The following is a 144,179-nucleotide window of genomic DNA, read 5'->3' as shown; positions in this document are numbered from 1 at the left end:
AGCTAGTTTTACAAGAGAACTATTGTTTTTTATTAGAAATAGTCTATATTTAGCACTGTTACAGACCAATACAAATACCTACATTACGTAAAGAATACTGATTCTCCACAAATAAAAAAAAAAATTCAGGATATAAGCAGCAGCTTTTACTATTTAAAGTACTATTAGAAAAAGCTTATAAGCAGAATAGAATTTTAAAAAAGAGTTGCAAAAGTTGGCTTGGCGCCTATAGCTCAGCAGTTAGGGTGCCAGCCACATACACTAGGGCTGATGGGTTCAAACCTGGCCCTGGCCTGCCAAACAACTATGACAACCACAATTAAAAAAAAAAAATAGCCAGGCGTTGTAGTGGGCACCTGTAGTCCCAACTACTTGGGAAGCTGAGGCAAAAGAATCATTTAAGCCCAAGAGTTGGAGGTTGCTGTGAGCTGTGATGCTACAGCACTCTATCAAGTGCGACATAGTAATATGCTGTCTCAAAAAAAAAAAAAAGAAAAAAGAGAGAGAGTTGCAAAAGTTATTTTTTTAAAGTTCAAGGATCCTTTCTAAAAATTATTGGTAGGGGAAAAGACCTGGCAATACTTGCTTTGTTATCAGAAAAGTAGATTATGATACAGTTTAGGTGATGTAAAAAGGAATGCTTCTCACTCTTTATGCTCACTTCTAATAAACAAAAAATTCTATCCTTTGATTTAATTTTACATTTTGAACTGAATTGCATATTGTTTTATAAAACGTGCAAAGGCAATGTTAATTGCAAAACAGACTTTTTCTAATTATAGCCTCTTTTCCAGATATGTTGACAAATCTTTCCTTCCCCTTCCTTATCTCCATAGCAACATCCACCCCCAATTTAATTTTAAGAATTGTTCCAATGGTCTCCTAGGCAAAAAAGAAAAGATAGATTTTGAACTTCTGATCTAAATCAAAAAAGAAAGTCTGGGCTCGGGGCCTGTAGATCAGCAGCTACAGCGCCAGCCACATACACCAGATCTGCCGGGTTCAAATCCAGCCCGGTCCTAACAAAACAACAATGACAACTACAACCAAAAAATAGCTGGGCGTTGCGGCAGGGGCCTGTAGTCCCAGCTACTTGGGAGGCTGAGGCAAGAGAATCACTTAAACCCAAGAGTTTGAGGTTGCTGTGAGCTGTGACATCACAGCACTCTACAGAGGGCAACATAGACTCTGTCTCAAAAAACAAAACAAAAAGTCTTATGATCTAATCATCACTTTGGATGAGATCCAGTGAAATACTGGTTTAGATATGAGCTTGCAAATTTCTTTATGTAACAGCTAACTACATATCTAACTATAATTCCTCCCCCAAAAGAGCAGTACTGTGAGACATGTTAAGTGAATAAATTGTAATGTAGGGGCAGTGCCTGTAGCTCAGTGGATAGGGCGCCAGCCACATATACCAAGGCTGGCAGATTCGAACCCAGCCCAGACCAGCTAACACAATAATGACAACTGCAACAATGAAAATAGCCAGGCGTTGTGGCGGATGCCTGTAGTCCCAGCTACTTGGGAGCCTAAGACAAGAGAATCACTTAAGCCCAAGAGTTTAAGGCTGCTATGAGCTGTGATGCCACAGAACTCTACCCAGGGTGACAGCTTAAGACTATTTTTTGGTTATAGTTGTCACTGTTGTTTTAGTTGGCCCGGGTCGGTTTGAACCCACCAGCCTCTCTGTATGTGGCCAGCACCCTACCCAGTGAGCTATGGGCACTGCCCAACAAGAAAGTTTAAAAGAAAAAATTTTAAGAGGAAAAAGCTTATAGAATAAGGATATAAAAAAAGAAAACATTTTTGTACAACTGAATAATGTGTTTGTTTTAAGCTAAGTGATACCATAAAAAGGTCAAAAATCAACAAAAATTTAAAAGTTTATACAGTAAACAAGTTACAGCAACCTAAAGCTAATTATTAAAGCAAAAGGAGTTTTTCTGGTTTTTTTTGTTTGTTTGTTTTTTTTTGGGGGGGGGTTGCAGTTATTGGCCAGGGCTGGGTTTGAACCCGCCACCTCCGGTATATGGGGCCAGTGCCCTACTCCTTTGAGCCACAGGTGCCGCCCAAAAGAAAAAACTTTTTATGAGTTTAGCAAACCCTAAGTGCACACTGTTTATGAAGTCTACAGTAGCATCATCATGTCCTAGGCCTTCACATTCACTCACCCAGAGCAACTTCCTGTCCTGCAAGCTCCATGCATGGTAAGTATATCATTTTTTATCTTTTTTACTGTATTTTTACTGAACCTTTTCTATGTTTAGATATATGACTACTTACCATCATGTTACAGCCGCCTACAGTATTCAGTACAGGAACACACTGTATGGGTTGGTAGCCTAGGAGCAGTAGGCTATAGCATGCTAACTGCACCATCTAACTTGGTGTGCGTATACTCTGTGACGTTCGCACAATGAAACCCCCTAGCAATGCATTTCTCAGAACGTATTCTCATGGTTTAGTGACACACACACACATACAAATACATGTGTATATACACATGGGGATACATATATACATAAATATACATACATATACATAACTATAATTTGTATTGTCCCCATCGCTTAGCTCTTTGCTACTGAAATGTTTTATTTGGTTCTTACCTGGTTATGATGGGATCTGCAGCATGATTTGGACCCCATCGCCCCAAAAGCCCCCGGCCAACCAGTCCTGTCCGTCCTGCAGGATTTCTAAAGAAAAAAAAAAATCAATTTAATGTGTTCATCTTTCTTAGCCTGACTTAACATGGCCTAAGAGAAGGCAGTACAAGTCCAAAACAAGGAAATATTTCCTCACAACCAGTGACACCTATCCAGCACTGAAATCACTTATCTCATGATATTATTACTTAATTTTTCTTTTATGCATGTATTAAGCTTTGGCCTTGATCCAAGAGGAGAAATCTCATTTCCAGAGTGGTTCTACAATGTAAGAATTGTTTCAGTTTTCATCTATATTCCTAAATTCAAAATAGAACCTTATTGGACTCTTAAAATGATCTTTGCCTAATCATCAATGTCTAAAACAAGTACCACTAACCTCTCAGGATACCCACACCTCGCTTCACTTTGGCATCATAATTCTACCATAATTTAAGGCCACAGGATTAAAATGTAATGTTGCTTCTGTTACATTTTTAGGTTCATTTTCCTCAGTGGTTTCTAGATTTTTTCTTACAGTATTATATATTTTGTAGCATGTAATAAAGGTATTAGTATTACTTACATATCATAGATTTCCAGTATACTAAAAGCTTTTTAAAAAAAAACAAAAAAAGTCATCTTACTATTTAACCTCATGCCATAATCCAGTATTTAAAAGTCATGCCCTTGGCTCGGCACTTGTAGCACAGAGGTTACAGCAACAGTCACATACACCGAGGGTGACAGGTTTGATCCCGGTCCAGGCCAGCTAAACAACAGTGACAACTGCAACAAAAAATAGCCAGGTGTTGTGGCAGGTGCCTGTAGTCCCAGCTACTTGGGAGGCTGAGGCAAGAGAATCGCTTAAGCCCAAGAGTTGGAAGCTGCTGTGAGCTGTGATGCCATAGCACTCCACTAAGGGCGACATAGTGAGACTCTTACCTAGATCAGTAATCTTACCTATTTAATGCTCTGTCTTTTGTCCTTCCATTATGTGAAAATAAATAACTCACAAAAATTTCCCCTTTAGCCATCCATTTTTATTGTTCTTCCCTGTGACTATTAAAAATGAATTAATTTTTATGTTGTTTTGTACTAGCCTGAGATATATTTCAGCAAGACTTACAGAAAGACAAGCTAAGACACCTAGCTGACTGGCAATAATTCTTTTCACATTCACAGGAGGTGTGAGGTGGCTAGCGTCCATATTTTATTCCATGTACCCACACACCTAAACACAAATGATCAAAGCCAATATTAAGAAAAAGAATGATGGCTCGGCACCTGTAGCTCAGGGGCTAGAGCACCAGCCACATACACCACAGCTGGCAGGTTCAAATCCAGCCCGGGCCTGCCAAACAACAATGACAACTAGAACCAAAAAATAGCCAGGCATTGTGGCAGGCGCCTGTAGTCCCAGCTACTTGGGAGGCTGAAGCAAGAGAATCACTTAAGCCCAAGGGTCTGAGGTTGCTGTGAGCTGTGATGCCACAGCTCTCTACCCAGGGTTACAGCTTGAGGCTCTGTCTCAAAAAAAAAAAAAAAAGAAAAGAAAAAGAATGTTAGTTTTTATAGATAATCAAGCCTATAACTTATAAACTACAAACAGTGGAATGGACACACAGACTATCCTATAGCCTGAGAAGCACTGTAAGTTGTTTGCAGAGAGAGAAAAATGAAGCCAATGTATAGAGAAAATCAGAGATGAGGCAGAAAGAGTCTTGATCGATTTCCAAACCCACTTCTTCCTAAAGTTACCTGCTTTGAATTCCTTGAGACAATCCTATAGCCTTAAAATAATTTCACTTTTGGGCAGCGCCTATGGCTCAAAGGAGTAGGGCACTGGCCCCATATGCCAGAGGTGGTGGGTTCAAACCCAGCCCCGGCCAAAAACTGCAAAAAAAAAAAAAATAATAATAATTTCACTTTTTTGTTCAGGCAAGCTAAAGTTAGTTTCTCTTAGTCAAAAAGTATTGACTAAAACAACAATCTCTCTTGCAAGGGGAATTTGACTTAACTTGGTAACATACAAAGGTGAGTAAGTTATGACCAAAGAAAAAATGAGCAGAGCTGTAGGACCTGGGGGGGGCCTGTGGGGGGGAATATTACCATTCTTTACTTTAGAGAAATTAAGAATTTCTTTCTTCTTTTTCTTTTTTTTTTTTTTAAGACAGAGTCTCACTTTGTCACCCTCGGTAGAGTGCCATTGTGTCACAGCTCAGAGCAACCTCAAACTCTTAGGCTTAAGTGATTCTCTTGCCTCAGCCTCCCAAGTAGCTGAGACTACAGGCACCCACCACAACATCCAGCTATTTTTAGAGATGAGGTCTCACTCTGGCTTAGGCTGGTCTCGAACCTGTGAGCTGAGTCAATCCACCTGCCTTGGCCTCCCAGAATGCTAGGATTACAGGAGTGAGCCACTGCGCCCAGTCAAAACTAAGAATTCAAAGTACAACATTTTTATAAGGTAATAAACAAGGTTACAAATCTAAGATACTTTTATTTATCCTTTTATTATGATAATTTTTATATTTTTCCAGAACTTTTATAAAATCTTCTTAAGGAAAATGGATAATTTTGGAATTGTGCAGAAAAATCGTTTTTGTTTGTTTGTTTTTTGAGACAGAGCCTCACTATGTCACCCTTAGTCGAGTGCCAAGACATCACAGCTCACACCATCCTGAACAAGAGCGAGACCCCATCTCTACTAAAAAGTAGAAAAATTAGCCGCAGAGGTTGAGGCAGAAAGATTGGTTAAATCCAGGAAGCTGAGGTTGCTGTGAGCTAGGGTGATCCCGTGGCAATCAAGCCTGGGCAACAAAGTGAGACTGTTTCAAAAAATAAAAAATAAAAAGACAGGACAGCACCTGTGGCTCAAAGGAGTAGGGCGCCGGCCCCATATGCCAGAAGTGGCAGGTTCAAACCCATCCCCAGCCAAAAACTGCAAAAATAATAATAATAATAATAATAATAGAATAAAAATAAATAAATAAAGACATACAAATGGCCAAAAACAAATGAAAAAAAAAAACGCTCAACATCACTAATCATCAGAGAAATGCAAATTATAACCACTCATTGAGACACCATCTTACAACAATCAGAATGACTATTACACAAAAGTCAAAAAATAACACATGTTGGCAAGGATGTGGATAAAAGGGAATTCTTAGACACTGTTAGCAGGAATGTAAACTAGTTAGTACAACCTCTATGAAAATAGATTTCTCAAAGAAGTAAAAATAGAACCACTATTTGATCCGGGATCCCACTACTGGGTATCCACTCAAAGGAAAAGAAAACATTGTATCAAAAAGATACTGGCACTCATATATTTATCACAACACCATCCACAACAGCAAAGTTATGGAATCAATCAAGTGACCACCAACAAATGATGGATTAAAAATGTAAATGTTGTATATATATACACAATTGAATACTATGCAGCCATAAAAAAGAATAAAATCATGTCTTTTGCTGCAGCATGGATGGAACTGGAGGACATTATATTAAGTGAAACAACTCAAAGCAGAGAGTCAAACACCATATGTTCTCACTTGTAAGTGGGAGCTAAGTAATATATACACATGGGTTTAAAGAATGGAATAATAATCACTACAGACTGGGGAAGCTGGGAAGGGGGAAAGGCAATGGGTAATGGTGATACAGGACAGGTGGTGCCCCAGCCAGCTCAGTCGAGCAGGCAAGAGGGGACCCCCGGAGGACTCCCCCACCCCCCACCAGAGGCTCTAGTCACCAGAGGGGCCAGACAACTGCACTTATGACTGAACAGGGAACCCCATTTCCTATACCTAGGTCAATTTCTTATAAGTTTCCTAGGCCTCAAGTGTATGAATGGACTCATTAATACATTCATTCACTTTGCCCCAGCGGAAGGAACTGTATCCATTTATTAATGCACTCATTCACTTGTGTGGGGAGGACTGTGTCCATTCATTTCCTGGCCTCATATAACTACAAGGAACCCATGCGACTATATAGAGCAGCCCCAGACAAGGAGTCCAGAAAGAGAGCTTTTTTCCCACAACTTGGGTTTTTTTCTGTCTGCCAGGAGCTTTGGTGTTCTTGTATTCTTTTCTGTAAATAAATCCTGTTTTACCACTGATCTGTGATTCATTCTTCGAATCACTAAGACCAAGAACCCACTTAAGACGAAATTCCGGTATCAATGGAACATTACTTATGGATACAACACACGCTATCCAGGTGTGCACTGAAGGCCCAGACTTCACTACTACCCAATATATCCACTTCAAAGAATTGCAGATGTACCCACTAAACATACAAATTTTAAAAAGACAGTATACCATTTAATAAATAACTACCAAGCATATACTTTTCAATCCTTTCTCTATTAATTTATTCAATTAATTACTTTTACCTTCAAGGTACAGTTACAAAAAGATGCATTCAAATCTGCCTCTGCAACTTACTAGAGCTACATTACTACCTGTATACAAACTGCTTATACTCTCTTCCCTTACTTGTAAAATGGAACTAAAAATATCCACCTTCAGGGTTATTGTGAAGATTTAATTAGATCACATATAAAAGTTCTTTTATAAATGTCTGGCACATACAAGCATTCTGTAAATGTTAACTATCTTTCCTGCCTTTTGAAGACCCATTATTATAAGATGCTCCATTACCAATACCTACCTAGGTCTTCCATTTTCAATCTCATACAGGCCGTTCTGGCTCTTTCTCTCAATATGCCCATCTTTTTCATTAAACTTCGGAGAAAAGGTACTTTCACTGTAATGAGAATACCAATGCAAAGTAAGAAATAATGATTCAAAACTACCAACAGCTTAACAACACAAGTCAATCTGTTGTTCATAAGCAGTATGCCTGAAATTTTTAAGAGCTCATGTCCATTTACAAATCCATCTTATTCCTTCAAAACAATTTCTAAGGAAAAAAAAGATATCTTACAATACAAAGATGTGTATTCATATTAGACTTATTAAACCCTCGGAAAGGACTACTGGAAAAGGACTGGAGCTCCTCCTATGTGCTACAAAAAAAGTCTACATTTCTGTTAGCAAGAAAGAACTGTCTGTGGGTGCATGATGGTTTCCATGTGTCCCTCAAAATAAATAAATAAATAGAGATGCACAACGGCATCCTCTAAGATGGGGGAAATAGAGCTGGTTTAAAGCTAATAATTTCTCCACAGGTTATTGTCGTGATTAATTAATAATCCAAATACTATCACAAAGTTACAAACTCATCTTTCAAAATAAGCAAACTATGGGTCAAAATCAAATCAATCAGCCAGTGCCTGTGGCTCAAAGGAGTAGGGCACTGGCCCCATATACTGGAGGTGGGGGGTTCAAACCTGGCACGGGCCAAAAACTGCAAAAAAAAAAAAGATCAAATCAATCACAGCAGTAAGTCCATGGTGAAGTTTAACAACTTAATGAACTAATACTGAATCTATCAAATCAGTAAAAAAATAATTTTTTTTTTGAGACAGAGTCTCACTATGTTGACCTCAGTAGAGTCCCGTGGCGACACAACTCATAGCAACCTCAAACTCTTGGGCTTAAGCGATTGTCTTGCCTTAGCCTCCCAAGTAGCTGAGACTACAGGTGCCCACCACATCACCCTGGCTATTTTTTTGTTGCAGTTGTCATTGTTTAGCAGGCCCGGCCGGGTTCCAACTCACCTACCTAGGTGTATGTGGCTGCTGCCCTGACCCACTGAGCTATAGGCACCACCCAAATCAGCAAAATTTTTAACTTAACTAATTAAATAACATCCTAAGAAGACTATCATTTATAATAAACTTATCCATTAAACCAAATTTATAAAACTGTGATGGAAATTTAGCAGAGTGCTTAAAAGAATGAATTCTGGAGTCAGAGTGAGTTCAGATCCAAGCTATACCATACACTAGCTCTGTGATCACAGGGAAAACTTTCTGTGCTTCTATTTTATTGGGCTTTTCAGTGCAGCATTTCTGTGAAGTTAGAGAGAGCCCCTTTTCTCATTTTCCTTTCCTCTCTTCTTTATCCATCCCTTTTCTATTTTTTCACACTAATTTTATGTCATCGTTCTATTCTTAGTAACCTGAAAAAAAATTCTGGAAAATGCTCAAATACAAGTCTAGCTATCTTGGAAAATAAACACAAAAGATGTTCTACTGACAACCCAAACATATACCACCATTTCATAACAAATAGCTGTCCTTTCAAATTTGGAAGGATCCTCATAAAACCCCCCGGGAAAATTGAAAAAATAAAAAAGAACTGCATTCAAGCAAATATGGAAATTGAATTTTATGACACAGTAAAGCATAGATCAAAATGACTTTTTAGGTGTTAGTTAAAAAGATAATTTATAATACAACCATTGCCTTCTCTAAAAGTCTTATACCCAGCTAATGCCAGTTTATTTGCTCACCTGATCTGAGGATCTGCCCACCTGGGTCCAGCTAAGACAGAAAGGGCAGTATATTCAACAGGATTATAGTCTTGCCACTCAACCAGCCAGCCCACTTTTTCATTAGGAACTTGGCTTCGTTCAACTTTTGAACCTGGGTAAGGAGATGTCCGAGCCTTGTTGTGAGAATTCTCTTTGGAACTATTAGAACCAGACATGGTGCTGGTACTAAGATGAAACCAACAGGATGAAAATGAGTTTCTGGCAAAGGAAAAAGGAAAAAAGTTTTATATAAATAACAAAAATATATTAAAGAACCTACTTCAAAGATCTAAAAACACACTTTCAATTTTGAAAACTTTTAAAAACCAGAAAATCCAAATTCAACTGAAGTTCAACATCTGTGAGAGATTACTTTCAAATACAAAATTTTTAAAACATAGCTAAATCGTATTAATTAGCACCTACTCACTGAATGTATTTTAGAGTTGAAAAAAGGACACAAGCTTACTTTTGTGCTATCTGATGTGAAGAGGTAAGTTTGTTATGGAAACTTAGCCATAAAAACAAATGTAAAAGAAAGCTGGTTAAGTGTACAAATAAGTTTTTTAAAAACTAATTGCAGTCTAATATACATGTGTAAAACATGACAAAAATAGTACACAGAAGAACAGGAAAATGGAAATTCAGTGCTGCAAAGTTCTTATATTGAAGTAATGTAAAATTATTTGAAGGTACATTGTAATAAATACACAAATTGTAAACTTTAGAGCAAAACTTATGTAAAATTAAGAGGCATAAAATAATTGGACAGCATATGAAAAAAAAACCCTTCATCCTAACGTGTAACCCTTATGTGTAACCCTTACAGCATACACAAAAACTTGTCATGTCTCCTCTTACCTAAATGGCTTCTCATTATTCTTAAAATGAAAATACAAATTCCTGATGACACTTACTATAACATGTAAAGTAGGAAAGGAGATTCTGAAAACATGGTAAAGGATGACAGCCCTTTTCCCTTGCTCTCACAGTACCCATCAATTTGCCCTTCTTGAGACAGTTGATGGGGCAAACACCACTGGGTGGAGGTGACAAGTCAGGAAATCAACATCGTGTGTCTCACAATACCACACACTGGAAATACGCACAAACATTTCTGAGGTATTCCTGCCAAGAATGTATGACTTTGGAAGAAAAAGTATCCAATGTACTCAGTACTATTATGAAACCAATTTACAATCACTCACACTTTCATATGAAGATAGATCATAACTATGGCCCAGGATGAAGGAGGGGGATGGGAGGGGAGGTCAGATGGAGGGAAGGTGAATAGTGGGATCACACCTACAGTACATATTGCAAGGATACATGTCAGATCTATTAAGTATAGAGTATAAATGTCTTAACACGATAATTAAGTAAAGGAGGTGAGGGATATATTAACTAGTGTGATGTAAGCATTCCAAATTGTATACGAAGCACATTGTACCCTATAAATGCATTAATGTATACATGATCTACATGTTTATGATTTAATAAAAAGTTAAAAGAAGGAAAAGAATATATGACTTGATCCCTGAACTGGACATGACAAAATATACAACACATCCAGGTTAAGGGACATCTTACAGAATGAAAGTCTGTATGCTCTAAATAGGAACAGTCATGAAAGAGAAAGAAGGACTCTTTCAGATAGACAAAGACTAAATACACCTGACAACTAAATGCAATCAATGATTCTGGATTGGCTCCTGAACCATAAAGGAAAATCTGTTACTCAAAAGCAGTATGCCTGAAATAGTAAATTTTCAGAATGGTACATTACAGAAGAAATGGTAAAGTTTGAATGCTATAAGTAACATATTTATATTGTGTAAATGTAAAAATAATTTTAACAGGTGATTTTTTTTTTTTTAAAGTATCTACCTCCAACAAAGAAAAGCCCAGGGCTTTACTGATAAATGCTGACAAACAATTTACAGAAAAATTAACATTAATCCTCCTTAAACTCTTCCCAAAAAATTGAAGAGGGAATACTTCCAAAGTCATTCTATGAGACCAGCATTATCCTGATATCAAAGCTAGACAAAGATCCCTGATGAATATTAATGCAGAAATCGTCAACAAAATAGTAACAAAGAGAATTCAACAGCTCATTAAAAGGATTATATATCATGAACAAGTAACACTTATTCTTGGAATGTAATGATGGTTCTACATACAAAAATCAATGTAATATATTCACATTAACAGAAATAAGAAAAAAAATGACGATCTCAATTGATGCAGAAAAATTATTTGGCAAAAGTCAATACTTTTATGATAAAAATATTCAACAAACTAGAGACAGAAAGAACATAATAAAAGCCATATATGAAAAGCCTGGAGGGCGGTGGTGAAAGACTGAAAGTTTTTCCTCTAAGACCAGGAACAAGGTAAGGATGCCCACTTTGCCACCTTTATTCAATATAGTACCTGAAGTCCTAGCCTGAGCAATTAGGCAAGAAAAAGAATTAAAAGGCATTCAAATTGTAAAGGAAGAAGTAAAATTGTTTCACAGGTTGAACATCCCTAATTCAAAAACCTGAAATTTGAAACTTTTTGAACATCAACAAGTAGAAAATTTCATGCCTGACCTCATGTGATAGGTCACAGATAAAAGAAGGAAAAAAAAATAATAACCACCCAGGAAATACTGACTAGGATGTGGACAGATTTACTTGCTATTAAAAATAATGACATCAGCTCAGTGCCCGTAGTCCAGTGGTTAGGGCACAGCCATATACACCCTGGCTGGCAAATTTGAACCCAGCCCGGACCTGCTAAACCATGACTACTACAACAACAACAAAAACAAGCCGGGCATTGTGGTGAGCACCTGTAGTCCCAGCTACTTGGAGGCTAAGGCAAGAGAATCGCTTAAGCCCAATAGTTTGAGGTTGCTGTGAGCTGTAATGCCACAGCACTCTACCAAGGGCGACATAGTGAGACTCAGTCTCAAAAAAAGAAAATAATAATAATGATGACATCAAGCAATTTGTCATAAGGTACTACTGGGGGGAAAAAGGTGGCTTTACAAGTGTGTACAATATGATATACTTATAAAGACATCCAATTTATCTATAAATGTACAAGTACATACATTTAACAGTACGTATTACGTACTACGTATATACTGTATCAGTATTCTGCTGCTGCCATGAAAATTACGACAAACGCGGTGGCTTAAAACAAGACAAATTTATTACCTTACAGTTCTGTGGCTTAGAAATTCATGTGTCTCACTGGGCTAAAGCCCAAGAGTCGGCAGGGCTGTGCTCCTTACTGGAGACTCCAGAGAAAAATCCATGCCCTCTCTTTCCCAGCTTGTACAGGGCATCCCCATACTGTGGCTCATGGCCCTCTTCCATCAGTTTCTAGCCAGCAACACTGACCCCCTCTGACCATTTTTTAGTAATCATATCATTCTTTGACCACAGACTGGTCATTTGGAAAAAAACAAACTCATGATTAAACCAGGTGCCCCTGGATAATCCAGGATGCTCTACCCATCACAAAGGTCCATAATCGCACCTGCAAACTCTCTTTTGCTCTGTAAACCAACATACCCAACAGGTTCAAGTGATTACAATGTAGACATGGGGGGGGGGATTATACTGCCAACCAAAAATATCTATACTATATGAGTGTGGGGGAAATTATGTATAGAAGGATCCATATCATCATGTTCTTAACATAGGTGCTGATGTGGACAGAAGTAGAAAGAGGAAAAGGAGGGAAGAGAAGAAAAGAAAGGGAAAGAAAATGGGAGCCAGGAGGAAAAGAGGGGGCAGGTAGAGAAAGAAAAAGGGAAAGGTGAGAAAAAAAAGAGGAGGGTGGCAAAGATGGAAAAAAGAAGAGAAAGGGGGGGAAAGGGAAGAAGATTGGAAGAAGGGATAAGAAAACAGAAAGGAGAAAAGGAAGAAAGCAAATAAAAGGAAACCCTACCCAAACCTACCAAATGAAGGGAGGTATGATCAAATTACATCAAATGTATACATTTAGATCAAATTATGTAATTACATTTGTGTAGAAAATTTTATTTTAAAAAAATTCTCCTTAACCTGATCTACAAGGACTGCCTACTACACCACCTCAATCTATTGTGTACACGATGTACCCACCATTACGGTATCTTCCAGAATAGTGTCCCTGCCATGCCCTAAAGGCAGTGACATGTGTACAGTTCTGTAACTAACATGTCCAGACCCAAAGTTCCATACAAGTGAACCCTAATTAGACTATAGGTTCAATTCTAACAACTGTACCTCCCTATAGGGATTACAGATACTGGGGAAGGATGTGCATATGTGGGGCGTGAGGTACGTAGGAAATCTCTATCTTCCACTCAATTTTCCTATGAACCTAAAATTGCTCTCGTCTATTTTTAAAATACTCGTGCTACCTCAATTCAACTCTCTCTCCCCTCTGCTTGGCAACCTCTTGCTATTTAGTATCCACTTTTGCCTTCAGGAATGCCATACAGTTGTACCCATACAGCCTTTTCAGATTGGCCTCTTTAGTTCGTAATAAGCATTTATAAGACCCCCTCCATGTCTGTTCGTGGCTTAGTAGCTCTTTTGTTTTTAGCACTAAACAGTGTTCCATTGTCTGGATATACTACACTTTATTTACCTTATCACCTATGGAAGGATACCTTGGTTCTTCTAAGTTTTGGCAATAATGAATAAAGTTGCTAAAATATCTGCATGCAGGTTTTTGTGTGGACATTACATTGTCAATTCATCTGGGTAAATACCAAATAGTTGTGACTGCTGGGTTATAAAAGTATGTTTAGCTTTGTAAGAAACTGCCAAACTGTCCTTCTCTGACTTTTAATTCTTTTTTATTCTTGCGTCTGTACAGGCCAATAAAGTTGTTTCCTTTCATCACATTTAAAGCTTTTGAAACAATTGCTATCTCATTTTGCACTCACTTTGTATCTGTAAAGCACTGTCAAACACTCAAAACTCAAGGAAAGCCTGACCAATAAAGATAATATCCCTAGAGGGGCTGAACAATGTCAGATGAAAGAATAATTGGTTTGTGACTAACTTTATTAAAGTGGTAGGTTCGTTCATTATTTTCATGTTTTGATGACTTGCTTGCCTCAGGTGCAGTAAGATCTTCCTTGTTCAAACTACACCCACATGCAATAAAAATGAATATATATTTGAATAAGATACATGAATAGAAATGAAACACATGTATTTATCAAAATTAGCAAACAGACTTCAAGTATGTGTTTTAAAAAGCAAAATTTTAACACGTTACAGGAACCCTAGCCTCTATCTGAATTCTACTACAAAATTAGAGTTGTATTTCATGGTCTGGGAGTAGGGCAAGAAAAAAGTTAAGACCATTAAATAATGTCAAATAGGAAACAATCTTGTTCCACTCTCTCCAACTCAGTACGAACAATGTTTAATTAACTTGAGGCTCTCTGTCCATGATTTAGCAATAAAAAGTGTATGAATTCCACAAATCTGCTACACACTTAGACAAGAGTAACTTCCACATCTCAATGTTTACTTTTCTAAAACAAATTTAATTTTGCAAGAAAAATAGCAAAAATTCCAACTATGCATCTTATCAAGTCTAGATGTGTTAATGCTATTTATACACATTTCTGCTGTTTAAATTATCAGAAGAATACTTACACACATATACGACCTACAATTTTTTATTTTATTACTAAGTAGTGCAAGAATTAAGTAGCTGACAAAGCTCATTTTACAAAACAAAAGCCAATTCCTAAAACTGGCAAACTTAAAAGAATTGGGATACTGACACGATGCTTTGAAAAAAAGAAACTTAGCAATCGTAATTACTTTCCCGCTGAAAGATAAAATTGTATGAAAGGAAATAAAATCCACAGCAGGAAATAGGATACCACCTGTGAATGACAAGATTTTAACCAATTTCAAACAATGGAAAGTGGATGGAATCAGAAGCTATTCCTACAAGAAGGGCTACAGAGGTTTCAAGCTTAAAGTCAGTGGGCCCAAATAGGCTGTAGAATAGCAACATGGAGATTACTTAAGTCTTCCTCCTCTCTTCCCACTCTCCAAACAAAAAGTCCACAATGGTTATGGGTACCACAGGATAAAGTAAAAAGTTTTTGTTTTTTTTTAATGAAGAGCTGGGCCCCCACTGTGAATATAGATAATAGTGAACATAAGGGAAGCTTGGGCTCACTAACTTTTCATTTAGGAGGAGATAAAGCTAAGACAGCTATACTCAGAAGAGAGCTGCTATACCTCTACTATAAAACCAGTGTAAAAGGAGGGTTCCCAGTTTATCTACCTGGTCCCAGATCACACCTTCCTGTGTAGGCCACCTGGCACAAAGAGCCAATGGTCAATTAGCCCTTTCATGTAGTAAAAAAGCCTATTACCTATATTCAACAAAATATGAAGATAACCAGTGTACATCAGATGTTTGAGAAAAAGCACCAAAAGAAGGAAAAAAGACCAAAAAGTAACAGAACTGACCAAGAGTCAACAGATTAATTCAGGAAATATATAATTTTTTTATTCTAATCATTTCCTCCATGGATTCAAAAGACTATATACAATAAGAAAATAAGAAAAGGCTGCTGCGTGTAGGACATTTTGTTTACTGACTCAAAGAATAAAAACTGCAGAAGCGAAAAACGGAAGGAGGCTGTGTGAGATACCATAAATACCTAAATTTATCCATAGTCGAAAAATTAAAAATAAAAAAGAGAGGGGTGTTGATCATTATCTACCTTGGAAAGCCCATGGTAAGGGGGCAGGGGGACGGTGTGGCGATTTTACTTTTCATTTTTGTATCACTTATAAGGTCCAAATTTTAACTACGTGCGTGTATTAAATAATGATGTTTTAAGTATTAGCCAGAAAAAAATGGCAAGGGGCGACTACCCCCAAACAAATGCTAAACTTTCCGGCGATAATAATGTTGGCGACTTACGGAAGATAGCAAATTTCAAACTCAAGAGATTAAGGCCCCTGCCTTTTCCCCAAAAAACAGGTAAGATATTTTGGAGCCTTTCTGAAAACTCGCCTAACGGCTATAAAAATGCGGATGTATGCAAAACCTAAGGAATCTACCGGAAAAAAAAAAACCCGGTTCCCACTCCAAACCCAAAATCGGCAGCAGCAGCCGGCACCAGGAGGGGCAATACCTGTACGCCGGGGCGCTGCGGCAACTCGAAGAACTGACAGTCACAGAGGCCAAGGCCACAGAGAGAGACACGGTGGCTAAAGCCTTGCCCAGGAAGCGTCCGGCCATCAGCGTCCGGCGGGCAGCTTCGAGGAAGTCAGTCAGTCTTGGTTTGGGCCCCACCTTCCGCCCGCCCTACAGCTCTGAGCCCCGGGTATCTAGCCGGCACTAGGACCCGGCCGCCCTCTCCCGTCCCGGAAGTAGAGTAGCGACATCTAGCTATAAACACGGAGACCAGAAGCCCTAGCAAAATACCAAACGCTTTCCCCAGTACAACGAGGAGGTCCAAACCAGCCTGGGATGCCGACGCTCCCAGCGTCAGGTGCCGGGAACCGCGACCCGGGCCCCGAGACGTCCGCGGTGCGTGACGACGCTTTACGGCCGCGCCGCAAAGCAAAGAGCGTCCCCTTCGTAGCGCCTTCCGACTTCCTACTGCGCGCAGGCGTACTTGAGGCTCCATGCAGGGGAAAAACCCAGGCGGTGAGACAGCTAAGGTTTTGTGAAAGGAAGGGATCTCTAAGGAGAGAAAATAGGGAAGAAACGGTATTTGGGAAAAGTTTGTTGCCCCTTTATTTTTACGTATGAGGGGTTATTTTCCTAGTGATTTCTTGAATAATACGTGGTTACGCGAAGAGGAGGTATCCAAGAGACTTTGAATCCATGAGGCTCTTCTCTCTTTTTTAAACAAGTTGGTTGCTACATTAGATAAATTTCACAAGTTTTTTGCCGGGTGTGGCCCTTGTAAACCTATGAAAAAGTTATGAAATAGGAGCACGGTTTGGATAACAAACCCGAAAGGCAAAAATTAGCCAAACCGTAAGTTGGAAATCCAGAGTGGCTGTTTTCGCTGGTGCAATTCAGACACAGACATAAAATTTTAACTGTCTTAAAAGGCAGATTTACCAAATTTTAGCAGCGTTGTTACAGAAACTACGTGCCAAGGACTCTTGGCACGTAACGAACGTCCAATGCACTAAGAGAGTTGACCAGAGCATGATCTCCAGTAGCTCAAGGCCTTGTTCCTGGTTTGCCCCTCACCTCCACCACCTCAAAATGCCTGAAAAATCTCAGCAGTAGGAAGATTTAATTTTTGTTCTAGTCGAAACCTGGAGACTGGCAAAAAGGTCCTGAACCCTTATTTTGCTTAAGAGTAGTTACCCTAAAAACCTTACAATTGTAAATGTTTTTCTCTACCCTTTGAAATATGTCTACCACCTAACAGTTTCCTTTCCTCAAGACTTGATTGAGCAGATAACTCATCCCAGGCCTAGACCCAGTGGCAGGTGTTTGCTTTGTTATCATAAAGATAACAGAAGTTTCTCCAACTAACAAACACAGATGGCCTAGTTACATCAACCACCTTACCCCACCATACATCTTAAGATCCTTCAATACTTTTCCTGTAGCATATCTCAGCTTTTAAAAAGTCACCAGTCTTTTGGGAGAAGTGACTACTTTAGACTGCAGAGGAGGTGTGTCAGTTGAACAGAGATCTAAGGAGGTGAAGCTGCCAGCCATTGGAAAGCTTGGGAAAGAAACCTAAGGGCAGAGAAGACTGTAAATTGAAAAAACTTCTGAGTTAGGAAATAAATAATCAGAATAATCAAGAAACAGAAAAGCCAATGTACTAAAGCATAGTAAGCCAAGGATGTAATAATCTGCAGTGAGACCAGTGTGGTAGACACTACTGGCTGCTTCCCAATATCCATGCCTTTTTTCTTCCATGTTGCATGTAGAAATATATCTGGTTTTGGGGGGGGGGGGGAGCGGTTTGCAGTTTTTGGCCGGGTCTGGGCTTGAACCCACCACCTCCGCCATATGGGGCCAGCGCCCTAGTCCTTTGAGCCACAGGCACCACCCAGAAATATATCTAGTTTTAAATTTTGCCTCCCCATGCTAAAAAGGTCATATGGCCCTTCGTGGTCAATGAGATGAACGTCTATTGTGTGGGCCCTCTGGGAAGGGTGTTGTTTTTGTCATAAAAATGAATTGGCTCCTTTTGCAGGCACCTTTTATCCTTTGCCATTTCGCCCCCTGTGTTTGTTAAGTGGAGCTTATCCACAGAAGGAACTTCTGTTCCTAGAGGAGGAGCAGCTTTCTTGAGACTGTAATGACAAGAGCCACACAGGATAGATGGCAGAAAAGGGAACAAGAGAGAGCCTAAGTCTTTTATGGTTTCCTCAAGTAACCAGCTCTGGACAGCCTGCTTCTGGACTAATGAGGAAAATAAACTTTTATCTTGCTAAATGATTATGAGTGCATTTATTTTATGTAAAAATCCTGGCACAAGAGCCAAATATGTAAGATCCTACAGACCATGGTAAGAAGTTAGGTTTTATCCCAAGTGCAATGAGAAGCCACCAAACTTTATTCTTCACAACATAAAGAAATGGGTATTATAAAAGTGGAAACGATAAACAGCAGCATTAGGGTGGGAAATCGGGTTACTGGATTTTTTTTTTTTCACTGTGTTACTCTGGGTAGAGTGCCAACGCATTATCATAGCTCACGGCAACCTCAATCTCTCCAGCTCAGGCAATCCTCTTGCCTCATTTGCCCCAGTTAGCTGGGACTACAGATGCCTGCCACAATGCCTGGCTAGTTTTTCATTTGTAGTAGAGACATGATCTGCCTCTTGTTCTGGCTGGTCTCAAACTCCTGAGCTCAGGTGATCCACCCACATTGGCCTCCCAAAGTGCTAGGATTACAGGCGTGAGCCACTGAACCCGACCCGGTTATTGGATTCTTAATCTTTGCTTCCACTACTGACATCCCCCTTTTCTTTCTCATAATTACCTGCACCAGAAGCAGCTTCCTTCCTCCTCTGTCTTACAGCAAGGATTTTCTTCATATTTTACATGTTTTTTCAGTTAGGAAAATCCTTCACACTCACCAGTCCTGCTTCTTGATAAGTTAATGTATGCTGAAGAAATTTTTAAAAACCCTTTCTCACTTGACAAAGCCTGGCTTTCAAGATTAATGCTGTTCTGGAGACTCAAAAATCCTATTTGACAGTTGTTTCTTTGTTCTAATTCCTATCTATCCTTCCCTCCCCACGCCCGAAACACAGAACCCGTTATTTCAAGGGATGTGGTGCCTCAGGGCAATAAGATATCAGAATATAAAAAACATCAAAAAATATTTCAAAAATACTGTCCCCATAGTATTTTTCATTTTGACCATGCAATTCGGGTAAATTTTTTGACATCACTATGCTTCCTCACCTGTAAAAATGCAGAGATATGGTCCTCAACGCCATAGAGCTTTGGGAACTAAAGATAACTTTTGTAAAATGGCAACAAAAATTGTTTTAATTTATTTTTAAATTAAATTTACAATATGGCCTTTACTATTTGCTACATACTTTACTCATATTACCATATTTAATACTAGCAGTAACTCCAGGATTGCTTGTGTGATTATCTCTATTTTAGAGATGAAGCTAGAGACTCAGAAGAGTTACATAACATCCACAAGACCACACAGCCTATCTAAAAAATTATAGAGCCATGTGTATTAGTTCTCTATAGCTGCTGTAACAAATTATCATACATTGGTAGTTTAAAACACCAGAAATATATTTTCTCACAGTTCTGGAAACCAGAGTTTCAAAACTACTTTCACTGTGCCAAAGTCAAGGTGTCAGCAGGACCAGACTCACTGGAGGCTCTACGGGAGAATCCATTCTTTGCCTCTTTTGGTTTCTGGCAGCTCATTCCATGGCTTATGGTCACGTCACTCCAATCTCTGCTTCTGTGATCATACTGCCTTTTCCTTTTCTGTTTGAGTCACATCTCCCTTTCCCTCTCTTTCGTAAAGATGTTTATGGTTTCATTTAGTGCTCACCTAGATAATCCAGAATAATCCACCACCTCAAAATGCTTAATTACATCTGCAAAGACCCTTTTTCCATGTAAGGTACCACAGATATCAGGGATTAGGACCTGATATCTTTGGGAGTCATTTATTCAGTTCACTATATAGCAGGATTCAAATATAGGTCTGAATGACTATACACTTAAATTCCCAACCATGCATTCGTTCATTAAATATTTATTAAACACTCGACATATGGCAGGTACTGTGCATACACTGGTGAGCAAACAAATCATTGATGGTTGGTTTGGCTTTATGAACCTACCAGGTAGCTGGCAAGATAGACGTTGGTAAAAATAATGGCACAAATAAATTTCAAATTGCAACAATGGTACATGGCGCTCTAAGAATTTAAGATAGGGAGAGCTAGGCCAGGCTTGGTACCTCCCGCCTGTAATCCTAGCACTTTGGGAGGCCAAGATGACCTGGATTGCTTAAGCTCAGGAATATAAGACTAGCCTAAGCAAGAGTGAGACCCCATCTCTAAAAATAGCTGGGTGAAAAACTAAAAATAAAAACTAACCAAGCATTGTGGTGGGGGCCTGTAGTCCCAGCTACTCAGGAGGCTGAGGCAAGAGGATCACTTATGCCCAAGAGTTTGAGGTTGCTATGAGCTATGACGTCATGGCACTCTACCCAAGATGACCAAGTGAAACTGTCTTAAAAGAAAAAAAAAAAGATAGGGAGATTTCATCAAGTATGAGAAAACTCCACTTAGGAAGTAACACTTGAGATGTGAAAGAAGAATAGGAATCAATAGACATAAAATAGAGAGCAAGGAAAAACCTTTATGCAGTTTTGCTGGAAGGCGATCTGACAAATAAGTGCTCAGAAAACCAAGTTCCCTCTTCCCACTTTCCTTAAGGAATCTATTAGTACAGCAGCTACACAGTTATTTTAACAGCCGATGAACCACCAATATGGGACTGTATAGAACCACACAGGTTTCCTGAGTCTTCCCAATGCTATGCCGTATGCTTTCAACATCTGTCTTCACAGGTCATGGATCATCAGTGTAAATCTGAGTACACTAGTAATCTATCTTGCAGCAGCAAGGCAGAAACCAAGAATTAAACTTTTTTTTTTTTTTAATGTACTCAGTGTTCTGAGATGAGACTGAGACTTGATCAAGGACATTCAAAAATTCCAACAAACCATCTGTTAAAACATTCATTAAGAAAAAAGGTCTTATTGACTCAATCACAGATTGTTTATTAGGCAAGAGAAAGTTGTTCAAGGACAATCATTACAAATGGTATTATGTGCTAAATGACAAGACATTTAGGAAAATGTGCTTTTGCAGATGAAAATAAGCATTTTTCAAAGTCTTCACTGACATTTGTTACATGAAAGAAACAGTTGTTCAAAACATAGTTGAAGGGGTGGCGCCTGTGGCTCAAGAAGTAGGGCGCTGGCCCCATATACCAGAGGTGGCAGGTTCAAACCTGGCCCTAGCCAAAAAAAAAATATATATATATATATAGTTGAAAAGCACAATATGAAATAGGTTCCATATTTTTAGTCAGTAATTTTTTCCTCGTGGTGAGTTCCATAAGGTTCTATAAGTAACCTCTCATCAATGTGTACAATTAGAGAAAAAACTAAGAACTACTGCTTTACATCAAATAAAAACTATTGTCTATAGCTGCATAAGTAGTACAACAGCTATTTGAGCCAGGCACGGTGGCTCATGTCTGGAATCCAAGCACTCTGGGAAGCCTAGGAGGGTGGATTGCCTGAACTCAGGAGTCCAAGAACAGCCTAAGCAAAAGTGAGAGCCCACCTCTACAGTCCCAGCTACTTGGGAGGCTGAGGCAAGAAGATTGCCTGAGCCCAAGAGTTAGAAATTGCTGTTAGCTGTGACACCCGGGCTCTCTACCCAGGGCAACAGAGTGAGAAAGAAAAAAAAAAAACCACAGCAGCTATGTGGACATAACTCCATAATTATGAGTTTTTGTTCCCATCTTTCCACCTTCCATTTCTTCTATCAATTAAAGAATATGTGCTTTTCATTTGTTAGTAGTTTGGGTATGGCATCCTCTATATTGAATGCAATACCATATTTCTTTTTATTTTGGTAACTATAAATAACAAAATTTACCCTTTTAACCTTTTTAAGTGTACAATTTAATGGCATTACTTGTTTGTTTGTTTCATTTTGTTTGCAACAGAGTCTCACTATGTCACCCTTGGTAGAGTGCCATGGCGTCACAGCTCACAGCAACCTCAAACACTTAGGCTTAAGTGATTCTCTTGCCTCAGCCTCCCAAGTAGCTGGGACTACAGGCACCCACCATAATGCTCAGCTATTTTTTGGTTGGAGTTGTCATTGTTGTTTAGCAGGCCCAGGCCAGGCTTGAACCTGACATCTTTGGTGTATGTGCCCTGTGCCCTACTCACTGAGCTATGGGCGCCAAGCCGTAGTGATATTACTTTCTGTCATTCACATTGTTGGGCAACCATCTCCAGAACTTATTCATCATTCCAGACTGAAGCTCTGCACCTGTTTTCATACTCAACAATAACTCTCCCTTGCCTTTCCTTCCGCCACCTGCAACCACTATTCTACTTTCCATCTTTATGAATTTGACTATTTTAGATACTTCATATAAGTGGAATATTTGTCCTTTTGTGGGCTTATTTCATTTAGTATAATGTCTTCAAGGTTCATCCATGTTGTAGCATGTATTGGAATTTTTTTTTATGACTGTTATTTCATTGTTCCTGCACTGCCCGAAACCGCAAGCAGTTAACACTCCATGGGGCAACCAGTTGAAAAATAGGGAGCAGAGGCGGCGCCTGTGGCTCAGTGAGTAGGGCGCCGGCCCCATATGCCGAGGGTGGCGGGTTCAAACCCAGCCCTGGCCAAACTGCAACAACAACAAAAAAAAATAGCCGAGCGTTGTGGCGGGTGCCTATAGTCCCAGCTGCTCGGGAGGCTGAGGCAAGAGAATCGCTAAGCCCAAGAGTTGGAGGTTGCTGTGAGCCGTGTGACACCACGGCACTCTACCAGAGGGCGGTACACTGAGACTCTGTCTCTACAAAAAAAAGAAAAGAAAAATAGGGAGCAAAAGCCTGTATAAAGGCTCTTCCCTTTCATCCTCCAGGTGAAAAATTCTGAATTCTAAATGGTTCATGAGAATCACAAGTCTCAATTGCCCACAGCAGTGACCACATCAATGTTGCACCCATGTTTTTGTTTTGTTCTGTTTCTTTTTTGTTTACTGGATTTTGAGGGGCGGGGGAATTAGTGAGGGTTTGCTTTTTGGCAGAGAATGCGGGCATTGATTTGTTTTGATTTTTTTTTTCTTGAGACAGAGTCTCACCATATGGCCTTCAGTAGGGTGCCCAGTAGAATGCTGTGGCATCACAGCTCACAGCAACCTCAAACTCTTGGGCTTAAGCGATTCTCTTGCCTCAGCCTCCCAAGTAGCTGGGACTACAGGAGCCCACCACAACACCTGGCCATTTTTGTTGTTGTTGTTGTTGCAGTTGTCATTGTTGTTTAGCTGGCCAGGTCAGATTCAAATCGCCAGCCTCGGTGTACGTGTACATGGCTGGCACCCTACCCACTGAGCTAAGGGAGCTTCTCTTTGTTTTGATTTTTATTCTTTCCCTGTTTCACACTTCACAATCCTCCCATTCATTTTCCTGGGATCACATACAAACCTTTGCCTAGGGCTCTGCTTTCCTGGGGTAACCTTGGCTAAGACAGTTGATAGAGGAATTATCGTCAGAATGAAATAATCAGAATAGGAATTTAAAACTGGAGCATGCACCACCCAGGCAGCAATAAAGATCTCATCACTGATTGTTGAGTAGTGAAAGCTTCTGAAAGGCAGCAATAATCCAGCGACTACTAAGAGCGCACTTACAATGGATGGGGTGCAGGTATAGTAGGTAAATCCTTGGCTTATGTGGGTGGCAAGGGCTCTCCAACAGCCTGGGAACAATGATAAAGGGTAGAATTGCCTGGCTTTGAAAGGTTAGGTGACTTGAAGAAAAAAAATTCCTGGATCAGATCAGTCAACTATCCACTCAAGGCATGATGTAAAATTCAGAAATCTTCCACGGCACCATTTAGAAAGAACCTTACAACATGCAGCTGTATGGTAAATTAAGCTAAAAGCCAGGCCTAGGATTTAATTGTAGGGGTAGGAGAACGTCAGAGAAGACTGAGTACACAATCTCACCGGGTCTCTAAACTCCAAGTTAGAGCCCTCATAGGAAAAGAGCAGTACTCTTGAGAGATGGGATGGGGACATGTGGGGAGAAAAGTAAGAATCTTGAACTTCAAATTCCCCAAATTTCTCTAGGAAGAAGAAGCATTTCCCTTCCTCCCTCTTTGTAGATGAGATGTGCTTCCCCTCACTGGAAGCCCTGCAGACTTCACCCGAGGCAGGTGTTCCACAAGGTAGATTTGTCATCCCCAAGGAGTTCTCCTGCCTTCTTTCATCACCTCAAGACCAAGTAATAGGCCAGGTATGGTGGCTCACGCTTATAATCTTAGCACTCTGGAAGGCTGAGGCAGGAGGATTACTTGAGCTCAGGAGTTTGGGACCAGCCTGAGCAAAAAAGCAAGACCCCATCTCTACTAAAAATAGAAAAAAATTAGCCAAGCATTGCGGTGGGCACCAGTAGTGCCAGCTACTTGGAAGGCTGAGGTGGGAATGTCGCTTGGGGCCAGGAGTTTGAGGTTGCTCTAAGCTAGGCTGAGGCCATAGCACTCTAACCTGGGCAACAGAGTGAGACTCTTGTCTCAAAACAAACAAACAAACAAAGAAACAAATATCGACTGGTTTGTAGCACAGCAAAAAAAGGAAAATATAGTCCCTTTGGCTACTGTGGAACAGAGTTGAGAAAGGAAGTGGTAAGTGAAGAGAGGTGAAAGGCAGAGTTTCTTGCTGTTTAAGCTGATAGCGATGGGGCAAGTTATGAAGGGGTTCAGAATGCCCATTGTGGCATAAAAATTATTTTGAGCTGGCTTGGCACCTGTGGCTCAAGTGGCTAAGGCGCCAGCCACATACACCTGAGCTGGCAGGTTCGAATCCAGCCAGGACCTGCCAAACAACAATGACAGCTGCAACCAAAAAATAGCCAGGCATTGTGGCGGGTGCCTGTAGTCCCAGCTACTTGGGAGGTAGAGGCAGGGAATCGCTTGAGTCCAGGAGTGGGAGGTTGCTGTGAGCTGTGACGCCATGGCACTCTACCCAGGGCGACAGCTTGAGGCTCTATCTCAAAAAAAAAAAAAAAAAAAAAAAATTATTTTGAGCTGAAAGTGTTTGAGAATAAGCCTTTTTCCCCCTAAACTCTCTATCTGCCTAAAAGCAGAGCCTCCAAACAAAACCTCCAAAAACCCCATTCCAATTGTGCCTGCTGACCTAAAGAAGGAAACTAGCATAAAATTAGCATAATTAGCACAATTAGCACAAAAAGTTTATCTGAGTCAAAAGTGAAGAGAGCTGGTCAGGACACACTTCCAATTTGCCTTGGGAAGTACTCCATTCAGCCTTTGTTACAAGCAGGTTTTTAAATATAAAAGGGGCCTGGAAGTAAGAACAAGGTAACCTAAAAATTGTACCCTCTAATTAATTTGATGTAATTAAAATTAAATAAATAAATAAATATAAAAGGGGACAAGGAGTGGGCTTATACAAAGTGTTTGACAAGAATTCTCTTTGACTTATAGTCAATTTGTTACTGGCTATGAGCTAGGGAATACAGCAGGCTTTGCTCAATAAGGAATCACAAGGCCCCAAACCAAGGTCTCTAATAAAACAACAGACAAAGGAGAAAGTGAGCAAAACCATCTGGAACCCAGATGACCACAGAAAAATGACTTCAGGTTACCTTCATTGCTCATGCCTTTTAATACTCTGCTTATAATGTATTAGCACACTAAAAGTAACTCCCACCAACACCATGACAGTTTACAACGGCCATGGTGGTTCCTGGAAGTTACCCTATATGGTTTTAAAAGAAGAGGAACCCTCTGTTCTGAGAATTCCCCACTCCTTTCACAGAAACCGTGTGAATAATCCTCCCTTCACTTACCATTAAAGTAAACAGAAGGTGTAAAATAAGAGCTGGAAACTCAAAAGATGCTATTCTCTTTTGCTCAGAGAGAAGCCACTGCTCTGCCTATCGAGCAAGCCTTTCTCCTGTTTCTTGGTTATTTCAGTAAATTTTGCTTTACTCTGGCTCACCCTTGAATTCTTTCCTGTGTGAAGCCAGGAACCCACATGGCCTTCAGGCCAGACCCCAGTTTGCGGGGTCCACTTTCCTGTCTCAGGTATGCAATCTTGAACTATAGGATCTGAGTTATGATGTCCCATGTATGGCAGTTTATGGCTACTTGGCATCAGTTAGTCGACAGCCCCAGTAGCAAGTGGCTTCAAGTGATAATTACTTAGCTCAAAGTGAAGTGAGATGTGACTGCTGTCACACACTGTCAGATTTCAATGTGATAATTAAAGGGGGCGTGCATTCCCAAGATAAAAAGTTTCTCTTCTTTCTCATTCCCCCTTTTAATCAAAAATCCTTTTGCTGGGTGGCGCCTGTGGCTCAAAGGAGTAGGGCGCTGGCCCCATAAGCTGGAGGTGGCAGATTCAAACCCAGTCCAAAAAAAAAAAATCCTTTTGCTTGAAAGCATTAATGATCAAAGTCTGAGTGTTGTGTTGCGAAACACTCAGACTTTGATCATTAATGCTTTCAAGCAAAAGGATTTTTTTTTTTTTTTGGACTGGGTTTGAATCTGCCACCTCCAGCTTATGGGGCCAGCGCCCTACTCCTTTGAGCCACAGGCGCCACCCAGCAAAAGGATTTTTGATTAAAAGGGGGAATGAGAAAGAAGAGAAACTTTTTATCTTGGGAATGCACGTCCCCTTTAATTATCGAAACTTGGTAAAGGTAGAATGTAAATGTTTTGGCACAGTAACTGAGATAACGCCGGAAAGGCTATGTTAACCACTGTGATAAAAATGTGTCAAATGGTTTATGAAGCGAGTGTATGATGCCCCATGATCATATCAATGTATATAGTTATGATTTAATAAAAAAAAAAAAAAAACAAAGTCTGAGTGTTGTTGCAGGAAGACAAGGCCCAACGGAGAGAAAGAGCACCCAAACACCACGTTTATAAGAGGAAGGGCTTTATTCACCAGCCAGGAGCTTATGGCATAGAATTCCAAATGGCCACGCTCCCCCACTGCCTTGGTCTTTCCCTTTTTATTGACAGGTACCCTTCTCACTGGCCAGTTTGAATCAAACAGGAGATGCTATTCCCTTCCCTATAGAACTACAGGATTTCACAGAACTTGGAAATTTCCAAGTTTCAGGAAGTTAAGTTTACAAATTCCCAAGAGCTGAGTCACCGTGGAGAGGACCCTGCAGGTGTATCCTTGTGGTCTCCTTGAGAAGAGCTGTTCTTCTAGACCTCACCCTTCTCCGGTGTCCTCTCTCATTCCCCCCTTTTGAGACTCCAATATATTTTAATTTGGGGTCTCAATATCAGCTTCTTTCTGCAGGTGCCAATATTCATTACTTTTCAGCACTGAGGTTTTAGGGACTGTGACTCTTCTTGGGTTCTCTACTCAGGCCTTAATAGTACCATGGTGGTGGGCTAATATATATATGAGTTTTTACTTTTCCCTGTGACATTTTCCCCCTTTTCCCAAAGTTCAAAGTTCAATTAAGACAAGTCCCTCGAGGAGTTTCCTCAGCCGTGTGTTGACCAGCCAGCTCCCAGTATGTGGCTGGAGCAGGGCATGTTGATTGTTTTAAAAGTTACCTTTACTTTTCAAGGGGCAGTGAAGTCCTATTCAGCCAGCTGTGATGACTCTAGGTGAGGATTCTTTCCATCTTCACTGCTGTGTGTGTGGTCAGAATGATGGTGTAAAGTCCTTTCTACCTTGGTTTCAGGGGAACCAGGTTCTGATTCCAGACCTAGACTTGGTCCCCTTGATCTTCCAGAGAGGAAAGATGTACAGACACCAAAGACTAAACAGAACAAGGTTAATTACCCCAGTGGAGATTTTCCTTGTTACTCTTTCTAGGGTTTTTGTCTATTCAGTTCAGTCTTTTCCAGTTCGTTTAGGATTTCCTGCTAAATTGCAGAGAATTGGCAGAGGTCTCTTTGAACAACACCAGCGGTAAGGCCTGCATCCAGTTAAGCTTTGCTTCCTGGCAGAGTTTACCAATTTCTGCTCTGATGGTCCTGTTTATGCACTTTAATCATCTAAGCTTTGAGGCCTATAAATTATTCAAAGCTTTAGCTTATTATTTGGACTAGTTTTGCTATGAAGGCTAGCCAATTGTCAAATTTAAACTAGAGTGGCAGCCTAAATCATGGGACGATTTCTCTGGGCAATATTTTTACTATTTTAGGAGTTCTTTTTATCCCAGTGGGGAAGGCTTTTACCTATTCCAAGTCTGATAGACCATCACCAGCCAGTGCTTGTTCCCTCGAAACCTGGGCATTTTAGTAAAGTCTACCTGGAAGTCCTCAAAGGGCTTTGCTCCATACGACTGGATTCCTGGCGGTACCACTGGTCCTTGGCACATGTTGAACTGGCTGCCGGTGACACACTGTAGACTGACAGTTTTGGCCAGGGCTGCCAGGTGGGAGATGTAGAAGTACTGGCCCAGCAACTTCATCAAATACTCCTGTCACCACAGTGGCTCCTAGAATCTGGGAGACTGCTACTTGTCCATCTGGCATCTTTATCCATCCTCCCTCTGCTTTCTGGTTTCCCTCCGCTGCCAACCATTCCTTCTCCTCCTGGGAGTAGATAGAGGTGAGCTCCAGAACCCATGGGATGAGGGGAGCCACTGGTGACACCTGGTATGGCTGGGAGGCAGCCCTCTTTGCCTCACTATCGGCTCTGGTATTCCCCTTAGTGATGGTGGAAGCATCTCTTTCATGTCCACGACAGTGCATAACTGCCACTTTCCGGGGTTTCCATACTGCCTCTAGCAACTTAAGTTATCTCTTGCTGATATTTAATGTCTTTTTTCCCAGAATTTAATAGTCTCTTCTCCTTGTACAATGTCCCATGTAGTTGGAGAGTCAGAAAAGTATACTTAGAGTCAGTGTAAATATTTACACTTTTTCCTTGGCTTAATTCTAAGGCTTGGGTCAAGGCAATTAACTCAGTCTTCTGAGCCAATGTTCTTTGGGGTAGGGGCTTAGCCTCCACAGTCTCTGTTAAGGTGACCACTGCATACCCAGCCCGCCGCTCACCTTGCACCGTCACGTAACTGCTTTCATCTACATACAAGTCCCGGTCTGCATCTGTCCAGGGCTGGTCACGCAAGTCATGCTCAGTCTCTCTTCCACTGACTGGAAGGAATGTGGCTGGGTTCAGGGTGTTACATACTTCTATTGCTGTGCGTGGGTTACCACACATTAAGCTTTGGTACTTAGTTAATCTTGCATTAGAGAGCCAGAAATGTCCCTTTGTATTCATCAAAGTGACCACAGAGTGGGGTACTTTCACTCTGAGATCCTGCCCTCGAGTCAGCTTATCAGCTTCTTGCATAAGGAGAGCAGTAGCAGCTAGAGCCCATAAGCAGGGTGGCCATCCTTTTGTCACTCCATACAACTGCTTAAAGAGGTAGGCTACAGGCCTTGGCCAGGACCCAACTAGCTGGGTTAACACGCCCACAACCATTTTATCTCTCTCTGAGACATACAGAGTAAAGGGCTTGGCCAAGTCTGGCAGTCCCAATGCAGGTGCAGCCATCAGCCTCATCTTTAGCTGGGAGAAGGCATGTTCCTATTCTCCTCCCCACTGCAAGGGCTCTCCCTCCTCTCTTTTAGTTGCCTTATACAAGGGCTTAGCTAAGATGGCAAAGTTGGGGATCCAAAGGTGACAGAAGCCAACCGGGCCTAAGAATTTCCAAACCTGCTTTTGGCTCATGGGGCTGAGGAGGCAATTAATGACCCATCTCCATTTCATGCCTAGATACCTCTACCCCTGCTGGATAGTAAATCTTAGATAACATACTTGTGGCTGGAAAATCTGGGCCTTCCATTTGGATACTTTATAGCCATATACTTCTAGATGTCATAAAAGACAGTTCATGCCTTGGGCGCACCCCTCCTGGGTAAGGTGTCCTGAAAGGAGGTCATCGACATATTGGAACAGCACACATTCTAATTCCTCAGCTGGGAATTTCTGGTGGTCACAAGCCAGTGCTTCTCCAAAAATCATGGGTGTTTTGAACCCCTGTGGCAACCTGGTCCGTGTGTACTGGATCCAAGTTTCCATATCTGGTCTCCCATTGGAAAGCAAACAGCCTCTGGCTCTCCAGGGCCAGCCTTATACTGATAAAGGCATCTTTTAAGTCAAGGCTAGTGAACTACTTAACTTCTGCCTGCAGCAGATTCAACAGAGTAGGATACAGTGTTACAGTTACACCATTTACTGGGAAATTCTAGATAACATTTAATACTGCACCAGTTTTTCCAGTGTAGCCTATAGGCAAACTTTGTTGAGTCTTAAGGCTTCAGAGTAAATATAATTACTGTATATAATTCTATACTCTTTGGCCAGTCTCTTAGTCCCATTTAACAGATCAATTTAGTAAAATAGTTACCTCTCATTTTGAGTTGACAGTACAGACAAGGCTGGGATCTAAATACAGGTGGCCCACAGCCTCTTTTTCCTCCTTTTAAACTATTTTTATCTCTCCAATTTCTCTCTTTACTAAAGGCAAATTATAGTAGAACTAACTTATTTGCCAAAATAAACTGTACCTTCGGTATTCAGGGTCTGATTATTTCCATAAAGTGCAGTAAAAACATTAATTATTAGCCATCTAGGCTCTTCTTTCCTCTAAAATTGGCTTTGCTAGAACCTTTTATAAGGAATCTCAGGCTGGACTTTTTAAAAGCCTTTCAGAGCCCAGGTTTCATCCATGCCATTAGATACCTTTATGCATTAGGTAAATCCCTCTTCTCTTGAGGTCCCCAAGCACATTTAGATTCCCGGACCCGTCAGCAAGCGACCTTCGTTACTTACCACAGATCAGGAAATGTTACTGATGGGTATCTGGCCAGTTTTCCAAAGGGCTTTTTTATTGGCCTTATAAAGTCAACCTTAATCCCTTAATGCAGTCTGGACATCTCTGGAAATGCTATTCCAGCCAAAGCCTTGGTAAAATACCAGTGCCTTCATCATGTCCTAAGAACAAAACAGATTCTTATTGAACTTATGCAAATAACTGTATTGTCAGAAATTAAGAATACTTACAATGGCTTTCAAATTCTGGAGAAATCAAGGAGAGAGAAAAAATACGTTTCAAATTACATGTTTCTGCTCATAAGTACATACATTGCTTGAAAAGCTACAAATAGCTCAAAAGACAGAAAATTATTTTTTTGACTTCTGGAAAACAGAACACAGAAAGAATCAACAATATTTTGAACAAAAAGCCATTACAAACTAGCCCAGTTCCACGTAACTGATTTCTGTTCTGTTGAAGTTAGGTCAGCAATACTCATAGACATGTTAACTTTCCAATGAAAGTTCTAAAAATCTGCTTTTTAGTCCGAAGGTATTTAATTTACAAAGACATCAGGAATTTGAATTTGAGAGAATTTGTCAGCCTCTCTTAATATTTCTTTTTCTTTTTAGGATAAACTTTGGACTCAGCTAGTTACATAAAAAATACTTTCTTTTTAGATGAATTAAAATTATTACCGATAATATATGTTAGGACAGACCAATGTCTTATACATTGGGACAGACCAATGCTTTATACATTAGGACAGACAAATGCTTTATAATATTGGAACATATATATAATCATAACCCACATAAAATTAATCACCATTTCACATTTGACAATGTTTCCTGTATATTTTGAATAAATCAAATAAGTTTAATTTGTTTTCCCATGACTTTCAGTGGTCTTAATACTTCAAGAAGACCAAATTTAGAGTTGGGTGGTTTGTTTTTTATTGTTGTTGGCCTGGGCCAAGTTTGAACCTACTAGCCTTGGTGCATGTGGTCAGCGTTGCAACCATTGCTCTACGGGCACCAAGCCCCAGATTTAGAGTTTTTATTTTGGAAGGTTTGTCAAATATTAAAGGGCTAAAACATTTGTTTAAACAAAATTACAAGCCAAAAGATTTTAAAGGAAATACATAGTCAACTGGATTACATGTAAATTCTTTCTCAAATTCTCTTTTTTTTTTTTTTTTGTTGTTGTTCAATAAAGTTTTATTTTTTCAAATATATGGTTGGTTGGACCCTGTTCATGCATCTTCACCAGCAGCTGGGGCATCTCCACCCTTGGTATTTCTGGTGTAAATTACTTGAGCTCTGTGCTTTGAAACCAGTTTGATAAGGCCTTTACTAAGGAGCTCCTGAAGGGCTGCCCTGGCCAGGGAACCTCGAATCTTCAGTCTCTCAGAGACCACAGCTGGATTGATAAGCTTATAGTTGGGAACTTCCTTACAGAGTTTGTCATACGTAGCTTTGTCAAACAAGACTAGGTTGTTGAGCTTGTCCCGAACTTTGCCTTTGGACCACTTCTTCTTTTTGGCCTTGCCTCCAGATTTGTTCACTGGGTCTTTGTCTTTCTTGGCCGACTTTCCGGCATCTTTCTTCTTCTTGTCGTCCTTGGGCGGCATTGCGAAGCTAGGAGAGGAGCTGCCACTACCGCAACCTGGCTTAGATGTCGGACAGAAAGGAACTCAAATTCTCTTTTATGAGGTTCATTTAACCTGCACAGACCATGTACAAACATTCTAAACTTTCTTTAACTTTTGCCCCGTCTTCCACTTTCTTACACAAACATTCTGTTTCAGGACAAAATTTATCACACAAGATTCTTTCTTTACACAATGCCATTCTCCTTTCTGTCTAATTTCCCTTATCCTCAAAAACTCACTTCCCACAAAACAGGATCCCAGTTTACCATGAAGTCACCCATTCACTCAGCCAAACTGATAACTAGAAGGTTTAAAAGGCAAGAATCTTATCCTTTGACAAAGACTCCGTTTCCCCAACAATTTAAACAACCAAATTATTACATTTTACAAATAAGAGACATTTTATGAGATGTAACATTGATACAGGATTTTCCCCTCAGGGCCGGACAGGGAACCCCCATTTTTCAGGCTCTGGTGAGCTTAGACATCAGACTCTCATCTCCAGTCACAAACCCTCTGAGCCCCAGCAAGGTCATGGACAAAGCAGCCCGAAACCTTTTAAACGGCTCCCCTCTGACTAAGGAGCACACACCCTAATCTCCTCCCCAGACAAAAGCTGCAGCAAAGACCTAATAACCTTGTCCAGGATGAGGCACTGCATTCTTTCATTTGCTAGAACACCCCTTCCGTTTGTAAAGGTATTTTCCATTTACCAAGTCCTGGCCAAAATATTTCTCAGGGCCAATTATTTACCCCTAGAAAAAGGACTTATGCAGGAAACCTCCGATCCAGGCCTCCTCCCCCCCTTCCAGAGGCTGTTCACCTTGGAGACCTATTCTTATATGGATACAGCCTCGTCCAGCACGAGATTTACACTCTCTTCCCCAGATTTTCAAGAGCCATCCAGAGCTCACTGGACTGCCCCAACCGCAACACTTTCCAAGGCACAACCCCTCTGCCAGTAGCTCTGGCACTCTCCACTCTCTCTGTATGCCCCTCAGTCCAACAAAATGCCATTTTATCACTTATCTGTGGCCCGTGGGCTCAATTCTCAAATTCCTGAGACCAAACACTCACCAAAACATTCCAGTAACAAAACTACAATAACATTCTTTCTAATGTCTTTTCATTTTCTCCCAAGTCCCACATGGCCAAGTGGCCGCCACCAAAGACAGAAAGCGGAAAACCTGGAACTTCCAGTTTCTCTCAGAATAGCCAGGGGGCAAAGTTGGAGCACATTCTTTTCACTCCAGGAATGGGGGGGGAGAGGCGAAACCCATTCTTACCCACCTCAGTCATTCTCAAAGCACTCACATGTACACAATTCCAACTCACTTCTCAACCTGGGCAGCCTTGATTTCCCACTTGAGCTGCTTCTTAGCCATAGGAGCAAACCAACACTTCCCTAGGCCCTGTGAAGGGAGGTCCAACTCCACCCTCGGAGTTCTCTCAGTCACACCACATCCACACACTCTCACACACCTCTCAACAGACCTGCCGGGGATCTAATGCCCAAGGAGTTGATCAGGCTCCTCTTCCACTAAAACTGTAGTGGGATCCCCAGATCCATCATACCTTGCCTTAGACGTCTCCCTGCGTAGGTACCTGTTCCTGCATGCCAGTTCCTCCCTGTGTTTGATTCCTCGAAGACCCACTGATGGGGTCCTTTCTCAGCCTAGTCGAGGCATCCACACAGGGAGGCCAAACTGCCTCCCTGGCATGCTTAGTGGTTCACGTCGCCCAGCCCAATCAGGGGCCCCCACGTGGGTGTTCAGAGGATTGGCGGCAACTACCAGGTGTGTGTTCTCTCCAGGGGTGATCTCACTTCTCGGTCAGGGAACCAAAAATGTTGCAGGAAGACAAGGCCCAACGGAGAGAAAGAGCACCCAAACACCACGTTTATAAGAGGAAGGGCTTTATTCACCAGCTGGGGTCTTACGGCATAGAAGAATTCCAAATGGCCACGCTCCCCCACTGCCTTGGTCTTTCCCTTTTTATTGACAGTCAAAAAGTTCCACCCCACAGGTACCCTTCTCATTGGCCAGTTTGAATCAAACGGGAGATGCTATTCCTACCCTTACAGAACTACAGGATTCACAGAACTTGGAAATTTCCAAGTTTCAGGAAGTTATGTTTACAAATTCCCAAGAGCTGAGTCACCATGGAGAGGACCCTGCATGTGTATCCTTGTGGTCTCCTTGAAAAGAGCTGGTCTTCTAGACCTCACCCTTCTCAGGGATCCTCTCTCAGTATAAAGCTGTCCCTCATTACCAGGAAGTCTGATTCCCAGATAGTCCTGTTTCAAGTGGAGATGGAAGGTGGAAGGAGAAGGCATCTGCCTGGAAAAAAAGAGAGAAAGTGCTGTGGCATCAAAGATTACAAAAACTTCAAATGCTTGGGCTTGAGCCATCCCCTCCTCTCCTCTTGCCTCAGCCTTCCAAGTAGTTGGGACTATAGGCTTGCACCACCAGGCCCACGTTGTTTTTCTATTTTTAGTAAAGATAGGGTTTGACTCTTGCTCAGGCTGGTCTCAAACTCCTGAGCTCAAGCTATCCACTGCCTCGGCCTCCAAGGGTGCTAGGATTACAGGCGTGAGCCACTGCACCTGGCCACGATTTAATCTTTTTTTTTTTTTTTTTTTTTTTTGCAGTTTTTGGCCATGGCTGGATTTTGAACCCACCACCTCCTGCATATGGGACCAGTGCCTTACTCCTTTGAGCCACAGGCGCTGCCCACAATTTAATTATTTAAAGACATAGTCTCAAACTCACAGGCTCAAGCAATATTCCCACTTTAGCCTTTCAAATAGCTAGGACTACAGGTGCACACCACTTTGTCTGTCTTCAATGAGGAATTTAACAAATGCCCAAAAGCTAAAATGGGTGTGAAGGAGCTAAGAAAATTTCACCCCCAAATATGATTCCTTGGTATATAAAGAATATTTTGAATTAAAGCCCATTCATGATCAGACAGCATTAGAAGAAGTCTTTCCTCTACCTACATAAAACCTGAGTAATCTGATTTAGAATCAAAAGGGGCTGCTGACTTTCTTATTGCATACTAATAGACCTGGCCCTAAGGTCATCTGAAGCAGAAAACCTGTCTCTTAGGTTAATCTATACATCAATCTGTTTCCACCCATCTACACACATGCCCCCTAGCAACCACTTGCTGCACATATACTTTCCACACTCAACCCCCTCCTTTCTAAAAGGCATCTTTAATAGTCTCTGACCAGGGGCTGCGCCTGTAGCTCAAAGGATTAGGGTGCTGGCCCCATACGCCACAGGTGGTGGGTTCAAACCCACCCCTGGCCAAAAACTGCAAAATAGAAAATAATAATAATAAAAAAAGTCTCTGGCCAAAGACTATACTTTCAGGGATCATTTCTTTTTTCTTTTATTTTTTTAGAGACAGAGTCTCACTTTGTCACCCTCAGTAGAGTGCCGTGGCATCACAGCTCACAGCAACCTCCAGCTCTTGGGCTTAGGTGATTCTCTTGCCTCACCCTATCGAGTACCTGGGACTACAGACGCCCGCCACAACACTTGGCTATTTTTGTTGTTGCTGTTGCAGTTTGGCTGGGGCTGGGTTGGAACCCACCACGCTTGGTATATAGGGCCAGTGCCCTACTCACTGAGCCACAGGCACCACCCAGGGATCATTTCTATAGGTCAATTCTAGAGAAGTCTCTCTGAATGTGTAGAGCACAGGAAACCAGGAAGAGGAGGAGCAAGGTTCTCTCTTGAGCGTGAAGTCGGCTCTTGGCGTTGCTTTACTGCAGTTGCCACTTGCCATTGATAATCATTCTCCCGCTTTGGGGGAGTAAAAGGGAGAGAATGCAGTCTGAGTGGTTCCGGTTATAGCTATTAAAAAAAAAAAAAAGCCTCTGACCATCACTGAGACTTTGGGTAATCATTCTTGGATTTTCTTGTGATTTCCTGCATGCATGTGGTATTTGGAAATAAACCTTTCTCTTATTAATCTACCATAATTGTGAGTTGATCTTTCAGCAAGCCAACCAAAGGGAAAAAAGGCCCATTTCACCGTGATCCCTACAGATGGCATTACAGAGTAGCAAAAAGTGAGTCCTCAGCCGTCACTAATGTAAAACGCTGCTATCATTTGTTGAATTCTCTTTAACCTTCAGAATACCATGTTTTAGGGATTTTTGAAAAAGACAATGACAGATTAATAATTTAAGTAGTGGAAATACAATGCATAGGGATTATAACCAAAAATAAAATTCGCATGCCAAAACAACAAGGAAAAAACCCCATTCCTTCAGGGAGTCAAATAAAAACATCATGAAGAAAGTTAAATGCTGGCTCTTCTTCAGAGGCACAGCCAGCAAATGGTTTAGGTTTTGATCTACATTGTAGTGAAATAACAAAAACTTAAAAACAGGCTGGGTATGGTGGCTTACGCCTGTAGTCCTAGACTCTGGGAGGCCACCACAAGTGGATGGCTTGATCTCTGGAGAGTGAGACCAGGGGAGTTGAGACCCTGTCACTACTGAAAACAGAAGAACTAGCTGGGCATTGTGGCAGGCACCTGTAGTCCCAGCTACTCAGAAGGGTGAGGTTGGAGAATTGCTTGACCCCAGGAGTTTAAGGATGCTGTGAGCTAGGTGGAGGCCGTGGCACTCTACTCTGGGCCACAGAGACTCTGCCTCACCAAAATAAAAGGAAAGAAAAGAAAAGAAACTGACAAGAAATTAATACATTGTTGACCTGCAATTTTCCAAAGAAGCTATCTACCTACTGGGTGACTTGTGACTGGTCAGCAAGGTGTTAACATAGAGAGTTTATTTGAGCCAAGGATCAGGACAGCCGCCTGGGACACACTTCCAAGTTGTCTTGTGTGTATTACTGAGCTAATTTATAGCTACTTGTGGCAATAGCAAACTGCTTCAAGAAATGAACACATAGTTCAAAGGGGAAGCAGGATGTATTTGCTGTCTCATTTTGTTGTCTCTCTGGGCCAGTGTAATCCTAGTGCTTTGGGAGACTTAGCTGGGAGTATTGCTTGAGATCAGTCTGGGTATCACAGCAAGATCTTTTCTCTGCAAAAAAAAAAAAAAAGAAAGAAAAAATTAGCTGAACATGATGGCATGTGCCTGTAGTCTGAGTAACTCAGAGGCTATCAGGAGGATCCCTCGAGCCCAGGAGTTCAAGGCTGGGATGAGCTGTAACTACACACCATACTGCACTCCAGGTTTGGTGGCAGAGTGAGACCCTGTTTCTAAACTAACAACAATACTAATAACTCTCTGGGCCTGATAATTTAAAAAGACTCCCCTTCCTCAGATAAAAATTCTTTTCCTTTATCAAATGTCACATATCCATGAATAAAAACCTGTCTTTTCTCTCTCTAATCTTTTGTCAGTTTAATTTGCAGGCTCCTCCATTACTGGAATTAAACAAGCAAAGTTTTCTCCCCTACAGCTAGACTGGTTTAGTAATAGCATCACAGAGCGAATCCCTTTGTTACTGAAAGTTTGGTTCTTGTCCCCTAAGCTGAATCAGTGAGAATGAAGAACAGTGACTGAGGAGAAGTAGTTTGAGGAAAAGGAAAGAGAAGTGTATTAATGTGCCAGCAAATGAGGAGGGCAGTGGACTAGCATCTCAAAGTTCACCATTCTGACTTCAAGTAGAAATACAGGGATTTTTAAAGGTGGAGTGTGGGGGTTGGTGCTTGGGCTCAAGTCTACATGATCTTTGTCCGGAAAGTTCTGTTGAACCATCTCATGTGGCTTATGATAATAGAAAACAAACAGCAAAAAACAGTTTTTTGTCCCTGTGATTACTGGCCTTGGGCAGGAACATTGGTTTTAATTCCCCCAAAGGGTATGAGGTTTTAAAGAGACAACTCATAAATTCATTGCCCTTTTTCAGACCTTTACCTCTGTTACACATTAGGCTCTGGAGGAAGACTTGCCTTCCAGAGCAGAGAGTTACTTACTGTTTAAAAATCATCTCCAACAGAAGACAGAGGGAACAGGAGGGGATGAGATACAATGCCCAGGACAGAGTGGCCCTGACAGAGGATTGGTGCTCCCACTGGGGCACTGAGAGATTCCCAGATTTGATGGATTTGGTGACTGGACCATGAGGGCATTCCTTGTGATTGCTTCTATTTTGGCCAGTGGAGAAAAGATTACCCGCTGAGAGTGAGGGAAGAAAAGGGACAGCGGGAAGTTTGAGGACAATGTGTGTGAGATAGTCTCTTTTAGAAGGAAGTTTTCTCCTAGGAAGTATTTAACATCCATTTGAGATTTGTATATATGAATTCAGTCAGTAGTTAAGGCTGGTTGGTTGGTTCAAGAATGCTCAGCTTCTTCACATAAACTCAACATATAAGAGAATGAGGTTTAAGTAGGGGCTGGATCTTTGCCAGGTGGCCCAGTGGAGGGAGCAAGCATCAGAAGAATGATTACAGGGAAGAACCATGGGATCTAAGCTGAGTAAGGAGAGAAGGGAGGAACTGAGACAGGTCATCTGCAGTGGGAAGTGGAAGTCCATTGACCACAGGATACCAGTCATTAGTACTGGTGAAGCTGCAGTGGTCACACTCATGTGGGCGAGCAGAAGGCTGGGCAGGGTGGTGAGAGGGGGACAGGCTGCAAACTGTGCAGGAACTGGGAGTACCAAGTCATGCATCTAACCACAGGAAGGGTTGATAAAGAGAACTGAGTGAAAGGCAAGCCAATCTATCATTTGTTGGCTTTATGTAATCCCTGCACATTGGTCTTCCACTTGTATTACTGTTGCCCAATAGTAGTGGACTGGGCAATTCTCAGAGGACTCAGCTTCACGTTTATCAAAGAGCCACGAACTCAAAGGTTATTACTGGATTTCGTTGCAGCGATCGTCTGATTTCTTTTCTGAATGTATTTATCTTTGTTAGTTCTTTATGAGGTTTTTGTTTCTAGTCCTTATCTTAAACATTGTTATTGTTATTAAATTTTAAGCCTTTTTAATTTTTTTAAAATTTATTTATTTTTATTAAACCATAGCTGTGTACATTAGTATGATCGTGGGGCACCATACACTTGGTTCATAGATCGTTTGACACATTTTCATCACATTAGTTAACATAGCTTTTGTAGCATTTTCTTAGTTATTTTGCTAAGACTTTTACATTCCACATTTACTAGGATTCACACATACCCTTGTAAGATGCACCGCAGGTGTAATCCCATTAATCCCCCTCCTTCCCCCTCCCCCCTCCTCCCTCCCCTCCCTTTCCCCTTTCTCCCTATTCTTAGGTTGTAACTGGGTTATAGCTTTCATGTGAAGGTCCTACATTAGTTTCATAATAAGGGTGAGTACATTGGGTACTTTTTCTTCCATTCTTGAGACACTTTACTAAGAAGGACTTGATCAAACTAAAAAGCTTCTGCACAGCCAAGAACACAGTAAGTAAAGCAAGCAAACAGCCCTCAGAATGGGAGAAGATATTTGCAGGTTATGTCTCCAACAAAGGTTTAATAACCAGAATTCACAGAGAACTCAAACGTACAAGCAAGAAAAGAACAAGTGATCCCATTGCAGGATGGGCAAGGGACTTGAAGAGAAACTTCTCTGAAGAAGACAGGCGCACGGCCTTCAGACATATGAAAAAATGCTCATCATCTTTAATCATCAGAGAAATGCAAATCAAAACTACTTTGAGATACCATCTAACTCCAGTGAGACTAGCCTATATCACAAAATCCCAAGACCAGAGATGTTGGCGTAGATGTGGAGAAAAGGGAACACTTTTGCACCGCTGGTGGGAATGCAAATTAATACATTCCTTTTGGAAAGCCTTTTTAATTTTGTGAAGGCAAAAAGTGGAAACCAAATAAACAAATGTATATGAAAAAAAGGTTATTACTGGTAGGCAGGTCATTAACACATAGTAAACATCCTTATAATTATTCACCTGGGAGTGATCCTAAGACAGTGATTCTGGCAACTTCACAAAACTCAACGGGGAACTCAAGGAGACAAACCTCTTTGTGCCTTGGAGGGCTGCAAACAAGAAAGGTGGTAACACAAAGAATAGTGTTGAGAGGCCTTGGTTTATGATGAAGTAAATTCAATAGGCGGAAACAGTAATTGAGTTAAGCAAATTCATTAATTCTTGGGGTTATAAATTAAAGACAATCCTGCACATCCTTTTATTTACTCCCTTATCTCTCCATAAGGGAATATTTTCATATGAAATAGATAAAATTATAATGAATATCCACAACAGCCTTGAAGAAGAAAACAAGGATAACAAAACAAAGATGGAGATTATATGAAAGATTCTGGACCTTTTTCTTCCAGTACAAGGTTTAACTCTGAGTCACTGAATGATAGAAACCTGTAAATCAATTAGAGGCAAACAGCATTAAGTTCTGGTGCACAGTGAGACTCTGTCTCAGTAAAAAAAAAAAAGAGGTTGATTGTTTTTTCTTTTTTTTTTGAGACAGAGTCTCACTCTGTGCCCTGGTGTCATACCTCATAGCAACCTTAAACTGTTGGGCACAGGCGATCCTATTGCCTCAGCCTCCTTAATAGCTGGAACTACAGGAACCTGCCACAACACCTGGCTATTTTTCTATTTTTGGTAGAGATGGGGTTTGGCTCTTGCACCAGCTGGTCTCAAATTCCTGAGTTCAAGAAATCCACCTGCCTTGGCTTCCTAGAGTGCTGAAATTACAGGAGTGAGCCATCATACCCAGTCTCTCTCTCTCTTTTTTTTTTTTTTTAAGGCAAGCATTGAAAAAAAGTCTGTTGAGGAAGAGAAAGGTAAGTTTATAGAATAAAGAGCAAGATATAGTCTTACAGAGCAAGATAAGATGACAAATGGGCCTCCAATGCCAGGGTAAATAGGCAAAGAGGCCAAATTGATTTTTTTCAAATCTTGGATTAAAAATTGTATAGTTTGGCCCTTCCATATAGGCAAGTTCTTATATAAAATATCTAGGTTTGAATTCTAGTCTCATAAAGCAGAAAAAACTCATCTTTATCTAACTAGCCCAATTCTGATTTAACAATTTAATCTCATGAGTTTACTTTTCTCAGAGCACTGATTTAGGTAGTTTCCTTAAAGGGATTACCTTACTGGTCATAGAATTTATAGATCACAGTTTTCTGAACTTTTTCACTACTGTGGTTGAAGTATTCCTTAGAATTATTAGCTTTTGTGCCTATTTGATTCTGCTTACATCCATTTTTTTCCCTATGTATCAAAACATTGACTGGTTTCAGGAATTCGTCATTTGACATTTGGCTCTCTGTTATTCAAGTTGACTCATTTAAATCTGTTAAATGGTCACCCTCGGTGGGCAGTGGGCACAGTGGCTTACACATATAGTTCTACCACTCTGGGAGGCCAAGGCAGGTGGATTGCCTGAGCTTGGGAGTTTGAGACCAGCCTGAGCAAGAGCAACACCCCTTCTCTACTAAAAAGAGAAAAATAAGCTGGGCATGGTGGTGGGCACCTGTAGTCCCTGCCACTTGGGAGGCTGAGGCAGGAGGATCTCTTGAGCCCAAGAGTTTGAAGTTGCTGTGACCTATGATGCCATGGCACTCTACTCAGAGTAACAGAGTAGGGCTCTGTCTCAATAAAAATAAAAATAAAAATGGACACCCTCAGCCTATATTATCAACACCAATTTTTCCCATGTAGTATATGCTAATAAACATAATTTAGTAAGTATTACATGTCTTATTTAAGCTACTTTTAGTAAAAATTATTTAGTTTAATAAATCAGATTGCTTAAGCAAAAGTATATAATACATTTTTTAAACATTTGAGATGATAACATGAAAATTGTGGTTGCTCATTAGAATACATGAGAATGCATACTGTCGTTTATTTGATTATTTCATCCTTAAAGTTCTGAGCACATTACCACTTGTGATAAATTTAAAAAAATTCTTCATCATAGTTTTTAATTTTTTATTGAAATGGTATCATACATTATCAATTTTCTAAGAATTTATCATTCGAACATACACCATGTGATTTGGAAAAGTGTATCCAAACCCATATTTCAAGAAGAGCTTTCTCATCATTTTGCAGACTCAGAATAAAGGTCCAAGGAAAAGACCTCTTCTCTGCATGGGGCTCCCTGAACACCTGGACAGCAGCTACGGATACAGACACTAAAGCTAAGTTAAAATGATCTGTGATTAGTGATCTTTGATGTTACCATTGTAAATTGTTTTGGGGTGCCACCAATCAACACATATAAGACCGCAAACTTGACCAATAAATACTGCGTGTGTTCTGACTACTCCAGTGACTAGACATTTCTCCATCTCTCTTCCTCTCCTCCAGCTGCCCTATTCCCTAAGACACAATATGAAATTACACCAATTAATAACCTATAATGGCTGCTAGGGGTTCAAGAAAGAGTTGTATGTCTCTCACTTTAAATCAAAAGCCAGGAATGATTAAGCTTAAGGAAGAAGTCATGTCAAAAGCCAAGATAGGCTGAAAGCTACGCCTCTTGTATCAACAGTTAGCCAAGCTGGGAACACAAAGGAAAAGTTCTTAAAGGAAATTAAAAATTCTCCTCCAACGAGCACATAAGTGCTAATATAAAGAAAGTCTTGGTGGTCTGGACAAATCAAACCAATCACAACATTGCCTTAAACCGAAGCCCTAAGTCTCTTTGATTCTGTGAAGACTGAGAAAGATGAGAAAGCTGCAGAAGAAAAGTTGGAGGCGGCGGCGCCTGTGGCTCAAGGAGTAGGGCGCCGGTCCCATATGCCGGTGGTGGCGGGTTCAAACCTAGTCCTGGCCAAAAAAAAAAAAAAAAAGTTGGAGGCTACCAGAGTTTGGTTCATGAGGTTTAAGGAAAGAAAATATCTCTGTGACATGAAAGTACAAAGTGGATCAGCAAGTGCTCATGTAGTAACTGTATCAAATTACTGAGAAGATCTAGCTAAAATCATGGAGGGAGGTGGATAGATGTTCAGGGTAGACGAACAGCCTTGTATTGGAAGAAGATGCATCTACTACTCTCACAACTAGAGATGAGACGTTGATGCCTGGCTTCCACCTTCAAGGGACAAGCTGACCCTCTTATTAGAGGGTAATACAGCTGGTGACTTTTAAGGGAAGCCAGGGCTCAATTATCCTTTTTAAAATCCTTAATAATTATGCTGAATTTGGCTTGGCACCCATAGCTCAGTGGTTAGGGCACCGGCCACAAACACTGGGGCTGGTGGGTTGGAACCCTGCCAGGGCCTGATAAGCAACAGTGACAACTACAACAAAAAAATAGCGTTGTGGCGGGAGTACCTATACTCCCAAGCTGCTTATGAGGCTGGGGCAAGAGAATCACTGAAGCCCGTCATGAGTCTGAGGTTGCTGTGAGTTGTGATGCCACAGCACTCTACTGAAGATGACATAGTGAGACTCTGTCTCAAAAAAAAAAAAGTTATGCTAAATTTACTGTGCTTGTGCTCTATAAATGGAAAAACTAAGTCTGGCTGATAGCACACCTATTTACAGCGTAGTATACGGGATATTTTAAGCCCACTGTTGAGACGCATTTCTCAAGAAAAAATATTTCTTTCAAAATACTACCGGTCACTGATAATTCATGTAGTCACCTACGAGCTCTGATGGAGAGGGGCAAGGAGGTGTGTGTTGTTTTCATGCCTGCTAACCCAACACTTATTTTGTAGCCCATGAATCGAGGACAAATTTTGCTTTTCAAGTCTTATTATTTAAGAAATATGTGCTGTAAGACCAGGCACGGTGGCTCACACCTGTAATCCTAGCATTCTGGGAGGCCGAGGTGGGTGGATTGCTTGAGCTCAACCAAGTTTAAGACCAGCCTGATCCAGGTGGGAGTATGAAGTCTTAGTACACCCCTAACTCCAGGTTTCCCCATAACTTGGCAGAATCTTACTCCCAACCAGAATAACACTGCTACCATCTGAGAGGGTTTCCAATGAAGAAACCGTGAAGACTGTAAGGGCCACGTTCACCAACTACTCTCTAAAACATATCCTTTTGCTAAAAAGTGTATTTTTTGCGAATCTCAGTAAAATAAAACTTGTATAAGACTTAAAAAAAAAAAAAAAAGACCAGCCTGAGCAAAAAGCGAGACCCTGTCTCTACTAAAAATAGAAAAAACTGAGACAAAGAGGATCGCTTGAGCCCAAGAGTTGGAGGTTGCTGTGAGCTATGATGGCACCACAGCACTCTACCCAGAGCAAAAGCTGGAGACTCTGTGAAACAAAAGAAAAGAAAAAAAAAAGAAAAGAAAAGAAAAGAAAGAGAAAGAAAGAGAAAGAAAGAAAGAAAGAAAAAAGAAAGAGAGAGAAATATATTCTATAAAGCTATAGCTGTCATACATAAAGATTTCTCTGATGGATCTGGGCAAAGTATATAAAAAACCTTCTGGAAAGAATTCACCATTATAGATGCCATTGAGAACATTCATGATTTTACATGTCAAGAGTTATTTTAAAAAAGAGAAAAATGAAGAGAACATTTATGGAAGGAAGTCAAAATATCAACATTAACAGTCATTTGGAAGAAGCTGGTTCCAATTCTCATGGATGACTTTGAAAGGTTCGAGGCACTGGTGGAGGAAGTAACTGAAGATGTGCTAGAAACACTAAATAAGACTAGAATTGAAGGGGAAGTGACTGAAGAAGTGACTGAATTGCTGGAACATTGTATTAAAACTTTATGAATGAGCCAAGTATGCTGGCTCACACCTATAACCCCAGCGACTCAGGAGGCTGAGGTGGCAAGGTCATTCAGGCGTTCAAGGCTGCTATGATCTTACCATTGCACTGCAGACTGAGCAACAGAGTGAGATGAGTCTAAAAACAAAACCCCCAAACGTCTATGGATGAATGAATGAGGAGTTGCTTCTTACAGATGAGCAAAGAAAGTGGCTTCTTTTCTTTCTGTACTATTTTTTTTTTTTTTGAGATAGTCTTATTTTGTCGCCCTGGGTAGAGTGTCATAGCTCACAGCAACCTGAAACTCTTGAGCTCCATCAATGCTCTTACCTCAGCCTCCTGTGTAGCTGGGACTACAGGAGCCTGCCACAATGCCTGGCTTGTTTTTTTCTATTTTCTTTTTTAGTAGAGACAGGGTGTCACTCTTGCCCAGGCTGGTCTCAAACTCCTGAACTCAAGCAGCAGCTGCCTCAGCCTCCCAGAGTGTTAGAATTACAGGTGTGCACCGCCGTACCTGGCTAGAAAGTGGTTTCTTAAAATGGACTCTATTTCCGGTAAAGATTCTATGAACATAGCCAGGTGTAGTGGCACACACCTATAGAAAGTCCTAGGTACTCAGGAGGCTGAGGTGAGAGGATGTCTTGAATCCAGGATTTCAAGTTAAGCTTGGGCAGCACAATGAAAACCTATCTTAAAAAAAAAAAAAAAAGTCTGGTAACATGTTGAAATAATGATAAAGAATTTAAAATATTACATAAACTTAGTTGATAAAGCAGTGACAGGATTTGAGAGAATTAACTTCAATTTTGAAAGAAATTCCACTTTTTGTTGTTGTTTTGTTTTGAGACAGGGTAGGCTAGAATGCAGCGTTGTCATCATCATAACTCACAGCAACCTCAAACTCCTGTGTTCAAGCAATCATCCTGTCTCAGCCTTCTGAGCTGAGACGACAGGCATGGGCCATGATGCCCAGCTAATTTTTCTCTGTTTTGTAGAGATGAGGTATCACTTCTGCTCAGGCTGGTCTTGAACTTCTGCCAAAGCATTCCTCCTGCCTCAGCTCCCAACAAGTTCTACTTTCGAATCATAGGCTCAGAGCTGGGTATGGTGGCTAGGCCCTGTGATCTTAGCATTCTGGGAGGCTGAGGCAGGAGAATCCCTTGAGCTCAGCCTAAGCAAAAGCGAGACTCCGTCTGTACTAGAAATAGAAAAACTAGCTGGACATTTTGTCTGGACACCTGTACTCCCAGCTACTTGGGAGGCTGAGGCAAGAGAATAGTTTGAACCCTGGAGTTTGAGGTTGCTGTAAGCTGTGACTCCACAGCACTACCAAGGGCAACAAACCCTCTAGCCCTAAAATTCACTTTAGAGTCAGTTGTGAAAGCTTCTATCCCAGATGACAGGAAGACTATTGTAAATACCTTCTTTAGCCCAGTTTGGCAATCATTTCTGGGTAATCTTCCTCAATATTCTACAGAGTAGAAGTGACCATTCTTTTTGGCCTGTGTATACTAAGTGTGGCAGCCTTTCATTCAAAATCCAGGATGCTACAAAGCCAGACTTGCAAACACAGCCCTCTGAGAACTGGTTAATCTATAGTAACAGTTATCATTCCTTATATTTGTATGCAACATGTGCTTTTCATATATCTCATTTACTCTTGTGCAATTATTCTGTGCTTTGTACTATCTCATTTACTCTTCCCAGCAACAAAGTTGCTATTATACCCGTTTCACAGATGAGGTAACTGATACCTCAAGAGAGATTAAGTAATTAATCGGGTAATGACACAGCTAATAAAAAACTTGGCAAAAATTCAATCTCATTGTTTTAATAGTTATAATCTATTGCAGGCTAATTAGGTATTTATGCTGCCTATTAGTATGAGATGAAGGTATCATAACCATCAATAATAGGAGTTTTGATCATTTTGGATTCAATTCCAGTGACTTAGAAATGAGCGAGCTTTTCTTTTTTGCCCCAAAGAAGAAGGTAATGTAGCAAAGTCTTAAATTCAACTCTACTAGTGATACTATGATCTCAGGCATTTGGCTTAATTTCTCTTAATTCTTTATTTCTTCATTCCTATGATAGAGATTTCAAATGAACCTACTGCTTCAGGTTCCTGGCAAGATAAAATATGTATGTATATGAAGAGTTTAGCAAATACCTGGCCACGGTAAGTGTTCAAGACACTGATGAAGGATTCCTTATCCTTTTTTAAAATACCACTTTAACTGCTGAGAAGGCAACATGAAATTAAGATGCCCCAAATATAAAACATTTTAAATTCTCCCAATGAAAGATATTTTTTAAAAACTATAAATATATAAAGTTACATACTAATCCATGTCGGATTAGAAACTTGTCATCTTTCACAAAACCACTCACAACATAACCATCATTCACAAGACCATTTATTTGCAGCATTCTGATTGTATCAGTGTTGATTACATTGATTACAGTTTATATTGACTTAGTTGATAAGGCACTATGCTTTATGTTAACTCATTTTGATACTAGAATTTCATCTTCGGTAGGTTCTTGGTCTCCGTGATTTGAAGAATGAATCCATGGACCACAGATCACTGGTAAGACAGGATTTATTCACAGAAAAAAAAAGAATACAAAAACAGCAAAGCTCCTGGCAGAGAGAAACAACCCAAGTGGGGTGGGGGAAGGGGGAACTCTCTCTCTCTCTCTCGGATTTTTGTCAGGGGTATATAGTTGCCAGTGTTGCTTGTATTTATATGAGGCCAGGAAATGATTGGATACAGTCCTTTCTGCCTGGGCAAGGTAAATGAGTGCATGAATGAATGAATGAATACAGTCCCTTCTGCTGGGGCAAGGTGAATCAATGTTATTAATGAATGGACACGGTCCATACAGCAAATACCCACATATATAGGCTACCAAACTAGAAATTACATAGGCAATGTTTAGGCAAAATGATTTTCTTTCTATTTTATTCATTCTGGAGGCTGTGATCTGTTCATTTGGATACAGTTATAATTACTAGTACAATACATATATATATTTCTCAAATCCTAGTAAGCAAGTGAAATACGGTTATTCAAGTCTGTACACCAATTATTCTCGTGGAAACAACCCTCCTTAAACATAAGAATTGTTCCTGCTGCTTGGTTATTGCTGTCCTTGAAAGAACAAAATTACCTCTCTTCTCCAGAAATCGTGCTTAGTACAAACTAAAATTTGATGTACGGTCATTTCCTGGGAGCAGAACAATTAGCCCTTTCAGGATCCTTTGAGATAGGAATCGACATTTGCACCCTCTGTCTACTGATAGGCAACCTTCAACTTTGAAAGGCTTCTAGACTGTAGATACTGTCATTTATCCTTCTAAGAGACAGGAATTTATCCAATTTAGGAAAACAAGCGGGTGACCCATCCTCCAAGCTAGGCTCGCGACCGGGAGAAAGAGATGAAAGGCTGGTCACACACCTAGCGGGGGCTGCGGAAAGGAGAACTAGGAAGCTTCGCTCGCGTCTGGACTTTGTCCCTCCCAGATTTCTGAGCCAGCGAGCAGTCTCGCCGCACTGCCCCCGGAGCCAATTGCAAAAGACCTAACCAAGCCCAGCCCAGCGGAAGGAGCGGTTTCGGAGTTGTTTGTCTCTGGTCGTTGCTTCACTTCTGCTCCTTGTGGGTTTGGACCGAGCCAGCCCTCCGCAAGGGCCGTCCTGAGCGATCCGTGAAGAAAACGCCCCAGGAGCCTGCAGCCGCAAAAGGATGAAGTTCTTTCTGAGCTGCCTTCTGCTTCTGCCTTTACTAATCCTCTTCTTATTAGAGTCTCTCGTGAAGCTTTTTATTCCTAAGAAGAGAAAATCAGTCACCGGTGAGATCGTCCTGATTACAGGAGCTGGTCATGGACTTGGGAGACTGACTGCCTATGAATTTGCCAAACTTAAAAGCAAACTGGTTCTCTGGGATATAAATAAGGTAACAGTGCTCGCTGTGTTTTACTTTTTGGTACCTTTAATCTGTGGGCATGTCTGCATTTTGCCACTTAGGATATCATCACTATAAAGCAGGTACGAAAAAGCTACTGATGCCGTTTTGCAGGTGGAGCAGGAAACATGAATTAATACGTGTGTGTTCACAGGAGTAAGAGGCTAGAGCTTCCCAGGTACTGCCTGTCACCCACTTGACATTGTAAATCGGTCCTCAGTTTTGCCCTGGAAATAATTTTTAATCTCCTCTTAAAACTGATTTCACCAATCCATCTTAATCATACAGAAAAAGTAATCATTTAAGTGAGTTATGTTACAAGAGTAAGACTATTAAGAAAAGCCCTACTTGGGTTAATGAGATGGTGTTTTAAAAGATCCTACCCAACAGAAACCAGTGTTACCCCGCCATCGTTATTGCAGGGAGTAATTTTTTGAAAGCATCTTTTAGTGAAAACAATAAAAAAGAAAAAAAAGGATGTTCAATGTAATTTTTTATGCAGGACAAGTATACATAGTGTACCTGAATATATAATGTAAACTTTTTCTTTCTTTTTTTACAGTTTCTGGCCGGGGCTGGGTTTGAACTCGCCACCTCCGGCATATGTGGCCAGCACCCTACTCCTTTGAGCCACAGGAGCTACCCTATAATATAACCTTTTATTTGATCTTTGATAGATGAGCCTTTCTGGAAGGCACCTGATGGCCTGAAACACCTTCTGAGATACACTGGTTGTAGCTGAAGTCCAGTGCTGTAAATCAAAATTAAAAGGCCCTGAAGTTACAGGAGAGATAACCTTTGAGTGGTTGATCAAGGCTGCAGGCAACAAATAACAGAGTTATCCATGCCCAGCCATAAAGCCCGGGGAAGCAAACAGGAAATAGGGCCCCGGGCCCTCAGCCTAGTCAGGGAAAATAGACATTAAGTGATTCTAAGTGCAATGAAAAATGCAAAGTAGGCCCAGCCCAGGCAGCTTGTGGTCAAGATCTGGCCTGATGAATGTTTCCACACATTGAGCTCTCTACTCCGTAAACGTACTGAACTTTGTAGACCTTTAGTTTCTTTCTTTTTTTTAGAGACAGAGTCTCACTTAGTCACCCTCGGTAGATGCCGTGGCATCACAGTTCACAGCAACCTCCAACTCCTGGGCTTAGGCGATTCTCCTGCCTCAGCCTCCCGAGTAGCTGGGACTACAGGTGCCCACCACAATGCCCAGCTATTTTTTTATTGCAGTTTGGCTGGGGCTAGGTTTGAATCTGCCACCCTCGGTATATGGGGCCGGCGCCCTACCCACTGAGCCACAGGCGCTGCCCGACCTTTAGTTTCTTTTCTGCAAGACAGATAAAGCAACAGTACTTATCTGAGAAAGCTGGAAGGTAGATATGGGATAATGCATACAAGCATTTAGCATATTAGCACATGCTAAACACACTGGAGTGCTAGTTATTACTCCTTGAACAAGTGAAGTTTAAGCCAAAATTTGAAGATGTATAAAAGTTACTAACTAGGTTAAGGACTTCCAGTGACCAGTACTGGTTTGTACAGCATTTTTTCTCTTATCAGAAAGTAAAGTGCATATACCTTACAAATATGTATATTGAGTCCCTCCTGTCTGCCAGCCACCACTCCAACGCGGACCTGAGGATACAACAGTGAGGAAATCATGAGCCTTGGGAGCCAGGGACAATAAACAAGTCACACAGTATAATAAGACATATAGTCATTAGATTGTGATAAGTATAAGGGGAAAAGTAAATGATGAAAGGGGATAAGGACTGTGTCCGATGGGGCTGGAGGAGGAAGAACGTTGGTCTTAATCAGGTGGCCAGGGAGGCCTTACTGAGATGGAGACGGCTGAGTCAAGATCAGAAGATAGAGAGCACAGTCAGTTCTGTGGAAAGGGATCAGAAAATGCAAAGCCTGGCACAGGGTGAGGGAAAGGAGAAAAGTAAAACAAATACCTAGGTCTGTGCTGTCTAGAGCAATGGTGAGTAGTAGCCATTAGCCCCTGGTGGCTGTTGAGCCTTTGAAATGTGGCTAGTCTGAATTAAAACAGGATGTTTATGGAAATACCTGCTGGATTTCAAAGACTTAGTATGAAAAATGTAGAATTTTGTGTGAATGCATTTCATAAGAATCACGTGTTGAAATGATAATAATTTGGATATATTAGGTGACGTAAAATATATTACTAAGTTGGGCGGGACCTGTGGCTCAGTCGGTAAGGCGCCGGCCCCATATACTGAGGGTGGCAGGTTCAAGCCCGGCCCCGGCCGAACTGCAACAAAAAAATAGCCGAGTGTTGTGGCGGGCGCCTGTAGTCCCAGCTACTCGGGAGGCTGAGGCAAGAGAATCGCTTAAGCCCAGGAGTTGGAGGTTGCTGTGAGCTGTGTGATGCCATGGCACTCTACCGAGGGCCATAAAGTGAAACTTTGTCTCTACAAAAAAATATACATATATGTCACTAAGTTAAATTTTATTTTTTTAATTCAACTACTGGAAAAATTAAAATTACATACATGGTTCACATTATATACATACATACATATATATATATATATTTTAACTTTTTAAGAATGACTGTGTCTAATGTGTGACCTTTCCGGAGTCATTTGTGTGTTACCAGAAGATAAAATTTTAAATTAAACAAATGAAACTCTAACCCTGTAAATTAGGCAACAGGAGAGGTTTTTCTGGGAGAAGAAAAAGGCCACAGCACTTGGAAGTGTCCTGTTTGCACTTGATCTTAGCCCAAGGCTGAGAAGTGATGGAAGTAACCTTTCTGAAACTCCCAGAAATCGTTTCGTATTTAGGAAGCCATTTTGCTGGCTGGCAAGGTATTTCTCTTTCCAGGTCTGCGCAGTTGCATACAGTGATAGCATACACTCCTTAGATTGGTTGACTTTAATTAATTAAGAGTGCAGATTTTCAAACCTTCCAAAAATACAGAATCTCAGAATTTTAGAGATTTGGGGAATTTTAAAGATTTACTGTGGCTAAATTTTTCATTTGACAGGCAAGAAAATTTAGGATAAAAATAGCATAAATTATTCTGGTTGGTTAGAACCACAAGATCCAAATGTCAAGGAAATAGCGTGAGGACAGCACATATAGTTGACGAGAAAGTCTCTTGAGATGTATTGCTCTGAATTAGACCTTCAGCCCAGGTACAGTGTGATTTCATTATTGCTCAATAAGTCTAACTGAATTACATCTAGGTAGTAGGTACTGTAGTGCCTATAAGTTTGTTATTTTCATTTAGTGTAATCATTACCTACATCCCTAGATTAATTATAGTTACTTGCATTAATATTTTATTTTGTAATTTTCTTCCATATTTGTGAAATTTAATATATAGCAGAATACTAGAAAAGTCAACTGATTCTTTTTTTTTTTTTCTAATTCAAATAGATTTAGGGGATACAAGTTTTTGTTGTTGTTGTTTTGTTTGTTTGTTTTGTTACCTGGCTAAATTGCATAGTGGAGAAGTCTAGGTTTTTAATATACCTGTCACCTGCATAGTGGACATTGTACCCAGTAGGTAATTTTTCCTCTCCCACTCCCTTCCCATTTTCTCCCTTCTGAGTTTCCAGTGTTCATTAAGTCACTCTTTGCAACCATCATTTTATATTTCTGTGGGACAGTACTAGTCTAGAGACTTAACGGGCAGAAGCTCCAGATCATGAAGCTTCTGACTTTTTACCTTGTGTACTTTGACTTTTACTCTGGGGAGTTAGTGGAGGGTTTTGAGCCAACTTCTATTGGAGAGGGTTGTCCTATTGAAGAGAATCGAAGAGACTGAAGAGCAGGAGAGATGGAACAGCAAGTGAAGTGGGGCAGGCAGTTACGAGGTGGTTGTGAGAATGCAGATGACAGGGGGCATGACGGGGGCTGCCAGACCAGGTTGTGAGAAGTGTTTGGAAGAATTGGGGACAATGTAGTAGTTTTCATCGCGTTAAATTAGTGTAATTGAAACAATCTGTCTTTCATTCTAAGATTATGCCCTTCCTAATGTTGTGGATAAAAAATAATGTATTTTTAAATAAAATTACAATGATAGTCTAGGGAATTGTTTTGTTAGTTTTTTATGTCCTTTCTTGGCCACATAAAAGCTCAGCAATCCTAGTTCAATATACATACCCCACTCATTTTCTTAGAATTTTGTAGATCTTAAGTTATAGGGGTCTAAGAACCACTAAATCTGACTGGAGAAGGGTAGGGTGGAAAATGGGCGGCAGTCCGGGTAGAAGAAACTTTGAGATGTGAAACTCTTGGGCCGGTGACTCTGTGGAGAATGAGGGAGAAAGTGGAGTGGTGTTTAACATGTTGGCAGATTCAGCTGGAAGGACAAGGGCCAAAGGGAAGCACCTCTCGCTTAAGGTACAAAGACAAATTATCCCCAGAGACAGTGTCTCAGATTAAACCCAAGTAGTGTGGAGGGCAATGTGTGCCTGTACCCAGTCTCGGGAAGGAAGGGACATCTTCACATTTGTCATTAAGGCTACAAAGAAAGGAATGTGATTTTAGGGAGGAATTGGTGGTGTCATCTTTGTTCAACTGAGACTGGTACCAAGAATTATTCGTTTCCTTTATATCGGAAATCCATCTCTTCGTGACTATTCTCATTCCCATGCCTCAGTAGGTTAGTTTGGAAGAAGAAATTTACAGGAAGTGGTTAAGTACATAGTATCTGCTCAAAGACTGTTTATTGAATGAAAAAGTGAATTAGTGAATAATTGCAAAAAATAATGGGTGAAACCATAAAAACATTTAGATTTTTTAGTAATCTTTGTAATGGGTGAAGGGGTCTCAGTTGTGGTGATGGAGGTCGAAGAATAACTGAATGTGAAGACTACAAGAGAACCTAGGATTAAAATTTAGAAACTGAATCCCACACATAGAAAAAAAGTTACCAAGGCAAATCTTGATGAATTACGAACAATTCCACCATGCTGTGAAAACTTCTAAAAGAGGAATTCATTCTCCCTTGAAGGTTTGTTTATTTTTTATTTCTTACCCAATGGCTACGGGGCACTGTCTGAACTGTTCCCTGGAAGAATGAGAACTTAAATTTGTTGCACAGTTCAGAAGGTGTGGACCTAATAAAATAAATGAAGAAGACCAAGGGAATAGGGCAGAGGGAGACATCAATTGTGAAAGAAGGATGGGTTTGCCTCTACACACTCAGTCCAGTGGTGGTTCAGAAACCCACCACTAATAGCAAATCTCTCCAAACAAGAAATGGAAAATGGATTTTCATAATGTAATTTATTCAAAGTAAGAGGATATATTTGTTAAAAATAATTTATTTTTGCATAGAGAAGGCCCAAAGAATTGATACAATATACAGAGGGTGCAAAAAAAAAAAAAAATACATGTTTTAAGAAAGGAAAAAACTGACCGTGTGCGCGCGCGCGCGTGTGTGTGTGTGTGTGTGTGTGTGTGTGTGTGTTGGCTCACACCTGTAATCCTAGCACTCTGGAAGGCCAAGGTAGGTGGATTGCTTGAGGTCAGGAGTTTAAGACCTACCTCTGCAAGAGTGAGACCCCTTCTTTGCCTATAGTCCCAGCTACTCAGGAGACTAAGGCAAGAAGATCACTTGACCCCAAGAGTTTGAGGTTGCTGTGAGTTATGACAGCACAGCACTCTACCCAGAGCAACAGAGTGAGACTCTGTCTGGAAAAATAGAAAGAAAAGAAAAGAAAAAATTGTATTAAAATTGTAATACTCTATTATACATTCTATATACAAAAGTTGAATACAGATCATGCTTGAGCACCTCTTATAATTGCAGAAGTCAAACATGAGTATTATATTTTTATTTTTATTTGTTTATTTTTTTTGAGACAGAGCCTTAAGCTATCGCCCTGGGTAGAGTGCTGTGGCATCACGGCTCACAGCAACCTCCAACTCCTGGGCTCAAGTGATTCTCCTGCCTCCGCCTCCCAAGTAGCTGGGACTACAGGCGCCCGCCACAATGCCCAGCTATTTTTTGGTTGCAGCTGTCATTGTTGTTTGGTGGGCCCGGGCTGGATTTGAACCTGCCAGCTCAGGTGTATGTGGCTGGCGCCTTAGACGCTTGAGCCACAGGCACTGAGCCAGAGTATTATCATTTTAACACAGTTTTTTTCTTTCTTAAAATTTGTGTACATTTTTTTGTCACCCTCTGTATCTTTTTAAATTCTTTTCATGTGACATAGGACATGAAACTTGCCATTTTAACCATTTTGGAATGTACAGTTGAGCGGCATTAAGTACATTCACATCATTATGCAGTGATGTCTAGCTCTCTCCAGAACTTTTTCTTCTTCCCGAGCCGAAACTATATCCATCAAATAACATCTCCCCAACCCTCTCTTTCCCACCTGCCCCTAGCAACCATTCTGTTTTCTGTCTCTACGCATATGATACTCTAGTACCACAGAAAAGTAGAATTACACAATATTTATCTGGCTTATTTCACTCAGCATAAGGTCCTCAAGGTTGTACATTTCAGAATTTCATTTATTTTTAAGGCTGAATAATATTCTTTTGTATGTATATACCACATTAATAGAATACACTTTTAAAAGGGAACATTAAAAGCTGCTGGTTACCCACGAGAGGGCCACATAAGGTTTACCTGAGAAGTTCCTGTTCCTTAAGGAATAAGCCTTCCTCAGTAGAATCTATTACGGTTTGCCGAGGAGATTTCAGTAAAGGCAAAACACCCTGTTTCCCTTTACCACCATAACAAGCTCATCACATAAACTACTAATTCTATCCGTAGCTGTCCAGATTTGGGTTTTCTGCAACTTTCATTTCTGTTTACAGTTTGTACACTGGTGTTCTGATTTACTATTCTGTGTGGGTAAATGTAAGTTCTCCCAGACAAAACTGATCCTAATAGTGGTTTCCCCAAGACCATTCTCCTATCCATCTTTGCTCACATCATGTCTAGCATGCCCTTTCACCCCAGAGAAAGAGGGGTCAAAGGGCATGCCACACCTCTTGTAGAAACCTCTTCTGTGTCTCCATAACTCCGTGTATATAACTCTGTGCTATACTCACCACCAAGTATTAGGTTGACCTATACAAAACAGCTGGTGTTCAATATTTTATTACCACGACAATAACGCTGTTGTGAGATCCTACTTAAATGTTTTATTTATTTTATGTTTCTTTCTACTGCACTGACAACTCCTTGGATTTGAGACTGTCTCATTTACATTTGTGTTAAGGTTCTTCTAAGCTTGGTGACTGTGACTTACACATTAAAATGTTGAAAGAATGAATGGGTTAATGAACTTGTAGTTAACTTATTTATTCTGCAACCTGTAAATTGAAGTCCATGCATAGTTTTTACTTACGTGGGAAAAAGCTTTCATGTTTTATTTTTTAAAGGCTGATACAGAGTACACGCGAATACATACCACTCACAAAGTGTTAAAAATTTATAAATGTAAAACATAGACTTTAAGATTTTTAATTTCTTAAAAAAAATAACTTGCTTTATATTCAGTTGCAGATAAAAAAGCTCGGCAAAGTACAGAAAGCAAAATGTTCCCATAGCCCTGCCAAAATGTCAGTTAAATTCTTGCCTAATTCAAGTTCAAAGAATCTGGACACCCTTTTTAAAAATTATTTTTAATTATTTTCAGCTGTTGTATGAAATGCTCATATCAATTACTTTGTTCTCTTGCCCTCTTTGTTGCTTTTTCTAGCATGGAATTGAGGAAACAGCTGCTGAATGCAGGAGATTGGGTGCCAAGGTTCATACCTTTGTGGTAGACTGCAGTAACCGGGGAGGTATTTACAGCGCTGCCAATAAGGTGAAATTTTACATTTACATAGACTTATAACATGTCAGTGCTAGGAGGTTATTTTGGAGACGACTTGGGCTGTTCCTGATGAAGACTAAGTAACTGAGACATTTTGTTATTTGTCCAAGTTTATGCATGTAGCTAGTGGCAAACCCAGAACTTGAGCCTAGAATTGAAGTTCCCAGACCTTAGTGTGCTCTTGGATGTTCCAGGAAGCTGTTAAAATATACAGTCTTGGGCTCCCCCTCCAGATGTTTTCTTTCATTAGGGGCCCTAATACACCCCGTGTACCCTACACCTTTCACCTTGCCCATCATTCTGATATAGGTAAATATACTTGGATGATACTCTCAGAGTCACCAATAGGGTCTTCTGAAGCCCAGCCAAAGAAATGGGTTAGAAAGTTAGAATAAGGCTATTATTTATGAGATTTTTTTATCATAGAGCGTTCTATTAGTATAAAGCATTATTTGCCTCTTCTGAATGCATTCTCACTTACACCTGTTAACTAAATAACCTCAGTGGTAGGAAGGTCATCAGAATTACTGAGACAAATCCTTTAAAATACATATTCCTGGACCTCACCCCTGGATATTCTGATTCAGAACAATATGAAGGTTCTGATTCAGCCAGAATCTCTTAGTTTAGGGAATTTTAGATTATAGTTCATTTTTCTTTTTCTTTCTTTCTTTCTTTTTTTTTTTTTTGAGACAGAGCCTCAAGCTGTCACCCTGTGTAGAGTGCCGTAGCATCACAGCTCACAGCTACCTCCAACTCCTGGGCTTAAGCGATTCTCTTGCCTCAGCCTCCCAAATAGCTGGGACTACAGGCGCTTGCCACAATGCCCAGCTATTTTTTGGTTGTAGTTGTCATGGTTTGGCAGGCCCAGGCTGGATTTGAACCCGCCAACGCTGGTGTATGTGGCTGGCGCCTTAGACACTTGAGCTACAGGCGCTGAGCCTACAGTTCATTTTTCTATCTTTAAGTTTTAGTCTTTTATTTCTAACTGTTACCTCTTTGTTATTGGTGAGGCCTGACCTAAATCAAAAGAATAAGTAGAAGTTATACAGGTCAAGGTTGGAAATAGCTTTCCTGGGAGAGAATACAGTGAAAGCAAGCCCTGAAGGCATGAAACATCTGCAATTATCAGTAAATATTTTACTTAAATTAACAATGGTTATCTACATGGAGATAAGTATATTGCGTAGTGTTTAAGACCATGGACTCCAGAATTGACTTCCAGGTTCAAATTCTGCTCTTCCAGTTAATTTAATTACATGTATGACCTTGGGCACAAGTTCCTTAACCTGTGTCTAAGTTTACTCAATCATGACATGGGGATCACAGCTTCATACCTCATAGGGCTATTAATGAAGGTTAAATAAGTTAATGATGCAAACTTTGAACAGGACCTGGCCCACAGTAATCACTTTGTGTTAGATATTAGTAATATAATGGAACTAACAATATTATCCATATAGTTTTGTTACTTGTCATTGTTAGAGGATCTACGAGCTCAACTTCCTTAGTTACATAAATAGAAAACATTTGTTTCCAGACTCATCTAGGCCATTCTGGAAAAGACAATTTTGTTATTTTAACCTATTCCGGGTATATATATACATATATATTTTTTGAGACAGAGTCTTATTTTGTCACCCTCGGTAGAGTGCCCTGGCATCACAGCTCACAGCAACCTCTAACTCTTGGGCTTGAGCAATTCTCTTGCCTCAGCCTCCCAAGTAGCTGGGACTACAAGCGCCTGCCACAACACCCGGCTATGTTTTTTTGTTGTTGCAGTTGTCATTGTTGTTTAGCAGGCCTGGGCTGGGTTCGAACCTGCCAGCCTGGGTGTATTGTGGCCGGTGCCATAACCACTGTGCTATGGGCAGGCACTAAGCCTATTCCATACGTTATAACTATGATGTTTTTATTGGAATTGTTCTAAGGCTATATGCTTAAACTGAATATATACAAAGATATGTTGATTATTAGATATTTTGAAATAGCTTTTCACGTGGCCGTTCTGGTATGGGGACATTTTTATGCCACCTAAATAATTAAGTTCTCTGTTTACTTTCTTTTCTTTCTTTTTTTTCTTTTCTTTTTCTTTTTTTTTTTTTTAAGACAGCATCTCACTATGTCACCCTTGGTGTTACGGCTCACAGCAACCTCTAACTCTTGGGCTTAAGCTATTCTCTTACTTCAGCCTCCCAAGTAGCTGTGACTACAGGCACCCACCATAATGCCCGGCTATTTTTTTGTTGTTGTTTCAGTTGTCATTGTTGTTTAGCTGGCCTGGGTTGGATTCGAACCTGGCATGTGGCCGGATCCCTATCCACTGAGATATGGGCACTGCCCTCAGCTTACTTTCATTAATAAGAAATATGAAAAGCAGACTTTCACACCCAGAGGAGATAATAGGTAATGATGAAGAAAGGATCAATGATAAATGAGGAAATTTTTCGGTAATATAAAACATTACTTAGAGGGCCATAATAATTCAGAGGCAATATGGTAGCTTCAACCATTCAGCTACATAAACTGTCTTGGCATTATTCTGAACAGTAATTTGTATGTTGTGCTAGAGATATGGATATAGATATAAATGGTGATATAAATGGTTATCAAGGGTCAGATAACCACTTCACACTTGACTGTTTTCAATAAATAAAATTCAATTCTGACTGAGGAGCTTTCAGCCTGGCATACTGATAGGGCTGTCAACAGGCTTCTTTTCTGTTTGGGGGACCTTGTCTTGGACTCTGAGATTAGACAGATCAGGGAGAGTCCCAGTTCCATCCTTTAAGTGCCATGTGACCTTGGGTATGAAACTTAACCATTTTATATTTCACGTTTCTTGTCTTTAAAGTGGATGTATAAGGATTTCTGCCTCAGTTGGCACGGTGGTGCATACCTATAGTCCCAGCTACTTGGGAGATAAGGCAGGAGGATCTCTTTAGTCCAGGAGTTCATGGCTAACCTGGGCAACATGGAGAGACCCTACCTCTCAGAAAATTAAAAAAAGAAAAAAAGAAGCCAGGCACAGTGGCCCACACCTGTAATCCTAGCATTCTGGGAGGCTGACGTGGGTGGATTGCTTGAGCTCAGGAGTTTGAGACCAGCTTGAGCAAGAGGGGAGACCCATCTCTACTACAAATTTTGAAAGCCTCTAAATAGGAAAACTAACCAGGAATTGTAGTGGATGCCTATAGTCCCAGCTACTTGGGAGGCTGAGGCAGGAGGATTGCTGGGGTCCAAGATTTTGAGATCACTGTGATCTATAATGCCATGGCACTCAACCTCAGGGGTATTGAGTGAGACTCTGTCTCAAAAAAAAGGAGAGAGAGAGCAAGAGAGAGAATTGCTGCCTCATAGAAGTGCTGCGAGAATTAAATGGAAAAAAATAGTGGAATGATATAAAATGTGTAATACAGCAATAACCTCTAATGGGCTTTCTCTCAGTCGCCTAACACACACTAACTAATATCTAAATAATGATAACCCTGTTATTAGAGATAGCTTTTGTTTGGAATACACTGCCTTACAAAATGCATTATGTCCAGATAGAGTCTATCCACCCAAGAAACTTAGTTATTCAAAGAACCATGAAAGCATCAGGCTAGATATTCTTGCATTGCTAGCCCTTGGAATTTCAAAAAACACAGCTTAAGCATCAAGATTTTATTTATTTATTTATTTATTTTGTAGAGACAGAGTCTCACTTTATGGCCCTCGGTAGAGTGCCCTGGCCTCACACAGCTCACAGCAACCTCCAACTCCTGGGCTTAAGCCATTCTCTTGCCTCAGCCTCCCAAGTAGCTGGGACTACAGGTGCCCGCCACAGCGCCCGGCTATTTTTTGGTTGCAGTTTGGCCAGGGCGGGGTTTGAACCTGTCACCCTCGGTATATGGGGCCGGCGCCTTACCGACCGAGCCACAGGCGCCGCCCAAGCATCAAGATTTTATGATCTTTCTTATTTGAAAGTATTTCTTATTAGAGTTCTCAAGCTTTTTTGTTTTTGTTTTTGTTTTTGTGAGACAGAGTCTCACTCTCTTGCCCGGGCTAGAGTGCTATGGCATCAGCCTAGCTCACAGCAACTTCAAAACCCTGGGTTCAAGTGATCCTTCCGCCTCAGCTTCTGGAGTAGCTGGCACTCTGGGGGCCCACCACAATGCTCAGCTAATTATTTTCTATTTTTAGTAGAGACAGGGTTGCGTTCTTGTTCATTCTGGTCTCAAACTCTTGAGCTCAAGTGACCTTCCCACCTCGGCCTCCCAGAGTCCCTAGGATTATAGGCATGAGCTACCACGCCTGGCCAGAGTTTACAAGCTGTAACAATTATTTTGAAAATAATCATAATACAGTATCTGCAATTATTCCCTGTTGAGTACAAATAGTCTTTACAGTTTACAGGATGCCTTCTATGCACTTGGCAGCAAGACTTGTTTTTGTTTTTGTTTTTGAGACAGAGTCTCACTATGTCGCCCTCAGTAGAGTGCCGTGGCATCACAGTTCACAGCAATCTCCAATTCTTGGGGTTCAGTGATTCTCTTGCTTCAGCCTCCCAAGTAGCTGGGACTACAAGTGCCCACTACAACGCCTGGCTATTTTTTATTACAGTTGTCATTGTTTAGCTGGCCTGGGCCGGGTTCAAACCCACCAGCCTCAGTGTATGTGGCTGGCACCAGTAACCACTGTGCTATGGACACTGAGCTCCCCTTAACTGAAATTATTTCACTACCATAACCTTTGAAACCTGGCTTTTCACATAACTGCTTTCATTTCTTCCTTCTGGATCAATACCAAAGCAGACTTAATTATCAAGAGAAACCCCCCCCACACACACACATGTATTAGAAAAGCATATATTTGCATTTTTATGTTATTTACCTCATAGTTATATTACCATATTAAGTACCCTCATAGACACCTGAGAAGGCCAACAAAAGAATGTTAAAACATGGTGCATGTAGACAGGTGTAAATGGACGTGAAATAATGATATATAAGAATGGTAGTCCTAGCAGTTTGCGTATGTACCAGAGACAGTGCTGGCTCCTTTACCTGCATTGTTTTATTTGTTTCCCAGCAACTCACAGGGAAGCTGTGTTATTATCTCTATTTTATAGAGGAGGAATTGAAGTTTTCAGAGGTTAAGTAACTTGTTGAAAGTCCAACAGATAGTGGCAGAGCCAGAGCTCAACTTAAGGTCCAAAGAAACCACACGTTACCCTTAAACCTCCCACATGGAGAATGATGGGTGAACAATAAAACAGAGTGACCACGAAAATAAAAACATAGAAATTCAGAAATAGAAGATGTGGCCAGCTTAACAGGGGTAAGCAATTTTGCGTAACTCTCCATAATAATCCGTGAGTTTGCCAATTAGTTTAGCTTTTTTTGACTTAGCTTTTGAAGTAGTGTTTTAAAAAATAAATGTTGCGTATTCAAATGCCTCTTGAGCTATAAGAAATAGAGCAAAGTCAAGAGACTAAACTGCAATAGAAAATTTCTACCTAGTGAACTTGCAGATATTGCAAGTTTCGTATATAAGTCCCGAAAATAAAGTTTTTACCCCCATTTTGGCACATAGACTATAAAACTAATTTTTCTCATATCTAATAGAAATCTACATATCCCTTTACTAGGCATGGCGTGTAAACATACCGTCATACTTCTTCATGAATGTGTTTTTCTTATTTTATTTTTAAAGGTGAAGTCAGAAGTTGGAGATGTTAGCATTTTAGTGAATAATGCTGGTGTCGTCTATACATCAGATTTGTTTGCTACACAAGATCCTCAGATTGAAAAGACTTTTGAAGTTAATGTACTTGCACATTTCTGGGTGAGTATGGTATCTTTTTCTAAAACATTGCTTTTGAAAATCCCGAAGATCAAATAATAAAGTAGACATAATAAAGCAGCAAATCAATGCTCGTTTTATTCAGGTACCAGGGGTGACATTGTACAAAGAGAGCACTTTCCATGCTGTGGCTAAATCTCATGTATCATTTCCCTCCTAAAAATGTTGGTAATAAATCTCAGGTGTTGTATGTTTGAATTCTAAGCTAAGTTATCATATCTCTGCGTGATGGGTTTAGAGATAAAGGAGGAAATTAGGGGGCGGCGCCTGTGGCTCAGTCGGTGGGGCGCCGGCCCCTTGTGCCAAGGGTGGCGGGTTCAAACCCAGCCCCGGCCAAACTGCAACCAAAAAGTAGCCAGGCGTTGTGGCAGGCGCCTGTAGTCCCAGCTACTCGGGAGGCTGAGGCAAGAGAATCGCTTAAGCCCAGGAGTTGGAGGTTGCTGTGAGCTGTGTGAGGCCACGGCACTCTACCGAGGGCCATAAAGTGAGACTCTGTCTCTACAAAAAAAAAAAAGGAGGAAATTAGGGACCATCTTAACCATTGTGATTCCATAAAGGTGAACAAAATTTGCTTTCAGAGTCTCCTGAAATTTCCTAGCCCTAAAATTGCAAATCTTACCTAATGTGCATGTGTGTGTATTTTTGTATGGTGTGTGTGTTTCTGAAGTCTCCAAATATTGCCCAAATGGCCAGTTCTTAAAGGTATCGCAAGGTTCTCTCAGATGTAAATTTGGAGTGACTAATTTTCAAAAGAATATTGGTGTGGTGGCTCACATCTGTAATCCCAGCATGTTGGGAGGCTGAGGCAGGAGGATCACTGGAGATCAAGAGTTTGAGACCAGCCTGAGCTAAATAGTGAGACCCTGCCTGTACAAAAAATTTAAAAAATTAGCCAGGGTTGGTGAGGTACACCTGTGGTCTAGCTACTTGGAGACTGTGACAGGAAGATTGCTTGAGCCCAGGAGTTCAAGGCTTATAGTGAACTGTGGTCACACCACTGCACTCTAGCCTCCGTGACAGAGCAAGACCCTGACTCTAAAAAAAAAAAATAAAGTAAAAAGTAAGAAAGAATATTGGGGTTGGTAAAACAGTATTATTTTATGTTCATATTTCCAAGTAAATGGGATCTATTTTTTATGTTTTTGTGTTTGTTAAAATATAAGTTATTATCTTATTTGTTTACACATTTCTCAGCACACAGTAGGTGCTCAACAGATACTTACTGCATGAATCATTTAGTAACATGATTGCTAGTCATGTCAGTATTTTGATGATGTAACCAAACTATTTTTTAATTATTTCACTAGTTACAAAATAGTTAAATGATTAACTATTTTTTAATCATTTGAAAAAGAAATGTAATTTATTATTTTTTTTTTAGACAGAGTTCCACTCTGTTGCCCAAGCTAGAGTGCCCTGGCCTCAGCCTAGCTCATAGGAACATCAAACACTTGGGTTAAAGTGATCCTTCTGCCTCAGCCTCCCAAGTAGCTGGGACTATAAGTGCTTATTTTTTCTACTTCTAGTAGAGATGGGGTCTCCCTCTTGCTCGTGCTGGTTTCTAAATCCTGAGCTCGAGCAATCTATCCACCTCGGCCTCCCAGAGTGCGAGGATTACAGGGGTGAGCCACCTCGCCCAGCCTAAATTTAAATTCTTTTGCTAACTCTGGATTATTATCCCTGTTTAGTATATGAGATGATAAAGACATCAGTGACAAGAGGTGGAGGGTTAGGGGACATAAGAAGTTAGCAACTTAAATGAGATGGAGTCTCAGTGGTTTCAGGATCTGAAGTGTTGCTTAGTTTTTCTAATGTAGGAATTCAGTCCAGTTGCCCTGCGGTGCCATGTTTAGCAGTTAATTTAGGTTTTTTTTTTTTTTTTAGAGACAGAGTCTCACTGTACCGCCCTTGGTAGAGTGCCGTGGCGTCACACGGCTCACAGCAACCTCTAACTCTTGGGCGTACGCGATTCTCTTGCCTCAGCCTCCCGAGTAGCTGGGACTACAGGCGCCCGCCACAACGCCCGGCAGGAACAATACTTTTTTAAAATTGTTGTTTTAAAATATTCCCAATGAGCCTGAAAATAAACACAATTTTTTTCTCTTTTATAAAAACTTTTTCTAGACGACAAAGGCATTTCTTCCAGCGATGATGAAGAGTAATCATGGCCATATTGTCACTGTGGCTTCAGCAGCTGGGCACACTGCAGTCCCCTTCTTACTGGCTTATTGGTATGTGAACTTGTGTTTCCTACATTGTTTCTTTTTTTTTTTTTTATTGTTGGGGATTCATTGAGGGTACAATAAGCCAGGTTACATTGATTGCAATTGTTAGGTAAAGTCCCTCTTGCAATCATGTCTTGCCCCCATAAAGTGTGACACACCAAGGCCCCACCCCCCTCCCTCCGTCCCTCTTTCTGCTTCCCCCCCATAACCTTAATTGTCATTAATTGTCCTCATATCAAAATTGAGTACATAGGATTCATGCTTCTCCATTCTTGTGATGCTTTACTAAGAATAATGTCTTCCACGTCCATCCAGGTTAATACGAAGGATGTAAAGTCTCCATTTTTTTAATGGCTGAATAGTATTCCATGGTATACATATACCACAGCTTGTTAATCCATTCCTGGGTTGGTGGGCATTTAGGCTGTTTCCACATTTTGGCGATTGTAAATTGAGCTGCAATAAACAGTCTAGTACAAGTGTCCTTATGATAAAAAGATTTCTTTCCTTCTGGGTAGATGCCCAGTAGTGGGATTGCAGGATCAAATGGGAGGTCTAGGTTGAGTGCTTTGAGGTTTCTCCAGACTTCCTTCCAGAAAGGTTGTACTTCCTACATTGTTTCTTATGCTTAACTTGAGTCCGCAAGTTCTTAGCCTGTCTACTGAGAACTACCTTTGTAATGATGATAGCCTTCAAGTGGCTGAAATAGGCAGAAAGAGGTGCACAAAATCTCTTGTATAACAGCATTATCAACTATTAATCCCCTTCTGGATTTTGACTAGAGGAACTTTCTAGAGATGGCTACAAGGAATTTATCCAGTTACAAACTAACCACTTAGTCAACCATTCATCCCTTTTCATAGCAGGGGATTGTAAACAAGAACAAAATTTTTGTAGCATGAACACAAATTAATTATTATTAACGTTTAGTATTAGTACAAATGGGTAAAATTTTGTGAAAACAAAACAGTAAGTGTGTGTGAGAATTATCTAAGATTCTAAACGTCAAAACAACGGAATTATTTTAAAAAATTTAATGAAAAAGAAAAAAGTATAATAATTATCCATTTAAAAAGACACGCCTTTGTAGTAACTGCAGATCTTGACGTAGGAAGCAGGTCACAGTCATGAGGTACTCCAGTGGGCTTTACAGAGTTGATCAGTGAGGCCACCGCAGCCAGGGTCATCTTCCTGGTTGCATACACCCTAACGGTTCTCGGCTGTATTTTGTATTTTGTTGTATATTTACTATATGTTTTAGCAAGTATCTTTTAGGTTGCCCAATTATGGTTGTACAAATATGTGTGTGTGCATACATGTAATTCTCAAATTTGTTTTCTGCCGTTGTGCTCTTTTGGAAATAAGTATCTAAGTTCTAAAAGCATAGTTACACATGTATATAAATATGTAGATACAGGCAGAGATGGGTAATATGTTCTTATATAACTTGCATTTTAAGTTTGCAAGGATATACACTAAAGTGCTTTACTATACACCGAACAAGTGGCTATTTTTAGGAAATGGCAAGGCAAGTGATTTTTATTTTGTTATTTTAGTTCATCTAGTCCCTCCCTCCTTCCTTCCTTTCCTCCTTTCCTCCCTCCCCTTTTTTCTGAACGTTATTTGTTTTCCACTACAAGAAAATGTCGACTCAGATTGAATTTTCACCAAAAAGATGAAACACCTGGTGAAGCAGTCACAAAACAGACCTCTGGTGTCCAGATGGTATAGTGTCTCTTTCAGAGCCAGTTTAAGTTCAGTGATTATCATCCAGCCATCAAGAGCTAATGTAATTTGGCATTCATTTCACTTCCTTGATGAAAGATAGAGTTACAGGTGTTGCCTCGGGGGCTAGTACACAACCTTCCACTTCCCTGTCCGCCTCTGTCTGGGTTCCCAGGCACTGAGAGAAGCCTAAAGGGTCAGAGAATCTGGCAGGCTGGGAGCCCTGGGAGCTTTTCCTTCCCTCTGCCATAGTAAATGCTGTGATTCTTTGCATTCTGATTTGACCATGCTCCACGTAGCATTCCACAGTGAAAAACCAAGAGAAAATGTGCTTTGTGTGAGAAATTTATTTTGGTGATTTATGATGGTGATTGCAGCAGCAATAAAGATTTTTACCGAGTACCATCAGGGCCGGGTCGACACATCCCATTGTGCAGAATGTGCATGGTGCAGTGTTCACATTCAGGTCCTTTAGACTTGAATTATTTTTCCAGAAGATGGCAGTAAAATTGCTCGAGAGGAGGAATGGCTTTCTAAAATTCACTTGAGGTGCCTGTTGGGAGAAAAGGCAGGGCTGCAACCACACCGTGGTTTGGACTCTTCCAGCCTCTACAGACCTGTGGTTCGCCAGCCCTTGCAGAACTCCTCTTTAGTATCCTCTGCAGTCCTGGCCAAGCTGCTGCAGTCTGCAATCCTTACTGACCACGAGTACCCTCAATGCAGTTCGCTCTGGGATTTGCTCAGCATCTGATCAGTTATGGGACTTTCATAGGGATAAGACTTCTGCCAGCACAAAGCAGGGTTTATTACATGCTGTTATTGGGCAATTAAACTGTAACGCTGCTTTTCTAACCTAAGCCTTTTTAATGGAAATATACATTTTTATCAAAAGAAGAACTCATCATTGTACATTTCAATGAATTACTACAAAATGGACATGTCCATTTAACTACCACGCAAGACAAAAAATAGAACATTAGAGCGGTAGGGTGGCACATGCCTGTAGTTCCAGCTACTTGGGAAGCTGAGGCAGGAAGATGACTCAAGCCCAAGAGTTGAGTCTGCAGTGAGCTATGATCATGGCACTGCGTCCCAGCCTGGTGACAGTGAGACCCTGTCTCTGAAAAAAAAAAAAAAAAGTAAATGTAGAACATTACAAGACCCCCACACCCTTTCTGGGAACTCTTCTCAATCACCAAGCCCTCCTTCCTTTCCAGAGGTAACCTCTATACTGATGTGTAACACATAGATTAATTTTGCCTACAAAATTTGTGTTCTTTATATACATGGAATCACACTGTATTTGCAAGATTTATTCACACAGTGGTTGTCGCACCATGTGACTAGACAACAATTTATTTGTCCATTCTAAAGTTGATGAGAATTGGGGTTATTTCCAGTAAAGGATTATTATGAATCATAACATTATAAATCTTAACTCAGTCACTTAACAGCTTGTGACCTTAGGCAAGTTACTCGACTCCTGTGTGCTCCATTTGCTCATCCATAAATAGGTTAATAATAGCATCTCATTTATGAGGATGCTGTAAGCTTTAAAATATAGAATGTAATCCACCAAGCATAGAACCTGTAATCCTGCAAGTGTTCAGTAACAGGAGGGGGCCTGTTGGTATTATGTTTCAATTCCACTTCCTGTAAGTGCTGGAAGCAGGGAGGTCTCGCTTCTCAGTTTAGCTTCCAGAATGCTTTGCCCTGGTAGAACTAATCACCTGTGCTCTGGCTCCCGACTGTTGGAGTGAAATGAGGGGGTACGTAGGATTACTTGTTTGTTTTCCCTGTAATCCAGCCCTCACCTATTATTGTCCTGAGTTGCTCCTGCCACAGCAAAAGCTCTAATGACCTGTTTTAGGGGAAAAAAATACTTCCATTCCTTTTTAGAGTTACTGTTTATCGGTTTTAATGATTAATGTGAAAAAACTCAAGATGAAAGAACTGGATTCATAGTGGAAGAGGGTGAGTGGTCCATTCTAAAATGGTTTTTGTTGCTTGCTAACGAAGAATTACCTGAGTAGTATGTTTTATTTACCGAAATAGCCAGTTTATACTGGTGAAGGTACTAGTATGGTAATGGGAAGACTCGGCAAAACTGAGTCCTGATCGTGAGCTTGTAATTTGGGGATGAGAAGTACTGACTCAGAATATTCATAATAAGGAATTTGATACAATGTTACAAAGTGCAAAGGGAACAAGCCTACTCACTTTCAGCTTTCATATGTGTATCTATATACAGGTTCACCCTAAAGTTCAAAAATATGTTATTCCTTTACCAATTCTGGCCAGCCAAAGTGGCTCACGCCTGTAATCCTAGCACTCTGGGAGGCAGACGTAGGTGGATCCCTGGAGGTCAGGAGTTTGAGACCAGCCTGAGCCACTGCAAGACCCCATCTCTACTGAAAATAGAAAAGCTAGCCAGGTGCTGTGGCAGGCACCTGTAGTTCCACTGGAGAGGCTGAGGCAAGATCATTTGAGCCGAGGTGTTTAAGGTTGCTGTGAGCTATGCCACCACGGCACTCTAGCCTGGGCAACAGAGTAAAACTCTGTCTCAAAAACCCCAAAAACAAAAAAACTGCTCTATATTAACCCTTATCTTTGTCTTGTATGTTGCAAATGCTATACCAGTTTGTCACTTGCCTCTTATCTTGGTCGGGAATTAATAAAGTGAGGATATATAATATACAGACCTGGTTTATTTCTCGCGGGTAAAGCCCGATTCTATCACTTGTTTGTTTGTTTGCTTGTTTTTTAGAGATGGGGTCTTGCTCTTGCTCAGGCTGGTCTCGAACTCCTGAGCTCCAGCAATCTACCCATGGCAGCCTTCCATGCTAGGATTACAGTCGTAAGCCACCAGGCCCAGCCTGCCACTTTGTTTTGTATCTTTCAACAAGTTCTATATCCCCCTCCATGCATCAGTTTCCTTTTTGGTAAGTGAGGATTATGATGTATTTCGTAGAGTTGTCATGAGGATTAAATGGAATAATACTTCTAGCTGAGAACATTGTCTATCTAACATAGTAATCAATTCTAGATATATTTTTATTTGTATATGTCTTTCAAAGTACAGATTTTTACCTTAAATAGGTGAATATAACAATCTTTCTTTTAAGCTTTCAGTATGTTTCCAAGCTTTAAAAAAAAAAAAAAAAAGGAAAGAGAGAACTTCCCACAGATTTCTATTTTGTAAAGCACATATTAACTGGCAAGAGTTCACAGCTACTTTGTTTAGTTGATAATTTATACAGATTTAAAAGAATAAAAAAGACAATCTCTCTGGTAATGAATGCCACCGAATTGTACACTGACAAATAGTTTCACTAACATTTAAAAAAAATTTTTTTATTTATTTTTATTTTTATTTTTTGTAGAGACAGAGTCTAACTGTACCGCCCTCGGGTAGGGTGCCGTGACGTCACACGGCTCACAGCAACCTCTAACTCTTGGGCTTAGGCGATTCTCCTGCCTCAGCCTCCTGAGCAGCTGGGACTACAGGCGCCCGCCACAACGCCCGGCTATTTTTTTGTTGCAGTTTGGCCGGGGCTGGGTTTGAACCCACCATCCTTAGTATATGGGGCTGGTGCCCTACTCACTGAGCCACAGGCGCCACCCTCACTAACATTTTTATATTACGTACAAAGGATGCCAAAAAAATGTATACACATTTTAAGAAAGAAAAAAGCTGCATTTAAATTGTAATACTCAAGTCACATTTGACTTCTGCAATTGCAAAAGATACAAGATACAATATACAAAATAACAAATGTTTTCGGTTTATGTTATTACAATTTAAATAGTTTTTCCCTTTCCTAAAATGTGTATACATTTTTTGGCATCCTTTGTATATTATACTATAGTTTTAAAAAAAAGATAGGCTCAGCACCTGTAGCTCAAGCAGCTAAGGTGCCAGCCACATACACAAGAGCTGGTGGGTTCACATCTGGCCCGGGCCTGCCAAACAATGACAACTACAACCAAAGTATAGCCAGGTGTTGTGGCAGGCGCCTGTAGTCCCAGCTACTTGGGAGGCTGAGGCAAGAGAATCGCTTAAGCCCGGGAGTTGGAGGTTGTGATGCCCTGTGAGCTGTGATGCCACGGCACTCTACCCAGGGCAATAGCTTGAGCTCCATCTCAAAAAAAATAATAATCACTTGTACTAGACTGTTTATTGCAGCTCAATTTACAATCGCCAAAATGTGGAAACAGCCTAAATGCCCACCAACCCAGGAATGGATTAACAGGCTGTGGTATATGTATACCATGGAATACTATTCAGCCATTAAAAAAAATGGAGACTTTACATCCTTCATATTAACCTGGATGGACGTGGAAGACATTATTCTTAGTAAAGCATCACAAGAATGGAGAAGCATGAATCCTATGTACTCAATTTTGATATGAGGACAATTAATGACAATTATGGTTATGGGGGGGAAACAGAAAGAGGGAAGGAGGGAGGTGGGTGGGGCCTTGGTGTATGTTACACTTTATGGGGGCAAGACATGATTGCAAGAGGGACTTTACCTAACAATTGCAATCAGTGTAACCTGGCTTATTGTACCCTCAATGAATCCCCAACAATAAAAATAAAAATAATAATAATAATAATTATAATGCAATATGACAAAAGCCATTGAATTAGGCCAGGCATGGTAGTTCACTCCTGTAATCCTAGCACTCTGGGAAGCCGAGGCCAGTAGATTGCTTGAGCTCAGGAGTTCAAGACCAGCCTGACCAAGAGTGGGACCCCGTCTCAAAAAAATAGCGAGGCATTGTGGTGGGTGCCTGTAGGTTCAGCTACTCAGGAGGCTGAGGCAAGAGGCTCACTTTAACCCAAGAGTTTAAGGTTACTGAGAGCTATGATGCCACAGTACTCTTCCAGGGGCAAGAAAGTGAGACTCTGTCTCAAAAAAAAAAAAAAAGAAACCGGGGATGGTGCCTGTGGCTCAAAGGAGTAGGCCTCCGGCCCCATATACTGGAGGTGGCGGGTTCAAACCCAGCCCTGGCCAAAAACTGCAAAAAAAAAAAGAAATCCATTGAATTGTACACATGGAGTGAGTAGTTTGTATACAAATTTATATTTCAATAAAACTTCAAAGAAAACCTATCTGAAAAAAATAAGTCCGATTAGAATAAGTAATTTTGCTATTTCCAAATGAAAGAGTTATTATGGAAAACCGAAAATTTCTAGATAATGAAAAAAAAATCTAATGAGAAAGACTTTTTTGAGGAAGTCAAGCTGTGACTTAAAGGAAGAGTGGGATTTGTCCAAGAAAATTTTTCAGTGAATCCATAAATATTTTATAATAAATAATGAACAGCTTATGGTGACATTGAGTTTTATGGAAACAGCAGTAACAAAAACAAATACTAATTTTCCTAAGAAGACATTTATGTGAATTTCTCTGATGCACGATGCTGTGATGCAGTAAATGTTCTATGTTAGATTTTAACATGCCTATAAATTTACCTGAGGATCTTGCAAGGTGCAGACTCTGACTCAGGGTCTGGACTTAACGGCTGAGATTCAGGGCCACATATGAGGCTCGTCAGAGGGTCACACTTAACTAAGAAACACAAGAAGCTGCATGAAGCAGACGTATCAGGATTCTTAAATTAGTTCGTAAACGCTCTCTGTTTATTTTCAGTTCAAGCAAGTTTGCTGCTGTTGGCTTTCATAGCGGCTTGACTGTTGAACTGGCTGCCTTAGAAAGAACTGGAATCAAAACAACATGTCTGTGTCCCAATTTCATAAACACTGGCTTCATCAAAAATCCCAGCACCAGGTAAGTTGAGACAGAAATCGAGACAAAAGGATTGGCGGTTGCTATGAATATCAGCCATTCTGTGCGTTTTCCTAAATGTTTTAATCCCTAAATCACCTAATATTTTAATCCCTAAAACACCTGACATTGAAAGGTTCATCTTGATTTCAGCTGCTGCAGGTTGTGGGAAAACAGGTGGAGAGAAAAAGAGAGAGAATGACTGTAAATATAATTATGAAGGACACACCACCCATCTTTTTTTTTCTTCTTCCAAGCGGTGGTTCTCAGACTTAAATACACATACATGTCACCAGGGGTGCTTGGGAACTATGCAGGGGCCCCAGCCCCAGATATGTTGATTTCCTGAGTTTGATTGGGGTAGGGTAGTAGTGAGGAAGTGGGCCAGGTTGCAGTGGCTTACACCTGTAATTCTAGCACTTTGGAGGCCAAGGCAAGTGAATTGCTTGAGCTCAGGAAGTTGAGATCAGCCTGAGCAAAACGAGACCTCGTCTCTACCCAAAATAGAAAACTAGCCAGGCACTGTGGTGGGCACCTATAGTCCCAGCTACTTGGGAAGCTGAGGCAGGAGGATCACTTGAACCCATAAGTCTGAGGTTGCTGTGAGCTGTGATGCCACAGCACTCTATCCAGGGTGACAGAGTGAGACTCTGTCTCAAAAAAAAAAGCATCACAGGTGGGGGCGGGGTTGGTGGCACCTATCCTGGGTGCAGGACACAACTACAACAGTGACTTTATTTAACAAACACCAACACTGTAACCTAATTGTTTGTACCCTCATATTAATCTGAAATAAAAAATAAACAATAAAAAGCATCATAGTTGATTCTGATAGAGATAAGCCAGACTACAGTATGAAAAACATTTCCCTTTGGTAACCTAGAGATTACTCTCCACAGTGAGTACTAGACCCTTATCCTTTGTTAAAAAAGTAAGATTATAAAGGAGTGGTTTGAGGATAATATTTAATGTTTCTTCTCTTTGGGAATAGTTTTAATGTCTTTGTAAACATAATACATACCTTGTTTTTCATAATTCTAACATTATAGAAAAATACAAATCAGAAAATTTCTTTTTAAATTTCCTTAAGTCCCTCTATCCAGTGGAAACCACTCTTAACATTTTGATCAATATCCTTCTAGACATCTCCCTACATAGAGATCCAATGTCTAAATGTGTATTACATAACTGGCGTGTATTACACACAGCAGGAACTATACTGCTTACTTCCCTCTGAATTATGGACATCATTTCATGTCAATAAAGTACAGATTTTTTTCATAAATTGTATTGATTATTGGGAACAACAGTGTCTCCTAGTAATGATTTTAGGGTTATTTTCAATTTTCTGGGTTTTTATTTTTATTTTTTGGAGACAGGGTCTCACTGCTGTGGTCTCAGCCTTGCTCATAACAACCTCAAACTCCTGGGCTTAAGCAAAGGAGTAGCCTTAGCCTCCCAGGTGGCTGGGACTACAGGTGCCTGCCACAATGCTCAGTAATTTTTTTATTTTTAGTAGAAACAGGGTCTTAGTCTTGTTCAGACTGGTCGCAAACTACTGATCTCAAGCAATCCAACCACCTAGGCCTCCAGAGTACTAGGGTTAAAGGTGTGAGATACCGTGCCCACCCCTTGAGTCAAGTTTTTAACACAGTCTGACTTTCAGTAGTTAAAAACACACACCATGTTGTTTTTTAAAAGCTATAACTGAACTTTTTTTTTTTCAGTGAAGTATTTTTTTTTTTTTTTTTATTGTTGGGGATTCATTGAGGGTACAATAAGCCAGGTTACACTGATTGCCATTGTTAGGCAAAGTCCCTCTTGCAATCATTAACCTTGCCCCAGGACTAGGCAACACAGAGCTAACCCTAATGTGGGCAGGGGTGCCCTCTCATGGTGAAACTCTGCTAGTACAAGTATAAAAGAAGTAGCTTGCTGGGGATGGAGCAATAAAAGCTAATGTGATTCTAGCCTAACCGCATAATTTAAAGCTGGCTAAGTCTGGCCACGTGACCCTCTTGTGTCCAAGCTGGTACAAGAGTGGACCACAAAGGTGAAGATGGTTTTAATATAGAAACTTAGTACTTCTAATTAGGAGAAAGAAATTGCTTATGCTAATTGAACACCGGTTTATATTTTAGGCACCACTGTGCCTGGCCTGATTACTTTTTTGATGACCAAAAATGTAAGAATCATTTTTGTTGAGCATTGCTTTAAAGCAGGCGTCCTCAATCTTTTTAAACAGGGGGCCAATTCACTGTCCCTCAGACCGTTGGAGGGCCGGACTATAGTTTAAAAAAAAAAAAAAACGATGAACAAATTCCTATGCACACTGCACGTGTCTTATTTTGAAGTAAAATAAACAAAACAGGAACAAATACAATCACACTGCCTCAAGTGGCCCGCAGGCCGCAGTTTGAGGACGCCTGCTTTAAAGCGTCTGCTTTCCTACCTGTAATATACATAATACAATTTATGTTTTCTCTAAAAATTTAGGAGTTTGTATGTGGGTCTGTCACAGAAAGATGTTAGTTTGTATTGGATAGTAGCATAAAAAGACTTTACGTAAGGAGGTGAGTTACATTTGTGCAGTATAACTGTGTAGCGTGCTTATATGTACATTTCCATTTAAGCACCATATTCCCAGAGGAGTGCTGGGCTGGCTTGTACAGTACGACTCATTCAGTGATGTCATCTTGGTAGCTTAAAATCAGCCAGGATGGGAGAATACCAGGGAGATCAGGAAATGCTACAAACTGGGATGTTTCCTACAGATCCAGTTATTAAACATTTAACAGCACGCCACTACATTCTTCTCATTATTCATATTAAAAAACAATAAAAACAAAAACCGGAGCTTTAAAGAATTGAAATGTTCTCTTCAAAATGAGCTACTTAAAATGGTGAAGTGATAATCAAATACATTCCTTCTAACTACAAATCCATCCTTCCTCAGCATTACTCTGCCCCACATGTACCCTCCCTCCCCACCCCAATGTATCAGCCTTGAATTGTATTTGACGGTTGCTACAAAATCCATTGAGAACTTTTTAAAATAGGATTTGCAATTCTCATTAATATTAGAATGTCAGGGGAAAAAAATGTTTCCACATACTGATGTTTTAATGATTAAGATTCTGTTCTGCCAATAAATTGAGTATTTTTCTGAAAGCATTTTCTTTTGGTTTTTTTAAGATGATGATATTGGGCAGTCATCATATTTCAGTGAAAAGGTCTCTGATGGGGTTAAGGTACATTGAGAAAAGGTCAGTCATCGCAGCCCCACTTGATCGGTAGGTTAGCAAGGCCACAGCTTGGACAAGGGAGATATTTACACAGGTGTTTATAAGCCTTCTTGGAGCTGGGGAACATTGAAGTCTGGCAGCCAGATGCTACAGCGTGATTTTCCCCTGAATGTGGTTCAGTGCACAGCATCCTTCAGATTCCGGATTCATCCTCTTTGACCAGTATCTGTCTACACTACAGACTAAGACTGCTTAGTCTTCTTCAAGCTTTGACTGCTTTTGCTTTTTACCTGCACCAATGGCGTTTGGCCATTGGTTTCATTATTGTATCTCTTTCCTTGTCACATTCTAAGCTTTTCATATGCAATGCAGCATTTGAATTTCAAATACGTTGAGGGAAGTCTGCTGAGAATGAAAGCTTATATCATCCTGTATTGTTAAACTCTATTTTCCTTCAGGGATCCAATTATCACACTCACTGTTCAGTACTATACTTAGTTGTCCCAGTTTTCCTTTATCATATATATTTTTTTCTTTCTGAAGGAAATATTCTGTATTTATTTCTAACAAACTTCCTCCAGTATTTTTTCTTTTTTTTAAGTTTACTTTTTTATTATTAAATCATAGCTGTGTACATTTGTGCAATCAAGGGGTACAATGTGCTGGTTTCATATACAATCAGAAATATTCTCATCAAACTGTTCAATGTAGCCTTCATGGTATTTTCTTAGTTATTGTATGTAGACATTTGTATTCTGCATTTAGTAAGTTTCGCCCGTACCCATTCTAAGATGCACCATAGGTGTAGCCCCACCCATTACCATCCCTCCACCCTAACCTCCCCCCTCCCTTGGCCCTTCCCCCATATTCTTGTGCTATAGTTGGGTTACAGCCTTCATATGAAAGCTATAAATTAGCTTCATAGTAGGGCTGAGTACATTGGATACTTTTTCTTCCATTCTTGAGATACTTTGCTAAGAAGAATATGTTCCAGCTCCATCCATGTAAGCATGAAAGAGGCAAAGTCTCCATCTTTCTTTAAGGCTGCATAATATTCCATGGTATACATGTACCACAATTTGCTCGTCCATTCGTGGGTCGATGGGCACTTGGGCTTCTTCCATGACTTAGCAATTATAAATTGGGCTGCAATAAACATTCTGGTACAGATGTCTTTGTTATGTTGTGATTTTTGGTCTTCTGGGTATATACCTAGTAAAGGAATTATAGGATCGAATGGCAGGTCTATTTTTAGATCTCTAAGTATTCTCCAAACATCCTTCCAAAAGGAACGTATTAGTGTGCATTCCCACCAGCAGTGCAGAAGTGTGCCCTTTTCTCCACATCCACGCCAACATCTCTGGTTTGGGGATTTTGTTATGTGGGCTACTCTTACTGGGGTTAGGTGATATCTCAAAGTAGTTTTGATTTGCATTTCTCTAATGATTAAGGATGATGAGCTTTTTTTCATGTGTCTGTAGATCATGAATCTGTCTTCTTTAGAGAAGTTTCTCTTCATGTCTTTTGCCCACCCTAAGATGGGATCACTTATTCTTTTCTTGCTAATACGTTTGAGTTCTCTGTGGATTCTGGTTATTAGACCTTTATCGGAGGTATAACCTGCAAATATTTTCTCCCATTCTGAGGGCTGTCTGCTTGCTTTACTTACTATGTTCTTGGCTGTGCAGAAGCTTTTTAGTTTGATCAGGTCCCAGTAATGTATTTTTGATACTGCTTCAATTGCCTGGGGAGTCCTCCTCATAAAATATTCACCTAGGCCTATTCCTTCAAGAGTTTTCCCTGCACTTTCTTCAAGTATTTTTATAGTTTCATGTCTTAAGTTTAAATTTTATCCAGTGAGGATGGTCATTGACTTTTAATCTCCTCCAGTATTTTTTTATCTCACTTCTTTTAATTAGTCACCCCATTAAAAATCTGCCTGCCCAGGCGGTGCCTATGGCTTAGTCGGTAGGGCGCCGGCCCCATATACCAAGGGTGGCGGGTTCAAACCCGACCCCAGCTGAACTGCAACCAAAAAATAGCTGGGCATTGTGGCGGGCACCTGCAGTCCCAGCTGCTCGGGAGGCTGAGGCAGGAGAATCGCTTAAGCCCAGGAGTTGGAGGTTGCTGTGAGCTGTGTGATGCCACGGCACTCTACCGAGGGCCATAAAGTGAGACTCTGTCTCTACAAAAAAAAAAAAAAATCTGCCTGCCCAAAATGTTAGCCACCCAAATAGTTTGGTGGCTATTTGGTGGAATTTGCATTGGCAAATTTCATGAATGTGTTTAATTGTGTATTGTTTTTTTCTAAGTCATGAATAAAATGTTAAAAATTGGGCAGGGCACAATGGCTCATTCCTATAATCCTAGCACTCTGGCCGGAGGATCCCTTCAGCTCAGAAGTTCAACACCAGCCCGAGCAAAAGTGAGACCTTGTCTCTACTAAAAATAGACAAACTAGGCAGGCAATGTGGCAGGCCCTTGTTACTCGAGAGGCTGAGGGAAGAGGATTGCCTGAGCTCAAGAATTTGAGGTTGCTGTGAGCTAGGACACCATGGCACTGTACCCAAGTTAACCAAGTGAGACTCTGTCGCAAAAAAAAAAAAAAAAAAAGTTAAAAACTGAGGACCAGCTCTTATGCACCTCTTCCCTAAGTACGCTTCTCTAACACACAGATTTTTAAAAGCCACTTTTTAGAGACCACCACAGTGTAGCTAAAAAGTAAATCAAGGCCTCACAAATATAAGCGCTCCATCTGAATATCACATATCTATCATATTTTAATGCCTCTGGTGCTTTAGGAATTGATTGCTAAAGAGACTTAGTATGTAATAAAATGTTTTAAAAATTTTGTTATTAAATCATAACTCTGTACATTGATGCATTTATGGGTTTCAGTGTACTGATTTGATATACAATATGAAATGCTTACATTGAACTAAGTAACACATCCATCACAATTATACTCTTTTCTTAATAGTTTTGAAATGTACCATTGCATCACGCATATTAGGTGAGGTTCCCCCCCGCCAAATACCCTTCCAAAACTTTTATAATGGTTTCTGATTTCTTTCCCAAGACTTCTGAAAGTTTAAAAGTGAATTTATCAGTCTTAATCTTTTTTTTTTTTTTGAGATAGTCTCATTCTGTTGTCCAGTCTGGAGTGCTCTGGTGTCAGCCTAGCTCACAGCAACTTCAAACTCTTGGGTTTAAGTGATACTCCTGCCTCAGCTTCCCTGTAGCTGGGACTACAGACATGTGCCACAAGATAGAGGTAATTTTTCTATTTTTAGTAGAGCTGGGGTCTCACTCTTGTTCAGGCTGGTCATGAACTCCTGAATCGAGAAATCCTCCTGCCTTAGCCTCCCAGAGTGCGAGGATTACAGGTGTGAGCACACTCAGCCCTGTCAGTCCTCCTCTTGCTAAATTATTTTTGAGTCCTAGTTGCTTCTCCCATTTTCATTTGTAAAATAGAGATGATGCTATTGCCTCTGTTAAGTTGTTGTAAAACTTCAGTGGGGGTATTCTAGGTAGACTTTTTAGCACGGTGTGTGGTACTAGTAAGCACTAAATAAATAGTTCTCCTTACTATTAATGGCAAAGTAGCTATTATTTCTGGGCACCTGTGATGAGCGCTACAAGTCAGTTATCCTGAAGTTCCTATGGTAATTTAACTTACCCGTTTAGCACCAGACTCAAGCTGCAGCCACGGTGAAATGTTTTGTTTCTAAAGATTGCCTCTGATTTCAGTTTGGGACCTACCCTGGAACCTGAGGAAGTGGTGGAGAGACTGATGGATGGGATCCTGACCAACCAGAAAATGATTTTTGTTCCATATTCTATAGCTTTTTTTACACTATTGGAAAGGTAAGCAACAGTATATTTATCAGCCTTAGAAATGAAATATGAAATGGAAATGATATTTTTCATGGATTTAAAGTCAGACAGGTGCAATGAAATGGAATTAAGTCAATAAAAATAATAGGCTTAAAGACTACATCATTGCAAAACCACATTATGTTGATCAGTGAAGCAAAATTGGCATAGCTATTGGGTAAGGGAACAGAAAAATGTTCACATGTTTTTCAGTTGTTTTTTAAAAGAAGGAAATTTTGTATATTTCTTGAAATCTTATAAATGAGTGAAGAAGCTTAGTTTTAAAGCATTTTCACATAATAGGGTTATAGGACAGTGACATAAGGAGAGCGCACTTAGGTTTTAGGCATCATTTTAATATACCACAGATAAACATTGAGCTTGTATTTTGCAAAATCATACCAAAGCATAGGAATAGCTAAATAGTCTTTGATGATTTCAAGATCTTTGAGCCTTGATGTCTCCAGTGTAATCCAAGAACTAGCAGCATCAGTATCACCTGGGAATTTATTAGAAATACAGAATCTGGCTCGGCACCTGTAGCTCAGCAGCTAGGGCACCTGCCACATACACCAGGGCTGGCAGGTTCAAACCCGGCCCGGGCCTGCCAAACAATGACAACTGCAACAAAAAAGTAGCCGGGCACTGTGGCAGGCGCCTGTAGTCCCAGCTACTTGAGAGGCTAAGGCAGAAGAATTTCTTAAGCCCAAGAGGTGGAAGTTGCTGTGAGCCACGATGCCACGGCACTCTATCAAGGGCGACAACTTGAGACTCTGTCTCAAAAAAAAAAAAGAAAAGGAAACACAGAATCTCCTGATCTCCTGAGTCAGAATTTGTGCTTCAGTAAGATCCTCAGACGACTGATCTGCATGTTAAAATTTGAGAAGCACTTCTTTGGAGCAGTAGCTCTCAACTTTGGTGCACATTGGAATTCACTTAAGATGTTTTAAAAATACTGGTGCCTGTGCTTGCTTTGGCAGCACATATACTAAAATTGGAACGACACAATGAAGATTAGCGTGGCCCCTGCACAAGGATGACACGCAAATTTGTGAAGCGTTCCATATTTAAGAAAAAAAAATACTGGTGCTGAGACCTACTCCCATGTTTCTGACTTATTTGGTTTGGAGTGTGGCCTGGGCTTTGAGAGATGTAACAACTTTTCAGGTAACTAATGTATAGCCAAGATGGGAAACTACTGGTTTAAAAAATGTCTCATTATAACATACTCCCTTTGTTGTTGTTGTTGTTGTTGTTGTTGTTGTTGAGACACCATGGCACTCTAGACTTAATGTCAATCTCCTAATGTATCTTTCTTTTAGGATTCTTCCAGAACGTTTCCTGGAGGTTTTAAAACAAAAGATCAATGTTAAGTTTGATGCAGTCGTTGGATATAAAAGTAAACAGCAGTAGATGCCTAGTCTTCAGAAACTGATTTACCAGGGTTAAGTTGATTTCATCCAATATTAATCAACATTTTAATGTTTGAACTCTTATTTTTCCTAATTATCCTTTTTCCTTCAGTAGTTAGTGTCTTTTGAGGCTCTCACAGTCTTCATTTATCACTATTTATCTGTTCTTTAGCTAAAAGCTGATTACCTATAATACAGAGAAATACCTTGATGTTAACTTTCAGGAAAATGAAGAAAAAGGCAAGACTTGTGGTGCATCTGAAGGCTTTGTAAAATTTGTGTTATAAATGTTTATATGAGCTATATTTTTATTTTTAATTGTATTCAAGTTTTATGTAATCCACCCTTCCTTTTCTATTCTACATAAAATCAGAAACTTCAAGCTCTTTAAATGTAATGAAGAACTGTGTCCAGTGACATTTCATAATGAATTTCATGAGCTCCTAGACATTTCATCCTACACATTGCCACTCTGTTTCCTGAGAGATACCTCAGATTCCAATGCCAAACCTTTCAGCACAAGGAAACCAGAGGTGGACATGTGTTGCAAGTATAAAAGTATCATTGGGATTTAAGATAAAGAATTGGGAGAATGTACCCATCAATGTCAGTAACAATAAATGCATCAAACTTTAACAATTGGTGTTTCCATCTTTTTCTCTTAAAATTTTCTTCTTCTTTTTAAAATTTCTTCTTTACTACTCATCCAGAAAACAAACAAACAAAAACAAAAAACCCATTCTTTTGTCTTATACAGAACATGGCTTAACCTTCAAATTAAAGTAAAATGGATTATGTGATCAGAAGTGTTTTTAATTTTAAGTATCTGGAAATTTCTTGGATGTGAGGCTCAGTGAAATGGGACTATAAGGTCAGATCTATAAATTGAAAAAATAAATAGGTCATTGGGTTCCTATTAAAGAAAAATATTTTTAAGACTATCTCAAACATACACATAAAGTGAAGAACTTTGGTCTTTATGTTAGAAAGTTCATACTCAGAAAACAGAAGGTAGAATCCCTGATCCTTGTGAAATGTAGGAAACGAGATCCATTTATATTCAGAAGCCCTCATGGAGAAAGATTTTGATCTGTATTGTAAGCGGAAACTAATATTTATTCAACATGTGTCACCCATTGTCCTCAACCAGCGGTTCTCAACCTGTGGGTTGAGCAGCCCTTTCACAGGGGTCGCCTAAGACCATCCTGCATGTCAGATATTTACATTATGATTCATCACAGTAGCAAAATTATGAAGTAGCAACAAAAATAATGTTATGGCTGGGGGTCACCACAACAGGAGGAACTGTAGTAAAGGGTCACGGCATTAGGAAGGTTGAGAACCACTGTACCTAAAAATTTGATTTACATGAATTAGCTCATTCACCAAGTAATCTCATGTGTGCCTCCACAGATTATAAGGATCGTATGGTAATCTCTTTGAGGAAAGTTACGCTGTCCATCCTATAACAGATACGAACATTTCTCAGAAGTCATCATTCTGTTTTCTTTCCCATTAATTTCCTTTAATACAGAGACTCAAAATACAATTGCCACTTGTCTATATTCTGCATATAGTTGATATACATACATGTCTGAGTCAAAAATTCCTGCTTTCCAAAACATATTTGAATAATAAACTTAAATTCTTCCTCATACATCAGCTAGACTATAGTAGCACTCTAACATTAAATACTCACAGAATTTATAGATTTACTTAAACACTTACCTGACAGCAGAGAGTGGCACTAATGGCACTGGAAAGTGGAGAGAGAGGCTGTTACCATCAGCTTCTATCTCACTTTGAAATATATTTGTTTATTCTTCTGATTAAGTCATACCTGTTCCAGCCTGCCAGCCACCTGCCAGTGAAGCAGGCTAGGAAAAAGCCTTTGGTGAACTGCAGTAAGGTAACTGGAGCCAGAGAACACTGAGAACTTTTCCCTTTCTCTGATAAACATATTTTGGCTCCTAAAACATTTGTCAGAAATTAAAACTTGAATGAACTTTTAGCATTAACCATTATGAGAAATAAGCATTACTTCTTTGGGTCTTACCGTTCAATTCCACCTCGATCCTATGAGGTAGGCATTGTGAGAAGGACTTCAGACAGCTGTCAACACAGCTGTGGTAGCAGGAACCCAGAAGAACCTTGGAGTCTAGAGCCCTTACTCTGCAGGAAAGGTGAATGGACGCAGTACTGTGGGGATTTTGAATTTTGTTCTCTTTATTAAAAAAAAAAAAAAATGCAGGCAGCAGTTACCCTGGAGAGGTGGGGGGAGGAAGGGGAGGTGAGAGTGAGTTAGTGGCTGAGTGAGTTTACCCCTATGAGGCGGTGAGAGGAGTGGGGTCGCAGCGCTGGAGAACAGCGGGCCCCCTCCCGGTCCCCGGTCCCAGCAGCTCGGTTGTGAGGAGGCAGGAAGCGGGCGTGCGGCCCTGGCCATGGAGGGCATGGACGTGGACCTGGACCCAGAGCTGATGTAGAAGTTCAGCTGCCTGGGCACCACCGACAAGGACGTGCTCATCTCCGAGTTCCAGAGGCTGCTCAGCTTCCAGCTGAACCCTGCCGGCTACGCCTTCTTCCTGGACATGACCAACTGGAACCTGCAAGCAGCAATTGGCACCTATTATGACTTTGAAAGCCCAAACATCAGGGTACCCTCTATGTCCTTTGTTGAAGATGTCACCATAGGAGAAGGGGAGTCAATACCTCCTGATACTCAAGTTCATAAAAACATGGCGGATCCAGAATTCTGGGGCAGAGGCCTGGCCTCCAGGGGGTTGTCTTAAATATGTCAGGGGACACCAGTTTGGACATGTGAACATGGTGATGGTGAGATTGCTAGAGCCCCAAGAGATTGCAGATGTCAGCATCCAGATGTGCAGCCCCAGCAGAGCAGGAATGTATCAGGGACAGTGGCGGATGTGCACTGCTACAGGACTCTACTATGGAGATGTCATCTGGGTAATCCTCAGTGTGGAGGTAGGTGGACTTTTAGGAGTAACGCAGCAGCTGTCATCTTTTGAAATGGAGTTCAACACACGGCCTCATCGCAAGGTAGAAGGAAACTTCAACCCCTTTGCCTCTCCCAAAAAGAACCAACAATCAGATGAAAACAACTTAAAAGACCCTGGGGGTTCCAGGTTCAACTTGATCAGCAAAAACACATGGGCTCCTGCTCCTGACCAAACTGAGCAAGATCAGAATAGACTCTCACAGAACTCTGCAAATCTGTCCCCCAGCAGTCATGCAAACAACTTATCAGTAGTGACTTACAGTAAGGGGCTCCACAGGCCTTACCCCTACAGCCAGTCTTAAACGGGTATCAGCAAGAAGAAAAAATAACAAAAGACAGAAGGCCTGACTCTGGTGGGGGAGGGCAAGGGGTTCCTCTGGATTACAGACCACATCGCACGGACCCCTGGCTCTGACCCCCATCCTGGAAGAAGAGGAAGAAGCAGAACAGACTAGTTTTGAGTAAACTCAGTATGCATGTGTGAATGCTGAATCACAGGAATGGTATTGAGGCTGCCAAGAAGAAATCCATGCAGCTGCGTTGGGTTTTGTTTATTAGGCATCGGTCTAACAAGTCATTAGGTTACTGGAAAGGGAAAAAAAAGTTTAAAATGGGGGGGGATCCATCTTTTTAAACAAAAATTATTATTTTTTTAAATTTATTTTTATTAAACCATAGCTGTGTACATTAGTATGATTGTGGGGCACCATACACTTGGTTCATAGATCGTTTGACACATTTTCATCACATTAGTTAACATAGCTTTTGTAGCATTTTCTTAGTTATTTTACTAAGACCTTTACATTCCACATTTACTAGGATTCAATCATCAGAGAAATGCAAATCAAAACTACTTTGAGATATTATCTAACTCCAGTGAGACTAGCCTATATCACAAAATCCCAAGACCAGAGATGTTGGCGTGGATGTGGAGAAAAGGGAACACTTTTGCACTGCTAGTGGGAATGCAAATTAATACATTCCTTTTGGAAAGAGATATGGAGAACAAAAATTATTTTGCCTACAGAAAAAAAAATGCTCCCTGATTCACCAACAGTAGGCAATTACTCCTAGAATCAAAGCCTGAAAACTTGTGAACGTCATTTGAAAGAAGTTAATTCTATCTCTCTATCTAATTCACCAACAGTAGGCAATTACTGCTAGAATCAAAGCCTGAAAACTTGTGAACATCATTTGAAAAAAGTTAATTCTATCTCTGAACCACTTCTCACCAGTGTGGTGGGAAAATTCATCTCGATTATTAATAAGGCTACGTCTGAAGGACCCACCAAAATCAAAGAGCCTTCTGTTGTTGTCAGGTAAATGGGGAAAGAATCCTGTCAACTATCCACAACTAAACGTTGTGGTCCTTAACCAGGGGATCCCTGGGTGACAAATGCTCTCTCCTCTGCAGAGTATAGAAATCTTGACTGCGAGGTGGAGCAAGATGGCGGCCAAGTAACAGCTTCCCTGCAATTGGGCATGGTGAGTCTGGGTAGATAAGACTCCAGGCATCTCTGGCTGGTGGGATCTGCCTATAATCATCCCCTTAAGGATACAGAGAGTCAGCAAGGGACTTCTGGACCCCAAGAGGAGGACAAAAACAGTGGAAAACTGGCAAGTGGTTGCATGTGTTCGATTGACCTAATACTGCCAGCAGCCATAAGTACCAGCAGCAGTGAGACTGCAAACCGGAAAGGCCTTACCTGCGAACTGTTTTGGTGTTTTTGGACTTGGCACTCAGTTGAACTGCCTTGGGGAGAGCTTGAGCAGGAGTGTGGAGAACTTTGGGCATTGTCCAGGGCCCCAGACTGAGCCGCTGAGCCAGACGGAGCTAATAATGTTCAGCTGTGGGCCACAGGGAGCCATTGTGAGAGAACTGCCCTAGCAAGCTCCGCCCTCAGGGTCACAGAGCAAGGATCAGGCAGGAACTAGTAACCTAGTGACTGAGCAGCCTAAAGGTGGGGACTGAGCTACCTTACAGCCTTAACCCTCAGGGGCAGAGTGAGACCAGTTTTGGTACACTGGAGCCTTGGGCTGTTGCCCTGGGTAGAGTATGGTGGCGTCACAGCTCATAGCAACCTTAAACTCCTAGGCTTGGCACCACCCGGACCTCCATAAGAGCTGTGCCATGACCCCTGACCCGTGACCCGCACCCGCTGGGCCTCTGCATACCCTGACCAGGAACTGCGGGAGCCGTACAACCCTGCGTCCTCCCTCCTGTACCCGCCCTGCCTCCACGCTGGCCCACTCGTCTGGCCAGGGACTCTGGTAGCCACGTGCCCTCCGGAGCCCTCCCTGCCTCTGTGCAGAGCCCTTCTCCTGGCCAGAGACTGCTGGAGCCTTGGGCTCTCTATGCCAAAGTCACTCAGCGCCAGGCACTTCCAGAACCATGCGCACCACCTCCCACCCTATTGCTGGATCTGGGTGTGTCACACTCCAGAGCTGCTTCCACAACTAGAACTAGAACAATAGAGTGATCCCGCTGGGGTCTAATCTTGGAGAGACACCTCCCCAACTCTGAGGACGGCCAGAGGCAACTGTGAAAAACAATCATGAGGCAAAATCAACATAAAAACTCGGACAATATGAATAATCAGAGTAGATCAACTCCCCCAAGGATCAATGGGGCAGACACAGCACAAGATCCCAGGCACAAACAAACAGCTGAGATGTCAGAAACCAAATTCAGAATCTGGATAGCAAATAAGATCGAATTAGAATTCCAAGCAGTAACCCAAAAGATATCTCAAGAATTCAATGAATTCAAAGACGAAATGACCAAAGATTTTGACACATTGAGACAAGAAGTTGCAGCTTCAAAGATCTGAGAAACATAGTAGAATCCCTCAGTAACAGAATGGAGCAAGCAGAAGAAAGAATTTATGACACTGAAGACAAAGCTTTCGAATGCTCCCAAACTCTCAAAGAGGAAGAGAAATGGAGGGTAAAAACAGATCACTCTCTCAGAGAGCTCTGGGATAATTCAAAGAAAACTAATATTCGTCTTATAAGGATCCCTGAAAGCAATGAAGTGGCTTCACAAGGCACAGAGTCTCTTCTCCATGAAATTATAAAGGAGAACTTTGCAGACATGCAAGAGATTCTGAATTCAGATAGCAGACCGTTTCAGAACTCCAGAACAACTCAACCCAAATAAGACATCCCCCAGACACATCATAATCAATTTCACTAAAGTTAATATGAAGGAGAAAATTCTGAAAGCAGCCAGACAAAAGAAAACCACCAGCTACAAGGACAAGAATATTAGAATAACTGCAGATCTCTCTGCTGAAAACTTTCAAGCTAGAAGAGGATGGTCATCGACTTTTAATCTCCTAAAACAAAATAACTTTCAACCCAGGATCCTGTACCTAGCTAAACTGAGTTTCATTTATGATGGAGAAATTAAATACTTCAATGACATTCACATGTTGAAGACATTTGCCATAACTAAACCAGCTCTCCAGGATATTTTCAGACCTATCCTCCATGAAGACCAGCATAATCCTCCACCACAAAAGCAAACCCACCCAGAAAATTTTGATCAAATTCCAACTTCCACAGTCACAAAAGGATTAAAAATGTCCGCCAGACTCTCGAAAGGCTGATCAATATTCTCAATTAATGTGAATGGTTTAAATTGTCCTCTAAAGAGGTACAGGTTGGCTGACTGGATACAAAAACTCAAGCCAGATATCTGCTGCATACAAGAATTGCATCTTACACTAAAAGACAAATATAGACTCAAGGTGAAGGGATGGTCATCTATATTCCAGGCAAATGGAAAGCAGAAAATAGCAAGTGTTGCAATCCTGTTTGCAGACGCAATAGGCTTTAAACCAACCAAAATAATTAAGGATAAAGATGGACACTTCATATTTGTTAAAGGTAATACTCAATATGATGAGATCTCTATTATTATATTTATGCACCCAACCACAACGCACCTCAATTTATAAGAGAAACTCTAACAGACATGAGCAATTTGATTTCCTCCACTTCCATAGTAGTTGGAGATTTTAACACCCCTTTAGCAGTGCTGGATAGATCCTCCAAAAAGAAGCTAAGCAAAGAAATCTTAGATTTAAACTCAACCATTCAACATCTGGATTTAACAGACATCTACAGAACATTTCATCCCAACAAAACTGAATACACATTCTTCTCATCAGCCCACGGAACATACTCCAAAATCGACCACATCCTAGGCCACAAATCTAACCTCAGCAAATTTTAAAAAATAGAAATTATTCCTTGCATCTTCTCAGACCATCATGGAATAAAAGTTGAACTCAATAACAACAGGAACCTGCCTACCCATACAAAAACATGGAAGCTAAACAACCTTATGCTGAAGGATAGATGGGTTATAGACAAGATTAAGAAGGAAATCACCAAATTTTTGGAACAAAACAATAATCAACGAATTATCAGAACTTCTGGGATACTGTACAGGCAGTCCTAAGAGGGAAATTTATAGCACTGCAAGCCTTCCTCAAGAAAACGGAAAGAGAGGAAGTTAATAACTTAATGGGACATCTCAAGCAACTGGAGAAGGAAGAACACTCCAACCCCAAACCCAGCAGAAGAAAAGAAATAACCAAAATCAGAGCAGAACTAAATGAAATTGAAAACAAAAGAATTCTACAACAGATCAATAAATCCAAAAGTTGGTTTTTTGAAAAGATCAATAAAATAGATAAACCTTTGGCCAACCTAACCAGGAAAAAAAGAGTAAAATCTCTAATTTCATCAATCAGAAATGGTAACGATGAAATAACAACAGACCTCTCAGAAATTCAAAAAATCCTTAACAAATACTACAAGAAACTCTACTCTCAGAAATATGAAAATTTGAAAGAAATTGACCAATATCTGGAAGTATGCCATCTACCAAGACTTAGCCAGAATGAAGTGGAAATGTTGAACAGGCCTATATCAAGTTCTGAAATAGCATCAACTATACAAAATCTCCCTAAAAAGAAAAGCCCAGTACCAGATGGCTTTACATCAGAATTCTACCAAACCTTTAAAGAAGAACTAGTACCTATATTACTAAACCTCTTCCAAAATACAGAAAAAGAAGGAATATTACCCAACATATTATACGAAGCAAACATCACCTTGATCCCCAAACCAGGGAAAGACCCAACAAGAAAAGAAAATTATAGACCAATATCACTAATGAATATTGATGCTAAAATACTCAATAAGATCCTAACAAACAGAATCCAACAACACATCAAAAAAATTATACACCACGACCAACTGGGATTTATCTCAGGGTCTCAAGGCTGGTTCAATGTACGTAAATCTATAAATGTAATTCAGCACATAAACAAACTAAAAAATAAGGACCATATGAGTCTTTCAATTGATGTGGAACAAGCTTTTGATAATATCCAGCATCCCTTCATGATCACAACACTTCAGAAAATTGATATAGAAGGGACATTGCTTAAACTAATAGAGGTCATCTACAGCAAACCCACAGCCAATATCATATTGAATGGAGTTAAATTGAAATCATTTCCACTTAGATCAGGAACCAGGCAAGGTTGCCCATTGTTTCCGTTGCTCTTTAACATTGTAATGGAAGTTTTAGCCATTGCAATTAGGGGAGAAAAGGCAATCAAGGGTATCCACATAGGGTCAGAAGAGATCAAACTTTCACTCTTCATAGATGATATGATCTATGATCGTATATCTGGAAAACATTAGGGATTCTACTACAAAACTTTTAGAAGTGATCAAGGAATACAGCAATGTCTCAGGCTACAAAATCAACAGCGATAAATCTGTAGTCTTTATATATCCCAACAATAACCAAGCCAAAAAAACAGTCAAGGACTTTCATAGATGTGCCAAAGAAGATGAAATACTTGGGAGTATACCTAACAAAGGACGTGAAAGATCTCTACAAAGAGAACTATGAAACTTTAAGAAAAGAAACAGCTGAAGATGTTAACAAATGGAAAAACATACCATGCTCATGGCTGGGAAGAATCAACATTTTTAAAATGTCTATACTACCCAAAGCAATGTATAATTTTAATGCAATTCCTATTAAAGCTCCATTGTCATATTTTAAAGATCTTGAAAAAATAATACTTCGTTTTATATGGAATCAGAAAAAACCTCGAATAGCCAAAACATTACTCAGCAATAAAAACACAGCAGGAGGAATCATGCTACCAGACCTGAGACTGTACTATAAATCGATAGTGATCAAAATAGCATGGTATTGGCACAAAAACAGAGAAGTAGATGTCTGGAACAGAATAGAGAACCAAGAGATGAATCCAGCTACTTACCATTATTTGATCTTTGACAAGCCAATTAAAAACTTTCAGTGGGGAAAAGATTCCCTATTTAACAAATGGTGCTGCGTGAACTGGCTGGCAACCTGTAAAAGATTGAAACTGGACCACACCTTTCACCATTAACTAAGATAGACTCTCACTGGATTAAAGATTTAAACTTAAGACATGAAACTATAAAAATACTAGAAGAGAGTGCAGAGAAAACCCTTGAAGAAATCGGTCTGGGCAAGTATTTTATGAGGAGGATCCCCCGGGCAATTGAAGCAGCTTCAAAAATACACTACTGGGACCTGATCAAACTAAAAAGCTTCTGCACAGCCAAGAACACAGTAAGTAAAGCAAGCAAACAGCCCTCAGAATGGGAGAAGATATTTGCAGGTTATGTCTCTGACAAAGGTTTAATAACCAGAATCCACAGAGAACTCAAATGTATAAGCAAGAAAAGAATAAGTGATCCCATAGCAGGCTGGGCAAGGGACTTGAAGAGAAACTTCTCTGAAGAAGACAGGCACACGGCCTACAAACATATGGAAAAATGCTCATCATCTTTAATCATCAGAGAAATGCAAATCGAAACTACTTTTAGATATCATCCAAGTCCAGTAAGATTAGCCCATATCACAAAATCCCAAGACCAGAGATGTTGGCGTGGATGTGGAGAAAAGGGAACACTTCTACACTGCTGGTGGGAATGCAAATTAATATATTCCTTTTGGAAAGATGTTTGGAGAACACTTAGAGATCTAAAAATAAATCTGCCATTCAATCCTATAATTCCTCTACTAGGCATATACCCAGAAGACCAAAAATCACATCATAACAAAGATATTTGTACCAGAATGTTTATTGCAGCCCAATTCATAATTGCTAAGTCATGGAAAAAGCCCAAGTGCCCATCGATCCATGAATGGATCAATAAATTGTGGTATATGTACACCATGGAATATTATGCAGCCTTTAAGAAAGATGGAGACTTTACCTCTTTCATGTTTACATGGATGGAGTTGGAATATATTCTTCTTAGTAAAGTATCTCAGGAATGGAAGAAAAAGTATCCAATGTACTCAGCCCTACTATGAAAGTAATTTATGGCTTTCACATGAAAGCTATAACCCAGTTCTAACCCAAGAATAGTGGAAAGGGGGAAAGGGAGGAGAGGAAGGGCGGAGGTGGACAGAGGGAGAGTGATTGGTGGGATTACACCTGCGGTGCATCTTACAAGGGTATATGTGAAACTTAGTAAATGTAGAATGTAGATGTCTTAACACAATAACTAAGAAAATGCCAGGAAGGCTATGTTAACCAGTGTGATGAAAATGTGTCAAACAGTCTATAAAACCAGTGTACGGTGCCCCATGATCACATTAATGTACACTATGTAAGCTATGATTTAATAATAATAAAAAAAGACATGAAACTATAAAAATACTTGAAGAAAGTTCAGGGAAAACTCTTGAAGGAATCGGCCTGGGTGAATATTTTATGAGGAGGACTCCCCAGGCAATTGAAGCAGTATCAAAAATACACTAGAGGGACCTGATCAAACTAAAAAGCTTCTGCACAGCCAAGAACATAGTAAGTAAAGCAAGCAGACAGCCCTCAGAATGGGAGAAAATATTTGCAGGTTATACCTCTGATAAAGGTCTAGTAACCAGAATCCACAGAGAACTCAAACACATTAGCAAGAAAAGAACACGTGATCCCATCTCAGGGTGGGCAAAGGACTTGAAGAGAAACTTCTCTAAAGAAGACAGATGCATGATCTACAAACATGTGAAAAAAAGCTCGTCATCCTTAATCATCAGAGAAATGCAAATCAAAACTACTCTGAGATTATCACCTAACCCCAGTAAGAGTAGCCCACATAACAAAATCCCCAAACCAGAGATGTTGGCGTGGATGTGGAGAAAAGGGCACACTTCTGCACTGCTGTTGGGAATGCACACTAATACATTCCTTCTGGAAGGATGTTTGGAGAGTACTTAGAGATCTAAAAATAGACCTGCCATTCAATCCTATAATTCCTTTACTAGGTTTATACCGAGAAGACCAAAAATCACAATATAACAAAGACATCTGTACCAGAATGTTTATTGCAGCCCAATTCATAATTGCTAAGTCATGGAAGAAGCCCAAGTGCCCATCGACCCACGAATGGACTAGCAAATTGTGGTACATGTATACCATGGAATATTATGCAGCCTTAAAGAAAGATGGAGACTTTGCCTCTTTCATGCTTACATGGATGGAGCTGGAACATATTCTTCTTAGCAAAATATCTCAGGAATGGAAGAAAAAGTATCCAATGTATTCAGCCCTACTATGAAGCTAAATTATAACTTTCACATGAAGGCTATAACCCAATTATAGCACAAGACTATGGGGAAAGTGCCAAGGAAGGGGAAGGGAGGGGGGAGGTTAGGGTGGAGGGAGGGTAAGGGTTGGGGCCACACCTATGGTGCATCTTAGAATAGGTATAGGTGAAACTTACTAAATGCAGAATACAAATGTCTACATACAATAACTAAGAAAATGCCATGAAGGCTACGTTGAACAATTTGATGAGAATATTTCAGATTGTATATGAAACCAGCACATTGTACCCCTTGATTGCACAAATGTACACAGCTATGATTTAACAATAAAAAAAAAAAGAAAGAAATTTTGACTGCAGCAGTGAACCTGGCCTCCCTGGACAAACCCCAGAGGGTTCCTTTGAGACCTCACTGTCACCTTGGGGCCCTGCCGTGGGATTGCTTAGACTCAGTTAGGACTCTAGCCTTTCTCCTGTTCCTTATGAGAATATTCCCTTGCCTGCCTTCCTCACCTCTATCCCTATCCTACCATTCTCACTAGTCAGACGTCTGGTCTTTTTATTGGGAATGAGGATAAAAAAGAGTGGGAAGTAAAAGGGTTGGAATTGACCTCAGTACATCTTCAGCACTGACTTGGCTAGTGACTTAATGGCTAGAGGGATTTCATTGTGGAAAAGGGAACAATTATGTGCTTCTTCTTCACAAGCCAGGTGTTAGATTTTACTCCCTTTGACAACTCTGTGTGCTAGACTCCTTTATCCTTATTTTGTAGATGAGATAGTTACAGCCTGGACAGGTTAAACAAATTACCTGGCCGGGCCCGGTGACTCACACCTGTAATCCTAGCACTCGGGGAGGCCACGGTGAGTGTATTGCTTGAGCTCAGGAGTTTGAGACCAGCCTGAGCAAGAGTGAGACCCCTGCCTTTACTAAGTAGAAAAAAACTATCCAGGCATTGTGGCAGGTGCCTGTAGTCCTAGCTACTTGGGAGAGTGAGGCAAGAGGATGTGAGCTGTGATGCCATGGCACTCTACCCAGGGTGAGAGTGAGATTCAGTCAAAAAAAACAAACAACAAAAAAAGACTTAGCTAAAATCTCATAGCTAGAAATCAAACTAAGGATTTAAAGTCAGGCTTACCGACCTTACCATCATACAGCCTCAGTGGACTACTCAACTGAATTATTGCCCTTAACACTCTACTGTCTTTTATCCATGTTTTCCTTGGAATTCAAACAATATTCCAAAATCAACCAATAGAAATCTCGGATGGCATTTGAAACTATTCAACCTAGAAATTATTTTAAGTGAAAAAAAAAAATGCTACAGTGCAAAGGTCCCATTATTGCTCCTGACAAAGGTCCAGCCTGCCTATCACCACAGTCTAAAGATTCCTGAAATTAAAACGCTGAAGTCTGAAAGTACAGGTCAACATGTGGATAGTTAGATCCACCAGGCACACCAAATTGTTCCCATAGTATGTAGGAATTCCTACTTGACCTTAGAGCCAGTCTGACCACTCAAACTTTGGTTTTTTGTTTTTTTTTTGGGGGGGGGGGCAACCCCAGAACTAGGGAAATGTGTGTTTTACTTTCAGGCCTTCCCTGTAATTCCAGATGTCTCAGTGCTACAGAAAGAGCACCAGACAGTTTCATAAAGTGAGCTATTGTGGAACTTCAGTTTCCTCATCTATAAAAGGATTAATATAATTTATAGTTTATAATATAAGAATCTAATTATATTATAAACTCCTAGATTATCTCTAGTTCCTGTTACATAAATGTCTTAAAGTCGCCACATGCAAATTGTAGCTTCTCTAGACCAACTGTGTTCACCAACAGAAAACAGCATTTCCAACAAGTGCCCAAGCCAAAAACTTGGAGTTATTCTTGGCCATTTCCTTTCCCTCCCTTCATCAAAATCCTCTAATCCCCACCACACACATTCAGCATTAATCACATCCCACATTTGTATTTCCAGCCTGGGTCTCTCCTCTGAACTCCAGTACATTAAAATTTTGACAGTGAACATAGATCTAAACACCTCTTTGGTGTCTCCATCTTCATGGCCAACAGACATTTCACCAAAACTGAGCTTCTGATGTTATCCCCAACCTACCTCAAATCCAATTATTCCAGTTGTTCTGTCTTGCAAAAAAAAATCCAGTTTTTTTTTTTTTTTGAGACAGAACCTCAAGCTGTTGCCCCGGGTGGAGTGCCATGGTATCACAGCTGACAGCAACCTCCAACTCCTGGGCTCAAGCCATTCTGTTGCCTCAGCCTCCCAAGTACCTGGGACTACAGGCGCCCGCCACAATGCCTGGCTATTTTTTGGTTGTAGTTGTCATTGTTGTTTGGCAGGCCCGGGCTGGATTCGAACGTGCCAGCTCTGGTATATATGCGGCTGGACCTTAGCTGCTTGAGCTATAGGTGGAGAGCCAAAATCCAGTTTTCTTTGATTCCTCTCTCCCAATCCCCACATTCATTACAAAAATCATTCTTTTTGTTCAACTTCAAAATATAACCAGAATCCTATCACCTCTTATCACCCTCCCACTGCTACCACTCTGATCCAAGTCACCAACACCTCTTGTTCCCCTTGGTGTTATTACCAACACAGCAGCCAGAATAACTCTTTAAAAGATGACATCGTGTTGTGCTTCTGCTCAAAACTTCTCTTGTAGCTTATCTAAGACTTAAAGCTAAAGTCCTTACCTTGACTTACAAGGCCACATGTAATCCAGACTTTTCTTCCCACAATTCCCCGCTACTTCTCTGCCTGCCTTAGTCCAGGGTTCTCTGGAGAAACAGGACCCCTAGGAGGGTTTAGATACATATATATGTGCATGTATGAATATGAGTAAATAAATACACAGAGAGAGAATGAGATGTATTTGTATTTGTACTTCAAGGAATTGAGAAATTGGCTTGGGTGGTTATGGGATGCCAGCAAGTAGAAAACTGTTGAGCAGGAATTGATGCTGTAATCTTCAGGCAAAATCTCTTCTAACTCAGAGAAACCTTAGTTTTGCCTTCCTGACCTTGCAATCAATTAGATGAATCCCATTCACATCATGAAGAATAATTCCCTTTTCTTAAAGACTACTGATTGTGATGTTAACAACATCTACAAAACCTTCAAAGCAAGGCCTCGGTAAGACTATTGCCTAGTCATGTTGACCCGGAAAACTAACCAGCACACTCTCCTCACCCCTGTCAGTTCACTCCAGCCGCATTGGTTCCACCTTGAGAATGCTGTGCGTTACCGTTCCCTCTCCTGGACTGTTCTTCCTCCAGATATCTGCCTGGGAAGCGCCCGTTCTCCCTTGGTCCTTTTCTGTAGGCCTTTCTTTTCAGGTCTTCTCATTCTAGTCCCAATGCTGCAACCCTTCCCACACAGCTGTATCCTTTCAAAGATTCTATTTCCCCCTCCATTCTCTATTTTTCTCCTTGGCACTTACCACTATGAAGCGTACTGTACATTTTGTTTAGTTATTTTCTTTACTGTCTATACTGCTCCTAGAGCGCAAGTTTCCTAAGGGAACGAATGGATTTGTTACCATCCGTTTTGTTCACTGATACGTCCCCCATATGTGGAACAGTCCCTGAAGCAAACTGCGTGTTTGATATGTATTTAATAAATGTATGCCTATTTGTCGTATTATTCTGCTTCCCAAGTGGTCTCCTTTGCCACCACTCTCCTTCAGAGCACAGTCACTCCTGGGCTAGATTACTGAAAAGCTTCCTAACCAATCTCCCTCCACTACCTTTCGTCCTCCCACCAATGCATTGTCCATACTGCAGCATTTCTGGGTGCAAATCTGATGATCTCTGCTCCCTGCTCAACACCTCTCCCTCATTGATCTAAGGCTCTGAACCATTGAGCCTCTGCTCAGAGCTCTCTAACTTCTCACCACCCCACGCTCCATTCTCCAAGACAGAACTTTTATGCCTTGAACACACCATGCTCTCTAACCACCCAGTGCAGGCATACACGACCCTCTGTATGTGGAACTCTCTCACTCCCTTCATCATCTGACTTACCCCTGCTCATCCTTTAGAGCCCCATTTCTATAGATAGCTCCTCTCCCTCCCCCATCCTCAAGGCTGGACAACTTACCCTCCCTGCGAGTTCCTGCTCCCTTTTTTGCTGAGCTCTGAGCCGCCTGCACCAGCTACAGAGTCCAGGGGCAAGGAACTTCTGTCCTCCCAAGAAGATGGGTACCCACAAAACAGAGGTAATCACCATAGATTAATTTGACAATAAAATATTGGAGACTGGATAATTTCATTGAATCTTTTTACAATGGGAAAGATCTATAAATATTTGAAAGCAAAAGATGCTTCAAGCAGGAATAGAGTGGAAATGATGGATAAAGAAGAAGAATTAGGAGAAGAATTAGGGAAGAATTAGGAGAAGAATTAGGAAAGAAGAAGAATTAGAGAAGAAAGATTGGGAACCAGGCTGGAGAGATCGGGACCCTCTCTATGGAAAGAAGTAGTGATGAATCAAAATATCCTGCAGCTCTCCATGAAATGTGAGCTGGGTTTTGTATGTTTGGATAGGGGTTTGGGAGCTCAAAGGCTCCCATGGCCTTTTAGAACACCCAATACTGCTTTATCAGTTTGGCAGTACATTGAACTTTTGACAGTAAACTAATGAACCTCACCCCCTAGAGAAGAAAAGAAAAAGTATTTATTTGAAGAGATCATATTCCCAAACATCTATTTGTCAGATTACTATAATTGGCCTAAATGAGTAGTAGATTATAATAATGTGCACAAATCCCATAACTTCCTCATTTTATGGTCTCCAAGGAATGATGGCTTAGTGTTGAACTTTTTCGCCCACAAATACTTCCTACCCTCCATAAATTACAATATTGTAACAGAGGTAAAGGTCTGAAAAGGGGAACAAAATGTTTTACCAGTTGTCTGTTTAAAACTCACCACCCTTTTTGGCAATTTAAACCTGCAAGCCATAACTGAAGGGGCAAAAAAATGTTATTTGCTATTTGTTTTCTAGTATCTTAAACCACAGGAGATGGCTCAACAGAATTACCCAAGGGTCACAAGATCATTGTCACGGGAGATAAGGTAGATGGCAACCACCAACTACAAAGCCTAAAACCACGTCATTTGACTTTCTCAGTCAGGTAAACTCCAGCCCACCTGGTGCCACCCCTTTCTCTTTTAAAATGCCCTGTTTTTTCCACTTCAAGGCAGGATGGTGGTCTTTTCAGACCCTAGTCCGCTACCCTCCTCATTCGCCAGCAAATTAATAAACTTCTCTTTTCTGTTCCTCAAATGACTTGTCCTTGTTGATTCTCACTGATTCAGCTTTAGGGACAAGTACTGAACAATAGCATGTTTGGTCAACACTTCTGAGCTCTGCCATATGCAGTGACACTCAGAAGAATGGCCCTATGCTGAAGGTAAAATCCTTTGGATGATACCTCTGCCGGGATTCTCTCACACATTTCCTTTTTCCTTTACTTTTCTGTGCTATATCGATACTATTATAAACATTAGAATCATGATTATCTAGGCTCCAAATTATAAATCTTCTAATTAACCTGTTCCATCTTTTTCCTGGTTACATAAAGATACATGTAAATATCTACATAAAGATAATTTTTCCTACCTTTGTAAATATAATTATATTTCTAAAACTGATAGTCAGATGGCTCTCAAGAGGGGCATTAATAAAAGAAAAAAGGCAAGGTAATAAAATACTTCAGTTTAATAAGAGTCTACATGCCATGCATTATTTTAGCTTAATTGAGAAAATTTCACTGAAAGGAGTTCACTAAAAAATATGAGATCAAGACAAATTAATGATAAATTCAGAGAGCCTTCATTCAAATCAGTAGGGAACAAGTGATCTAAAATGTGATCAGAGTAAATGAAGTATTTTTTTTTGTTATGAAAATATGTTGAAATGAAGTCAATAAAGTCATGAAGACAGGTGGTGCCTGTGGCTCTCAGTGGGTAGGGAGCTGGCCCCATATACCGAGGGTGGCGGGTTCGAACCTGGCCCCGGCCAAACTGCAACAAAAAAATAGCCAGGCCTTGTGGTGGGTGCCTGTAGTCCCACTACTCAGGAGGTTGAGGCAAGAGAATCACCTAAGCCCAGGAGTTGGAGGTTACTGTGAGCTGTGTGATGCCACAGCACACTACCTAGGGCGACAAAGTGAGACTCTGTCTCAAAAAAAAAAAAAAAATAAAGTTATAAAGATATACAAACAAATTTCCAAAACTTCAGGGAAAAATCAAGTGGCAGATTGTATATTTCTAGCATTGTTGAGGCAGATAGAATCCTATATTTGAGAAATATGAACAGTCTGGCCCCTAGAAAACAAACACAAAACACTAAAAAGAGTGTTATGTTAAATAAGTGTTTTTTACTTTCTCCAAGTTTCTTAATTCTTGGATAATACAAATACCCTAGTAAGTAAAATAATTTAGATACCACTGTAAATTTTAAAATTGCCTTTCAGGCCAGGCATGGTGGCTCATGCCTATAGTCCTAACGCTGTGAGAGGCTGAGGCCGGGGGATTGCCGAGCTCAGAGGTTCGAGACCATCCTGAGCCAGAGTCAGCCAGAGTGAGACCCTGTCTCTACCAAAAAAAAAAAAAAAGCTGGGGGTTGTGGCAGGTGCCTGTAGTCCCAGCTACTTGGGAGGCAAAGGGCAAGAGAATCACTAAAGGAAGAAAAGGGAAAAAAAATAAAAAAAAAAAAAACACCTTCAAACTAAGATGAGTGAAAGCCAGCTGAAATTGAAAGCAAAATTTAAAAAGCAAATGAAAAAAAAACTGCCTTTCAGAAGTCTGTCAGTACTGCATGGATTTGGCTGGTATTAGTCCTCTGGTTTGGCCACTATAAGCAAGCTGAATATTGAAGTTATAGACATTCAACCTGAAAACAAATTCCTGCATTGCAGCCCAACATGAGATCTGATGGAAACCACCCATGTTAATGTCTAACGGCTCCATATACATGCGACTGAAACTTTGCATGCAGAATGGTGTGGTCAAGTACTCATTCATAAATACACTCAAGTTCAAACTTAAAGAACCAAGTATTACTCTCTCCAATGCAAGATAGGACAGCCCAAGTCAAAGTGTCTCAAACTTAGCACTACTGACATTTGGGGGTTGGAAAATTATTTGTTTCAATGAACAAGGCTGTTCTACACACTGCAAGCTGTTCCCAGCATCCCTGGCCTCTCCCCACTAGATGCCAGTAGCATGCATGAATTCTGACAACCATAGTCTCCAGCTATGCCCAAATGTGTCCTGTGAGACAAAAGTAACCCTAGTGGCGAGCCACTGTCCTAAGTTAAAAAATTGGGGCTCTAGAATCAGACTTTCTGGGAACTTCCTGGATTTAAATCCTCATCCACTTTACTCTTTGACTTTACTCTTACTGCTAAGTTACTTAACTTGTCTGTATATCGGTTTCCTCATCTGTACAATGCAGATTTTAATAGTTTCTACTTCAAATGTGTCTTGTAAGGATTAAATACCTTTACATGTAAAGCCTTTAAATCAGTCCATGGCATATACCAGAGCTGCCAAAAGAAATGTATACACATGTAAAGTAATGTTACCTGTATATTACTTTTTGAAGTTGAATTCAATTACGGTAGCAATATACAGTGTGATGTTTGCTCGAAAGATGGTGCTAATCAAATGAATACCAGTGTCACAATGCAACATTTATTTGTTGATGAACACTTGGGTTGTTTCCACTTTTTGACTATAGAAGTTGCTATAGACAGAATGTGCTCTCCCAAACTTCATACTCTAAAATGTGAAGGTTCTAGCAAGTGATTAGATCATGAGGGCTCTGCCATGGCATTAGTACCCTTATGAAACAAACACGGACAATTCTCTTTCTCCACCTGCCAGGTGAGGTTGCAGTGAAAAGGCAGTTGTCTATAAACTGGGAAGTCAATTTTTACCAGACAAAAAATTTGCCAGCACCTTGATCTTGGACTTTACAGCCTCCATAATTGTGAGAGAATAACTGCCTGTAGTTTATAAACCACTGGGTCTATGGTAATTATATAGCAGCCTGAATCAACTAAGACAGAAGACACATTACTTTTAAGTTGAGGCTTTGGGTCTAGTGCCTTTCCAATATTATTACAGAAAGAAACAATTGTATTATAACTGAAAATCTCCCCCAAACTTAAGAGATTTGGGGGAAGTTGGCATCACATGTTGAATGATTAGCCAACAAAAACATTAATTCTAAATTTTCATGAATAAATGACTCAAATATCTAAGACTGGTGGACCTCTACTTCATTCAAGTTTCTTTGAGATAATATCTCTACTGTCTCCTTCCACCTATTTAAGAAAATACCAAAAAGCTGGGTGCAGTGGCTCACACCTATAATCCTAGCACTCTGGGAGGCTGAGGCAGGTGGATTGCTTGAGGTCAGTTTTGAGACCAGCCTGAGCAAGAGCGAGACCCCATCTCTAAAAATAGAATCTGCCTGTAGTCCCAGCTATTGGGAGGCTGAGGCAAGAGGATCACTTAAAACCAAGAGTTTGAAGCTGCTGTGAGCTATGATGCCACAGCACTCTACCCAGGGCAACAAAGTGAAACACTGTCTCAAAAAAAGAAAACACCCCCCCCCCCACACACACACACACATGCCAATTTATAAGGCCAGGTACAGTGGCTTACTAGCGTAATCCTAGCACTTGGGGAGGTCAAGGCAGGTGGATTGCTTGAACTAAAGAGTTCAAGACCAGCCTGAGCAAGAGCGACACCCTGTTTCTACTAAAAACAGAAAAAACCAGCTGAGTGTGGTGGCGGGCACCTGTAGTCACTTGAGCCTAAGAGTTTGAGGTTGCTGTGAGCTATGACAACACAGCACTCTAGTCAGGGTGACAAAGTGAGACTCTGTCTCAAGAAAAAAAGAGAGAGAGAGAGAAGAAAGGAAAAACAATTTATAGAAAGATAGCAACATATCCTTAGCTAATGCAATATCTCTAGAATTATTTCTAGAGGTGAAACTTCAAGATGAAATATAGTACACAACTGCTTTTCAAATAAACAAGTCCAGAGAGCACCTTCTCTTGGGCTCTTTTGACCTGAGCTGAGCTACAGATAACAGTTGGCATCACTTCAAAAATTCAAGGTGTGTCAACCCATATTAGGACACGTGGACAAAGCCTGTGTTCAAAGCCAGCTTCTTTTGCAGTCCCGTTGCCACCTGAGCACAGCTCTCTCCCCGGGAGCTCTGTAGAGCAGCGGGCATCTCTTTCCTAGGACTGTACAAAGACTGAGCCAGAAGGAAGAGGGCCCAGCAGAGCCATGAACATTGTCTTCGATATTCTCCTCCTGCTGCTCACCATCCTCTACTCCTACTTGGAGTCACTGGTGAAGCTTTTCATTCCCCGGAGGAGAAAATCTGTGGCTGGGGAGATTGTTCTCATTACCGGAGCTGGGCATGGAATAGGCAGGCTGACTGCCTACGAATTTGCAAAGCGGCAAAGCAGACTGATTCTGTGGGATATTAATAAGGTAATGTGTACATCTGCCAACCTTTTAAAGTCACAACAAAACTATTGGACTTAAGCATCGTCTTTTCTTTGTAATTGTCTGTTTCCAAGTTTGATCAGTTCCCTGCAGCCTCCTTCCACGTATGCATCAGGTTGGTTAAACGAAGGGAACACAGTAACTGAGACCTAAGCAGTGACTTAATGCTGTGGTGTATAGGTTGGTGACAGACACTCAGAGTCACTCTCCTTCTACGCTGCTTACATTGGGCAAGTCATGTAATTTCTCTCAGCCCCAGTTTCCTTATCTCTGAAATGATGATAATACTAGTCCATCCAGTAAACCACTAACAGGCCAAATCTGGCCTGTGGGCAGCCTGTTGAGCTGAGAAATGACTTTTACATTGCTAAATGGTTGTCAAACGACAACCATGCAACAAAATCCCTCAGTGTCTCCTCTCACACACAATCCTAAAATATTCACTATCTCACCCTTTGCAGGAAAAGTTTGCCAGTGCCTAGTCAAGAGGATTAAATAAGTGAATTTTAAATGCTTTTAACAATGCCTGGCACGTGGTAAATGTCAGCTGTGTTAAATAAAAATTTATGTGTAGTGAGTCAGGCTTTCTCTTCCACTTTCATGTTTTCCGTACTCTTATTCATACTTTATTAACCATCTGAAAGGTCGGCAGCACATGCCCAGGCATGAGAAGGGACTGCAGGAGAGGCTCAGGCCAGGTTTAATGAAAGGGATAGAGACCTGTCTGGGCAGAGCCAAAGATGGTATCCATGCTGAGGGAGGTTGGAGACCTCTCTTTATATGGGGTCACAGGGGAGGGAAAAACTCCACTGCTTGCTGGAGGATTCTGGTGGGCTAGGGTCTTTTGGCCAAATCTTGGGGGTGGGGCAAGCTAGGTTCTTTGTGGTCTTTGTTCTAGGAGGGGTGGAGAAGGAGGGTTTGTGTGGGGCCATGATAGGCTCCCAACAACACCCAGAATTAAACCGAAGTAACTGAAATCTTCTATCATTTTCTCTGAAGCTACAAATTCTAATAAGGCTATAAAAGTCTACACAGAAATGTATTTACAGAATTTTAAGAGTGGGACAATTGTGAAGTTGCAGTTTTGTTTTGTTTTTTTATTTTTTTGAGAGTCAAATTTTCCACAAATCACCATGAATTTTTAATTGACATCATATCATTACTTTCTCATGTTCTTGGCTGTCATGATAGTTGGAATCTATTTTCTTAGAGACTTCAAAAATGTCTAGAATATGCTGACTCCTCTTTTGTCACAGCTGGTGCCTTTTGGGTACAAGAGCAGAGGTGTGTTAGCTGCTTGTCTCTCATTCAATGTAAATGGCTTCAGGAGCACTGGTGGGAAGTGGAGCAAACAAGGCCCACTGGAGTTGGAACTAAAGCCAGCATTTTGTTTATGAAAAGACAAGGCCAGGCCAGGCCGGTAATCCCAGCACTCTGGGAGGCCCCGTTGGGAAGACTGCTTGAGTTCAGGAGTTCTAGACCAGCCTGAGCAAGAGCAAGACACTGTCTCTACTAAAAACAGGAAAATTAGCCTGGCTCAGCTACTCCAGAGGCTGAGACGGGAGGATCACTTGAGCCCATGAATTTGAGGTTACTTGAGCTATAACATCCCCACTGCACTTTATACAGGGTGACAGAGAGACACTCTATAAGAGGAAAAAATGCATTACATTTTGCAGTGTCTAGTTCTGTTATAAGACTGAAGAAAAGCATCTGATGAAAGCTCTGGTTACTAACGTTCTCCACCAACCTTGAAGCTAAAGACAAAGAGTGTAGGTACTGGTTTGTGCAATCTGGCAGGACCAAGCTACCAGCTGAGGTCTAGGTGAAAAACTCTCCCATCGTTTTTCTTTTACTCCTCTGCAATCCTCTGTGAGGCATTTAATTAAGGGGACACTGGCTTTGTGACTAGGTTCCAAGGACTGTCAAAGCCTGTTCTTTGGAGTTTCAAGCTGCTACTCCAGGGGTTTAACCCACAATAGTGAAGTACAAAGGACCTAAAAGAGGCACCATCTTCTGGGGGAATCACCCCATTTAACAGCAACATCACTATCCTCCCAAATGCAAAGAAAAGGGCTTTTCGGGTATCTTTGCCTGTTAGTCACAGAGAAGCATTTACAGATTGTCAGAGGGAAAAGTGTAGTTTGTTGTTTGTTTGTTTGTTTTGAGGCAGTCTCACTATGTCACCCTTGGTAGAGTGCTGTGGTGTCACAGCTCACAGCAACCTCAAACTCTTGAGTTTAAACAATTCTCTTGCCTCAACCTCCCAAATAGCTGGTACTACAGGCACCTGCCACAACACCAGCTATTTTTTTGGTTTTGTTTAAGCAGGCCCGGGCTGGGTTCAAACCCGCCAGCCTTGGTGTATGTGGCTGGTGCCCTAACCACTGAACTACGGGCACTGAGCCAAAAGTGTAGTTTTTAAAACCTTATAAATGGCTGAAAGTCAAGAACTGTCAAAACCTGAAAACAATTCTAATTTTACAGAAATGCAGGTTAAGAAACACCAGGGCAATTTTATCTTAGGAAAGAAGATAAAATTGAAAGAGGTCTTCCAATTTAGGTCAAAAGTAAGTTGCTCTATAGAGTTATGTGCAAAGTTGTTACATAAATGAGAATCCATCCAGCGGCCCCTGCCCATTTTCACTCCCAAACACCTGCAGAACATGAGGCCAGACAAATAAGTACAAAACTCATTCTGGAAAAAGTGCTACATACCTCATTGCTGAAAATCCCTGCAGTTACCAGATGGCCAAGAGGAGTTCTTCAAAGGTGACTATAATCAACCTTCTTTCCCCTTCCCTACTAGAGGGACAAATCAGAATCATTGAGAAAAGTCGACGGGCAAAGCATGCCATTTACAATTACCACTAGTTTAGAATCGCTACTCCACACTTCCTGCCTTTGCATAGGTGGTGCTCAACACATGTGTGATCAATTAATTCTTGAGTTTTCCTTTCTTCCCCATACTCAAACATCTCCCATGACTCCACAAAGAGCAACATCTTTCAAGAATGTTCTTTAATCTATGAAAGTAGCCTGCTGTAGAGAAAATGCCTCCTGGAGAACCTCCAAAACCAACATGAAAAACTGGAAAAACACAAAGAGATTTGTTTGCTTTTGTTGCTTTGGTGCTAATATGCAAGTTTCCTGGTAGGCATAATCTCACAGCAAATTAGGCAAGCAGTTTCTCTCAAGAAATTTCTTACAACTAAGGAGGCAGGTAGGCCGTGTCTGTTAATCTTATACTCCCCCACTCTTTTCTGAATTTGTTTTTTTTCCGATTGCAGCGTGGTGTGGAAGAAACTGCAGCTCAATGCCAAAAACTAGGGGCCACGGCGCATGCATTTGTGGTAGACTGCAGCAACAGAGAAGAGATTTACAGCTCTGTAAATCAGGTGCGACTTCAGCCCCCAGATTCCTTCAGATGACTTTGTATCCACTGCCACTGAAACAGAAAATGAAAATGTTCTTCATGACTGCTTAATGTAAATTAGATTTTAGCCACTGCTAACTAACGTAGTTCCATGACCAAAACAGGACAAACACTTTTTTTCTTGCACATAATCCACTCTGCTCTGCCCATTATTATTGCTTCATATTATTAGTCAATTTCATTCTGATCAGAATTGTTGAGCAGTGGCAGTGACTGACAGAAGATTTATCACTGGGGAAAATGGATCACGTTCTAGTTTGGTTTCAGTATCTTAGTTTTGCTGTAATTCCTTTTTTTTCTTTATTTCTTTTGTGAGATTTTATTTATTTTGTGACTAACCTAGTCTTTATAGAAAATTCACCATTAATAATTACTATAACAAATTTTAAAAGGGTAAATATCAAATACAATGAACCAAGAACTCCAATAAACTATTGTATTTTTAAATGTAATCCCTGGAATAACCCTATAAATCTCATTTTACAGATAAGCAAATGAAAGCTTAGAGAGGTTAAGCCAGACCAGGGTCATGTACCTAATAGGTAGTTGAACCAAGATTACTGAATCAGCACTTTAAAAATATTTGGTCAGAACTTATGTATCAATTTATCAAAATAAATATTATTTTCACTTTGCTGATAAACTTTCAAAATCCATGATGTACTGGGTACAGAAATTTAGATATAAAAAAAAAAACCAGCTCAGCCCACCTTTATGACAGCATTCCCCATGCACCCACTATTGGAACTACAAGTTCTTTGTGTCTGAACTCTGAAAGACCTCACCCAGTGGAATAAAGACTCTTGATCCCTGGATGGAATCAGACCCAACACCTTTGAGTTTATATAACACACTCTTGAATGTGTTCTTTCAATTTCAAAAGGTGAAGAAAGAAGTGGGTGATGTAACCATCCTGGTGAATAATGCTGGGGCAGTATACCCAGCCGATCTTCTCAGTACCAAGGATGAAGAGATTGCCAAAACCTTTGAGGTCAACATTCTAGGACATTTTTGGGTGAGTGTGAGTCAGAAATCTTTCTAGATTTGTGCATGCTTAACACCTTCTCTTAAGACACATGAGATTCATAATTGAATTCACAAATTTCTGGGTAGGAAACTGGCCAGATTTTTGCCTTAAAGCAAGAATCATCAAATTTGTTTGAGCAGAAGAGCCACAGAGTCACTGAGAGAAGGGTGCAGAATTCCAGGGGCCACAACACACCAGAATATAAGCTGTTTGGTTGTCTTATCTACCAGTATCGAACACATGTAACAGGTGCCCAACAAATAGTGGAAGTTTGTTGAGGGTTGTCAGTGCTTTGGAAGAACCTCTGTAAGTTGGTCATGCAAGCAACTCTAATAAACTGGCCAACACAGGAGGTGGTCAACAGAAGGAACTAGGCTGACCGTACAGGTACATACATGTGGTACACGTCGGGTTTATGAAGATTAGGTCCACTTAAGGCGGAGGTCAATCTGGGGAGGGAGTCAACTATGGAGGTTCTACATTCACTTGTGACCTCATTTCATGGAATTTAAAAACTGAAAAGACATAACTGGGTGCGGTGGCTCATGCCTGTAATCCTAGCACTCTGGGAGGCCGAGGCGGGTGGATAGCTTGAGCTCACAAGTTTGAGACCAGCCTGAGCAAAAAGCAAGACCCCGTCTCAACTAAAAATAGAAAAACTGAGACAAGAGGATCGCTTGAGCCCAAGAGTTGGAGGTTGCTGTGAGCTATGATGCACTCTACCCAGGGCAACAGTCTGAGACTCTGTCACAAAAAAAAAAAAAAACAAAAAACTGAAAGACATTGGAAGTAATTATATACATGCAATGTTGGGGACCCTTCTTGGATGGGACCCTGCAACAAGTTCTATATCCATGGAATACAAAAAGTGAGAAATGTGGCTTTACGAACTTCATATAATTGGTTAGTTTTATGGGAGACTGAAATAATTTCAACTGCCTTTGTAAAGAACATTTTTTGAATTAAACTTCATGTTCCAATATTCATGTAGAGCCGAGGGCAAATCTGGATGCTGTCCCCTGACCTTCACCAGCCCCTCACACATGCTAATGTGAATTCGTTATCATATCCACCAAACTACATGAAGACGTCATGTATTAGTATACTAATATTTGTCTCATTTATAGTTGCCTTATTTATAGCTGCATAATAAATTAGACCAAAACTTAGTGGTTTAAAGCAAGGGTAAATGTTCATTACCTTCACATGGTTTTTGTGGATTAGAAATTTAGAGGTGGCTTGGGTTGGCAATTCTGGCTCCGTGAATTTGCTTAAGCTCTACAATGATGGGTCTATGAAATTCTCATAAAATGTTATGGATATTTCTCATAAAACAGCTTTGTGGAGGGAAAGAAAGACTTTTGTTTTCCTGTAACATCATATAATATCCAATGTTACAAATACGGAGATTCTGAATCTAATTTTGCATAAAGATTTTGGCTCACTGTAGAACTTGCAGCTTACACTACTCAATTAATCAGCTCTTTTGACAAAGGTATACAAAATTTCACTCTTCTGATAGAATGATAAAGCCCCAAACCAAAAAATCATGTGACAGTAGATTATCATAGGGAATTCTTTCAGCTTAGAAAATTCTGAATTTTTTCCTTAACGTTGTTTAGATGAGCTGGGCACCATAGCTCAGTGGTTAGCATGTTGGCCCCACACACCAGGAGATGTGTGTTTGAACCTCGACTGGGCCTGATGAACAGAACAAAAAAATTGTTTAGATGATATATCCAAAAAGGAGCTATTTGATTCCTTCTGAAGAGGAGGGAGAATACTAAGATGGATGTTGCCACGTGAGATAGTCACAACACTCAACGCCAGCTCAAACCAATAAAATTTTATCTTTCTTTCTAACATTTGTATCAAATAATCACAGAATTTTGGAAAGTATTTCATTTTATTGTAAAAGTTCTCCTAAATGCCATTCTATCGTAACAAGAACAAAACTACATGATTTGGAAACCTAACACCTGTGTCATTTTTTCTCTTCTTTCTGCAATAATCCTTAAGATCACAAAAGCACTTCTTCCATCAATGATGAAGAGAAATCATGGCCACATTGTCACCGTGGCTTCCGTATGTGGCCATGGAGTAATTCCTTATCTCATCCCATACTGGTAAGTATAATATGACTTGCCAGCAGTGTTACATATTTTTGTATATATTTAAGGGAATTAGACTGTAGACACCTATACTCATAGCAGGGTAATTTGAATTTACAGGATTTATAGAGTACTTTAGAGAAAAATTTTAAATGACTTTTTCTAAAATAGTGATACTAGGTATAATTATATTTTAAATATTTTTAGATTTCTGAAAACTCTGTAGAGCAATGAAAGAAAATAGTAATGCCAAGCATGTTTCCATTATATCCTAGAATGAGTAGATATTGATAAAAGAAATGGAAAATCCACAGGCTGAGGATCAAAGCACTCAGAAGCTAAAATGAACACAAAGCTATATCATGGTCTGGGTGCCCAATATAAGCTGACCAGAGTGACCCCTAGATCAAAATATTTTCTAGTGGGCTTGTGCTGTGAAAATTCGTGTGTATATAGCCGGGCATTGTGGTGAGCACCTGTAGTCCCAACTACTTGGGAGGCTTCTCAATCTGTGGGTAGCAACCCACAGGAACTGTATTAAAGGGCCACAGAATTAGGAAGGTTGAGAACCGCTGGCCTTATAAGCCCAAGAGATGAAGGTTGCTGTGAGCTGTGACGCCACAGCACTCTACCGAGGGTGACAAAGTGAGACTCTGTCTTGGAAAAAAAAAAATAAGAAAGAAGAAAATTTGTGTATATGTATCTGTGCTTGTGAGTGTGTGTGTGTGTGTGAGAGAGAGAGAGAGAGAGAGAGGCGGAGACTCCATCTGATTAAAAGATGCAGATACCACACCCATGTCAGCATCAAGGACATGAAGGGAAGGAGGTGGGAGGCCCTAACAATATACTACTATATTTGCAAAATAGCCTCTCACTGTAACTCTTCTCCAGTCCTCACAGTGAAATTTAGAAGCCAAAGTGGCAACCACTGTCAAGAGAGAAACTATCTACTCATTTATCAAAAGAGGAGAAATGGGCAGAGTCCCACCTTTGTGGTTTTTCCAAATGTGATTTTCCTGATTCATAGTTTTCAAAATAAAAACAGCAATAAAAACTGGTTAGAAAATAGTCTGAAGACTCAATGGACACATGTTGGGTGGAAAAATAAACATTGAGCCAGTCAAATGGAGTTATTTTTCTTTTAATATCTTGACAAGTTAAGAAATTGGATATATTCAGAATTCTGTTTAATCATGTAAGAACATGTAAATGAAAATGACTGCCCATTTATCCACTTAGAAAAATCACAAGTGGACTGTCTGAGGAATTTGGCTTCTACATGTTCACAAACCAAATGCTCCAGACGCCTTCTCTCAGAACGCTGAGGACCGTGTGTCACTGTCCCTTCGGTAACGATGACTGATGAATTCTCTTACAGTTCCAGCAAATTTGCCGCTGTTGGCTTTCACAGAGCTTTGACATCAGAACTTCAAGAACTGGGAAAAACTGGTATCAAAACCTCATGTCTCTGCCCAGTTTTTGTGAATACCGGGTTTACTAAAAACCCAAGCACCAGGTGAGGTCAAACTCAAGTTAGGATGGGAATCTGGCACAAGAAATTGATATGAAAACTATATAAGAAATTTGTAGGCGGCCAACTAAGAAAATAAAAAAAAAAAGGAAAAAGAAAAAAATTGTTTCTTATTAATGTTATTGTCTTGGCTTTTAATTTTCACTTTGAAATTAAAGGGAAAAAATATACTATGGACTAGCAGGAGTGATCAGCTACCAATGATTTATTGATTATGCTGCTAAAAATAAGGAAACTATAAGTGCGACATATATTAGTAAACTAAACTGCATGACGTCTTCATGCAGTTTAGTGGACATGATAATGAATTCACATTAGCATGTGTGAGGGGCTGATGAAGGCCAGGGGACAGCATCCAGATTTGCCCTCGGCTCTACATTAATATTAAAGTTAAATACATGGGTATTTTGTTGATAACATAGAAGATTTAGCTGTTTTTATTACACCAATATTAAGTTAGTTTTTAAACACCTTAAACTACCCAGCAGAGATGAATATAAAATTGACAGATAAATCTAGGCAAAAATGAATGCTGACAGTCTTGAAAACATTGTTATTTTATTTCATTAATGATTTAGTTAAGTCACGTATACTTGGAAATATTTGGGCTTACTAATTTATGAGCAAAAAGACAGTTGGATCTAAGTTATATTTTTTACAAAACTGGGACTGTTTACATGACTAAACTTTATTTGTCCCACCGTAAGTAGCTAAGTATATTTGCTTTTTTGAGAACATCTTCTAAAAAGCTGGATTGTTTTAAGGGCATTTAGTAAAATGAATGCAGGAAGGCTGTACGCCAAATGTTTTGGGCAAAGCAATTTTTATGGCACTTTGATTTTAAAAGTCTTTTTTACCTTTTTTTTAGTTTTAAATGAGTTTAGGGTTAAATTTTTAATACTTAAATTTTAGTTAGGACTGGCTGAATTGTATTAAAAAAACAATTTTACATGTAAGTAGCCTTGAATGAGTGATGTTTGTGGTCATTTGTATTTTTCAAGCGTACATGCACATCGGTGTAAGGAAGGCCATACCTCGAGTTTAAAGTATTACAATACTCGGGCGGCGCCTGTGGCTCAGTCGGTAAGGTGCCGGCCCCATATACTGAGGGTGGCGGGTTCAAACCCGGCCCCGGCCAAACTGCAACCAAAAAATAGCCGGGCGTTGTGGCGGGCACCTGTAGTCCCAGCTACTCGGGAGGCTGAGGCAAGAGAATCGCTTAAGCCCAGGAGTTGGAGGTTGCTGTGAGCTATGTGAGGCCACGGCACTCTACTGAGGGCCATAAAGTGAGACTCTGTCTCTCCAAAAAAAAAATAAAAAATAAAAAATGCAGAAAAAAAAGGTATTACAATACTCTTTGTACACATCTTTTCTCATTAAACTGAAGGGTAGTTAAGTCAAAGGTGCATCTCAAGTACTAACTGCCCTTAAAACAATTCAGCTTTTTAGAAGACGTCCACAAAAAAGCAAATATACTTAGCTATGGAATTTTCTCCTTGCATCCCTAGGCCTTGGGATGTCAGGTGTTTCCCTCCCATCCCATGACTAATCCCACCCGCTCCTCTTTTTTTGCCTGGCTCCTCTACTCCTTACCGTGTAATGACTCGCCACCATTCTGATATTTTGACCGAGCTATGAAACACACCTGCTGGATATGAAGGCCTAATACTGCCAGAGCAAAACGTCAACATGGGATGTGGAGGAAAAGGGAGAGTGGCATTAATGCAGCAAACCCTGGAACATCTTGAAATCTTAATTCTAAATTTAGTGAAAAGATATGTTAGTTTTCCTGCATTCATTAAAAAAAATTGAAATTCCCAAAAATAAAAGTAAACTTTATTCTTAATCACAGATTATGGCCTGTATTGGAGACAGATGAAGTTGCAAGAAGTCTGATAGATGGAATACTTACCAATAAGAAAATGATTTTTGTTCCATCATACATCAATATCTCTCTAATACTAGAAAAGTAAGTATGGCAGAAAACTGAAAGTACTAAGTTGCCATGGAAACTCATTATCCCTGTGGAAAACAGTTAAGTTTCATCTGCTACTACCTTACCCAATCTATAAAAAGAAAATGACTCCTTTTCTTTACCATATCTACCATCGCTGTTCAATCAGAAGATTTCATATTTAAGTTTTTTTAATTTTTGAATATTTGCATTATACTTACCACTTGGGCACCCGAAATCCAAATATCTGAAGTTCAAAATGTTGCAATGAGCATTCCCTTTGAGCAGCATGTGAGTGCTCAGAAAGTTTCAGATTTTGGAGCACTTCTGATTTGTGATGCTCGACCTGTACATTGATTCATTTTTAAGGAAAAACCATCCTATCTTTGTCTGATTTTGTATCAGAATAATACTGGTCTCATAGAATGAATTGGAAAGTATTCCCTCCTCTTCTATTTCCTCGAATAACTTGTGTGGAATTGGTATTATTTCTTCCTTAAACATTTGATAGAATTCACCAGTGAGGACACTAGACCTCTAATTTTCTACCTTTCTGGGAAAGTTTTTAATTACAAATTTAATTTCTTAAATACTTGGAGGGCTATTCAGGCTACTTATTTATTCTTGGTAATGTATATCTTTCAGGGAATTTGTCCATCCCATCTAAGTTATCCAATTTACTGGCAGAAATCTGTACATAGCATTCCCTTATTGTTCTTTTAATATCTTTAGACTTTTTATTCTTCTTTTTTTTTGAGACAGAGTCTCAGGCTGTCACCCTGGGTAGAGTGCCATGGCATCATCATAGCTCATAGCAACCTCCAATTCCTGGGCTCAAGTGATCCTCTTTCCTCAGCCTTTTTTATTTTTAGTAGAGATGGGGTCTTGCTCTTGCTCATATTGGTCTCAAACCCATAAGCTCAAGCAATCTACCCACCTCAGCCTCCCAGAATGCTAGGATTACAGGTGTGAGCCACTGCGTCAGCTGTAGACTTTTCATTCTTGATATTGGTAATTTGTATTTTCTCTTTTTTCCTCATTGGTCTAACTAGAGGTTTATTCATTTCATTGATCATTTTTAAAAAACCAGTATTTGATTTAATTGATTCTTTTCTCTTTTTGTATTATATTTAATATCTTCTGTGATCTATATTATTTCCTTCTGCTTACTTTATATTTGATTTTCTTTTCTTTTTCTAGTTTGCCAATGTGGAAGTTGAGTTTATCGATTTGATACTTTTTTCTTTTATTTTATTTCAATTCATTCTATTGCAGTAAGAACACTTTATATGAGATCTACCATCTTAACAAATTTTGAAGTGTACATTACATTATTGTTAACTTCAGGCACTGTTGTGTATCAGCCACTGTGTCCACCCATATTGAAGCAAGTTTAATGGCCCAGAACATACTGTATCTTCTAAGTGTTCTCTCTGTACCTAAAAAAGTAAATATTCTGCTGTTGTACAGAATACTCGTGTATGGTCACACATTTTACTTTTACATGCTGTAAATCCCTAGATCTCTAGGGATTATTTATCTTGCTTGACTGAAACTTTATGCCCATTAATTAGTAATTCCCCATCTCTTTCTCCTAGCCACGGGCAACCGTTATCCCACTCTTTGGCTCATGAATTTGACTATTTCAGATACCTCATATGGTGGAATCATGCAGCATTTGTCCTTCTGTGACCGTTCATGTCACTTGGCATAATGTTCTCCAGGTTAATCCATGTTGTCACTAATTACAGAATTTCTTTGAGGCTGAATACTATTCCAGTGTATGTACATCAATTTTTTTCTAATATAGGCATTTAGTGCTATTCATTTCTTCCTATGTACTTCTTTAGTTCTGTCACACAAATTTGGACTCACTGCGTTTTCATTTACATGCTGTTCAAAATACTTTCTAAATTCTCCTTTGTAGTGTGGGAAATTAGAAGTATGTTTTTAAATTTCTAAATATTTGGAGATTTTCCTAAAGATAATTCTGTTATTCATTTCTAATTTAATTCTATTATATGATTTGAATATTTTGAATTTATTGAAGCATGAGTTCCTTTTGTTTTGTTTTATTTGAGACAGAGTCTTACACTGTGGCCCTGGGTAGAGTGCCATGGTGTCATAGTTCACAGCAACCTCAAACTCTGAAGCTCAAGCAATCCTCTTACCTCAGCCTCTCCAGTAGCTGAGATTACAGGTGCTTGGCACAGCTCCTGGCTATATTTAGAGATGGGGGCTCATTCTTGCTCAGGCTAGCTTTGAACTCCTGAGCTCAAGCAATCTACCCTCCTCAGCTTCCCAGAGTACTAGGATTACAGGCGTGAGCCACCGTGTCCACCCATATTGAAGTAAGTTTAATGGCCCAGAACATACTGTACCTACTAAGTATTCTCTCTGTACCTAAAAAAGTAAATACTCTGCTGTTGTACAGAATACTTGTGTATGGTCACACATTTTACTTTCACATGTTATAAATCCCATACTACAGTTGTTATTATTATTTTTTCTTTTTGAGACAGAGTCTTACTATGTTGCCCTGGGTAGAGTGCTGTGCTGTCACAGCTCACAGCAACCTCAAACTCTTGGGCTTAAGCGATTCTCTTGCCTCAGCCTCCCAAGTAGCTAGGACTATAGGTGCCTGCCATAACACCAGCTATTTTTTGGTTCTGGTTCTCATTATTGTTTGGCAGGCCTCGGTTGAATTCAAACCCGCCAGCTCCAGTGTATGTGGCTGGTGCTCTAGCTGAGCTACAGGCGCCGAGCCTACACTTATTCTTTAAACAATTATCTTTCTAAAGAGATTTAAATAACAAGGAAAATTTTCATGATTACCCAGGTGGTTAATACTTCTGGTGTCCTTTATTCACGTGGGTAGGCCAGTTTTCCATCTCGTGTCTGTTTTCTCTCTCTGAAGGGTATCCTTTAACATTTTCCAAGGGCAGCTCTGCTGGTTATGAATTCTTTCATCTTTTGAATATGTCAAAAATTATTTATTTTGCCTTAGTTTTTGAAAGATATTTTCAAATCAATTATAGGTTGATGATTTTTTGTCCTTTGAATATGTTCTCTACCACCTCTACCATCTCCACTTCATCTTGGAGGCTGCTATAGTCGAAAGAAATCCTTGAGCATCTAGTTGTCCCTTTGAAACTTTTCTTCACTTTTCCAGCCCATGTTAATCATCCTTATAGTTGTAGTCCTTAATTGCAGACAGCTGATATTTTTCAATAACTGTTTTAAGATAGCCATCTTAGCCTCTCAGCTAAACAATAAGTTCCAGAAAATTAGTAGCTATTTTTAAAGTACTTTAATTTACCTTTTTATAGAATGCATAATAGGTCTTCAGTTAATCATTAAGGAGAGATAGAGACATGGATGGAATGGCTCTGGTGGTGTCTGTGGTTTCTGGTGGTGGAGATTTCAGTGCCAGGATTAATTGACAGTTTCAGCAATTATTGCAGACCTTCAGCTTTAAATGTATAAAATCTTACAAAATCTCATACAAGATGAGAGGATGAGAAGAGGGGTATATAGCAGTGTTTTCTTTATATTAGTAGACATTTTGAACTATGAGTATTAAAAAGACACACACAAGAGAGAAGATGGGTAGTTGCAAAGGGAGAACAGAGGAAAATTAAATGTAAGCCAGATGACACTCGGGGAATTCTAACTAACTCCAAAAAGGACTCTGGTGTCAAAGATTTTAAACTAAAACTATTTCGACTCTTTTATCCATACAGGTTTCTTCCTGAGCGTGCTTTGGCAGCTATAAATCGTCTACAGAATGTCCAGTTTGAAGCAGTTGTTGGCCACAAAATCAAAATGAAGTGAATAATGGAGTTCCAGTCAGAGATATATGCATATTAATGATGTGGATCTCAGTTTACAGTCAGTGCTTCAAAGCTCTATTTCACATTTTTCAGTCATGATGATATTAAAAACATTGGTTTGGCACCAGCAGCAGTCAAATGAACAAGACTAATTACCTGTCTTTCTTTCTGCGTCTCAGGAATATTAATGTAGTTTTTAATAGATCAGTTTTTCATCCATGTCTTTTAAAAGCATCTGTGTTTACATAAACATACTTAAAGGTCATTTCTCTTTTAGATATATTATTTTGTTTCTTTCCATTTAAAGGCAGACAAGTTACCTTTCCAAAGAGTAAATACCAAGAGAACTAATTTACACAGGGAAGGTTTGAGACTGTTCAAAGTGTCCTTCCAATCTGTAGCCCTGCCACAGAACGTCAAAAACACAGAGTGAGTTCATAGTTAGAGACCAAGCTTAAGTGGGCAGCTGGGCTCCAAAGAACCGACAGGTTACTCTATCACAGCGGTCCCCAAACTTTTTGGCACCAGGGACTTTTTTCATGGAAGACAGTTTTTCCAAGGACCCAGTGGGGAGGGGATGGCTTCAGTAGGATTCACGTGCATTACATCTCCACCTCAGACCATCAGGCATTCGATTCTCATAGAGAGTGTGCAACCTAGATCCCTCCCATGCACAGTTTATGGTAGGGTTCTCTCTCCCTGAGAATCTAATACCCCTGCTAATCGGCCAGGAGGCAGAGCTCAGGTAGTGATTGATGGGGAGAGGCTGTAAATGCAAATGAAGCTTTGCTGGCTCAACTGCTGCTCACTTCCTGCTGTGCGGCCTGGTTCCTAACAGATCAGGGACTGGTATTGACCTGCAGCCCAGGCATTGGGGACTGTAGTTCTATAATCCTCAGCATTTGGAAGACTTTAGCTTCTTCCTTTTTCATCACTTCAAAACACTGCAACCATATTCTAGACCTTATTACCTAATTCTGTCCTTTGTTTAACTCTTGTGTCTACCAAAAGTGGAACCTCTGTATTTTCTATTATATACATATTAAGAACAACAACAAAAACATCTCAAAATAAATTTCAGTTATATTAAGTACAAAGATAAAAACTTTCCATTTTAATTCCATTTTGGTTTTAATCCTTTCTGAATGAGGCTCAGAGAAAGCAAAAGCATAATATTGAGCTCCCTGTGCTTACTTTTCTTGCATGTTTGAAATATAGACCTCTTATAAGTTCCAGTTGAGTTTCTTTTTTTTTTTTGTAGAGACAGAGTCTCACTTTATGGCCCTCGGTAGAGTGCCGTGGCCTCACACAGCTCACAGCAACCTCCAACTCCTGGGCTTAAGCGATTCTCTTGCCTCAGCCTCCCTGAGTAGCTGGGACTACAGGCGCCTGCCACAACGCCCGGTTATTTTTTGGTTGCAGTTTGGCCGGGGCCGGGTTTGAACCCGCCACCCTCGGTATATGGGGCCGGCGCCTTACGGACTGAGCCACAGGCACCGCCCCCAGTTGAGTTTCTAAATGTTTTACTATGACAATCTCCACCTCATCATTCTCCCTAAGGGTCCTCTCTCCCACCAAAATACCAGTTCCAGGGTGTGCAGGTTCTGAGGCAAATATTTTTCAGGGCACCTATTAAGATACAATTTTATTAAAATTAAATTATAAAATTCATAGGTGTGTGTGGTGTAGTGATTTACTGATTGAGATTTTATTTTTCAATAAACAAACAATCAAAGATTCTTCTTAATGTCCTGGTACCAGCTCTTTTTGTTTGGTGCAGGTCATTTCTTTGTGTTCTTTAGTATCAAATAGGCCATTTCCCATTTTCACTGAAATAATATAAATCTTTAATTTTATGTAATACACTGCTACCATTTATTTAATGTTGGTTATGTCATTTCTTCTGACACTGCCTTATCCATTGTGCTACCCGTGACTACTGGCTTCCAGTCACTCAAAGACTGTTACTGGTACTTCTTGGATGCTAACCACAAATTCAAGTCTTACTTAGGGTAAGACTTACTTACTTACTTAGGGTAAGTAACCTGAATGATAATTTGTTTCCTTGTCATGTTCAATTTGTCATTTACAATGTTATAGCACAACATAGAATAACACACCTTTCAATTCTGTCTTGTCTTGAACATTTTAGGCCATAATCGTTGCATTCCTAGAATTGATCTCTTTCATGTTGATGGCACCCTGTCTCCCAAATGGAACAAAATGAGAAGTTCCATTTTCAGAAGGAGTGTCTGTTCCTTATACAGGAGAGCGTAACACCAACAGGGAGAACACAGCATCATGACATCAGTCAGAAGGGTGGAGGAAGCAGTAGTCCTAAAAGCCTTCAGAAGAGGGCGGCGCCTGTGGCTCAGTCAGTAAGGCGCCGGCCCCATATACTGAGGGTGGCGGGTTCAAACCCAGCCCCGGCCAAACTGCAACCAAAAAAAAAAAAAATAGCCGGGCGTTGTGGCGGGCGCCTGTAGTCCCGGCTACTTGGGAGGCTGAGGCAAGAGAATTGCTTAAGCCCAAGAGCTGGAGGTTGCTGTGAGCTAAGTGAGGCCATGGCACTCTACCGAGAGCCATAAAGTGAGACTCTGTCTCTACAAAAAAAAAAAAAAAAAAGCCTTCAGAAGAGATAGGCACAGCCGCTGCTGAGGGACTGCCTAACCTATGACATAGAACTTGTAGAAGGGATGAAGTGACAGCTGTGAATGCCAGTGGCAAGGGGGAGGGGGTTAAGGACAGAGGATGCCACCCCTGCAGCCCTGGAATGTTATATATCAGAGGTGGCACCATGGTCACCACCATACAGTAAGAGTGGATACATGGGCCTACACATGTGGCGTGGGCCAGTGGACCTTAGACAGCCTAGAGCCCTAAATTAACATTGTGTCCAATGTGAGAATTATCCAAAAGCAGCATTAGCCAAAATCAGCCAAATGTCATGCAATCCTGCAAAAGAAATACCTTGCCAAACAGCAGGAGCATTCTGCTCCCCAAACCACCCTACTGAAAATAGAACCTGGAGACAAGGCTGCAGGATGACCCCAAAGAGTAAGTCCCAGAGCTCCCTAGGACATCTGATCAGCCTTATACGCAAGTGGAGAGAGAAAGAGAGAGAGCAAGCAAGTATCCCAAATGGGAGAAACAGGGCAAGTACCAAAAGGACACTTAGAAAATTTAGAACATTTCCAAGAAGGCACTTCAAAGAACAAAGCTCTCTGAGGTGTAGGACTGGGGCAAGGTCCCCACTTGCCTTGGACTAAGAGTGACACAGGTACTTACTGCCAGTCTCCTCCAGAGTTATGCATCACTCTCAAATATAAATCTTAAATGATGTATATGATAACATTTCCAAAGATGAGACTAACACCCAGTGTTAAAGTTACCCCAGAGACCCTCCCCAGGGTTTCCCTATGTCCCCACAGCATGGCCATCACATGAAAGCATGTTGGACACACAAACTCCTGGGACCCACCCCAAATTTACAGAGTCAGACTCTGCATTTTTAAAAGAGCCCTTGGTAATTCATATACTTGAAAGGCATTGTTTTTTATGATATTACCTTTGAATTTAGTTTAGCATCCTGTGAACTGGGCTGTTCTGAATGTACAATAATTTTAACAAATCTGACATTTACCTTTGTCCTTATCGCTTCACAAGTTACATGAGAGCATAAGGAGAAAGTGCCAATCCCTGTCCTGCGAGTGCTCTCATGCTTTCTAATTCTTCTTTCCTCTCCTATCTAAAGGTTGAGATAACACATGACCTTTTTAATCCACTTCTTCAAATATGCCAGGTGTTTTGTTAAAAACCTTTCTTTATTGGATTGGGTATTTTAGATCTGATCAAATTTGCCTCTCAGCTGCTTGTAGCAAGGACAGAATTATAGAAAAGTTAAGTGTCATGTACTGGATGAGTCTTTTATAGTAACAGTAATCACAGTTAAATTGCACAGAAGTATATTTCGACTTGCCTGAGTTGCAATCATTTCCCATTCAAACCAGCTTTACAAATCTAGTATACAGTTAGAAAATATTCATAAATTCACACCAAAACACTTGTGAAAAGCAAAATCATTTGCCTATTGGACTACAATAATGATTTATTATCTCAATAGAGATTTTGTTACTCTTAAATGTGAGGCTAATTTGTGTAAATTAAGACTTAAATATTCCCAAACAACAGCTGAAAACCAAATTGCCTTTCCTGTATCTAATTCCAATGACCAGGATTCTTTTTCCTTTCTCTTTCTCAATACCTCTTCTCTTCTGATAGCTCTTTACTCATTAGTTCATACTTTGTCCGGTAATTTTATTCTGTTTAGTTATCCTCTTCATGGTACTCTTTCTGTTTTCAGCTTTCCCCTACCAAGTCTCTACCCACACTCCAATTGAGTCTAGAACACAGCCTGTTTTTCAGTCACTATGACATAAAATTTACCATTTTTAACCAGAGGTGGCACAAGCCTGTAATCCCAACTACTCGGGAGGCCAAGGAAGGAGGATCACTTGTGCCCAAGAGTTTGAAGTTGCTGTGAACTATGATGATGCCACTGCACTCAAGTAATGGGCAACAGCATGAGACTGTCTCAAAAATAAAAGTTAAAATAAAACTCATAGTATCTAAATCATTTTCAACGTTTTTTTTGAGATGGAGTCTCACTTAGTCACCCTGGGGTTGAGTGCCATGGCATCATAGCTCACAGCAACCTCAAACTCTTGGGGTCAAGGCATTCTCTTGCCTTAGCCTCCCCAGTAGCTGGGACTACCAGCACCTGCCACAAAGCCTGTATTTTTTTAGAGACGGGGTCCCGCTCTTGGTCAGGCTGGTCTTAAACGCCTGAGCTCAAGCAATCCACCCACCTTGGCCTCCCAGAGTGCTAGTGGCGTGAGCCCCATCACTCTTAGTTTTAATGGTTACACATAATTATAGTCATCTGCTGCACTGTTGATAATTTTATAATTAGTTCATTTCTACAAGCCTTTACTAAATGAAATTCCTGGTATGTCTCCAGGACAGTGCTAGGTAGAAGCTGGTGATATAAAAAGAATTTTTAAATTTCCAGTGAGAAAAGAAATCATATTCTCTGCTGAGCAGTGTGATTAAAAAAGGGATTTAATCTCTTCAAAAATTGGCAAATACAGGGCTTTTAGCTCCCCGCGACACTCTCCTACAAGCCTTACATGCATTTACTCATTTAATCTTCAGAATACCATGAGGTAGCTGGTGTTACCGGCTACAATTCACAGATAAGTAAGTGCCAATAGGTTATCCAAGGCCACACAGCTAGTGGGCGAATGGCAGATCCTAAATGTAAATAATGTCTGTGCTCAACAATTTAATTCACTCTAATGGAGGCAGACTGCTGGTTTTGACTGTGTTGGTCAAGTGCCAGACAGCTTTCTGGTCTTTATGCTGGGGGAGACTCAGGGTCAAGGTAACCTTTACAGAATATGAGTGAGGGACAATTTTGACATTTCTCATGATTGGAAAGGAAGACCACGAAGCAGTTCAGCCTGGTAAGCTCCCTCCCTCAACACTTAATCACTCCAAAGTCCTGTTTGCTAATACTCTGTGGTCCCCTTCCTTCTGATGCTGACAAATGACCTTGAGGGCAATGAACTCTGGAATAGATTGCAGGGAAAAGGACAGAGAGGGCCACTGAGTTGTTTTGACTTGAGGCTCTGTCCAAGCATGGTACCAGCATCTGGTGAGGGCCTTCCTAATGCATCGTGGCACGGCAGGAGGCATCACATGGGAAGACAGAGCAAGCTTGTCAGCTCAGGTCTCTCTTCTGCTTCTTATGAAACCACCAGTATCATCAAAGTGGCCCCCAAATAAGCTTATCTACTTCTGATCACCTCCCAAGGGGCCCACCTCCATTCAACACATGAATTTAGGGGTTAAGTTTCCAACATATGAAATTTGGAGGACAAGTTCAAATCATAGATAAACATAATCAAATAATTGAAAAGGCTTATCAATGGATAAAATGTTTAATTTTTTTCAATCTAGATATTTGTTTTGTTGGTTTTTTTTTTTTTTTTTTAGTTTGTTTGAGACAGATTCTAACTCTATCACCCTGGGTAGAATGCTATTGCATTATCTTAGCTCACAGCAAATTCCTAGGCTCAAGAAATACTCTTGCCTCCAAGTAGCTGGGACTACAGGCACCTGCCAAAATGCCCAGTAGTTTTTCTATTTTTAGCAGAGACAGGGTCTTGCTCTTGCTCAGGCTGGTCTCTTGTTTCATTGTTATTGAAACTCCCTGTCTTAGTCATCTTAAGCTGCTATAACACAACATACTGAGTGGCTTAAACAATAAACATATATTTCTTACCATTCTGGAGATGAGAGGTCCAAGATCAAAGCCCCAGTACATCTGGTGTCTGGTGAGAGTCCACTCCTTGTTTGTAGATGGATATTTTTCTGTTACAGTCTCACATGAAAGGGAGAGAGTATTTTTCTGTTATAGTCTCACATGAAAGGGAGAGAGAAGCAAGTTCTCTCATATGTCTTCTTTTAAGGGCACTAATCCCATTCATGTGGGCTCCACCCTTATGACCTAATTATCTCCCAAATGCCCCAGCTTCTATTATCATCAAATTAGTGGTTGGGATTTCAATATAAGAATTTTGGGAGCCACAAATATGCAGTCCATAATACTTACCAATTTATCTTTCCAAAATTAAGAGGAAATAAATTATCCATTTAAGCACTAAAACTGGTTAACTATAGAGATTGCTTTATTTATTTATTTATTTATTTATTTATTTATTTATTTATTTTTTGTGTGTGTGGTTTTTGGCCGGGGCTGGGTTTGAACCCGCCACCTACGGCATATGGGACCGGCGCCCTACTCCTTGAGCCACAGGCACCGCCCCAAAATGAAGTTATTTCTAGAGTCTGATTAGATTCAGTTCAGTAATTCTGGCCAGTGTATTTCTTTTTATTTTATTTTATTATTTGGCTGGGGCTGGGTTTGAACCCGCCACCTCCAGCATATGGGGCTGGCACCCTACCCCTTTGAGCCACTAATGTAACAGCATCAGATTTTCATCAGCATCAAAGTGTTCCAGTGTTTGCTCTAAGACTACAGACAATTTAAATAATCAGCATATTGTAGGAAAAAAGTTCTTTTTGTTTTGTTTTGTTTTGATACAGAGTTTTATTCTGTCACCCTGGGTAGAGTGCCATGGCATCATAATTCACAGCAACCTCAAACTTTTGAGCTCAAGAGATCCTCTTGCCTCAGCATCCCAAGAAACTGGGATTATAGGCACCCACCACAATGCCCAGCTATTTTTAGAGATGGGGGCTCTCTCTTGCTCAGACTGGTCTGAATCTCCTGATCTCAACCAATCCACCCGTCTTGGCCTCCCAGAGGGCTAGGATTATAGGCCACCTCACTGGCCCTAATGGACATTTTAAAATCAGGGGCTCAATTGGCAAATTCGAAAAAGATCTATAAATTAGTTATAAAATAATAACAATGCCAATTTCCCACTTTTAATCATTGTACCATGGTTTATATAAAATACTATCATTTGAAGAAATTGGCTGATAGCTATATTTGTTCTATTTTGGCCATTGTTCTGTAAGTCTGAAATTGTTTAAAAACAATAAAGTTTAGAATTTAAAAAAAATTTTTGAGTGCTAATTTATCTTGATATAATTGGGATCTTCTGAGTAAAATTTAAATTTGCCTTTTTAAGATCCTAATCTTGATAGATTGAAGATTGAGAAGTCACATGCTATAAAAAGGTAAAAATAAAAGGGTCATAATCTTCATCATCCTATATCTGAGCAAGCAGCAGGGCATGCTGGAATCTTCTGCCCAGAGACCCAGCTCCCCTTCTGATAGGAATAGGGGAAGGTACCAACAACCAAGCGGAGACACCCATCTAGTTCTTAATCTGTGATTTTTTAAAATAAGAGCACAAGTTTTATTTGTAAAGCCAAACTAAATATACAACTCACAGCCATGCAGAAGACCAGATAAAGGGAACTTAGTATCATTTTAACTTATCATCATTAGCATAAAGGAAAATGTATACAAATTAAAGGAACTTCCTTAGCTTTCCTGATAATTGGACATAAACACATCTTCATGAATTTCTTCTCGATGCTTTCTTTCTGTGTGCCTAGATGAGCTTTTCACAAGCTTCAATAAATTTGAGAAAACACAAGACCTTTTATTATGCAAGTAAGGTCATTTTTGATCCTGACATTAAAAACTAAGAGTGGCTATCAATTTCACAGTAGTTATTATTTAGCAAACAAGCATAGGTCTTATTTTAAAGATAAAGCTCTAGGCCATAGTGCCAGGTATGCAAGGAAATACGGAGCTAAATCAATACCAACCAATGCAAAAAGTTGGCCAAAGAACTGTTCCAGGAACCATTCAGCCTTAATGGTGCCAAATATTCAGTGTCAGCAAACCAGATGGTTTCTCATCACGTTGAGTTAGTTTCTAAGTATGTCAGCATGTTGAAGACAAGGCCAGTTTCACAGGCATGCAAACTGTGCATCTTCACAGGACACAATGCTCAGAGAGACTCAAAGATTGGTTTAATGTTCTGCTGTCACCATCAAGAAATTCCTAATAACTTTTAACAGAGGATACCACACTTTCATTTTGTACAAGGCCCTGCAAATTATATATTTGATCCTGGCTGAAGTCACCTTTGAGACCAATAAGCTGTCATCTACTATGAGACTTTGCAGACAACTTGGGGGGTCTCAACTGCCTAAACCTCACCCCCATTCACTTTAAGTTAGAAGTAAAACACCAACCTCAAAGTTGTTTACCATTTATCTGAAAGGTACTCAGTGAATGTTAATTCCACCCCTTTCTCTGCTTCCTCCTCTCTCCTCCCCATTTCCCATCTTTCCCTTCCCTTTCCCTTCTTCCCCATTATTCTCTTTCTTTCATTTCTTTTCCTCCTAGTTCTCCTATTGATGCAGGACAAGGTGGCACCATGACCTGCCGCCTTAGCCCTAGAGGTATTGATGCTGCTGCAGATGCAGGAACCAACCTGATGGCAGGGCCAGACACCTGCGGGGACACACTGGCGCCTTGCTGTCTCCTCCCCGTGCACTTCTGGCTGGTCAATTTCATGGATGGTGCCCTGCTATCACCTCCACAGTGTACATCTGACTGATAAATTTCATGTAAGTTTCCAAGGCCTGAGAGTTCATTTGACAGCTGGCTGGAACTCAGGAAGCCCCAGTCCTAAAAGTCAACATTGAGAAGCCCCTGCTGCTATATAAGCCCCTGAGCAGAGAGCCAGAGAACAGACCTAGAAGAGGAAGTGCGAGAGCTTCTTCCCCTCCTGGGTTCTATCTGCCAGGACTTTTGGTTTTTGTAAGTTTTTGTATTTGCTTCTGTGAATAAATCCTATCTTACCACTGATCTGTAGTCCTTCCATTCGCCAAGGCAAAGAACCTGAAACATTGGTATCAGAATTGATGAGCCAGTCAGGAGAGAAGAGGAAGTTGCGGTATCATCATCAATTTACCAGATGGTAACTTGCTTCATTCTGCCTCCTCTCCCTGTCTATAAGGTTTCTGTTTCCTGGTCCTTTCTTCTGTCCCTTCTCTCCTTTCCATCCTGCCTGCGCCTGTGCCCTTCTCAGAGGGAGGCCTTTGAGGGCTGGTGCCCCAGAAGCCAGCCAGGCTCGGAGCTCTAGCTAATGCCAACTATGTTCCCAAATTGACAAAACTCAGGCCATGCAGAGATGGAGTCCACTACCATCCCTTGACATTTCCAGCATACATTCAAGATTTTCTTTCCAGTGTTGATTGAATCCAAGAAAAATCTACTTTTGAGTTAAAGGATGTCTGGGAGAGGAACTTAGCTTTTTGAAATAATCAGAAAGTAGATCAATTTCTGATCATTTCCTACGGGAAAGGAGACAGACTGGAGACCTCTTAAGCTCCTAAAGTCTTTGGGCCACCCTGCCCCTGTAGTCAGTGCTGTCAACGTAGAAAGCAGTGATGTGCTTATTCACGTTTACATAACTTGTCACCTGAGGTGGCTGCAACTTATCAGAATCTCTACACTCTTCACTGCAAGGTGCCACCCTCTTTTCTCAGAACTCATTAAATAGGAGAAAGGTAAGGATTACAAATCTTGGCTGGCAAATAAGAATAAATAAAACCCATCTGGGGGCGGTGCCAAAACAAGCACAGCGGTCATTCCTGATTTGCCAGAGCCTCTCTGCCACGGCAGCCTGGGGACTCTGGTGTGAAGAACTTTGTTCAGTTTCAATGAAGTCAAAACACACTGGGATGAAATTGTCCTCGGGGTTCATATTGAGGGATAGCTTTTCTTACTTAAGTCAGGGTGAAAGATAAGCTAATCTAGAAGTTCTGAAACAGAAACCATAATTCTTTTCTTGAGAGAAAGAGTGGCAAGAGGCCTTCCAATATTGCTTACTTTCTGATTTTTGAGAGACTGTGGTTTTCTAGAAGTAGAGAAATCATGGTGGTATATATATAGAGAGTAATTGTTTTGTTGGTTCATGTTGCTTCATGTGACAAAGTATTTTGTCACATGAGTAAATAAGTTTGAGTAGCCTGTATATTGTTAGGGTAGTGCAAGCTGCTGTAGAAAATAAAATCCCAAATTTCCAATGTTAGTTAACAAAATGCAAGTTTGTTTCTTACTTGTGTAAAGGGTGAATGCATGTGTGCCTGGTCAGCTGGCAGTTTCCATGGTCATTCTGGGGTGCAGGGTCCTTCCTTCTTATAACTCAGCTCAGAGTCCTCTGGAGTAAATGGTGTTAGAGAGAATGGAGAAGGCTCATCCTCTTTTTTTCCTTCCTTCCTTCCTTCCTTCCTTCCTTCCTTCCTTCCTTCCTTCCTTCCTTCCTTCCTCTTGTTGGAGATAGGGTCTCCCTATGTAACTCAGCCTGGCCTCAAACTCCTGGGCTCTGGCAATCCTGCCTCAGCCTCTCGAGTAGCTGAGACTACAAGTGCATTCATCCACTTCTTAAAAATCGACAGCCCAACACAAATGTCCACCGATGGAGGAAGGGGTAAATGAAATGTGGTCTAGCCATACAGCAGTATATGATCCATCCATAAAAGGAAAGGAAATCCTGGCACATGTGTTGTGGTCTGTTTTGCATTTCTATAAAAGAATACCTGAGGCTGGTAATTTACAAAGAAAAGAGATTTATTTGGTTTGAGTTTCTACAGGCTATACAAGAAGCATGGGGCCAATACCGGCTGCTGATGAGGGCTACAGGAAGCTTCCACTCATAACAGAAGGTGAGGGAAGCTGGCATCTCACGGTGAGGGAAAGGAAGCAAAAGAGGGAGAGAAAAAAAGAGGGAGGGGGAGAGGAGGAGGATTGCCACGCTATTTAAACGACCATCTACAGCCAGCTCTTGTGTGAACCAAATAGAGCGAGCATTTACTCCTTACCTTGGGGACAGCACCAAGCCACTCATGAGGGATCCACCCCCATGACCAAAACACCTTCCACTCAGCCCCATTGCCAACACTGGAGATAAAATTTCAGCATGAGATTTGGAGGGAACAGATATCCAAACTACATAACGTGCTTTAAGGTGGATGAGCCTTGAAGACATTATATTAAGTGAAAGAAGCCAAATACAAAAAGACAAATACAGTTTGGTTCCACTTATATGAGAACATGAATAGTCAGATTTATGGAGGCAGAAGAATAGTGACAGGAGCCTAGAGGTGGGAGGGAATGGAAGCCATTGTTTAATAGGCACAGAGTTTCAATTTGGAATGATGAGAAAGTTCTGGAGATGGACAGTGGTGATGGTTGGCACAACAATGTGAATGTGCTTAATGCTCTGAATTGTGTGCATAAAAATGGCTAAAAGGGGAAGAAGAAGAAGGAGGAGGAGGAGGAGGAAGGAGGAGGAGGAAGGAGGAGGAGGAAGAAGAAGGAGGAGGAAGAAGGAGGAGGAGGAGGAGGAGGAGGAGAAGGAGAAGGAGAAGAAGAAGAAGAAGAAGAAGAAGAAAAGAAGGAAGAAGAAGAAGAAGAAGAAGAAAAGAAGGAAGAAGAAGAAGAAGAAGAAGAAGAAGAAAAGAAGGAAGAAGAAGAAGAAGAAGAAGAAGAAGAAGAAGAAAAGAAGGAAGAAGAAGAAGAAGAAGAAGAAGAAGAAGAAGAAGAAGAAGAAGAAGAAGAAGAAGAAGAAGAAGAAGAAGAAGAAGAAGAAGAAGAAGAAGAAGAAGAAAAGAAGAAGAAGAAGAAGAAGAAAAGAAGGAAGAAGAAGAAGAAAAGAAGGAAGAAGAAGAAGAAGAAGAAGAAGAAGAAGAAGAAGAAGAAGAAGAAGAAGAAGAAGAAGAAGAAGAAGAAGAAGAAGAAGAAAAGAAGGAAGAAGAAGAAGAAGAAGAAGAAGAAGAAGAAGAAGAAGAAGAAGAAGAAGAAGAAGAAGAAGAAGAAGAAAAGAAGGAAGAAGAAGAAGAAGAAGAAGAAAAGAAGGAAGAAGAAGAAGAAAAGAAGGAAGAAGAAGAAGAAGAGGAAGAAGAAGAGAAGAAAGAAGAAGAAGAAAGAAGGAAGAAGAAGAAGGAAGAAGAAGAAGACCTGAACTTGGAATAAGTGGAGAGGGCCTGAGAATAAACAGTCCTTGCCTAGGCAGTGGCTTCCCAGTAAGAACCCCACCCTGTGGAAGGGGTCAGTGAACATCTGTTCTTTTCTGCCACAGCTGGGAAAAGTGAGGGGGCAGCACTGAACGGAGAACCTCATGCCCCTCTACCTAAATAAAATGTCCCATGGGTCAATATTTGCTTTCAATGCTAGTCGTCTATTCTGGACCTTTCTGAATTGTTGTCCAAATAGCTAATATTTATTGAGACCTTGCCATGTCCCAGTCAGCATTGCAAATGCTCAACTATTATTTAACTACATTAAAATCTTGATATTATCTTTATGATTAGATAAAAAGACCTGAAGCAGGGGGGTGCCTGTGGCTCAAAGGAGTGGGGCACTGGCCCCATATACCAGAGGTGGAGGGTTCAAACCCAGCCCCGGCCAAAAACTGCAAAAAAAAAAAAGACCCGAGGCATAAAGAGCTTAGCTAGGACATAAGCTATTGAATGACACAGCCAGAATCAGATCCCTGGTCCAATTCCAGAGCCCACATGCTTAACCACAGGGCTTGTTATCTTCAGGGAAGCTGTCGTGTATTGTGACTAATCAGTGATACATTGGAGTAAGGCAGTGCATCAGCTTCGTTTAGTACTGGCTTACACAAAAGAAAAGGTTTATTTATCTCTAATTTAGTCTAAGCTATTAGTTGGCCTAGTGCTGCTCTGCAGGATCAGTGAGGGACCCGACTCTGTCTACCTTGTTGCTCTACCTTCCTCTACGGTGTATCCTTGTTCACCAGCACATCCTTATTTCAGCCCAAAGGAACTGGGAAAGAGGAAGTGAAAGCCAAGTACCGTCCTTCTAACTACAGTTGACTCTTGAACAGCACAGGTTTGATCTGCACAGATTCACTTATATGTGGGTTTCTTCTGCCTCTACCACCCTGAACAGCAAGACCAACCCTTCTTCTTCCTCCTCCTCATCCTACTCAACAGGAAGACAAGGAGGGTGAGAAACTGTATGATGATTCACTTCCACTTAATGAATAGTGAATATATTTTCTCTTCCTTATGATTTTCTTTTTATTTATTTATTTTTTATTGTTAACTTGTTTTATTGTTAAATCATAGCTGTGTACACTAGTGCAATCAAGGTTTCATATATGGTTTCCTTACAATTTTCTTATTAATATTTTATTTTCTCTCACTTTGTCATAGGAATACATTATATAATACATATAACCTAAAATATGTATTAATCAACTATTTAGCTTCTAGTCAACAGTAGCCTATTATTAATATTTAAGTTTTGGGCAAGTCAAAAGTTATATTCAGATTTTCAACTGCATAAAGTGTCCCCATTCTCCTTGTTCAAAGGTCAATTATAAGGAACCTGAAAGTTTCACACATCACTTCCATTCATATAACTCAGCCATGACTTAGTCACGTGGTCACACCTAGGCATAAAGGAACCAGGAATGTAGAGTCATGTGAGGCAGCCATGTATATGTTTGAAACCCTGGGGAGACTTGCTATTAGACATTTGTCATACATAGACATAACATGAAAATCATATGCTTAATCATCAGACCACATATAGTGGCAGGGAACCAGAGATGGATAGTTATTAAAAACAATATGTTAAAAATAAATAAAATTTAAAAAGTAAAAACAAAAATTGTAGAGTAAGCAACTTGGAAAAAGTCTAGGTGGTAGGGAAAAAGATGAAAATAGCCTACAGATATAGGCCAGCACAACTTGGTAGTGGAATGAGCCCATATTTTAGATTCCAAAAGACCCAAGTTCTACTTTGACTTTGTCATTTACTAGTGCGTGAGTTTAAGAAATTTACTTATAAACAACTTCCCTCAACTTCAGTTTCTTCATCTATAAAACAAAATTGACAATGATACTTCAAGAATTATTTTGGCAATTAATAAAATAATGCATTAGCTGGGTATGGCAGTGCACACCTGTAGCCTAGCTACATATGAAGTTGAGGTAGGAGAATCACTTGAACTCAGGAGCTGGAGTCCATCCTGGGCAACGTAGCAAGACCTCATCTCTTTAAAAAATGCATGCGATCTTGAAAATACATGTTAAGTTCAACATTTCCAACACCAAACTCTGTTTTTTTTGTTTGTTTGTTTGTTTGTTTTGTTTTTGAGACAAAGTCTCACTCTATTGCCCAGGCTACAGTGCCATGGCATCAGCCTAGCTCACAGCAACCTCAAACTCCTGGGTTCATGTGATCCTCCTGCCTCCTGAGTAGCTGGGGCTATAGGCGCCAGCTAATTTTTCTATTTTTAGTAGAAACAGGGCCTACTTAGGCCAGTCTTGAACTCCTGAGCTCAAGGAATCCTCCTGCCTTAGCCTTTCTGAGTGCTAGGACTGCAGGTGTGAGCCACTGTGTCCAGCCCAAAACCAAACTCTTAATGTTATTTCCCCAGATCTATTCTATTCAAAATGTCCTTTATCACAGTCAGTAGCAGTTCCATCTTTCTGACTTCTCAGATGAAAATTCTTGGAGCAATCATTGACTGCCACTCCGATCTTCACATCTAAACCATCAGCAAATCTTGTCCACTCTCTCACAATGACCAGAATTCAACCCTTGCTTACCACTTGTCTGCCACCTGCCACTACCCTGGTCCAAGTTATCATTTTGCTTTTCCTGGATAATTCCAGTAGCCTCCTAAACGTTCTTGCTGCCTCCTCCTGGGCTTCCTACAGCTGCCCCAGCTACCAGGGTAATCTTTTTAAATATAATACTTATATTCAGGGCCCTCCTTTGTTGTCTCCCTTAGAGTAAAACCTTTCACAATCTACCCTCCCAATAGCTCTCTGAGCCTTGTTCAATCCCAGCAGCACCTAGAGATTGTGGGTCCCAGAGATCAGACTGTGAAGCAGGGCCAGGCTCCGTCTATTGTTATTCCCCACCAAATCCACGCTAGGAAGAGAAGGGAGAAGAAATATTAAGCATTTCCCAGTGTTGAAGGGATTATTTTAAAGAAAATAGAGAGGAGGCCTTTATTTCTAAAAATGCTTCTTTTCAAAAGAAGCATTTGGACTTGTAACTAAGGCATCATTTGGGGCTCAGCACAAATGTCTCATCCTCGGGATGGCCTCCTGTGACGACCTCATGTAAATAAGCTACCCTCTCACTCTTTACACCATTGTATTTCTTTCACGGCATATCCCACTCTCTGAGATTTGCTTACTATTTATTTGCTCTGTTGTGTAGCAGTTCTCTCCCTTCCATGAGAATGTAAGGTCCAAGAGAGCAAGCACCTTCAAAATATGCAATGAGGCAATGGCTCATGCCTATAATCTTAGCACTCTGGGAAGCTGAGGCAGGTGGATTGCTTGAGCTCGGGAGTTCAGGACCAGGCTGAGCAAGAGTGTGACCCCTATCTCCACTAAAAATAGAAAAACTAGCCAGGCATCCTGGGCACATGCCTGTGGCCCCAGCTACTCAGGAGGCTGAGGCCAGAGGATTGCTTGAACCCAGGACTTTGAGGTTGTGTAAGCTACAATGATGCCTCAGCACTCTACCCAGGGAGACAGAGTAGGACCTGGTCTAAAAAAAAAAGGTGAATAGAATTTGATCATTTCACATGAAGTCTAAAACCTTCACCATGGCCTTACAGGGAACCAAGTTACTTTCCTATGTCCTCTGCGTTTATTCAGCAGAAGGAAAGAGAGGCTATAGAATCACACCTGGAGGCCTTTGTGCTGGGCTTCCAAGGACATAACTTCCTCCTGTGTTCTGTGGGAACTCAGGCACATGGGCCACTTATGAATTTTGTGTATCTCGGAAAATATGTGTTCTATTTTTTTTTTTTTTTTTGAGACAGAGTCTCACTTTATGGCCCTCGGTAGAGTGCCATGGCATCACACAGCTCACAGCAACCTCCAACTCCTGGGCTTAAGCAATTCTCTTGCTTCAGCCTCCCAAGTAGCTGGGACTACAGGCGCCCGCCACAACGCCCAGCTATTTTTTGGTTGCAGTTCAGCCGGGGCCGGGTTTGAACCCACCACCCTGGGTATATGGGGCCGGCGCCCCACCAACTGAGCCACAGGCGCCGCCCGTGTTCTATTTTTTTATTGCCACATAACTAATTACCCTAAAATTTGGTGGTTTCGAACAACAGTTCTAATTTATTTCTCATGGTTTCTGTGGGCCAGGCATTTTAAGAGGGCTCAGCTGAGCTGTTCTGGCTCAGGGTTTCTCAGGCATTTCACAGGGGCTGCAGTAGGAGCGACTGAGAACAAGCACAGCTGCTGGGCATCTCTCTAATTTCATGCAAACTTAGAGAAACGTGGTCTTTTCCATGGGCTAGTTTGAGCTTCCTCACAGCATAGCACAGTAACTGCAGCATCTTTTGGGGGCTCAGCACAAATGTCTTGTCCTAGAGATGGCCTTCTGTGACCACCACAGAAGTCGAACCAATTGGTAGGCCAATTTGGTTCAACTTCATGTCATAAAATGATGAGTCATCTTTCAGTTGTCAGGGACCCCCAGGTTGCAAGTTATGTTGTAACCTGAGCATGTGCCCAGATGAACAAAGTATGTAACCACTGGTGGGACCTGAGTTCACAGCAGAGGAACAGGGACCAAATTAAGAAGTGAGCACCTAAACATGGCATCACCTAGACATGGCATGATCCAGCCAGATTACACCTGCTGGCATCACTTCATTGCAAGATCCAGTCAAATTCATTACCATCCATCTATTAAACAGGCTCCTGCGCTCAACTCAGGGAGAAAGACAAATTTGAGCATTGCCAGTCAACTTGCAATAAAGCCTTTCTTTCTCAAAAGCCAATGCTATGCTATTGGTTTCTATGAGCATTGGGAAGCAAGTCCATTCTTGGTAACAACACCTCAGGGCAGTTACACTGTTTGCAAGGTGACTTAAGTGTCCAGCAAGTGTTTTATCAGATAACATGAAAGTTCCATCACCTTTTTTGTCCTACCCTGGGAAGTAATGCAGCATCCTTTCTGCCTTACTCTGTTGGCTGAAGCTGTCACAAAAGCCTGCCCAGTTTCAAGGGAAGGAACAGAGCCTCCATCTCTTGAAGGGTAGGACTCAAAGTTATATTACTTATAAGAAGACGATGGGATAAGTGTGAATGGTCATCTTTGGAAAATACAATCTGCCACAAGAGGGAAAAAGATTAGTGATCAACTAGCCCGTTGTCACATGCTATGTAGTAAGTGTTCAATAAGGATTTGATGGTGCGTTTTTAGACTTCACAGAAATGCAGCAAGGTTAACAAGATAGTTGCAAATTAAGAAAAGTCTCCATGATCCTAGTCGTCTCAGTAGCACTCTTTGTAATGCTGTGAGCTGGGAGATCTGTAGAGAGGACACCAGGACATCTCTGAAGCTGTGAAATGGACTCATCGAAACCTTAGTCCACAGGCATGAGAATTTAAAGAGCAAGAGGAAGTGAAAGGAAAATTAGGGCAAGGAAACAGATAAAAGAAACCACTCATGAGGAAGAATCAGCAGAAAACTCCAGGCAACATGAAGAACCAGTCCAGAACAACCCCGCCAAGGGACCATGAGGTAGCTACTGCAGAGGATTCCACCTATAAAGAAATGTTAGAAAGGGAATTTGGAATACACATGATGAAAACAATGAAAGAAATGATGGAAATGAAGGAAACTACTAATAAAGTGGAAAATAACCAAAAGGAAATTCAAAAACAGAATCAAATGAGAGATGAACGATATGAAGAATATAGAAAGGATATAGCAGAGCTGAAGGAAATGAAACAGTCAATCAGGGAACTTAAAGATGCAATGGAAAGTATCAGCAACAGGTTAGACCATGCAGAAGAAAGAATTTTAGAGGTAGAAGACAAAGTTCTTGAGATAACTCAGATAGTAAAAGAGGCAGAAAAGAAGAGAGAGAAAGCAGAACGTTCACTGTCAGAATTATGGGACTTTATGAAGCGTTCCAACATACAAGTCATAGGAATCCCAGAAAGGGAAGAAGAATGCCCCAGAGGAATGGAAGCCATACTAGAGAATATTATAAAAGAAAATTTCCCAAATATCACCAAAGAATCTGACACACTGCTTTCAGAGGGATATCGGACCCCAGGTCACCTCAACTCTAACCGAGCTTCTCCAAGACACATTGTGATGAACCTGTCCAAAATCAAGACAAAAGAAAAGATTCTGCAAGCTGCCAGGAGTAAGCGCCAGTTGACATACAGGGGCAAATCCATCAGAGTGACCGCAGACTTCTCTAATGAAACTTTCCAAGCAAGAAGACAATGGTCATCTACCTTTAATCTACTTAAACAGAACAATTTCCAGCCCAGAATTCTGTACCCTGCTAAGCTAAGCTTTAAAATTGACAGAGAAATCAAATCATTTATGGATATACAAACATTGAGGAAATTCGCCACAACAAGACCAGCTCTACAGGAAATACTTCAACCTGTTCTGCACACTGACCACCACAATGGATCAGCAGCAAAGTAAGAACTCAGAAATTAAAGGACAGAACCTAACCTCCACACTGATGCAAAAGATAAAATTAAGCAAGGACTCTCACAAAATAAGACAAATAGAATACTACCACACTTATGAATTATCTCAATAAATGTTAATGGCTTGAATTCCCCACTGAAGAGACATAGATTGGCTGACTGGATTAAAAAACACAAGCCATCCATATGCTGTCTGCAAGAAACACACCTGGCTTCAAAAGACAAATTAAAACTCCGAGTCAAGGGTTGGAAGACAATTTTTCAGGCAAATGGAATTCAGAAGAAAAGAGGAGTTGCAATCTTATTTTCAGATACATGTGGATTTAAAGCAACTAAAGTCAAAAAAGACAAAGATGGTCACTTTATATTGGTCAAGGGAAAAATACAACAAGAAGATGTTTCAATTCTAAATATTTATGCACCCAATTTAAATGCTCCCAGATTCTTGAAACAGACCTTACTCAGTCTGAGCAATATGATATCTGATAATACCATCATAACAGGGGACTTTAACACTCCTCTTACAGAGCTGGACAGATCCTCTAAACAGAAATTAAACAAGGATATAAGAGATTTAAATGAGACCCTAGAACAACTGTGCTTGATAGACGCATATAGAACACTCCATCCCAAAGATAAAGAATATACATTCTTCTCATCACCCCATGGAACATTCTCCAAAATTGATCATATCCTGGGACACAAAACAAATATCAACAGAATCAAAAGAATTGAAATTTTACCTTGTATCTTCTCAGACCATAAGGCACTAAAGGTGGAACTCAACTCTAACAAAAATGCTCGACCCAACACTAAGGCATGGAAATTAAACAATCTTCTGTTGAGTAACAGATGGGTGCAGGAAGAAATAAAACAGGAAATCATTAACTTCCTTGAGCATAACATAAATGAAGACACAAGCGGCCAAAACCTGTGGGATACTGCAAAAGCAGTTTTGAGAGGAAAATTCATCGCTTTAGATGCCTACATTCAAAAAACAGAAAGAGAGCGCATCAACAATCTCACAAGCCATCTTCTGGAATTGGAAAAAGAAGAACAATCTAAGCCTAAACTCAGTAGAAGAAAAGAAATCTCCAAAATCAAATCAGAGATCAATGAAATTGAAAACAAAAGAATCATTCAGAAAATTTAATGAAACAAGGAGTTGTTTTTTTGAAAAAATAAATAAAATGGATAAATCATTGGCCAGACTAATGAAAAATAGAAAAATAAAAGCTCTAGTAACCTCAATCGGAAATGATAAAGGGGAAATAACAACTGATCCCACAGAAATACAAAAGACCATCTCTGAATACTACCAGAAACTCTATGCCCAGAAATTTGACAATGTGAAGGAAATGGATCAATATTTGGAATCACACCCTCTCCGTAGACTCAGCCAGGAAGAAATAGAGCTCCTGAACAGACCAATTTCAAGCACTGAGATCAAAGAAACAATAAAAAATCTTCCAACCAAAAAATGCCCTGGTCCAGATGGCTTCACTCCAGAATTCTATCAAACCTTCAAGGAAGAGCTTATTCCTGTACTGCAGAAATTATTCCAAAAAATTGAGGAAGAAGGAATCTTCCCCAACACATTCTATGAAGCAAACATCACCCTGATACCAAAACCAGGAAAAGACCCGAACAAAAAGGAGAATTTCAGACCAATCTCACTCATGAATATAGATGCAAAAATTCTCAACAAAATCCTAGCCAATAGATTACAGCTTATCATCAAAAAAGTCATTCATCATGATCAAGTAGGCTTCATCCCAGGGATGCAAGGCTGGTTTAACATACGCAAGTCTATAAACGTTATCCACCATATTAACAGAGGCAAAAATAAAGATCACATGATCCTCTCAATAGATGCAGAAAAAGCATTAGATAAAATCCAGCATCCTTTTCTAATTAGAACACTGAAGAGTATAGGCATAGGTGGCACATTTCTAAAACTGATTGAAGCTATCTATGACAAACCCACAGCCAACATTTTACTGAATGGAGTAAAACTGAAAGCTTTTCCTCTTCGAACTGGAACCAGACAAGGTTGTCCTCTGTCACCTTTACTATTCAACGTAGTGCTGGAAGTTCTAGCCAATACAATTAGGCAAGACAAGGAAATAAAGGGAATCCAAATGGGAGCAGAGGAGGTCAAACTCTCCCTCTTTGCTGACGACATGATCTTATACTTAGAGAACCCCAAAGACTCAACCACAAGACTCCTAGAAGTCATCAAAAAATACAGTAATGTTTCAGGATATAAAATCAATGTCCAGAAGTCAGTAGCCTTTGTGTACACCAATAACAGTCAAGATGAGAAGCTAATTAAGGACACAACTCCCTTCACCATAGTTTCAAAGAAAATGAAATACCTAGGAGTATACCTAATGAAGGAGGTGAAGGACCTCTATAAAGAAAACTATGAAATCCTCAGAAAGGAAATAGCAGAGGATATTAACAAATGGAAGAACATACCATGCTCATGGATGGGAAGAATCAACATTGTTAAAATGTCTATACTTCTCAAAGCAATCTACCTATTCAATGCCATTCCTATCAAAATACCAACATCGTACTTTCAAGATTTGGAAAAAATGATTCTGCGTTTTGTATGGAACCAGAAAAAACCCCGTATAGCTAAGGCAGTTCTCTGTAACAAAAATAAAGCTGGGGGCATCAGCATACCAGATTTTAGTCTGTACTACAAAGCCATAGTGCTCAAGACAGCATGGTACTGGCACAAAAACAGAGACATAGACACTTGGAATCGAATTGAAAACCAAGAAATGAAACTAACATCTTACAACCACCTAATCTTTGATAAACCAAACAAGAACATAGCTTGGGGGAAAGACTCCCTATTCAATAAATGGTGTTGGGAGAACTGGATGTCTACATGTAAATGACCAAAACTGGACCCACACCTTTCCCCACTCACAAAAATTGATTCAAGATGGATAAAGGACTTAAATTTAAGGCATGAAACAATAAAAATCCTCCAAGAAAGCATAGGAAAAACACTGGAAGATACTGGCCTGGGGAAAGACTTCATGAAGAAGACTGCCATGGCAATTGCAACAACAACAAAAATAAACAAATGGGACTTCATTAAACTGAAAAGCTTCTGTACAGCTAAGGAGACAATAACCAAAGCAAAGAGACAACCTACACAATGGGAAAGGATATTTGCATATTTTCAATCAGACAAAAGCTTGATAACTAGGATCTATAGAGAACTCAAATTAATCCACATGAAAAAAGCCAACAATCCCATATATCAATGGGCAAGAGACATGAATAGAACTTTCTCTAAAGATGACGGACGAATGGCTAACAAACACATGAAAAAATGTTCATCATCTCTCTATATTAGAGAAATGCAAATCAAAACAACCCTGAGATATCATCTAACCCCAGTGAGAATGGCCCACATCACAAAATCTCAAAACTGTAGATGCTGGTGTGGATGTGGAGAGAAGGGAACACTTTTACACTGCTGTGGGACTGCAAACCTCAAAGTTTGGAAGGAAATATGGAGAAACCTCAAAGCACTCAAGCTAGACCTCCCATTTGATCCTGCAATCCCACTACTGGGCATCTACCCAGAAGGAAAAAAATCCTTTTATCATAAGGACACTTGTACTAGACTGTTTCTTGTAGCTCAATTTACAATCGCCAAAATGTGGAAACAGCCCAATGCCCACCAACCCAGGAATGGATTAACAAGCTGTGGTATATGTATACCATGGAATACTATTCAGCTATTAAAAAAAAATGGAGACTTTACATCCTTTGTATTAACCTGGATGGAAGTGGAAGACATTATTCTTAGTAAAGCATCACAAGAATGGAGAAGCATGAATCCTATGTACTCAATTTTGATATGAGGACAATTAATGACAATTAAGGTTATGAGGGGGAGGAAAAGCAGACAGAGGGATGGTGGGAGGGGGTGGGGCCTTGGTGTGTGTCACACTTTATGGGGGCAAGACATGACTGCAAGAGGGACTTTATCTAACAATTGCAATCAGTCTAACATGGCTTATTGTACCCTCAATGAATCCCCAACAATTAAAAAAAAAAAAAAAACAAGGAAAAGTCTCCATGTTTTTACTCAGTTCCACAATATTAAGTAGAATTCTATAATGCCCAGCCTTTCCACTACCATGATACAGGGAATATGAAAACAAAAACAAACCCCCAAAGTCACTACTTTGTAGAAAATTGCATTTGCTAGAACATTTGCCAGCTCATATCTGAAATTAGCAGCTTTCCTATAAGTTTGATGACATGGACATTTATTACACATATTACCAGGAATTTTATATTATGTAATATAAAAAAAGCAGGTGGGGCCTTGGTGTGTGTCACACTTTATGGGGGCAAGGCATGATTGCAAGAGGGACTTTTCCTAACAATTGCAATCAGTGTAACCTGGCTTATTGTACCCTCAATGAATCCCCAACAATAAATAAATAAATAAAAAAGCTTGACATTTGCTGGAAATATAATCAGAACCATTATCTATTTTTATAGACAAAGGTTTATGTATGACTGAAAAGGTTTCTAATAAATGAGAAATTACAGCATCAGCCTTCTCAGATGTCATTGCTGAAGCCCAAGAAAAATGAGAATAAGTATCTACAGAATGATGGATATATTTTAATTTTCCAAATTCTTGAAATTGAGTAACATCCATCTGCCATAATTGATTAGATAATAATCCTCTAGGATTGAAAATAGGTAAATGTGGAGCCATTAAAGGCTGACAGATAGGGCAAGAGTGTATTCTAGCTCTTGCAGTGTGCCAAGAAATGTCATGTCTTCTTTTTAAAGCTTGAGCATTAGTATGATGTAATGTATGCTCATGTTGAGCGGATAAAACTGAACCTACTAACTGATCAATAGTTTGATTGCCCAGTGAAATGGGTTCTGGTAAATTGGAGTGAGCTCTAACATGAGTAATATATATAGGATAAGATCTATTTCTAATTAACTGCTGAAGGCATGAAAACAATAAAGTAAGTTCTTGTGAATTAAATGGCAAAGTAAAAGTTTCAATAGTTTATACAATATAGGTAGAATACTGTGAATCAGAAATAATCTTAAGGGGACAATCAGGAAAATCTGATAGAAGTTATATAATAGCAAATAGCTCTGCTTTTTGTACAGACAAATAAGGGGATTGTTGTACTTTATGAGTATGAGAACCTAAATATCCAGATATTCCCATTTTATTTGCATCCATGAAAAATGTTTCTGCATGTGGGATGGGTTCTAATTTTACTATTTTAGGTAAAATCCAAGAAGTATTTTTAAGAAACTGAATTCTTTTATCTGAGGAAAATGATTGTCTATTATTCCAATATAATCTGATAATGCAATTTGCCATTCAGTATTCAATGTAAGTAAATCAGAAATTTGATTATTAGTTAGAGAAACAACAATTTTTTCAGGCTCTCTTCCTATTAATTGTCTTTAGCACTGTTTTCCTTTTAATATTATAAAAGCATTTTTCTGTATGTAGGTTTCTATCCTTTTGGATGCTTTATATATATAATGGTATATATATATTAATGGTGTATATATATAATGGTATATTATAATAATATAATATAATATATTATATTAATGGTATATATAATAATATAATAATATATTAGAATATAATTTAATTTTTATATTATAAATAATATAATATAATAATATAATATAATGGTATATTATAATAATATAATATATTAATGGTATATATATATAATGGTATATTATAATAATTTCCTAAGTTCTTATATTAATGGCATATATATATAATGGTATATATATTATATATAATGGTATATTATAATATAATAATATGTATTATATATATATAATGGTATATATATTATTTATAATGGTAAAAAGCACCATTCAACAAAGACTGTTTCTTTCACAATCAGTCCTGTAGGAGAATGCATTGATGGAAAGACATAGATATAAAAATTATTAATTTGAGAGATTCGGTTTAATTGAGAATCCTGAATATGTTCCTCAACCCACTGTAATTCTTTTTCAGCCTCAGGAGTAAGCTGTCTAGGGCTGCAAAGATCAAGATCGCCTTCCCAAATGGAAAATAAATTAATAAGAGAATAAGTGGGGATTCCTAAAGTTGGCTGTACCCAATTAGTATCACCTAATAATTTTTGAAAGTCATTTAGAGTTCAAAGAGAATATCTTCTAATCTGTACTTTTTGAGAAACAATATTTTGAGCAGCAATGCCATAGGCTAAATATTCCCAAGGTTCCTGAGTTTGAACTTTATCTTCTGCTAATTGAAGGCCATATTCTTTAAATTTGGAACATGCTAATTGGTATAATTCTTGTAATTTATTAGGGCATGGATGAGCCAACAATATATCATCCATATAATGTAAACACATGGCATCTGGAAAAGATTTCCTAAGTTCTTCTAAAGGTTGATCTACAAATAGTTGACACAGGTGGGGCTGTTAAGCATACCTTGAGGCAATAACTTTCAGTGGAACCTCCGAGTAGGTTTTTCATTGTTTAAAACAGGAACGGTAAAAGCAAAATGTTCCACATCTTTTGGTTGCAAATGAATATTAAAAAAGCAATCTTTTAAGTCAATAATAATTATAGGATAATGTTTTGGTATTAAAGTTGGATTAGGAATTCCAGGTTGTAAAGGACCCATTGGTTAAATGACTGCATTAATTTTTCTTAAATCTGTTAACATTCTCCATCTGATTTCTTTTTAATTATAAATATTAGAGAATTCCATGCACTGGTAGTGGGTTCTATATGTCCAGCTTGTATTTTGTTCTTCATCTTCTGCTAATTGAAGAAAAAGCCCCAGGCCTTTTTTATCATGGCCAATTCGAGTTATTCAAGCTCTCTAGAAGGGTTAGACTGGGTTGGATCATAGCCCATATTAAACATTATATTTTTAGCAGCCTTTGAAATTGTGGGGATAGTGAGCATAGCTCCTCATTGTTGTAATAGATCTCGACCCCACAAGGTAATGGCTATGGGTGGAACATAAAGGTGGATATGAGCTGATTGTCCTTCAGGTCCTTGACAATGTAAATCAGAAGTACTTTGTTCAATGTTAGTCATTATTCCAAGCCCAACAAAAGTAGCTTTTACTTGAGCTTTTGACCAACATTTAGGCCACATGTGAGAAGCAATAATAGAAACATCTGCTCCTGTGTCCACTAGCCCCTCAATTTGAATATTATGTTCAAATGTCAGCTTATATTGAGGGCAAGCATCATTTAGGAAAGTATGCCAAAAGACATGTTTTCCTGTGCTTCCAAAACCATCTTCCCTGGTAACAGAAGCTGTTTTGCCTTTATGATAGGGTAAAATTAATATTTGAGCCACATGATGTCCTGCAGACAATTGGATATTTTTTGTGGCTGATGCCATTATTAAAATTTCTTCCTTACAGTCTTCATCAATTATCCCTGGGTATACACAAAGTCCTTCCATAGTAAAACTGCTTCTTCCTATTATTAACTCTATAGTCCCTGAAGGTATGGTACCATAAACTCCAGTGGGTAATTTTTTAGGAGATTCCCCACTGTCAAAGTTAACATCTGTTAATAAAGGGAGATCCAAGGCTGCATGTCCTTGTGTGGCATGAAATAAATCCTGGACATGGACTTCGTTAAAAGAACCCAGTTCTGATTCATTTGAATGTGAGCCTGGCCATTGCTCACTGGAAACTGCTTAAGAAGAGAGCTTGACTTGTTTGTTTGGGGGCCTTGAGCTAGCCCCGCATTGGAGTTTCCCTGATTCTGGGTAGAAGGCAAAATATTGCCATCTTTGTCCTTAATTGAGTGACACTCATTTGTCCAATGTCTGCCTTTACCACATCAGTGACAAATGCCTGGAGGCTTGGTCTTGGTTCTAGCTTAACTTTTACCTTTTCTACATTCTTTCTGAATGTGGCCAAATTTTCCATAGTTGTAACACTTAGCTCTCATAGTACTAGGTTGCAAAGCTGAGGCTAACAGATTAGCTTGGAAAGTGCCTGACCCTACCTCATAACAAACGTGAATATATTGATCAATGGTGACATTATCCTGATTTTTGAGTTCAGCCATGGCTTTTTTGCAATCAGTGTTAGCATTTTTGAAAGCCAGTTGCAGGAGCAACATTTTTGGGGCATCTTCTCCAGGCACTGATCTCTCAATTGCTGATTATAAACAAGCAACAAATTCAGTATATGGTTCGTTGTTTCCTTGAAATATTTTTGTGAAAAATTGTTCAATCTGCCCCTTTTCATTAAAATGCTGCCATGCAGTAAGGCAATTATCTCGAATCTGAGCCAGTAATTCATTAGAATACTATGTTTGAGCATTTATACCATTAAAGGCTCCAGTTCCTGTTAACTGATCAAGGTTAAAAGTAGGAGGATTGTCCTGCCCATTACAGCGAGCTTGTTTTTTCGCTTCCTCCATTCACCAGGACATAAATTGAATGTATTGTCCTGGACTCAAAGTAGTCTGTGCTGGAG

At 40.2% G+C, this 144,179-nt stretch overlaps 4 protein-coding genes, 2 non-coding genes and 1 pseudogene across 7 annotated transcripts in view; 5 read left to right on the top strand and 2 right to left on the bottom strand.

Annotated features, from left to right (window-relative positions):
• Nucleotides 1–16,692, bottom strand: part of NUDT9 (nudix hydrolase 9) — a 30,497-nt gene extending 13,805 nt beyond the window's left edge. Inside the window, exons 1-4 of one of the 2 annotated variants that reach the window (XM_053602983.1) lie at nucleotides 16,569–16,692; nucleotides 9,087–9,326; nucleotides 7,338–7,433; nucleotides 2,616–2,702 (exon numbers count right to left, since the gene is read on the bottom strand). In XM_053602983.1, coding sequence (XP_053458958.1) covers nucleotides 2,616–2,702; nucleotides 7,338–7,433; nucleotides 9,087–9,283 — 380 coding nt within the window. In that variant the 5' untranslated portion in view covers nucleotides 9,284–9,326; nucleotides 16,569–16,692. The other variant, XM_053602900.1, reaches the window with a different exon arrangement.
• Nucleotides 16,693–32,404: 15,712 nt separating this feature from the next.
• LOC128588222 (40S ribosomal protein S25-like) lies at nucleotides 32,405–32,885 on the bottom strand. Its single transcript, XM_053594914.1, has one exon. It carries the CDS (start codon nucleotides 32,827–32,829, stop codon nucleotides 32,452–32,454), a length of 378 nt encoding a protein of 125 aa, XP_053450889.1. The 5' UTR covers nucleotides 32,830–32,885; the 3' UTR covers nucleotides 32,405–32,451.
• A 3,609-nt stretch (nucleotides 32,886–36,494) lies between these two features.
• On the top strand, nucleotides 36,495–36,705 carry LOC128591815 (small nucleolar RNA U3). Its single transcript, XR_008381666.1, has one exon. It is a non-coding gene; the product is annotated as a small nucleolar RNA U3 (small nucleolar RNA).
• A 12,457-nt stretch (nucleotides 36,706–49,162) lies between these two features.
• HSD17B11 (hydroxysteroid 17-beta dehydrogenase 11) lies at nucleotides 49,163–82,086 on the top strand. The gene is made up of 7 exons (XM_053602784.1): nucleotides 49,163–49,499; nucleotides 57,212–57,319; nucleotides 63,026–63,157; nucleotides 65,300–65,406; nucleotides 72,786–72,923; nucleotides 79,916–80,032; nucleotides 81,364–82,086. Exons 1-7 carry the CDS (start codon nucleotides 49,290–49,292, stop codon nucleotides 81,452–81,454), a joined length of 903 nt encoding a protein of 300 aa, XP_053458759.1. The 5' UTR covers nucleotides 49,163–49,289; the 3' UTR covers nucleotides 81,455–82,086.
• On the top strand, nucleotides 81,006–81,112 carry LOC128592419 (U6 spliceosomal RNA). Its single transcript, XR_008381863.1, has one exon. It is a non-coding gene; the product is annotated as a U6 spliceosomal RNA (small nuclear RNA).
• Nucleotides 82,087–83,775: 1,689 nt separating the features above from the next.
• On the top strand, nucleotides 83,776–85,083 carry LOC128594108 (protein ILRUN-like; annotated as a pseudogene).
• A 17,232-nt stretch (nucleotides 85,084–102,315) lies between these two features.
• On the top strand, nucleotides 102,316–116,684 carry HSD17B13 (hydroxysteroid 17-beta dehydrogenase 13). Its single transcript, XM_053602580.1, has 7 exons — nucleotides 102,316–102,650; nucleotides 105,956–106,063; nucleotides 106,985–107,116; nucleotides 109,148–109,254; nucleotides 110,618–110,755; nucleotides 112,623–112,739; nucleotides 116,468–116,684. Exons 1-7 carry the CDS (start codon nucleotides 102,441–102,443, stop codon nucleotides 116,556–116,558), a joined length of 903 nt encoding a protein of 300 aa, XP_053458555.1. The 5' UTR covers nucleotides 102,316–102,440; the 3' UTR covers nucleotides 116,559–116,684.
• The last annotated feature ends 27,495 nt before the right edge of the window (nucleotides 116,685–144,179 follow it).

The sequence above is a fragment of the Nycticebus coucang genome, chromosome 1 (assembly GCF_027406575.1).
Source record: "Nycticebus coucang isolate mNycCou1 chromosome 1, mNycCou1.pri, whole genome shotgun sequence".
Lineage (NCBI taxonomy): Eukaryota > Metazoa > Chordata > Mammalia > Primates > Lorisidae > Nycticebus > Nycticebus coucang.
Note: the sequence above shows the minus strand (reverse complement) of the source record. Positions and strands in the feature narration are given on the sequence as shown.

What these genes read in the sequence shown, in the direction of transcription:
- HSD17B11 (XM_053602784.1), top strand. Translation starts at nt 49,290, where the DNA reads ATGAAGTTCTTTCTGAGCTGCCTTCTGCTTCTGCCTTTACTAATCCTC. An exon ending in ATCAAAAATCCCAGCACCAG is followed by an intron (nt 72,924 to 79,915) that starts GTAAGTTGAGAC and finishes CTCTGATTTCAG; the next exon opens with TTTGGGACCTACCCTGGAAC. An exon ending in TTTTTTACACTATTGGAAAG is followed by an intron (nt 80,033 to 81,363) that starts GTAAGCAACAGT and finishes TCTTTCTTTTAG; the next exon opens with GATTCTTCCAGAACGTTTCC.
- HSD17B13 (XM_053602580.1), top strand. Translation starts at nt 102,441, where the DNA reads ATGAACATTGTCTTCGATATTCTCCTCCTGCTGCTCACCATCCTCTAC. An exon ending in TTTACAGCTCTGTAAATCAG is followed by an intron (nt 106,064 to 106,984) that starts GTGCGACTTCAG and finishes CAATTTCAAAAG; the next exon opens with GTGAAGAAAGAAGTGGGTGA. An exon ending in CCTTATCTCATCCCATACTG is followed by an intron (nt 109,255 to 110,617) that starts GTAAGTATAATA and finishes ATTCTCTTACAG; the next exon opens with TTCCAGCAAATTTGCCGCTG.
- LOC128588222 (XM_053594914.1), bottom strand. Translation starts at nt 32,829, where the DNA reads ATGCCGCCCAAGGACGACAAGAAGAAGAAAGATGCCGGAAAGTCGGCC.